The sequence below is a fragment of the Pangasianodon hypophthalmus genome, chromosome 8, assembly GCF_027358585.1.
Source record: "Pangasianodon hypophthalmus isolate fPanHyp1 chromosome 8, fPanHyp1.pri, whole genome shotgun sequence".
Classification (NCBI taxonomy): Eukaryota; Metazoa; Chordata; class Actinopteri; order Siluriformes; family Pangasiidae; genus Pangasianodon; species Pangasianodon hypophthalmus.
In genome coordinates, this window is record NC_069717.1 from 4,248,352 (window position 1) to 4,392,530 (window position 144,179).

The following is a 144,179-nucleotide window of genomic DNA, read 5'->3' on the forward strand; positions in this document are numbered from 1 at the left end:
CATGTTTATCTTTTGTTAGCAGCAAACCTAGCCAGCTAACTGTGACGAGTGATGTGTATTTACCTCCTCAAACAGTGCACTGTATAATCATTGTTATAGATTTAGTCTCAGGGAGTTTTTCTTTGCCACTGTTGCCTCTGGCTTGCTCATTAGGGATGAATTCACATATTTACAATATATATTGAATCCATTTATTGCTGTAAAGCTGCTTTGTGACAATGTCCATTGTTAAAAGCACTATACAAATAAAATTGAATTGAACTTAACAAGTGAATATGTCTGTATGTTGACCGATCTAATGCAAATACTTGTATACAATATAACTCATTTAAAGCTAAGAAGTGCTACTTCTCTGTTTACTTCTGGTGCTGTGTGCAGCCACGTTGATTTGATGTCACTCCGTAAATGGGGAAGGAACTCGCAGTTGAGAAGATTACCCCAAACTGAAGAGTATATAATATATTCAGGTTGAGGGGGTGTTTTCTTTGGCATTTATTGGTTGGAGGTTGGGAATTACAAGTTGCAACCTCAAGTCGAACGCAACATGACTGATTGTTACAAAGCACTGAAACTGGAGACTCCTTCCATACATGCTAAATAAATGTCTTCACCATATCAAGGATTATTTGTCATTCCTTTGTTAAATAACAGCACATTTTTGACCAGTTTATTATTAGTCTTAGATAATGTGCTGTGCAGCAAGTCCCTGTGAAAGAGCTGTTACTATAGAAACGATAAAATATCAGAAAGCGTGCATTAATATTAATAAAACCTAATGTTTGAATCGACTATTGTCAGAGCTGCTGTTATAGAGAATTAATCAACACCTCCTTGACCAATCAGAATCGAGAATTCAAAAAGCGGCTTTGGTGCTTTATAAGTTATAAGGTGTGAGCTACATTGTTATAAGACTAAGTGCATGTTCAGTGTATGTTCTGTTTCTGGCTGCAAAGTAAGACAGTCAGTGAGAAGGTGTATGCGGTGCAATCACGCATGATGCGTTAAAGACTCTATATCGACCTTTAACGTCAACCACAAGTCGGTCGATCGATGTTTCTTCTGTGCAATGTTGTGTTGCGTGAAAGTAGTCGTTGGACTTCCCCCGGTAGCTCGCACATGCTCAGTAGCGTGCGCAAAGTATCGCTAATCGAAGGAGAGACTCGGAACAGTCGGCAACGACGGCGCGAGCTCGACGTGTTGTTTGGTAAGAGTGCATGTCCTCCCCTCCTCCTCCTGGTGCTATATATATTTATTTTTTCCTACGTTTCGCGACAGCGAGCGATTGTGTTTGTGCATGGTTTTGTTTTGCGTGTGTGTGTGTGTGCTTTTAAACCCGCAAAAAAAAAAAAAAAAAAAAAAGAATGCACGCGAGCTCGAGACGGATACAGCTTAACGAGCGCGAGACGTCGATATCGGAGAGCGATGCTTTTTCATGCACGCGGGGTTTGAGCAGAGAAAAGAGCAGGGAGAGTTGGGATTGCAAAACGGGGGGCTGAGCTTCACTCCCACTCCACAACAGCAGAACAGCGATTTCCTGTTCAACTTTGGCTCTGATGCCTCGCTTGGAACAAAACAATGACTTTTCTTGTCACTTATTTTAACATAAAAACAAAAAACCGCCCAGCGCGTGACTCGGATTCTTCCCCTGCTTCAGAAATGTTTGCACTGGACGCTTTTGCAAGTCCCGAGGGTCGCCCTAAGCTAGCTGTCTACAAAGTGCACAAGCTATTTCATACCTTCTTTACAATTAACCTCTAATGCATTTTGTTTTTCTTTTTTTTTTTTAACTCTCATCTCAATGTTGCTTCCAGTGTACCAAAGAGATATGCCTCAATTTCAGTGCACAAATCTGAAATATGAAACTTCACAACGTCTGTCTTGTTGACCCACTTTGACTTAGCAAATCGCCTAGCTAGATCTAGCTGTTTACACTCCACACAAGTAGGTATTAGTTACACTTCCCTACAGCAATTTTCACAGAAATAACCAAAAAAAAAAAAAAAAAAAAAAAGCATGTCTACTGTCATGGCATCATCAAGCCATTTGCACTGTAGCATGCTGGTATTTTGTGCACTTCAGCAAATGTGAGGGGAAAAATCAGTAAAGAGGATATCTGTCATGGCATCACAACAGTGCATGCTCTAAAAGAACAGAAGAATTTAAAATTAATATTATATGCATTTAGTTAGTTAATATGCATACTTCTGTGTACTTGAATAACTTCTGTGTATGTTTTGTAAAGTAACTATTACAGCTGTAAATTTGTTAAATGATTTTAGTTTTTGCCAAACAATACATGGATCATGTAATATTTCTGAACAGTATTTCTGAATATTGCTAGTATGAAATAATGTGGAGCTAGACTTTGGTTTAACTGCTTGGATTTGTCATGATTCTGAAAATCTTTATCTGTTTTTTTTTATCACTTTTTTTCCATCACTTATTAGTTTTAGATTATGAGCATCGTCTGCCATAGTTCCTATGAATGAGCTGTTACTATAGAAACGATAACATATTAGAAAGAGTGTAAGATGTTTTGTGACATTAAAAAAAAAACAGAAATCAAAAGCATTTCGTTTCTACGATAGATTTCTAACTGAATTTTTTTGTATGAAATATTGTTACGCTAGACTGTGGTTTAGCGATTTGGATTTGATTTGATTGTGAAAATCTACGTAACGTTTTTAATGCGTAGCTTAGTCTTAGATTATGTGCAGTGTCTGTCGTTCGAGTCCCTGTGAATGAGCTGTTACTATAGAAGCGATAATATAGTAGAATGATTGTAACATATTTTTTATGACGTAAAAGAAAATCACAAAGCATTTTGATTCTACAGTGTCACATATTTCAGACTAAAATTTCTAATATGTAATAATCTGACGCTAGGTTTAACCATCGGGATTGGATTGAATCTATGTGAGGTTATTGGTTTGCACCTGCGTGTACATGATGACGTATTTGGTTATGAATCATCTACAAAATGACTTGTGACATGAACTAACACTGTAAAGAATTCTCTGTTGATTTCAGCTTGTGTTTATGTGCTAGGAAAGCTGTATTTTTAAATGTAGCAAAATGGACACCAGTTTCATTGGCTTGCTGCAGATTGTTGAAGAAGTGTTTATACGCACGCCCTGATAATGTGTAATGCTTCTGTTTGCTGTACAGTTCAGGGGTCGTCTAGTTTGATATTTGGACTTTCTGGCAGTCACATGGGGAAAGTGCACAGCTTGGTACAAAACGTACAGGAAGTAACTGCTGTTGTTGTTCTGTCTGTTACGTAAATGAGACATTTTGCAGCATTCTGCAGCTGTGAAATATAGGGTTATCACATATCACATTGCAATCATGCATGCAGTCCATATTCCAGTGCCATAGCTATAGATTGTGACCGCAACATTTAATGCAATATAGTCAAGCCCATGCTGTTAAAGATAAATATTAGGTTTATGATTATTATTATGATACAATTTTGATTTATAAGGAACAGTTTGATATTTGACAATACCATTGGATTGTTGTGCTACTACGATTTGATTCAGTAGCCTCTGATCAATGTGACCAGCCTTGATATAGAGAAGAATTTTTTAAAAGTTTTATAGTAATGGGCAAATTACCTTGCTAGCCTATTTATTCATCAGTTTAAAATATGAATAATTTTTTACACACCAGTTGCTAGTTGCTATAAGAATCAATTCATGATTGTTGCATCAATTCATTTCAGCCGTTGCCTTTTAAATCGATTCGTCAGTCCATGTTGTTGGATCGTTACACCTCTAATAATTACGTTAAATGATTGTTTTGTGTTTGTTAAATGTGTGGAAAGCTCCACAGCAACTCAATCAGTAGCTCTAAGATTGGTCAGCACCGTTTGCGTATTGCTTTGCGTATTGTAGCCCGATGTGTCCTCACTACTGTAAAGACCAATAATACTATAACATCAAAGGTTTCCAAATGATATATTGTGCAGTCCTTATTTTCATCCAGCAAGGATATGGCATATAACGTGGTCTTTTTTTCGAGATCATACAGACATTGAAATGCTTGTGGCAAAACTTGGGTAAATGCCTAAGCATGTAAGGTTCAGAATATACAAAACACACACAACAATGGAGCGTACGATTAAATATGATGAGCGTATGATTAAATATAGAACAACAGAAATACAATAAGTATGCAATATACCAAATGCAGTAAAGACTCACTGGAAATATAAAGTGACCCAACATTAAATAATCATATATACAATCCAATACAATCCATTGTTGATGTCTGGTTAATAAGTACTTTCTAAATGTACGATATGCACACAAGGTTTCATGATAATATATGTGTTAGCTATATTTTTTTTTTGGAAAAATATAGCTAACACATATATTATCATGAAACCTTGTGTGCATATATATGCGTAGTTTACTAGCTGATGTGCTGATCTGGCATATGATCTGGAGTATTTTAAGATTTTATCCATATGTATAAATTGTGCTATTTTTTCCGCAGCACGTAAAATATAATGATCCAAAGGAGATATCAATACCTGCCATATTTTATGTTTCAGTTGTTTGATTAATTATGAATTATTATTATTATTATTATTAATTATGAATTAGGTTATGAATTGAATTGCAATAATGTTATTAATGCAGATGAAAGTTGTATTTTTACAAGACAGGCACTTGTTATAATTGCCATTGTAAATGTAATTTGGGTTGCAGGAATAAAGGGTAAATAGCTTGTAGCATGTAAGTATTACACTTTGGATTATCAGCTGTTAACCTGTATAAGTGGATTCTTAAATAGTGTCTGCTATAGTATTTTGAAATTTGGCCTTTTTTGAGGCTTTATGGGCTTAATGCACGTATTTGGGGCAATACGGTCTCAGTCACACTCTCAGATACAGTCGATGTCATGATGCTAATTTTGTACGTTACTCCTCATTGGGTGATTCTGAAATCTGGCTGTGTCCTTAATCATCTACTGATTAGGCTAGGGTTTTATGTGAACAATTGTTTCCTCATAACAAGAGGAATAGATTTGCATAATCTATAATCTGTAATTAACAGAGTGCTTTAATAAACCCTGAGCATGTAGTGTGTGTTTGTCATGGCTGGCTTTTTACATTTGCCATAGTAATGGCGCTGCGCTGCGTTGCAGATATCGAGATGTTGGCCGCTTTTATTGGCCTCCCTGCACGTCTCTGCTCGGCTCACTGGGATACCGTCGCCATGGCAACCGCTCGTGTTTTTTTATTATTTTCCCCTCCTCCCCCTCGCTTCTCTAAATATTCTCCGTCACATTGCAGTCGAGCGTGTTGTGCTAGCCTCAGGCCGTGCAAAGGGACCTCTTTAGAATGAGGGCTTTCTTTTTATTGCTGCTGTCATTCTAGCCTAGATGTGAATGTTAGGCCTAGCTATTAATTAGGCTTGCTTTGCAGGTGATTAACAGTTCCAGTCAACAGCTATTGATAATATAGTTTTTAATAGGTTGAAGGGTTTTTAGACATTTCCTCACATCTGACTCATTTTGTCAACAAAAAAAAATCCATGCTAGAAGAAAACATGGCAGCATCAATAGCAGTTATTCTGTTTCTACTACATCAATACAGAGGAAGAAAAGAGGCCTCAAATGTCTAGCAGAAATCCTCTGAGCTTGGCAATTTAGTTAATAATTAAACATCATTCCATATAAGAGCATTAATTTATCATCCCAGGGTCTGCCAAGTCAACTAGAATAATATTATGGTTTGAATACAGTGAAGGAAGAGTGCACACTGATAAAAATAGATTATTGATGTACTTAAACTGCTTCATTTTTTCCCCCCAGCAGTTCAAAATGCAGCCTGCATCTACGTATCTTGCGGTCTGAAGCCGTCACAAGGTGAAAGGATGTGACTCCGTCTGGCATTCCGTCATCCTGCTATGAGCCGAGATCCATCGGCGTGAGAGCGTGAGATTAATGGAAGGTGTGACGGAAGAGTTGAGGGAACAGTTGGAGAAAGGGCAGGATGAGACAGGACCCGCTTCAGTGAACGACACGCTTCCGATCGGGAAGGACGATCCGTCCATCCCTACGGTCATGGATCCGGGCGAGGACGAGACGGAGCCGCCTCCTGATTGGCTGGAGCCGTTGGAGGACTGTGAAGATGAGGGTGATGAAGGTGTGGAGATTGACAGGAGCAGCAAGCGAAGAAGCAGAAGGGGCAATAATGCTTCGTACGTCCTTTTTTATTTTTGAAATTGTTTTTTTTTTTTTTAAGTATGGTGTATTACATATCTAAAATATGTTAATGATCCTAAAATAGCTTTTTTTTTTTTTTTAAATATTGTATTAACATTTTTTCAAATCATCATAACTGAAGTACAGATCTGCAAGCTGAGTACACACTAAAGGTCATGCACAGCATAATGTCAGCTACCACCGTTTACTTGCGACAGGCGGAGACGAGGGAGGCCGTCAGTGTCTTCGAGCAGTACCTGGGTGGATTGTCCTGACCTGGGAAGTGGCTGGAAACGAAAAGTGATCCTTTGGCGTGCAGGCAAAAATGCTACGTATTACATGAGGTAGAGTGCTCACATTGGCCTGTTAGCCTAAAGGCTATACACTGTTTCCTGGACTATATGATATCTTTTCCTCCTATTAGCAACTGCTGCAACTTCTAATCCTAAAGAACAGTTTAAATTTTATATTTAATTAGATTTTTAGCCTAATTACAATGCACTTATTTACTATTAACTAGCAGTTAGCATACAGTGTATGAGATATAGTCGCTTCTGCCACAGCACTGTTGAATTCCCAAATCTCTTTGGTCAAAAGATGTTGATTAATTTTCTAAAACAGCAGCTCTTGAAGTAGTGCGGCTGCCAGGCAAATCACAGGTCGACTTCTCCTAGTCTTTTCTACACTAACAGCTCATTGACTTGTACAGTGGACGCTACACATAAGCTAAGGTTAATAAAAACATGAAAAACGTGTTGTTATTGAACAAAAAAGCCCCATATAATCGTTTTTACAATAAGGTTTTCTGTACGGAGACTTTTCTTTAACAAGGAAGGAGTCTCCAGTGCAACTGTTTTGTAACTGAAAGAGGTAAAGCGTCTTCAGGACAGAGGAGTTTAGGCTTTGAGGTTTCTCGGTAACACAACAAGCTGCATTTTTTTTTGTCTTATTACATTTAAGAGAGAGATAAAAAGAGGGGCTGGTGTGGGAACGACTGTTTATAGCTGCCGTAACGTAAGTGATAACAGGAACTAACTCGTTTCACAGATATTCCACAACATTAAACAATGATTTGTCATTGTTTAGTAAATAAAAATTGTAATTGATGACAAATTCTGGTCGTATAAGAGGAAGAAAACACTTCGCAATGTTTCAATAAAATAGTCACAGAGTTAGTGTGCATTGAAGTGGTTGAAAGTGGACGAGTATTTGTGGTTGAAAGTGTACAAATGTGCAAGACAGATGACTGAACATGCTTCCCAAATGTTTGGGTGTGAATTATCCTGATGGTTACTGTAATCATGGACCAAAAGTTACAGCAAATGCCAGTCTGTTTACAACTAGGTTGTGATTGTGAACGTGCTTTTCATAGATTACACATGTATTTACGCATGCTTTGCCCTAATCCTTATTTCCCATGAGAATATGTCATATAGATGACTGTTACTGACGTCATATGCCCTTATCCTAAGCTAGAATTATAATACATATAATACAAACCAATATGGTTACGTACACTACTGGTTACTTGGTCCAGTGAAACCATGCTACATCTAGGTCGAGGCTAGTGGAATTGTTAGACGAATCTTAGCTACTTACAAAGTGGATTACAAGATTTCGGTGTTAAATGTTTTATCATAACATCTTTAATAAGGCCTTCAGCTCAGGAAAAAAAGTACTACAGAAATACTATATAAACAAAAATAAACACTTTTTTAGAGTCAGTCCAAACATTTTTACTGTAAAATAAAAATGCCAGCAAAGTGACATTAATTTTCCTCCAAGCAGACAGAGTTTAGATGGTGCGTCTTACACTTTAGAGTGACTTCTTGTCTGAAAAATACAGCACACTTCACTAAAGCTTCTTGTCTCGCATTCCTTTGCAGTCCCAAAGGTGTGCGCTTCAGGAGTAAAGTCCAACTTGCCAAACATCTCAAAGCTGACCTGGCTCTCTTTGACTATAAAGAAGGAAAGTTTGTGGATGCTATTATCCCAAGAAAGGTAAACAGTGTACAATTTTTAAAAGAAATATTCCAAGATTTTTTTTTTTTTTTTAATTATAATTTTATGTCTTCCAAGCTGCATCTGTAAAATCAGCATTAGTTTCTGAAGTGTCTATGCAAGATGTAAAATAAAAAAAAAATTAATTTACGGGAGCATTTTTCTTCCTCCCCCACAGTAGATACTTTTTAAAGCTATTACTGAAGGTACATTTCCACCACAGAAGCCTTTTCATAAACTCAGGGTTGATTTTTAGCTTTTAGAACAAAATCTTAAATATAGAACCCTTAAGCATTTTTACTTTTGTTTCTCCATTGTAGGGATTTGTGTAGAAAACTGTAACAGAGTGTTTCCCTATCAGAGAGGATTTTTTTTTTTTATCATGCAGTGTGCATCACGTTGTTATTTCACGTAATGGCCACAGTCCCTGCACTATAGCAGAAATAAAACCAAGAACTCATCTAGGAACTGGATCTTGTGGAGGATATTTCCATGACTTATAGAGATTAAAATAAAGAGATGTAAGATAAGATTAAGACAAAGAGAAACTCGTGAAGGTGTCTTTGTGGAAGTGTTTATTTCTTTGGTCCTGTTTTGGGCCCGCACTACACCTTGTGCCATTCTCTATCTTTTTTTTCTTTTTCTTTTTACTCTCTGTGGTTTCTCCAGCGCCGAAAAGCTCGTGTGAAAGAAGGCACCAGACGCTCCAGTTGTTCTTCCTCCAGAGTTGCTACTCCGGAACTGGACAAGGCTTGCACCTCTGAAAACTTGACCACGCCTCCTCAGAACGGTCCCCTCAGCTCCCAGAGACCCCATCTCATCCCTATACCACCGTCCACCTCTCCACCTCCAAAGAGCTCCTACAGAAGCCCCCCAGAGCTTACTCGCGTCTCCCCCACCATCCTCCAGCAGCCCAGCCCTTCATCCTCGCTCAAACTGGATGATCTCTCAGTTCAAACCAACCCGGTATCTCAGTCCTGGCTCCAGTCCTCTCTGGCCCCTGTCAGCCCCACCAAATCCACTGAGAGTGACTTCCCCACTTACCCAAATGGCCAGAGTGCCGTGAAAGACTCCCCGTATCTCCATCCACCCCCTCCGACTCAGCTGGCTCTGGACCCTGAAGAAGGAATGCAGGATCATGGCCTCCCTCCTCTCGAGTGAGTAAAACCTGCAGCATGCTTTGCTTACCATGACAAATGCCATCATGATGCTGATATTGGGTAGAAATCCCAAAAGAACTAGTGTGAACATTCTCAAGACTTCAGTTTTGCTGCTGTTTGTTGGCTCATTGCACTTGCAGGGGCTTAAATACTGTAAGAGATTGAAAGAAAATTATTTGCAGATGTACCAGCTCTTTGCAAGAATTTTCCGATTGCTGATCTGCCTTTATGTCACAATTATTTAATTATGTAATAATAATAATAATAATAATAATAATACTAACTTAGCTGAGTGAAGTGCTTAGGATGGGCTATAATGCTTCAGGAGATCAGCAAGATATGCAGAAGCTAAACAATTCTGAATGTTTTAACATTTTTAAACATTTAAATGTAGCTCGTAAATGATTACTTTCTACATAATTGAAATAATTAGTTTAATGTCAGTTGTGAGAGTCAAATGTCTCTACAGGCTTTGCCTAAACTGTTATTTATTGCTCAGGGTTGCATGCTAACATGGCTACATACTTTAGTATCAGGAATATCGATTCAGAACTGTGATAACAAGCAGAAGAATAGAGGAGGATGGAGGGAGGTATTGGTGGATGGTGAGCGATTCAATACAGGAGGAAAGATGAAAGGATAGTAAGCAGGCCAAAGAGGAGGATAGATGGAGGGATGGTGAGCAGGCTGATAGAAAAAAAAATGGGTGAAAGGAAGAAGGCTGAGCAGACTGGTAGAGTTGGAAAGTGGGAGGGAGGGAGGGAGGGAGGGGTGGCCATCGGAGGAGGAGGACGGAGAAATGGACGGATAGTGAGCAGGCCAGTAGACATGGATGGATAGAGGGAAATAAGATAAGTAGGCTGGCAGAGAATGGATGGATGGATGTAGAGGTAGTGAGCAGGCTTCTAGAGGAGGAAGAAAGAAGGGATGGTGAACAGGTTAGTAGAGGAGGATCTGAGTGGGATGGTAGAGGATAAGATCCGTAGGAGGCAGTTTTAAGCATGAGCGGTTTCATTTTTGGAAACCCCAAGATCAGCAAAAGGTTTTGTTTCAGCAAAGTGTTCTTTTAAATTTATAGTTTGTTTTTTATTGCCTGAAATTTGATTACATCTTTTTTTTTTTTTTCTTTTTTTTTTATTACAGAGGCTGTGCAAACTGTGGTTGTAAATACCCTGGGATGGGGAGTGGGAAGCAGCTGCTGTGTCCCAAATGCAGACGTGTGTGAATATTTTCAGATTTTTTTAGTTTGTTTTTTCTGTTCGTGATTTCAATACGTAAGAGTGAATAAACCCATTTTGTTTTATTTTTCCAGCAAGGAGAAATCAGCATCCTCATATTATCTTCAGAAAGGTAAATGTATGCATTTACTCAAGCCTTCCTTTTCTGTCGATGTGGATTTTCTGGTCTTTTTGTGGGATTTTTTTTGTTGAGAGCAGAGAGAAGTTAACTCATGGTGTGGCAAAAAAAGTTGAACTGGATTCAAATTTATGCAAATTAAAAGCAACAGCCACATAGCGCAGACCAGGCCGGCCTGGAAGATGTCCTGTGCCCAGGTCTGGTGAGGGGTCCTGGAGGGTTCAGTAGTCCACTGATATGCTGAACAGGACTTTCTGAAACATCTATTTCATAAAACTATGATTATTAATAATGTAGACCTGTGCATTGTTTGCAACTCATCAAATAAGATATTTTTTCCACTGTTTTGTAAAATGGTTTGGTCTCCTGCCTTTTTGCAGTAAGAGCTTCCATACCTACACAAACATTTGTGGCTAGTTAAAAAAAAAAAATCACATGTAGAGCGTCTCTGGCTGTTAGTTGCTTTCATTCATGCAGGTGTGCAAAGATGTCGCACAAGTCAGGTGCACAAAAAAAAAAGAAAATCCAAATGAAAAAAGTTTTATTATCAATTACAGCTGTTTACATTTCGCAGATTGTGTGTCTGTGTGTATGTTTTTCCTCGGGACTCTTTACTAAATGGTTTATCCCCGGCCCAGGCAAATATGCATGGCGTCCCTGGAGCTGACCAGTCATGACCCAGGGTGCTGTTGTCCAGCTGAAAATAAAGATCTGTGTAGATAGTTCCTCGTGAGAAAACCATGCACTATTTGTCCTTTCCTAATTCCTATTATAGGATCGAGATTAGACAATACAGCATTCGTTCTTCATTTTCCTCCCTGCGCGTATCATAGAAGATTAATACTGTGATATAAAGGACCAGCTCTGATTATATGACTCTCTGTCTTGGTCTGTTTTTATTCCTAATTGAATATCTGCTTTTGTAATTGGCTGATTGGCAATTGGGCAACTTGGTCAATATCCAGAGGTCAATCGAGGTGACAGTGTTTTTTCTTTACTCACCTCATGAGCCTGGTTTATGCTCCTTCTCTCCCTCCGTCCTTCACACCGTACACAAGAGGGAGCTGTTACTTAAGAAGCTTTTATATACGTCTTTGCTGAAAGGGAGAAAACTGACCTGAACCCACATCAACAGGATCTGATAAAAGCGAATAAATACACCTGGGTGCTATGTAAAAGTGCTTTGCGTTGATGACACTCTCTGTGCTTGCTAGGATGTTTTAGTGTTGTTTTTGTGTGTTTAATATGATCTGTTTTTTCCCAAGGTGGGACAGGATAGGTGGATTCTGGGAAACACCAAAAATGACAATTCCCTTGTAAGTATACTTTGAAGGGCCTGCTGCTGTTTCTAGTGTTATAAAAATAAAGATACAAAGATCTGGTTGTTGTCATGGGAATCTGAAAAATGAGAGATCTTGCTTGTTTGTTTTTTTTTCTTTTCCAGAAAAAGAAGATACCTCCCTTAGGGAAGAGACGCCATCCTTCTGTGAGTACGAAAGCAAAGCATCAGCTCCAGTTTCACACCGAGTTAAATCTTATCGAGACTCTGCGAAAGAATCTCAATAAAGCACAATATTCTATTTAAATCATCAACTTATAAGAAATTATTAGAAATATCTGTCATGCCACAGCTTGTATGTAATACAATTGTAATCTACTTTATTATTATAACGTGTTAATAAGGTGGAGTAAGACGTTTATGAGATATGGTGACAGAAGACAAGGTTCACTTTTGCTGGTGTATTATTAATATTTTGTTTGCCTGGCAGAAGTCACTCAGATTGATGGCTCAACAGGAAAAGGAAAAGGAAGTGATTAAGAAGGTGAGATTTTTAATGTCTGATGTTGCTCTAGACCCAGTTAAACAGACAAAGCTGATATTAAATGCTTATTATAATACTTGCGCTGCTATGAAAACAATAGACTGTGGTTCTGTAATTGTGTCATACTACACAAAAATGTATAATAAAAGGTGATATGTTAATTTAGGAAGTGCAGCAGGACAGTGACGAGGATGACGACGGGCCCGATGCTGGACCTGATGATGACGACGATGTGAGTCTTTTGTTACGCTACTTTTGTTAGTGCCTTTCATAGTTTGTGTCCTTTAGCAGTATTTTTGCCACAATATAAATGATCTATTTTGTAGTTCCATTCTTCTCTCTTTGTCCTTCGTTGTGGGTAGTGTGGTCCACGGAAGCGCAAACGGCGAATGTGTGGTCAGTGTAAAGCCTGCCTTCGTAACGAGAACTGTGGAAAATGCGATTTTTGCTTGGACAAGACCAGATACGGTGGCCCAAACAAGCTGAGGCAGAAATGTCGGTTTCGCCAGTGTCAGGTTCGGTCTCGCCTTCAGGTAAATGCTGTTTTATAATTATAATAGGCTGTTAAACTATAATAAGTTTAACATTATTTAATGTAAATTTTTATAGTCATGAATTTCGTCATACCGAATAAAATGACAGTGTGTTCTTTTGTCTGTTTCTGTTGATTCCTTACATATAAATTGTTTAGCTCCAGAATGTCTTACTGATCTCGTGAAGCAGTATAGCCCATCTCGAGTGCAAATACGTATTTCTGTCTCAGACAGGGTCACTTAAATATGCCAGATCTGTTGGTTTGGTGGACTCGGGACAAGGCGAGTCGAGTCCCCGAAAGCACGGCAGACACTGGGGGAGGCGAAAAATGAAGCGTCGCTCAAGAAGCAACAAATACTGTACGGACGACGAAAACGATGATGATGGCAAATGTGAAGGCAGGCGTTCGGTCAGGAAAGGACGAAGGGGCAGGCCGAAGAAATACGGGCGCCGCCTTAAACGAGTGAAGGACGAGGAAGGAGATAAGGTGTCGGATCCAGAGATTGAGGACGGAGGACCAGGTGATCTGGAGCAGGTAAGCAAAACGTGACAAATTTATGTAAAAAGTAATGGTGTGAAAAAGGGAATAAACTGAAAGTTGACCTTGGAGCAGATATAATTTGTGGCACAGAATTTTCTAACTGATTCTGTATTTCACCGTGTAGAAGGATCATGGTAAAATGACACATGGATTGTCATTGCACTTTCTCGTTCTTGCACTGGCTACTAAAAGCTTTAATCAGTGGTTCTTAACTGGTCTTGCCTCAGAACCAACATTTTTCCTTTCACTTATCACAGTGCAGTAAACGGCTATGCCTTTGTGCACTGGAACATGAAACAAATAATGAAACAAAAGTGCAAACAAGTTTTTAAAAGAGAATCATACACAAATAAATCTAAAACATCAAAAACTAAAGCGCTGCTTTCTTAGACTTTACTAGCGGCATTGATAATATGGTAATAGTTCAATATCTTGAGTAACAGACTATGCCCAGCCATTAAAACCCGTTATACCACAGCGTTGGTGAATTCTCGAATCTGATTTAGTCAGAAAGGGTTGATTCATTTTCTGTAACAGCAGCTCTGACAGTAGTGTCAGCTGCAAGGTTTAGATTAATGCATTCGTTCTAATATATCATTATTTCTGTATGCTCCAGATTAAAAATGTGTATAATCGTTGATATGGTGACGTCTTCTGTAAGGAGACATTTATTTCCATTCTCCAGTGTTAGCGCTTTGTAAGTTTAAGTCTTCAAGATAGAGGACTTTGAGCTTTGCATTTTTTTCTTCAGAAATATGACAAGCTGGATTTTTTTCTGTCTTACTATCTTTAAGTGAGAGAAAAAAGAGATGCTGGTGAGGGAACGATTGTTTATAGCTGCTATATCTATACATGATATATGACAGGCTTTAATAAATAAAAATTGTTAATGTTAGCAGATTGCTGTGGCATAAGAGAAATAAAACACTTTAGGACATGATGTTATTGGAAAATAATGAGCTTCTTGGTGGTAATGTGATAATATCACACCACCCTGCTTGATTATTTTCCTATAACTGCGCAACCCATCGTGTTTTATTCCTTACATAATATTTAAAAAACATACGTTAAGCTTAATTGTTTTACAGATCTCTACTTGTGAAGTCTCAGTGTTCTGATGTGAGCTAATAGGAAAGCTGGGCACGTGTTTTGTTTCTGACCTTTAAGCATAGAGGACTTCATACTGGTGTTTGTTCTTAACTCGCCTCACACAGCACTCTGTGACCCTCTGTAAGAAGAAAACATTTAATACAGTTCCTATGACATTTTGTTTCAAGGTCACAGTGAGAAAAGATTCCAAAACCACCCTTTTTTTTTATTAAGCTCGTTTAACGTGTAGGTTAGGCCTGTGTGTCAGTATTTTACAATTAAGCTATACTAGATGCCTTTCAAAATTAAAGTGCAAAATAAAAGTTCTGCAAACTCATAAAAATTCACAAACCCAAAAATTTGAAGAAGTTCACTCCACCCGTTTGGAACCACTGGCTTAGATGATGAACTGGTTATGCTCACGCTTGCTCCTGTTCTGACAGGACCCATTTGTGGTGTGTGATGATGGCAGCAGTGGTTTTTACGAGTCTGAAGAGCTCTACTCAAACAGCTACCTTCAGGTTAGACACACCTGCTGATTAATTTAGAGCAGGACTCAGCAGTTAGGGTTTTGCAGTGGGCCATTTTTATTCACTGCAGTGGGGTTTTGTAGGTTGATCAGGGCTGCCCCACATATCCTGCCATTTTACACACTTTCAGAACCAGCAGTATTTGAATATCTTATGAATTCTCAAAAACAGGATTAAAAATTATAACCCTGGCGCTTTTTATGTTTTTATCTTTTTGCAATTTAGCCATAACATGCAACTTGTTCACTGTTGGAGTTCACCATATGTCCAATAGATGGCAGCGTGCTATTAGGCTAGGCCACAGTCCCGACTCACTACTGACAAATTTCTGTATATATATCGCCATTATACGAGGCATCACGCCATCTGCTGCTCTGTGAATGATGGCCCCAACACATCCGAAGCTCTTTTTCCGCTGGTTACACTATGAACTTGAAATGAGTTTTGCACACAACGTTTCTTTGGCACAGGAAGCCTGACGCAATGATTCCCACTGAAACTAATGTCATTTCGCATGTAAAAGCGAAAGCTTACTGTTTCCTGGATAGAGTCTTCTATAGAGCCTATTAATACATTTAAAACTCCTTCTGTAAATATGTTACACTGTGTCGTACTGTATAGCAAAGACTATCACTATCATAGCAATGTTGTTTTATTGATTTTAGAGGGTGGCTGATGTGGCAAAAATCATATCACAATGCAATATTTCAGCATTGCTGAGGTTATCAAGGTTAATATACCAGTGATACCAGTGATACTCTTGAAAAGTGCCTTTTGAGTGCCTGATTTATTCAGTAATTGTATTACATCATAATGTAGCCCAGCTCTACCTGATCTCCAGTACCTTTGCGTGTAAACTATCTTGTCTTTGTGTTTCTGGATTAGAATGGCACTGACCTTGATATGCTCAGGAGCAGTGGGCATCAGCCAGTGGAGGTGGAATACACTGAGCTTCCTCAGGGCCCAGTAAGTACCCTTCCATGAGATCACTCTGATCCTTGGTACTATTTAGTATTTAATGCTTCAGTTTTGATCAGAGGTGTCACATTCTTTATCGTACTGCTCCTGCCTTTCCTGTTGTGTCACTACACTTGCGATAGCAGTATTTAACAGCCGATGTCTGCAAGATATGTAAGAATATTTGCAAAGCCACTTCTAGCAAGCTGAACAAAGGCTTCAGACAGTATGCTGTATGCTTCTTTTATATATATACATCTACCCAGATAATTTTGCATATAACTACAGAAAATAGCTGAAGGACAAGCTGATGTTTCACTGTACTGACAAATGGAAATACCATGGAAATGCATCACAGAATTCAAGGAACCCACTGAATTGTACGTTTTGAAGAAAGTACTAGTCTCTGTTCTGCTAGAAGGCAAAATAGAGCAATAATCTCAATAAGCTACTGACGAGATGTGCTGATGATACAGTATGTAATTCTTCAGTAGTGAGCTAAAAAATTTCATTCTGTAACTAGGTCGCTTTCCATTCGAACTGATTTAGGAGTTTCGCAGTAATAGGGATAGATACTTAAGCAATTTGTACATAATTTTGTACTCCCTTCCTCCCTCCCACTTCAGTGTTATTTCTAGATTGACAAAATTTGTCTGTGTCTCTACAGCAACTGGTGTACACTGTACCAGGTCTGTCTGATGGTTCTCAGCTGCTGAGCTCAGTCCTGCCTAACGGTGTTCCACTACAGCTGAGTGCTGTGCCAGGCACACACGCGCCCCTGATGCTGGATCACGTGCCGGGCAAAGCTGCCCCTCAGCAGCACCCTGAGGTCCTGCCGAGTAACGGTGCGTCCCTCCGGCTCAGTGATTTTCTGAGGAATCATGGATTGGAGCTGGTCGAGGTGGATACGACTATGTCACAGATCCTTACAGCTCCTTCCACAGCTCCTCCCATGGCTCCTCCCAGCCACGAACCAGAGCGCCAGGGTGAACCAGGGACTCTGGACACATCGCCTGAGGTGAGGCACAGATCACTAATCTTTCATTAGGATTCCATATATGGTATGAGAATGGAGTGTGAAAATACATGTTTCCAAGAGGGAGAGATGCAAATTTATAGGAAGTTAGTTAGGAGGAAAGTGGAGTATTTCTTCCAAACTGCAGTTATTTCATAACTCTATTAGTATTGCAGTATGTATACAAGGCTAGGGCTCCCCATTAGCTATGCTTACATTCATCCATATAATTAATAATAATAATAATAATAACCTGACTACTGCTTTATTCAGAATAAAAAATGTATTCATCGTAATGGGGATGAACTGATTGAGGCAGATCACAATTAAATTTCCGTCCACTTGGTAGAATAACATATTTAACAAACTGTTAAATAGGAGAATTGTTGGTAAGTAAACCTAAATTCATGGAGTATGTTTTACTAAGACATGAAACAACATTAGCTTTTTAAAGCTTCTACAGGTTTCGCAAGCGTCTCGTTGTTATGATACGCTGACTCCCAGTGCAGCTTCTCAAAAATTTAGGTGACTTCCATGTAACATGTAAATAAAGCGTTTCAACAGACTGCAGAGTTTAGTGTACTTGCAAACAGTTTATTAGGAATGTGAAACCAGGATGAATATATTCAGAATCTTTGCATGCAGGATTTTTGTTCATTAAATAAAGTACAGCAGTGCATGATTTTCAGAGTTCCAACAGGATTTTAATGAGCCGAAAGAGAATATGTGCTAAAAGAGGATAAACGCCTACTCGCATTAACATGAAAATATGCTAGCATTAAGGGTTATATCGAGTAGTCAATTAGCATATTCAGTAGTCGACTACTACAGTGGTGGAAAAACAGCGTTCCAGGTTTCAGACGCTAATAAAGCCAGAGTTTAACATGGCACTTCATCTCCCTGGTCATTATTAACCTGGAAACACCACCTAAACACTGCTGTACACTTAGCAGCCTCTAAGGACATGAGCTTCCATGCTGCGTACTCTCAGTTCCAGAATAAATTATTCCTGGTGCACATTTTAAGAATTGGTTTTGATGTAATATGATGCACAGATATTTTGCTGATTTATTTATTTTTATTTATTTCTTCATTAACAGCCTTAACAGTTGTTGCCTAAAAAGCACCAAAGCCGGAAATGTTATGCGTATGGCTGTTAAGTCCAGTCTAACACAGCAAAACATGTTTTGTTGTTTTGAGTAATTCTCGGGACTAATAGATGTCCTGAATCAGTTTTTTTGCTTTAACGGTGGAGAAAACGACTTGTTGACTAGTCAACTACCTTTATTGAATCCCTGCACAACTACTGAAAATTAATAGTCCCAATGCAATTTTATATCGTATCTGTCTTTTAAATTCATTCATATTTTTAAATGAACTTTTTGTTTTATTAACTTGAGTGATTTTATTTGTGCTTTTGTATTGCATTTTGGTTAACATTTGCTGTTTTTAAACATGCTTTACAAATAAACTTGATTTGAATAGTTGTGCAACCCCTAGGTGGCATCATGAATTGCCAACAATGGCTCTGTGGCAGTCCTGGAATTTAAACTTGTGTGTTGAAACTTGTGTGTTTTCTTTACTGGACCTGATGTTTTCCATTTCTATTTGGCCCCTATTTATTTATTTATTTATTTATTTATTTATCTTTGCACCATGGCCTTGGATACACATTGACAAAAACACACTGGTTGTATCTTGCATGACCAGCTCAAGCACAGCATTTTGTTCACACAGATCTACAGCCTTCCAGACTCTACTGAGAGTGCCTCAATCCGGGACTCGGGGCTGCTGGAGCTGCTGACTTCTCTGCGCCGCACCATTCTCCCTGCGCACTGGGTGGGCGTGATGGCTAATGGCCCGATCCTGCAGCTCTTCCAGTGTTCCAAGCTTTCGCCCATGGCTGACACGGTGCTGCAGATCGAGCCGGACTTCTTCTACCAGATCAGCGTGCAGAACCAGCCGCTGCTGCCCACTCACGCCGTGTACGAACGCCATCCGGCCCGCCTTACATCCGTCAGCCAAGTGGTGACCCTGCTGCTTGACCTGGAGGAGCTGAACGTGTGTCAGGGCTACCAGAGCTTTGAGGCGAACTCGCAGCGAGAGCCGCTGCTGTGTGCGCGCGCCGCGTTGTGCCAGCTGCTCGTCCCGCAGGATGAGGACTGCTGCGATAAATGCCAGGAGTGCAACCCTCTCATAACAAGCTAGTGCGTGAAACTCGGTCAAAGTCTGTGATCAAACGGTTAGAAGGGGAGATCTGAAAGTCTTTTACAATTCACTGGTTTATTGTTAAGTGTATAAAGTCAATACGATCATCCTACGTTAGAACCTTATTAATGCAGGGGGTTTGTGTTGATGTGTTAACAATGCCAAAACTCCAGGAAGCAAACTATTTTAAAGGAATACTCCAGTGTTTTCCAAACTAATCTCTACACAAAAAATCTGTAGCGTATGTGTGATTCCTACAGACACAATATACTATAATATACATTTCCTTCTAAAAAAAAAAAGAACAGGAAATTAACAACTTTAAGACTCAATAAATAAATAATTAAAGGATGAGGCAGACATGAGAGAATGTTAGGATTTTAAGGAGTGTTGTTATCTATGGACAATCAGGTGGAAACTGATTTTATATATATATAATATTATATGTAATATAGTTAATATTTAATTTAAATGTGGAACCACTAATCAGTCCAAATTTGGAGCATGCTGTTATAGGAAAATAATCAAAGACTGGGTGATGTGATGCGTTTCAGTGCAGAGTTACTGTTACCATGCCGACGGATTTTATTCTTTTTATATCACAGCAATTCGCCAACAGTTTTTAGAATGACACATCATATTTTTTATTCGTTTATAATTACGGTTCATGTTGTAGAACGTCCGTGAGACATGTTAGTTCCTGTTATCGCTTACATTATAACAGCTATAAACAACTGTTCGTTCACTAGTCTCTGTTTTTATTCTCTCTTTTGAAGTTTGTCGTGTTTTAGAGAAACCACAAACCTGAACGTCCTGAACATTTTCCTGTGTCAGAAAACTAAAGTTACAGATTTTACTTAAGGCTCTTTTAATAAATGCTAATTAGGCAAATCACAGGTTTACATTAAGGTCATTATAATACGTTATTGTTTCTATAGTTTCCTTACAGTAAACTTCGTCATTTCAACAGTTACACACGTTTATTTAATCAATTTAAGTTTTTTTTTTATCCATTTAAGTTCCTGTACAAGTTGTTACTATAGAAACAATAACATGAATCGACAGCTTATGACCAATCACGAGTGTTTATTGATGCTTCAGCGACTGCCCCTCGTTAGACTTTCATCATAATTGAGTTTCCAGTAAACAGGTGTACTCAGAACATGAAAATGTGTTGTATTTATTGTCCTAGTAATTACACACACAGTACAGATTGAGTAGACAGAGATTATCTTGAAAAATTCTGGAGCGTGCTTTAAGGTTTGTGCATGTTTTGAAAGTTCTCCTGGCGGTGACGGCTCCGGCGGGATAGATGATATTCATCTCAGCATAGTCAAGCTTGCAAGCCTGAGCAAGCAAAGGAATATTCCTGGTGAGATTTGAGATTTCCCATTCAGTTCCCCAGGACACTTCCTGGATGTTTCAGAGATTTTTTTTTTCTTTTTTAATTTATTGATTAGTACTGTGACTTTGTACAGTGGTGCTCCAAGGGCTTGGTTTGATTTGACGTCTTCTTCAAAAAGAAGTTACTCTGGAGCCGCTCCTGTTGTTCTAATGGTGCTTTTTCCCTGTCTACGTAGCTCTCTGTAGCAAAACATGTTTAGCGAGCCTGTGATGCTCATCCATGGCCAACCCTGCATCGTTTAGGCGTCCTTCATCCAGGCGTTCTTCGTCCAGACGGCTGTCTGTTCCTTTGTTCTCGATTTGCTCTCAGACGTGTGGAGAGAGTAAGGGAAGTCATTGACCTTTAACTACCTCTCAGTGATTCCTTGGTCCATCGCTGGTGTCCATAACTGTTAACATAACATAGCATTGCTGTTCTCATCTTTGCTTAGCTTTCACCTATGATGCACGTCACCTTGTTTTTGTTGTTTTATGGCTTTCCGTATGGAAGGTTATCAAGCTTTGACTTTTAGTTTAGTAATGATATACATCACCTGGTTTAATTCTAGGATGTTTAGAGTGCTGCTGTGTTGTTTTTTTTTTTTAAACTGTTAAATCCCAGAGAAAATTTTATTAAACAAATCACTTTTATGTAGAATGTAATACTTTATGGTATGTATCATCTTCCATTCTACAATGTCATTCTTTAGTATCGCAACACTGTAATGATAGTATTAGCACAGAAAACAAGTGTTTTTTTCCTCACATTGTCATACATTGCTATCTGACATGAGCTGTGTCTCAAATCACATACTTGTATACTATTCTAGACAACTTTTGAGTATCCAAAACTGTCTAGAACTGCTCACACAGAAAAATATGAACAAATATCTTAGAGTTAAAAGACCTGGATGGAATTTTTTCTGAATATATTTTGGAGCGATTGAGGCTCTTTCCCCATCATGCACCACGGAATTAAAGCAGGAGTGCCTTGTAGCAGATGAAGACGTGGCTACTACTGACAGCAGGAGAGATTTTTTTTTTCTCCAACGCCACCTCTGTCTCCATCTCAAACCTGCAACTGTTAATGAATCGTCCATTAAAATTAAAAATACACAAAGTACAGCATACATGGTTATCTAGCTAATGTCAGGTAGCACTGAATACAAACTACGACTATTGTTTATACCACGTTCATTTAAATCCAATTTCCCTCAAGTACAACACTGTTTGGATTTCATATATGAACCTATTTAAAAATAAGCACTCAATGCTAAACATCTCGCTTAATTTTTAAAGGTTAAGTCAGCGATTTTTTTGGCAGCTTCTTCCTCTGAGATTCTATTTTATTAATATTTTATTGACAGTTGCCAAAATCTGGTTAGAACTTCAGCAAATATTACAGAAAGTGTTCAGATTTAAAAATCGCTGGTTCCACCTTTAAGTATTAGGTCATGGTATGCAATCTGAGGCACAGCTATGATCAAATCACTCAATGAGGGTTCACGTTAAATCAGTTGTATTGTAATGTAACATAAAGTACAGATGGGTGACAAATTGAAGGAAAAAAAAACGGTGACTCTGTTAAGCTGTGGAGGGCATTTATTTCTTTTGCTGGAATGATTTGGCTCAACTTGTCTCCTTAGAGTAAATGGTCATTGCAAATCAATACAAAGTTCTTCTAACACATCACTTTTATCCTATGATGAAACATTTCTGTCCTTATGGGAGTGGTCTCTTCCAGGATGACTCCGCCCCTATCTACCGGGCACAAGGGCTCACTGAATGGTTTAATGAGGCTGAAAATGATGTAAAACATACACTTCACAATCCTTCACAATCACCAGATTGTAATTGGGAGAATTTGGAGCAAGGTGTTAGACACTGCTCCTCATAAACATCATCAAAACATCAACTGAGGGAATTGTTTTTTTTTTTTTTTTTTTTTTTTGGAAAAGTTGTGTTCTTGTTGAATTTATGCTAAACCACATTAAAGCTGTTCTGGTGGCTTGTGGTGGCCCAACAGCTTACTAACCCACTTAATGTTTGCTTTTCCTTTAATTTGTCTCCTGTCTGTAAAAGAAATATTTGGTCATTGAGTTCTTCACACTCGGATTCTTCAGATCATGTCTTCTCTATTGCGTCTGCCAAAAAGATTTTGTCTGTGCTACTAAAAAGAGCCCAAAATGATGATCGATGTTAACCAAAAGCTCTACTGAAGCTGGGACAGGAGACTGGTTTCTAGCTAGTGATTAACATGAGTGTTTGCTGATGATGCTATTTTTACACTTGAGTACACCGTGTCCAGCATTGGTTTTGCTCCCCAATGCCACTTTTCCTTGACAGGTACACAAAAGTTCTCTAAGGCTCCTTTCACACTTGCTGTTTTTTTGCTTATATGACAGAACACATTTTACATGCAATATCTTGGAAGGTGGCTGCTTTTTAAAAGCACTGCCAAAGGCATTTTTGTCACAGTGGAGCTTCCAAAGTTCTCAGAGCAGAGTGATGTCAATTATTTTTTTTTTTTTTAAATATCAGTCTTGTTAGTGAGCAAATATTAGGAAATTTACTACATGCTGAATAGAAATTAATCACTCAGATAATCAGCATAAAAATGCTCCCAGCCTGGTAACAAAACAGCAAGTGTGAAAGCATCCTTAAGCATCGATACAACACTTGAGGTTGGTGTCTTGCACTACTGAATGAAAACATTACAAATGTTTGTGTCAATAAGCTGCTCATGCTAAAGGTGAGGTGAAGCATTCTAGTCCCAGAGAATGACAGTACACAGGGCAGTTTTGTGTTTTCCTGCTATTTTAGGACTACAGATATGTCTCAATAGTGCTGTTGAAAATGTGGCTGAAGGGTGATACCATATAAATGAAGGGACTCATTACAGCCAGAGTTACAGTTTGGTGATTTCCCTTTACTAATACACCTGGAAGGTTACAGTAAATCTACAACGATTCAACAAACTCTTCATACTTGCCTAAGGTGGTTTGGATGATTGTTGGTACCCTTATCACTTGTGCATTTATGAATGACAGAGCAAGTCAGAAATGTGCTTTTTTTTTTCTTTTTTTTTTTTTTTTTTGAAGCTTTTGCCCCTCATAAAACACTGAACGGTTGCTTTCTTATGCCGTACTCATGACTGTTTCCTTGATTTTATTATTATGTAAACAAAAATGTGTATATGTTAATAGTCATCATTCCTTTAAAATATTTTGCAGAATTTGGTGTGTCCCCTTTTCTCCTTTTTTGTATAGTCACTGGCATGACAGTTAAAAAAAAAAAAAAGGTAATACAAAGTTGTTGATTGAAATATTTTTATTAAAATATTTAAAGAATCTAAAAAGGTTACAGAGCTCCACATTTTATTATGAAGACACTGTAGCCATAGCATAATACTGTGTTGGGGTCCTGCTTTACCGCCAGTTTTTAAAACATGATTTCTATGAGTGGTTAAAAGATTTATTAAATCCTCTCACTTGTTTAAATCTGTTTTGTTTTGTAGCTTTATTTTAGCACATTAATATTTATGTTTTCACACATGTATCAACATTAGATTTGCATGATTATTTAAAATTTCTACTTTGCACCACTATTTGAATTAGGTTCATTCAGAAAGCACACACATCTTGGTTTAAATGAAATGTCAGTTCTGGTGTAGTCTATGGAATATCAAATGGAAATGACATTACTGAAGTAATGATAACTGTGGTACTGCACTTGATGCAAATGATAATAGACTTGTTTCAGATTTACACTTCACCTTTTAACGCTTTACTAAAATTGTGGAAATTATTCTACACTTTTACACTTTGTCATTACACTGTAAAAATTCTTAGAATTATCGCACACTTCACAGTCACTGGTGGCCCAGGACAAGATAGCTGCTTATTTGAGCCTTTGTATGGACTTTGCCCTAAAAAATAGTTTTCTAAATATACTCAAAGATAAGTTTTCTCAGATATTCTCAGATCAGGTTATGTTAGCCAGCTAGTATTAGCAATAATGGTTTATGAATATGATTTTAAATCCTCTCAGAAATCTTGTCAGCTGAGCTCAGGTTAGCTTGATGGCTAGCACTAGTAGCAAATTTTATAAACATGATTACGAATTCTCTCAGAAATCCTGTGAGGTTAGCTCACGTTTTATATATTTAAATTTTATAAACATTCATGAATATGACTAATAATTCTGTCAGAAATCCTCTCAGGGGTGCTCATTTTACTTCTCTGGCTAGCTGTAGTATTGAATTTTATAAACATTTGTGAATATGACTTTAAAAATCCTGTCAGGTTGGCTGATGTTAGCTTGCTGGATAGCACTTGTAGTTAATTTTTTAAACATTCATGAATATAATTAAAACACCTGTCAGATATCTCCTCAGGTTAGCTCAGCATAGCTTGTTGGCTAGCACTAGTAGTGAACTTTATATGTTTTGTGAAAATGACTTTGAAAATCCTGTCAGAAATCCTGTCAGGTTATCTTAGCTTACTGGCTGACATTATAGACATTCATGAAAATAACTTAGAATATCAGTTTAGAACCAGATATCATACATACTTTGGCATGACCTGTGCAGTTTACACCTCAACAGCATCATAACCCTCTCATTTGCTAATTGGAAAGGTGTTTTTAAAGCCAGGTAGCACACAACTGACCACAGTCGGCAAGTGAATAAATATTAAAACTTGTCTAAAGCTATTAAAAAAAAAAGGAATATTGCATTAACATTGATCAAAATCAATGTTTTAAGATATTTTGGATTTACTAATTGGATGTGTGTGTGCTATCCGAAGTAATTCTGTCAGGTTAGCTAATGTTAGCTAGCTGGTTATGGTTAGTAGTAAATATATAACAGCAATTAACAGTGAAGATTATGAACATTTATAAATATGAGCTGGAATTAACAATGAAGACTACAAACATTTATAAATATAACTTTAAAATCTTCTCCAGGATTTTGCCAGGTTAGCTCATATAACTAGAAGTAAGTATTATGAATATTAACAGAAATTAAGTAAAAGAAAAAAAAAATCAAATCTTGTAAAGATAGTGAAATTCAGCTTGCTTGCTAGGATTATTAATGAAGATTTTGAACATAATATTACATATTACTATAAAATTCTCTCATGTTAGCTCATCTTATCTTCCTGGCTAGAGCTAGAGGTTTTTAACTTTTATGATTATAACTCAGAACACTATCAGAACTTGAGGAAATATAGGTACATACTGTATATGAATATGGAAAGCTGAAATAACAGTTTTAAGCTGAGGATGCTTCAGCAATGTAATGATCTAAAGATTCTTAAATGGCTAGTCATTGATTTGGGATTTTGTTGGAAGTTAGCTAAAACTCAAAGTACAAACAAATACATCCCATCCCTTCAACTGACTGACAATGTACCTGCAATGTACCTGCAAATGCAAATAGAGATGCACCCTTGTCATATTTGGTTTCGCTGTTAGTGGTCCACATTATTAGGGGTCCAAGCACCATCTGTGCCGATCCCATTTTGCGGCATTTTAATTTCAGTTGATGATTGTTTATGTTCATACATGTCCTCCCTCATGAATGAAATATAACTGTCAATAAAGTCATAATAGTACTCTGATTGAGGGGGCGGTGCCCAAAAAAATTAATGACTGTTAAACCAGCAATTTTGTTTGTTAGGTCCTATGCAGTCATTAAATGGCTTTTAAATATAATTAACATTTTAAAACTTGTGCAACTGATTCAACATTCTGACTAACTGCAAAGCGTGGTGTGGGCTATAGTGCTGGATTTTTCTGATTATTTTGTTGTGCATCATTAAGTCTTCATATGCATTCAGTCGTTGTTGCAATTTGAATAGGATCACATATATATATATATATATATATATATATATATATATATATATATATATATATATATATATATATATACCACAATCAGTTTTTGCCAGTTGATTGCTGATATTCTTACAAGTTATTTTTATATTGGAACTTTAAAAATATATATATGTATTTATGCAAATGAGGTTTCATCTAATTAAATATGCATATATTTGTGTACTTAAAAAAACAAATCTAGACTTATGATGTAGTGAGAATAAAAATATTTAACTGTGAAGAAGCTGTTGAGAAACAGCTGGGAAATCATTTCTTAGGAATGAACAGGTAAAATTTCATGAATGCATGATCATCTAGAAATTGATTTTTGGTTCTGAATATGCAAAAAAAAAAAAAAAAAAAAAATTGAGAAAAATACAGTTTTGAAAATACTGTGTGATTTGTTTCCTTTCTATTCTAGTTGATGGGGTTTATATAAAGGTTTATAAAGGAAACTGACGTGTACATCGCAATGACACATAAACTGACGTATACATCAGGAACAAGCTTATCGGAGATGTACTGTGTAATATGACGCGATGGAGAAGTGGGCGGAGCTTAAAGCCTTTATCACATTAATAAGTTTATGATAATGCGGTGGTTGTGACTGGACACAAACATAGAAATAAACACATTACTGTTGAGTTTTGATATTCCTATTGCTACAGTTTAAGACAATTCGTGGAATAAGTTGCAATTCATCCAAAAAAACCAAGCAGTTAATAGCCTATTTAATTAGTGACGTCACGACATAGTATTTTTGTCAGCAGTTTACACGCGCGGCTCAAAAGACATCTTCACGCGCCTGTGTGTGTATGTGTGTGTGTGTGTCTGTGTGTGTGTGTGTGTGTGTATGTGTGAGAAACGCATCGCTTGGTGCACGTGACCAGGTTGACAGGGAGGGAGGGTGTGTTTAGGAGGGCTGTCCTGGTTAAATCCACAGCGCTTACTGTTGTGTAAACACGGGGCCAAAGACAGAGATGCTGCATGAACGGAGGATGTGAGGTTAACGGAGGCTGCAGCAGAGAGAGAGAGAGAGAGAGAGAGAAAGAGCGAGAGAGAGAGAGAGAGAGAGGACCGAGGGCTGAACAGACGCGCGAGATGCCGGAGCAGCGCGTGCGGATGGAAGCGTCCAGCTCAGCATCCACTGAGGTACAGCTTTGATCAATGAGCAATGGGTGGAAAGCAGCAACAAATAACTCGCTTTCACATAGACTTCAATGGCGCAAGGATTACCTAGCACTTGTGTGCGTGCGTTTTTGGAAACGCCGGGGCGCGCGCCACATGGTTAGCATGACACGGGTTGCATCACAAATGGCTCCCAATCGGACCTATAGTGCACTACCTAGGGAGTATAGGCTATTATTTTTCACCCTATATAGTGCACTTAGAGAGGGATTAGCGCGCCATTTAGGATTCAGCTCTCTATAGAACCGCTTTATTATGAACACTTAGTTACAATGTGCAGAAATTGAGGTTGCGCGTGCATGACAAATATTCAATTGCATTCATCTTTCTGTCTCCTAATGCATGCTTTTTATTTATAAGCCTGGGGTAAGAGGAATATATAAACAGATAAGGACTGTGTTGTGTATTCTGACAGGTTTCCCTCAGCACAGCAGTCTCAGATCATGTGAAGAACATGTGAAGATGTTTGGAGCATCATCTCAGGAATCCCATATTTCATCTCCAAAAGCGCAATAATAATCCTAGAAGACACCGGATCTGTGCACGCCCAGGTTTGTTTACACTTTATTTTCAGATTGAATCCAACATTTATGGATGCTCAGATGTTGCTTTCTGGAGGAGAGCTGCATATGGTGCACAGATGGGTGGTTCGCGACTCGTTTGGTTCTTAACGACTCTTTTAGGTGAGTCGATCAGGCGAATCGATTCACAAGCACCAACGCGTTTTTATCACCTTCACGCAAAAACAAACTTGATCTTGATCGTCTAAGCGTGTTTGTCTTGTTGGTTTGGCAATGTGCATCTTAATATAAGACTTATATTTACAACATCTGACATGTTTTTCTCACATGATGCCACGCCCTACCTGAGTTTAGTCCCTCAAACCGCATGATAGCGCACTAAACAGTGTGCAGAAGAGCACACTATAGCACACATGACTACAGTTTGTGCTCTACACTGCCATACTAATATCACTACCTGCCATAGGACAGTGATATGGGACGAAGCCAATGTTTATGGGTTCTATTTAAAGTACTGTCTAATTAATTAACAGCAACTAACGTAATTATATAGATTAATTAATAATGGCATATTTCCAGTAATTATATATTTGAGGAATTGCATAGGACTGCTTCTCTAGATATTATATATAGACTACTAGTTGTTAACAGTATCTACATTTATTGCTGAAGTACACTGCAGTTACTCCTGTATGACTCTTCTGTACTTACAGTACATGTATGAGTAACAACTCAATATTATGTGCTACTGCAATACAATTACAGGTAAAATAATTTTAAAAAGTAAGTAAGCTATACTGTATATGACTTCACTAAAACTCTAGATTACAAATTAATACACACTTAATGGCAATTCATTTTGTCTCTTTATTTTTTTTTATTTTTATTTATGTTATTTTTTAAAAATAAATCCCATCCATGCTTGAGTTGTCGCAGTATATTTGCTTTCTTTAAAGGTGCAGTTTGGCGTGAATCAAGATCTGTGACCTAAAAGCAGCACTCAAATTACTGGATTTTGCTAGTTTCTTAATTATAAGCATTTTTCTGACCTTGATTTTAAATAACCAAAGATTCTCAGCTTCATAAAGCATTTCATTTGCTCTTAAAAACAACCATTAGCTACCTGTTTTCACTGGGTGCTTCAAATAGATTATGACAGGAAGTCAGCTTGGTATTTATCTAAAAAGCTGAAAGATGCAACAAGTAACAAAACGAGAGTAAATGTAGGTATTGCATTTGAGTGAAGGAGAGCCATAAGAGCAGCTGTTGGAGATATGAGTCAAAAAGAAAGACCTGATCATGTAATTGAAGAGACTTTGTTTGGCGTTGTGTGATCAGTTTTTAACATCAGGCAAAACAATCTTAGCTAACATCTTAGCTGAAGTAAAAGAAATAAGTTATATGGCTAAAAAAACATCTGTTTTTCTAGCTTTGTGTACGCAACACTGTAGATAGCAGACATAATCTTTACCAGCTCTCAGCTCCATACATTTACACATCTTTGTTTAGATTTGGGGGAAGTAGACTTTTCAGTCTCTTCCTTGGTATTTTGCTGTGCAAGCAGTAGGGGGTTCAAAATTACAACCTGCTCCTTTAATATGATGCCAGGCTTTAGTTCAAGATGTTTTGTAAGTAAGAAATAAAACACAAGGGGGTGTGCTGTTATAGGAAAATAATCAACAGTGAGGTGATGTGATGCAACCTGGCACAAAGCTGAGTTAAGACCCTGAAGTAGATTATTTTTTCCATTACAGCACATCCTGAAATGTTTATTCTTCTAATATTACAGCAATGTGGCCACATTAACATTTTTTACTTATTAAAGAACATCATATTTTTTATCTGTTTTTAATTATGTCTGGTGTTTTGGCACATCCACGAAACATGTTCCTGTTATCACTTATAGCAGCTATAAACGTTTGTTCCCTCACCGGCCTCAATTTTTTTCCTTTCTCTTGAAGCTAATAATAATAATAATTATTAAAAAAAAAAACACAAGTGCAAAAGTGCAAGGTCTTCTATTCTGAAGACTTTCCCATTATGAAAGTTATTAGACAGAAACGATAACTTATTAGAACAGTCACATTAATACAAACCTGTGATTTGCCTTACAGCTGGAGCTACAGTCAGAGCTGCTGTTATAGAAAATTAATCAACACCTTCTGACCAATCAGAATTAAGAATTCAACTGTGCTGTGGTATAAAAAAATAAATATTGTAATGTGTTACTCAGTACCACACAGAAATACCATAATATACCTAATATTATACATAATATTTTAATCGAAAGAAATAACTAATACTAACTAATTGTACAACACTGTAAAGAGCTTTTCAGTGTTATTTTCAAAAGAGTTACTTTGGCCAAAATACACAAAATGGTGTGTTAAGTGTTTAGTCCATCACTCTGTTATTTCTGGCAGGAAACTTCAGGGTGCTGGCACTCACAGAAAATCATTCGTAACTAGTTGTCAGCCACACCTAGTACTTTGTGCAGTCCTAAAAATGAATTTTGCATTGATCTCTGTGAAAATTGAAAGGGGTTTAACGTGGAGGCTTCACTTTTCAAGGACGTCTGGTCTGTCGTCTCCCACAATCCTTACTGTTTATTCTTTCTTTTGTGAGACTTGAAAATTTTGCTTTTAGGTGAACTTTACTTTCTTAGCTTGAGAACACAACAGTGTTTTCTCTTTCCTTTCCTTCCTTCCTCTCTCTCTCTGTTTCTCTCTCTCTCTCTGTCTCAATCCTTCCTCTGTGTTCTACTTAGCTCTCTCCAAGGTGTCTCTAACATTGTTTTGTAAATGCACTGATATCATTAGAAGACCTGCAGTGCATTAAGCCTTTCTCAGAATCTAGAGGTGCATTACCCTGTTTGCACATTACAGTTTAGAGTGTAATCACGTAATTACATTGGTATAGAGAGCGAGAAGAGAAAAGATGAAAAGAGAAAATGGCTGAGAGAGAGAGAGAAATTGGTTCCTCTGCAGTTCTTCCAGTAAGAACTGGGTCAGACTACTTCGGAGGTGAAAAGGGCCCCCGACTATAATTCTTCTTAAAGAGGATGTAGTGCACCAACCCGGCTTTGGCTTTTCTTAGAACAGAGAACACATGGCGGAAACATTCCTGATTTGTGGAGGGTGAGGAACATGATTATGGAGATCTAATGTATAGACATGGCCCATTTTCAGAGTTTTCTCCAATTCTTTAATTCTTTTTTTTTTTTTTAGATGTGCTGCAGTCACTGTGCTGTATGATAATGATGACGATGATGATGATGGTGATGATGATGATGATGATGATGAACAGATCTGAGCAGGAGTGCAAATATAGGAGTGTGTATGTGTATACTGTCCGAATGTAACTGAACATGAATAAATTGTTCAGAATGAACAGATACAAATACAGATACGAATAGGAGGCACACTATTCTTTTTTTTTTTCTTTTTAAAAAGCTTGACAGAAAGGTTCACAGAGCATCTGCTAGAGGACCTGCAGAACACAACTAAGAAGTCAAACGAGCTGGAGGTTTTTACTTTCATGCAGATGCAAGTGAGTGGTCAGATATGAAGCTTGTAGGACAAATACGAAACAACATGAGATGCTGCGCAATGCATTTAGAACATCCATTCAATCATTCACGCTTAGTATACTGGTCAGGGTCGTGGTGGATTAAATTAGGCTACTGAGGTTGAGGAACTGTCAGAGCCAGAATTCACACACCATGCTGACGGTGCTGCCATTTCTACATCTGTTTTTTTTTCTCAGTGTTTTCCAGTGGAGGCATAGTGGTGGGGTTCATATTTAATTAAAAGATTTTTTTTAATATTCTGATTTAGACTCCAACCACTTTGTGTTTATATCCGAATACAGATATGGATATGGATATTTGGAGCTAAACAGATACACAGAGATCCAGATCCAGATAGTTGCATTGCATTACACCCTTAGTACTATATATTTATAGAGGTTTTACCTTTATGAGTAAGTAGAGATGAGATGAAATAACAAGAATAATAATAGTGGTTCAGATCAACCAGGAACATTTACTCCAATAATCTGTTCATTCCACTATATTGCAATATAATGTAGCCTCTACAATATAATACCATAAAAAAAGGTCATGATATGCAAATGAACCGTCTAATAAATCACACTGACGAATCGTAGATGTACCGGAATACCATTCTGATGGATTGAGGCATATTTCCTTGATAAAATTCTCTATTAAACCATGCCACATAGGTAAATGAGACATGTTTTGTCATGTTAAATAAACACTATGATATTTCACCCTTATTATACAGCCTGAGATCGAATGCAAGCTTGTTAGGAGTGCCAGCGAGTCCAGGACGAGGACTGCAGTGGGAAATGGGGCCACTTTATTAGACCACTTGGGAATGGACAGAGAGAATAGAAGAGGAGGAGAAGGAGATGGAGGAGGAAGAGAAGAGCAGAAGGACATAGAGGGAGATAGATGGAAAAAAGAAGAAGGAAGGATGGAGAGAGTGAATGAGGGAGGGGTGTGAGGCGAACACGGGTGTGAAAGAGTGAGTGTGTAGGGTTGGGTATAATTAGGGCAGCCTTTTGCCTCTGATTTCTAATTAGACATTCAGAGCAGCTCATCCTCTGCCGCTGGAGGCTCAGTGAATATTTTACACCGAGTCTAAATCAAAGTCTTCTCTATCCCCCTCTCGCACTCTTTCTCTCCTCTGCTGAATGGGGCAGGATGTTCAGCAGGAGAATCTGGGTTGCTATGAGCATAATGTAGTCTCCGCTCAGTTCTCTGAGAGTGAAGGTGTGCAGTTTTAAGACGCAGTGTGAAAACTTGCTGGTGTTGGTGCTTTAATGACAACATGGAAGAGAGTGACTTAAAACACATCTCTACATAGCAAATAAATGATGCTGCGTTTAGAATCTGGCTTTCTTCATTTAGCTTAATACAGAAGAATTTAAGAATTGCACAGCAGCAAGGACAGTGAGGGAGTCATCAAGGAGTCTAAAGATTCAGCGAATTTGAATATGTGTCAATGATACAGACACAGTCTCTCGTTTTTGGGAAGGATGTAGAAACTTTATCCACTAGTGCACTTTGGTACCTGATGTGCGTCTCCTGTGCCATTACTCAGTCCGCATCTCTTGTGTTCTTGCTATGCATTGATCTGTGTTGCTGCCCAATATTTGTTTCGTTCCCTGATTTCTGTGCTTACGTTTCTAAATACTTCCATATTCTTAAAAATTCCTGGCAGTACCTGATCCTTGGTGCACATATAAACATTTGAAGGCATCTCTGAATTGATATAGGGATTAGCATTTTGTACTGCTAGCTGTGAAGATAATTATTTATCTGTGATTTTTTTTTTCATAAATGTAAGAAAGTAAAAATAAAAGCAACATAAGTAAAGAATAAAACACTAGGGGGCATTCTGTTACAGGAAAATAATCAACAATGGACTAGTGTGACTGGGGTTACTGTTACCACCCTGAAGTTGATTGAATTTTGAAGGTGAATTTTTTTTTATTTCTCTTATAATTTATTAAAGAATGACAAAAAGAAATCTCATTTCATGTCATATAGAAACTGCAAACCACAAAGCCATCCATCCTGAAGACCTTCTCACGTTGGAAAGCTCCAAGTTCGAGCTTCACTTCTGACAGTTACAAATGTTTTGATACTTCTCCTCATAGAAAACTTCACCATATCACCCATTACACATGTTTTTAAAAATCAATTTATGTGGATATTCTTTACTTAATAAAAAAATTGGCAATTTTCTGTGATATAAGAGGAATAAAACACTTTGGGAGGTACTGCTGATTATTTTCCTATAACAGCACACTCTGTTTTATGCTTTGTCATGTTTTATTCCTTACATATTATACATAATGCACATTTTTACCATCATCTTTATGCGTTTTTTTTATTATACTATATATCTTCGTGTGCACCTGGAAGTGAACCAGACTTCCAGTTTAAAGCTGCAGCAGTGCTTTTGTCGCCTGCATGAGAGAATGAGTATATTGTACTTTTTGGAAGGAGGCCAAAGTGGATTAACATTGCCCTGCTGTATTAACTAAGCCCTGCGGCGCTGTCTTTACCCAGAGGTCTGTGCACGACAGGCACGATTCTTGTGGGCAAGAGACCGTGTGGCCCACTTTGTCCACTTTTAATATTAGGTGTATAGCAGTAGCTGTAGAAGCACGGTATTCAAACACAAAAGCTTAGGCTTAGTGGTCAAGAGGGGAAAGAACACCTAAACCCCTTGAAGGTTATGAACACAAATATTTCACATACCTTACAAAAACCAATAAATAGACATTTGGGATTCTGTGTGCTTGTGTGTAGAAAAAGGTACTGTAATTTGAACCAGGCCTGGAGAATCGGGCAATATGAAAACAGATTTTAGGAAATCTCATACATACAGTGATTCCAACGACTGGATATTTTCCATGCTCAGCAAAATTAAATGTAGTATATTACATGCTTGGAAATGATGACCTTGCATTTCAAAATGCTAGTGGATAAAGTGATATGAGTTTTTCAACAAAATATATTGGCAGCCTCATTGGTGTTTTTCCCTAGAAGCACTGAAGAATACAGAGTGTCCCCAGAGTCTCCATACATAGGACACTGTGTTTGCCAGCACCATGTCGGTTCTGCCTTCGTCACTGGATGTTCATGGACGTCCACTTCTCGGTCCACTTCCAGTCTTTTTGAATCTGTTAATAAGTTTGACAACAGTGTCGTGTGTGATGTGCTGGCCATGTTTCCTGTTAAAGTCCATCGCAACCTTGTGACAGCTTCCCGATCCAGCTGTGAGAATGATTTCAATATGTTCTTCTTTTGTCAAAGGCATTCTTAAAGGCTATATATATATATATATATATATATATATATATATATAATAAATAAATATGAAGACATCTTGCTAAAAGTGTTAATTTCCTCTATATGTGGAGACTTTGGGACACCCTGTAGTTTGGAGAGAAATTGAATTTACACATTTATTTGCTCATCCCAGATGATCAGCTGTTAGAGTCTTACATTTGCTTGAGGCTAAGATAGCTAATAAGTAAAAAAGGATAAAGGTCTATCATACTGAAAATCTTTTTTTCCCACATAAATATCCAATTTGTTATATACTTGCTTCAGATGACTTCTTTAAGCTCTGAATTAAACAATTTTGTGAAATACCAAGGAAAAATGGGTTAATAAATTTAAATTCAGCGTAGAAGAGTATAATAATCCACATTGGGTTCGACTTCCAGGACAATTCCAGCTTTACACTTTCAGAGGTTACAAAACATTACTAGTGTAAACCCCAACCACAAATAGCTGAAAATTGATTTGCATTGTCCAAGATGGCGGCCCCCATAATGTTACAGTGCAAAGTTTTGCTCATTTTTATAGACTAAAGTCATACTGAGTCAAATGTGTGATTGTATATGTACAGACTTGATACAGACAAAGTCGATAAGTGGGACAAAAAGTTAGCAGAGTGACAGTTTTGAGAGGCTCTGGAGAAGTTATAGAACATACTAAATACTAAAATACTTAAATGTTCTATCTCAGTTTGTTTGATGAACATAACAATTGAATTGAAATTACAGTAATTTAAATCAGTATTGTATTTCATTTTAATCTAAGAGTAGCTAGATGAGGCAATTTGTAAATGACAATTATGTAAGTCTAAAGAAGTGGATTTTGGGGGAATCCGCTGCTAATTAGCAAACAGAACATGACATGTAATCATGCTGCATTTAAAAAAAGAAAAAAAAAAAGATTACCTCATTTTCTCCCAGTTTGGTCATTTTCCAGTTTCTTCCCACTAGATAGCTCTCCTCATCACATGACAGCTACCAACCTGGAGGGTTAGGGCTAGCATGTAACGTGTGAGACTGGTGAAGTCACCACATCTTTTCAAAATGCTGCTCATACTGTATCACAGGGCAAACTGAAGGAAAGTGCTAACTACCTTCTTCCACATACTATATGAGCTCACAGATGCCCATGATGGGATAGTGTCGCTCTGATTGACAGTGGAGAGAGTAATGCTAATTCATCCCAGTCCAGAGAGCACACAGAATTTTGCTCTCCTGGACTCCTGGCCATGGATAGCTGTGATTTGAGATCTCCCAACAACAGAGCAAATGCTCTTCTGTTGCACAGTGTTAGCAACCTTTTGGCACCCTTAAAGAGTTCTACTGTTTGTTCCTAAGGGGGACTCCCTAAAGATTCAATGAAGGACCCTACAACTGAGAACTTCCCTTGTTGTGGTTCTATTTTAAAATTATAACCCCTCTAGGACTTTAGGACTGACTGGGGCGGCCCTGAGGACTGGTTCAAGAACTGCTGCCTTAAGCATCCAAAGAACCAAAGAACTTTTGAGGAATCCAGTCGACTGTCTGCAAACTTTTGTTGCCAGGTTGCGCAACATCACATATTTAAAAAAACTGACATCAAATGTGGCCATGGAATGAAATCTAATGGATCAGATCAGAAAATATATCAAATCCGATACCTGTCCAAAGTACTGATGCTTAGTTTTGGCACCCCATCACCAATCTATAGAACCTGATTATCTATGAAGAGTCTGCCTTTTGAACTGAGCAATGCTAACATTACAGTACTTAAAAATATTCACTGAGGCATGGTTTAGCTCATAAATATGTACAATTCAGAATGGATTAAATTAACTCTTAGGATTCCCCAGATCCCAAACAGTCAGACGTGCACCTTTTTTCAGTTCCCAATAAACTAGTCCCTGTAGAGTAATTCTGTGCTTGAAGGGCATGTAAAGGGACGGACAGATTCATGGTAGTTGCATATAAAGGCTGGAGCGGTGTGGCATCTTCAAAGAGTTCTGCTGACTGCGGCAAATTAAAGAGACTGCTTGGACAGTGGCAGGCCGAAGTGTGACCAATGGCAGAAATATGTGTGTGAAAACAAGGCCCAGGGGATTTACAGAAGAGGACCAATCCGCCGTCCGGGGAAGTTTCGGGAAAAATATGAGCGAGCAGCTCTGCGCTGTTTAAACACTCAGCTTGCTGCTTTCATTGTTTCATTGTTGTTGCTGAATGAAATTGTCCATCGTGCACGTAAACGAGAGCTTGACCTCGTCGCTTCAGTTCAAATATCTGGGTCTGTGTCAATCACCCAGACGCCATGGCGATGACTCGACCCCGCCCCCCTACTGCCAGCGCCCTAGGGGTGAAAGGTTATTGGCTGTGCACTCGGAACTGCCAGGCTGCGATATGCCACTATTTTTAGTAGGAGATTTTCAGCGTTGTTGCCATGCAGCGGTTGGCTTTCGCCTGTCGAGTGTCTTCTTCTTTTCCCCTCCCATCCTCTCTGTCTCTCTCTGTCTCCCTCTCTGTCTCTCTCTCTCTCTCTCTATCTAACCCGCTCTCTCCATCACTCACTCTCTTACGGTATTTTGCTCTCTCTTACTGTGCTGTTTGACTCTGTGTTGAACTGTGACAGATCTGAGTTTCACTCGAGCAGAAAAATATAGGCCAGACTGTAAGGCAAATCACATAGCAACATAGAGTGAGAGAGAGGAAAAAAGAAACGGAGAAAGAGAGAAAGAGAGTAGAGGAAAACAAATATAAATAGAGTAGAAAAAGAGATTAAAGCAACACAGATTGTGAGAGAAAACAGAGGAAGGAAATCCATTACTCCAGCATATGGTTAATGCAGAGGTTAATTCACTGGCTGTCAGTTTTCTAAAGGAGTTACGTACGCAGTGTAGAGAAAGTACTTGGTGTAGGTTACTGGGTGTGTCTGTAGCTGCGTTAGAAAAGCCCCACAAAAACACTGGTTACAAGGAAATACTGGCTTGCAGAGGTAGAATGAGAGAGCACAAGGAAACTGAAAAAAGAACACCGCCAAATGAACAGTTAAAGAATAATGAAGGGCTAGTGTGTTGTTGGTATTCACAAAATGCACTAGAAACTCAGAGATTGTTGGTCAGTGAGTTGTTAAATTAAAAATAACTGAGCTCCCACTGTCTTATTTAATTAACCTATTCAGCAGTACTCGAATCAAAACTAATTAGATTTCACAGATCCTAAATATAGCCAGGCTGCTTTCACCTCTTTCAGCTCTAGTAAACCAGTCCCTGTAGATTTATACTCTATAGGAAAAAAGCATGCATTTTGACTGCAATAACTTTATCTTGAAGAGTAATTACACCTCCAACATTTTAGTTAAAAACTGAAATGAACTGCATTGTATGTATACATCATCACATTACCACCCTCTGGTGATGACAAGCTCCGCCCCTTCATTTAGTGCAGTGTAGTTTGACGGGCGTTTTTGGACTATAAATGATTTATTACAATCGATGTACCACACGTAATGTAGCCATAATTTTCTGTAAAGGTTTGTCTCAAACTACATCCAGTTCTTTAGTAATGTCACACAGACATGCTGATGTGTTTCAGGACACAGCGAGACGTAGCATCATCTATAAACATGAGCAAAACTTGACTGTGTTGAACAGTGCAATGTTATGGGCCGCCATCTTGGAGAACTTTTTCCTAAGAATTTTTTCCCAATCGCAATTTCCCAACATTAGGCTACAGAGGTGCAATTGTGACAGAAAGCTAGATGTTATGTATTTACAGAAAGGATCTTAGATAAGTTAAACTTCCATTATTCATTTTCTTCTTTAGCCTTATAGCACCAGTGTAAATTTAAAGAAGCAAACAGACAAAAAAGGCTAGATTTTGATTTTTTTTCATATTGTTTGGTTAAGAACTGAAGCAGGTGACTTGCTGTAGTTGTTGTGACACAGGATAAATTTAAAAGTGGGTACTTGTCACATTTATCAACCTTTTAATCACATAGCATTTGATTATTGATATGATAGAAGGTTAAGATTCAAAAGGCAACCTGGCATGTAGTCTGTACAGTATGTAGCATCGTTAAGAAAGCATCATTAATCAATTATCAGGAACAAACAATAATCATTGAATATTTTTTATCAAATAGTAGTAATTTTTTTAATGTCATTTAGCATAACTAGCTTTTCTGAATGAACTTGAGAGCTCTACTGAGCTTCTGTGGTCTCAGGAAGAAAAGCTGAGACTTTCTTTCCATTCGATCTAACTGTTGTCCAGGAGAAACCTTAGAGATAATAATGAGATATATTTTTAGATTTTTCTCTCACTGGCTTAATTTTAGTAACTACTTCTAATGGAGATTAATTGGCAGCTGACCAGGTTTCTAAAGAAGTTTCCCCAACAGAATATAGTCACATAGTCACGTCTACGGCATCCAGCGTCTCCTTCAGATTTCACTAACACAAAGTGAAATCTGAAGAGGCATGTGACCTGGCCTTGAACTTGCACTGGCATACACTGTTTTCTCTCAAAGCACCAGCGGATTCGGACAAGGCGGCGTGTCTGCAGTCATGTGAATGCCTGTGTTTCTCTTTGTTTGTGCAGGGAAAACAGTCTAACATCTGCACATCTGTCTGCTGCCTGTTTTGTCCTTGCTTGTGGGACTAACAGAAACACTGAGCTGTTTCGGCTCGTATACAGAAAACAGTGTTTCACCATTAAACGTGTTGGATATTAATGTCAGTAGACCCAGTGTATAAAATCTTCTTATGTCTGTTATCATTTATAGAGATCAAAGGATTGAGTTAATGTTATCTCGATTCATCAGTTTCCTCCACCCTTCATGGAAAATTACTAGAAAATACATTAACAATACAGTCAGTTCTTTTTCCTCGGATTCAGGGAGGATGTCAGGAGGTTCTGGCAGAAGAGCAAAGGCAGGTGTTGATCTATTTTTAAACATCTTTGGGAAAGTATTCACACTTTTGTGAAAAAGTGCTGCACCCTGATGGTGTAGTGCATTTTCTCTACCAAAGAGGGCGCTCTTGCACTTCAAACTCCCACCTACACCTCAGCTAAACCTGATTTAGCCCTGTGGTTAGAGGACAGTAAAGACTTTGTGGAGAATTTCACATTATACAGTCCAAAACCCAGGACTAGGATAAGTGTGTGTGTGTGTGTGTGTGTGTGTGTGTGCCCAGAACTCCAGCTCATGTTTCTTGTTATATAAATGACAGCCATAATGTTAAATTCAAATCTTTCTCACAAATAAAGTGCTTTAATGTCTAAATTCTTGATGGAAAGTTACAGACTTTCCAGAACAAAGACAAATGTGAGACAATAGTAAAGTGCACACACAGTGTGACAAAAGAGACTAAGAGTAAGTTGCACACAGGGTACAATACATTACAATATATTATATATACACAACACACACACAACATGCACCAAATATACATAGAAATGAACTGAAACTTGTACATATTGAGCATATGAATATATCCAAATATTACGTGTTACCTTGTAAAGGAAGGAATAAGCTACATTAAGTCTCTTCTTCACATGGACAATGGATATACTGAGTCTGTTTATTCAGGCAACTCCAGTTATCATAGTCACACACCATGGCCTTAAGATTAATACACATATGGAGTACAAAACTAGAAACTATAGAGACTTGAGGTAGGATGCTGGTGCAGTCAGTATCATTTCTGCCTCAAATCTCCAGGGTCCCCGGTTCGATCCTGAGCTCATGTTACTGTCTGTGTAGAGTTTCTGTGCAGTTTCCTCGTGTCCATGCCGGTTTCCTCTGGGTTCTCTGGTGTCCTTCCACCTACCAAAAACATGCTGGTGGATTGATTGGCAACTCTAAATTGCCCCTAGCTGTGAATGTGTGAATGCACGGTGCCCTGCATTCCAACCAGGGCGTGTTCCCACTTCATGTCTAGTGTTCCAGGGATAGGCTTCAGATCGACTGTGGCACTGACAAGGATACTGACAGGAGATGAATGAACAAAGACTTGAACCTGAAACTACAAATTTGGAACTAAAAAAATGAAGAAAACCACAAACTTGGAAATTGGGAAGTTGGAAAAACTAGTAACCATGGCTTACACATGCAGCACAACACAGTACATCTCTAAACAAAGCTACAATAGAAGAAATTGTGTACATACAGTGAGTAATGGATGAGTAAGACAAAACGAGACTAATACCAAGAAACAGGTGGTAACAGTGATCAGAGGGCATGGTCAGGAAAACCATGGAGTAAACCATGGAGTTTGCAGCTGAACAACTGTTGTGGTGCAGTTCATTCTGAAGTGGTGAAGCTTACGCAGGGGACGTTGCACGGGAAACACCCATGGCGGCCGTATGTAGGATCATTATAAATGGAAATGTTGAAAAATAGTTCAATGAACAATATTTCAAAGTGCCCTTTTGAAACTGGCATTATTAAAGGCCCCAACTGTTGGACACTTTTGGAGTTTCTGCCTTATTTCCTGTTATTAGCCTACTGTCAGTTGGCAAAATGGCAGCAAAAATTCAAGTACAAAATTCAAGTGCTTTCTGGTGAAGGTTCTATGTTTTTATCGCTACCTTAGGTAACAGTCCATAGCTGGTTTGAGTTTGCAAATTAGCCTACTTTACAATATCAGGCTAAGTAAATTGTAACTGTAAATGAAACCACTGGGGAAGTTGTTGCTGTTTTCACTGCTTATTTGTCCATTTGTCTATATTATTATTTGTTTGGTCACCTGCTAGTTCCCACGCACTAGCCAGCTCTCCCCTATCAAACGACAGCTACCAACCAGAAAGAGTGATGGTTAGCACATGTTTCGTCCAAGATAAGTGAAGCCAGCCTCTGATTGACAGCGTAGGGTGAGTATCCCTCCCTCCCAAACGGTACAGCTTTTTTTTTTTTTTTTTTTTTTGCGGCACTCGGGAGCTAGCATCTGTGTATTATTAATTTGCGATAGCCGTACATGGTCATCTATAAACGTAAGTGTCAGTTACTGTTCCGCAGTGGAACATTGGCTTTGGCTTGAAATGCACTCTACATGGCTGGTATGTTTGACTTGGCCCTTCAGACTTCTCACTGTTGGAGGCATAACTTTTGCAGGCAGTATTCCATAGTCATTATCACTTCAAAAATTACCACTGACTAGTTTTTGCTTAAAATGTATTTAATCTCACATTTCCTTCTTACTGGAAAGCAGGAAGTCGGGTGGTTCAGTTTGGTCCTTGGGGACACTCTACCAGTCTACATTTTGTTGTCTTCCATTTCTGAACACACCTGAGCCAGCATCTACAGCTCCTGATTACCCAGACCAGGCTGTCTCTGAGGACTGAACTGAAAATCTCCGGAGTAGGTCATGTGCTGTTGCGTATTAGCTAATTAGGTGTCCATCAGCTGCTTCTTCACAATGCAATGTTTTCATTCAGTGATGTATTTTGAGGCTAGTTTGTGCTGGTGATGATGTCTGCATCCTGTTTTCTTTCCTCCAGTAATGACCTCTCGTCTCTCTGTCCTTTCTTAAGACGAATGCTGCTGCCCTGCTCCACACTGCATTGCACCACACTGTCCTTACTTTGAGTTCACTTTTTTGGAGTTTTTGTCCTCGTTGCCAAACATAACTCCTGTAGGTCGGAAGCAGACAAAAAAACATTTCATCTAATCCCTGGCGAAATGTTTTTACCATTCATTTTTCTCTTTGTAATATGTAATAGCTTGACTAACTCACTCTTCATAGTTTGGGCTTGGAATCGGTAACACCTTTGCCTACTGATGACATGTTCTGTTAACAGCAGTAAACATATGCTACGGGTCCTTATAGTACGTCAGCCATATGCTTGTGATGCCATGCTCAGAGTGGGTAGAAAGACGTGAAGGCTGGTCATGATATTAGATAAGAGGTTTCATCCGTGGCATAATAAGAATGATGTGGGGCAAACTATTACATACACAAACACTTAGAGGCTGATTGACAGCTGTATTTGAGATTTCTAATTTTTTTTAAAGCCCATAATGCACTACTGGGTTGTGTTTTCTCAGAATCTCAAACACATTAGCTGTAACAAGCTATGACCCTTTCTTGTGTAATTTTTTTTTGTATGTAATTTGTACTTTGATTGGACAATGTGTGCTCAGTCTTTCTACTTTTAATTTCTCCACTAAAAGGCATTTGGGGAGATAAAAAATAATCCACCTCGTTCACAGTCATTATTTTGTATGCACCTTATCAAACACTGCTGATGACAAATTACGGATGTGTCTGAAAATATCAGCACAAAAGAAATTTCAAATTATGTAATGTTCTGACACAACTGTCACTGATAGGCTGCATGAAGTTATAGTCTGGGCTAGAAGGAAATCAGCCCCAGCCTCACTTCTATGTGCTTTTTTCCACAAAAATCCAAAATAATCTGACTTTAAACATTTGTTAACAGCAATTATGCTGATATATAATCTGATATAACCTGCTAGCCTGTTTGTTCAAGCCGCCTCTGGAAGAATGTACAGAAAAAGTGGACTAAAAGCTTGGCCTTAAATATACAATATTGAAGATAAAACACATGAACAAAAATTTATATTGTCTCACTCTGGAAAACACAGAAAACATGACCAAATGCATTTAGAAATAGACTCCAAGCATTACATCTAGCTGTGAGTAAGAGTTAAGAAAATTCCTGTGTTTTTACCTTCATCTGTGTGAGTTATGGGGGCTCTCTTGCCCTTCTCATGTCTCCTGCACGTACACACCTGGTTTAACTCATAAATGTCTTGATAACTATCTGAAGAGCGGAATAAAATGTGACAGAGCCAGAAAGAAAATCGTGCAGAGCACTGGGTCCACAGGACCTCTTCTACAAAATCCCTGCTTTATAGGGCATGCCAGCATGACATATGGAGCCGTACTTCTGGCTGACCTCTTAGGCTGCTTTAAGGTCAGTTTTGATGGGCTGCTCAGAATGTTTTAAATCAGAACAATGATTTGGCAAAGGGATCCTGCGTCTCTGGTCGGGTGCCAGCTGTAGACAAATAAGCAACAGTCTAGAGCATCGGCACTGTCTTGTGGCCTCCTTATCTTTGCTCTGTACTGGAAGAAAGAGTAAACTATTAATATTCTCATAGCGCATGTTTGCTGTCATAAAGTGGCTGTCTCTGATCGTCAAAACCAAACGACTTTGATGTAAGGTGGGTCCCGCCCCCATTTCGTACTGTATGAAGAGATTTATAGAGGTCTGCAGTGGCCTCCATGGAGTGTGCACATTATTGATATATGTTTTATGATGGCAGCTCCAAAGAGGAACTAAACATTTATCAAGCGTGCCAAAATGAAACCGTAAGGAAGCTAGAACAGAAAAAAGAGCTTCATACCATTCATGTATGAGTCATCAGTTTCCATTATTTTCTTTTTTAATTGTCAATTATTCATTTGCTAATAAAAGTCGATCATACATGCATTACTTACCTGGTGTGATAAGTGGTTATAGCTAGCTATAACATATATATATATGTATATATATGTATATATATATATATATATATATGTGTGTGTGTGTGTCTGTGTGTATATATATATGCATATGAATATAATGAGTTGCCATCATAATTATGTAATGTAATATAATAATACATTAAAATGTGTATTTGTGTGTATAGATGTGTATTTGTTCACAGACTTGCAGTTTTTTCTGGTATCGTTAAGACATGTTTTTTTGGGGGGTTTCGTGATTCTGAAATTATTATATTTATTTTGTACATATAAACATACAAACACAAACCTAATAATTTCAAAAAACCAGATTTTGACAATAATTCAATCAAGACATTTACATGCACTGTGAAATAATCTGAAAAAGAGAAAACTGGATGTTCATGAAGATATCAATAATCAGATTTCTCTCAGTAGCATTACTACAAGTTCTGAGCTATTAGTTTACCTTCCGGTAGTTAGTAGTTAGTTAGTAGTTAGTTGTATAGTTATGTTTCGGTTGCCTGGAGTCGCTCTCAAGTTGCTTTATTAATACATATTTATTTGTGAGGTTTAATGGTTGGAATTGCACATAATCATGCCTTTTGTCTAGGTATTTTGATCAGACTTTTTTCTCTTTCCGGTTGTTTGTGCACAAGTACAGCTGAAGTGCAGGAAAACAAAAGACACATGCTTAACAATCTCCAGATGTCTTTAGTGGATCTGATATCTGATTTAAGATATTGTAGCATGTTTGTTTACATCACCAGTTAAAAAGGCTGATAATGATCAGATAATCAGACAATGACCTGAATATTAGTGTGCGTGTAAACACACTCACTGGGGTGGGGATGTACTTAGAAAAAACACTGGGAACTCCTTTAGTCTAAAATACACACTTTGCTGATGGATTGTAGAATCTACAACATTTATGTTAAGTGTAATCATTAACTGTAGCCCTACACTATACACTTGAGATTAGTCTAATCACAGTGTGCACAAGAGAGCACTTAAACAGTGTAGGTGTTAATGTATCCGTGGTTACTTTATTGAGTAGTCAGTGTTCCTTTAGTGTGTGTAAAGTTCAGCAGTGTGGAAACGCTTCTGTTCTTTTCCTAAGAGAAGTTAAATAAAGCAGGCTGTCTCAAGCTTTATACTTATCAGCCTTCAATGCTGTAGTCAAAAACTTTAGACTGTAATTACTTTTAAATTTCAAGTTCAGAAAGCAGTTCTTATATCCTGTATTGCTTTGATATAAACTATATAATTACTACTGTTAATCTGAAACCTGCTCCTTGCCTTCAGCTCTCAGCTGAGCTCTTATGGCGAGATGACGGTGAGAAATGCAGGTCTTGACAAGTCGAAAGTGCAGCCAAGTGTTTGGGTTATTTTTCAGAGGCTATCTCTTAGAGTCCTCTCCCTTCACTCCCTTCACACACACACACACACACACACACACAGTCTTAAACAAAAGGCCTTGGGTTTGCCTGTCTTCGTCAAAGTGCTGTTCTCTAAATAAGTTGAAATGTAAATATCTTACAAGAACTAGTTTTAGCAACACTTGAGATTCTGTTTTAATTGTTTGTTAGCTAGATCCAAACTTCAAACCAGTTTCTTGTGGTTAAAAGACAGCTTTGTGCTGTAGATGTTCTCATGTTTTCAGCCTGGAGATGAGATGAAGAACTTAGCACTGCTTCCAAGCATGGAAATCATGCGAAAGCTGTTGCCTGGCAACACAAGCTCCTCCCCTTCCATATCAAAGCAGCGCATGGAGATCACGCATTCTGTTTGAAGTGCAGCTCGCGAGTCCTGATGGAGCTGCCTCGCCTTTAAAACAGAAAGAAAGCCCGAGTGCAGAATCCCATCAGGACTTTTTGTGAAAAAGCTGTCTGAATATTCACCAGTACTTAAAGGAATAATTTGCAGAGGGAAGAAAAATAAAAATTTATACAAATGTATGCACTTACTCCAAAAGTAGCTGATGGTAATGGTGTCTAGCTTCTTTAATTTTGCAGTAGAGCTACATACCTAACATAGTGGTTCACTTAAAATTCCCTGAGAGCTCCTGGTGGAGCTCAGACCGGCTTGGAAAGATCAGAGAACAGCCATGATCTGTAAAAGCCCACCCTCATTTTGTTTTCACTGATGAAGTCTGCATACTGGACCAGAATGGAAAGTGGGACGCAATCCTCACATGATGAAAAGTCTATGAATGACCAATGAGAAAATGGGATTGTTCCCACAGCATTAATGACATATACAGTATTCCATAAAAACCTTTTATACCAGTGCTGATGAATTCTCCGTTCTGATTGGTCTGAAGGTGTAGATTAATTGTCTGTAACAGCAGCTCCGACAGTAGTTCCAGCTGCAAGGCAAATCAGAGGTTTATATTAATGTGCTTGTTAAACTACATTACTGTTTCTGTAGTAACATCGTACAAAGGGTATAGCAGAGGCTCCCCATAAACGGATTAAAAATACGTGTGTAATTGGTATGTGAATATTTTTTTGAGGAGGTGTTTATTTAGCATTTATGGAAGGAGTCTCCAGTGTCAGCACTTTGTAAGTGTCAAAAGTAAAGCTGTAACATTATGTTTTCCAACATGGGAAAGACTTCAGTACAGAGGACTTTGCACTTTGCCGTTTCTGGGTAATATGATGAGCTGTATTGTTTTGTCTTATTAAGTTCAAGAAAAAGAAAAAAAAAGAAGGCTGGTGAGGGAAGGTCTGTTTATATTTGCAGTAACGTAAGTCATAACAGGAACTACCTTGTTTCATAGACATTCCACAACATTAAATATAACTATAAATGGATAAAAAAAAGTAGCATTGTCATTCAGTACATTAAAAGATTGTGGCCATTGACAGATTGATTTGGTATAAGAGAAATAAAATACTTCAAGATGACCGGTTATTGGAAAATAATCAACTTTGTGGTGGTAACAGTAACTTCACTTTATTTCTGGCCACATCTCACCGCCCCGTATAACATCCTGTCGCCAAGTCTTTCATTTCTTACTTAATGTATATCAGGTTTCTATCAGTTAGTTTCAGTCCTCAAACAATCGATTGGTTGTATCAAGTGTTGTGCTTGTTTAGTTGCAATGAAAATTTGCAGCCACATCGACCCTTTACAGATAAGATTGCCTACCCCCGGTCTATATCATCTGATATACCACTGAGTGTGACGTAGACAGTCTCCAGGCTTCACCACAATGTTCCCACCACTTAATGTGAATAACAGCGAATAAAAGCCAGTAGGACCAGTTAGCATTACATCATACTGATTATCAATGCCAAATCTAACGCATCGTTAGTCATGTTAGCTGTTCTGTGGTTGAACTACATTTCCACCGAATGAAGTAACCTTGGGTGGAGCGCGTGCTGTGGCACAGTGGGCAGTAAATTAGCCGTTTGCCGTTCTCCAGTCTCTGGACTTGTGCACTCCGAGTGCACTTTGTTCCACTGACTGAGAGCTGCTCGAGTGCGTGCTCATTATGGCAGGAGGAAGTGGAGGAAACATGGCCGTTCACGTTCACATGACCGTGGGCTTGTCCGTCATCCTGTGTGTAGAGTGTGTAGAATCTGCTGGGAGGAAATACACTACAACACCGCGACCCCGGTGACCTGGCCTACTCAACAGCCCACTCACTCTCACAGACCAAGCCTAACTTTATGACTCGTAATGTAATAGTAATGATAGCAGACACAAACACCCGGCTCTCAGAATAACAGCTCCTCAGCTATAATTTCATTCATTTAAAACACTGGTTTCCAGTTTCATTTCTGGAAAACTTTTGCCAGTCATACAGTATTTTTTTTTAAATAGCTGAACTCACCTGGTTTAACTTCATAGCTAATTACTAAAGATTTCAGGACTAGATCTAAGTGTGAAGGACACACTTTCCAATGGAAAAATGCGGTACAGCGTCAAATCCATGACCTGTAAAGTTTTGTCATTAGTTCCAATGCCAAGTGATACATACCTTAACTACAGTTTAAGTATAGCCTTACATAAGTATTTACTCCCTTTAAAATTTCCGACATTTGGGGTTACACCCTGGAGCTGACAAGGAATTAATTAGGAATATATGTAATGAATCTACACAAAATATCCCATAATATTAAAGTGGAGGGAAAATCTATATAGTTTGCAAATTTATTTACAAACAAAAACAGTAAAAGTTGTGATTGCTTAAGTATTCACATGTCCTGAAAGTACCACGTGAGCTCCATCAGTAGGTGTTGAATTTGGTTCCTCTTTTTGCTTGGGTGCCTGGTGTTCTGAACAAGGGCATAGGTGTGGCGCTACAAATAGTAAAGACAATAAACTGATCAATTGAATATCACAGTGATCACAGAATCATCCTGATATAGTCCAGAAATGCTTTTCTACTGGGCAATCTGGCACCATAGTCATCAGTAGTAATGCAGTGATAGTCTGTCTCTCTCTCTTTCCAAAGTTCCTTCTTTTGGTACCTTTAGGCAACAATACTGAGATTTTATCATACAAATTACTGTTTCAGATTCTATCTTTATTTGTTAACCCACAGGAATATTTTTTGTCTTGTTGTGATTCTTCTTATCTGTGATTTATGTCCCGCCTTCATACACTAAATGGCTTCCTATTCACTGTGTTTGATCCCTACACAGGGTATAACATGAAACTGTTTCAGGATCCATGTAGTACACAATATGCCTAATAGAACATGATTTGAAACTCAGATTAAAAAAAATAATAATAAGGCCAACTGTGTGTGCACACTAACATTCTGTATTTTAACTAAGGTTAAAATATTGGCACTCTTGGCTTCATTTTGGTTGCTTTCCACCACACCTGCAGTGTTCATGATTGAAAGGAGCCCTATGAGGTAGACATCGTCACACATCCATTCATTCATCTTCATCTTCAAGCACTTTATCCTGGTCAGGGTCATCCGGAACCTATCCCAGGAACATCTGGCACGAAGTGGGAATACAACTTGGATGGGACGCCATTGCAGGACACCATGCGCACACACATTTGCAAGCTCATTCACACCTAGGGGCAGTTTAGCATGGCCAGTCTACCTACTGCAATGTTTTTGGGAGGTGGGAGGAAACTGGAGAACAGGTCACAGTCATAGTCACAGGGAGAATATGCGAAACTGCACATAGTGCAGTAACCTGAGCTCAGAATCACACCAGGATGCCACCCACGTCACACATTAATGTAATGTTTTTGCCAAAAAATTGTGAAATCTGTGAAGTTTGAGTAGTATTTTGCTAATCATGGGCATGAGTAGTCACAACTCTACTACTGACTCTGAGGAAAATTGTACTGACACAATAGCAGGAAAACAAAACGGTGACAAGGCAGGACATACATTAAAATTATAAGACGCTCATATTAATAACCCTACAAATTTACAAAATTCATGGATGATTTAAAAACTGTGCCAATAGTGCATAGTTATAAGATAGTTATTCAGAAGTATAGATATTGAAAGCAACAGTTAACGGTACTCATTATGGAGTCTATTTCTGTGCATATGAATGAACTGAAATGGCGTGCTCTGTGCATGTCTAAGTAGCGAGCTTCACGTCTCAGCTGTTGTGTCCCGCACATTAACATTTATTTCTAAGGAGCATTAATGAATTCTTATAACACTGCTAACAGGTCATTAAACAAGCATGTCTTCTCCCTGCAAGACCAGATGGCAATGTTGTGTTAAATATTCAGTACAATAAGCGAAGGGCACTAAGTGTCCATCAGTATATTGTGTCCACATATGTGAGTCCTCTGTTCTCCTCCGTGCGAGTCTGAACACGCTGTGGATTAGTGTTGAGTGAGAGAGAGAGTGGGGGTCTGGTTCTCTAAACGTTTTCACCAAACGGATTAGAGAAAAAATTCCCAGCCAACTGGCAGCAAATGAAAGGTGCGGCGTTTAAACATGACAGAATCAGCTGTTTGCCAGAGATCTCCAACCTGCTATGTTCAAGAGATTTGTTCATCCCCTTTTTGTGCTGTTGGCTGTCAAGGGGTTATTGTCTTATGCCCCAAAAATGTCATGTGCTGTAAAAAAAAAAAAAAAAAAAAAAAAAAAAAAACACATTGTAATGTGAATCTGCTTCAATTCATGAAACAGACAGTGAGAACACTGTGTCGTTCTAACACGCTGTATAATATTATAGAAATAATTAAAGTCTATTATACATAATTGTAGTTTGGGGTATTAAATTTATAATACATTGTTTCTGCGCCTGCAGTACAGATATGTCCTGGAAACAGAGCTTCTTTCATGTCCTGCCAGTGCTCAGGAACATTCCCAAACAGTGAACATTTCACTTAGCTTGCAGCTTTTTGATGAAAGGATGTAAGTAGCTAGCGTGTAACACTCACATGTGGAGTTAATATAAAAATGCTGCATGAAGACCAAAGGCTGGTGTGGTACCTCTGGAAGCGGACTACTGAAAGAGAAAAAAAGAGGGAAATAAGGCAATCCACCCCCATTTTGTAGGTTTGGGGGTCAAATGTTTTGGGTAGGGGGGTAGGGTCACTCCTTCTGACTAGCATTTGTGGCCTTGGCTAATGTTAAACACCTGTGAGAAAGCAGAAGGAGTGTTTTACGTGACGATTTGTTAAACAGATGGGAAATAACCCAAACGTCTCCATTTGGCTCTCCCAATCACCTCGTTTCACCCATCCCTCCACTCAACTTTTGCCTAAATCAGTGCTACAGTATGTCAGGGTTTCTCAAACTTGAAACACTTTATTTACACTGCCATCAATCTGATAAATGCAAACTGATAAAAAAAAGTACAGTATGTTGTTCTTCAGTAAATAAAAAAAGTCATTATTGGTAAATTGCAACACAAAAGTTCTGTTAAGTAAGAAATTATGGGGACATTTACTTATAGATGTCTTTTGAGCTTTAAACCAATTCAAATCAAGTGGCCAGTCAATTAGAAAAAAAACCTGCAATATAAAAAATTGGACCCACTGAACACTGCTTTGTTAAATTTTCACTCATTGCTAAATTACAATTTAGCAATGACAAACTCTGCTTGGCAAAGAAAAAAATAATTTAGCAATAAAAAAAAAAAAAGACCGAAGACATGCAACATAAGTTTTTTTTTTTTTTTTTCATTTAAATCTTTTTTAATATTAAATTTAAAAAAGTATTTGGGGTTAAACATGCAGACAAACTTTTACAAATGGGTGTGTCAGTGTTGTTCCATACAGTTTTAATGGCCTTCCACAGATAATAAACCGGCTGTTAAGTTCTTTAACATGAGGTGGGTTCTAACTTTGAATGATCTGCAACAGGTTTGTAGCAAAAAGAACTTTAGCCTATTTATTTTGTCTCAGAGTGTATAATAACTATAATATCTATAGCAATGATAACAAATTTGATAGTCATTTCAACTACCATGACATCATTTAAAAAATCAGGAAGTACAGAACAGGGACAACACTCTTGGAACTCGTAGTAATTAAAGATTTAATTTGGCTTGTTGTGTCTGAACTGCTGCATACTTCCTGTCACATGACTCACTGCAACACAGGAACAGGGAGAACCCAGGAATGATGTCAAAATAATACTCCAACACACATTTCTTAAAATATTATATAATTTTGGTTGTAACTGTTGTTTTCAAGCTCACAGTCGGATATATGCTGATATTAATTTTTCTATTATGCCAAGCATTATTATGAAATTCTGTCTTTCTTTTTTTCGGCTTTTGCATTCAAATACAGTGTCCTTCCTTGAATTGTATTACTAATGTCAAGGCAAATGAAGGACGAAAGCTTTTCCCAAGCATTTTTCTATATTTATTATGACTCGTAATCTATCATTTTCATTCTTTCTGTTTTCAAGAACTCCCTCACTTACTGAGACACACAGAAAGCACATTCTCGTGGCATATTAAAAAATGTGGTAAACTTCAGTTAATATATAAGTATAACTGAAGCACAGCAGAGGCAGGGGTAGGAGGCATGGTGTGGGAGGTATCAGGATTGATAGCTGATTGTGTGTTGTGATTGATGGGTGAATGATGGAGTCCTTACACAGCAGGGAACACTCCTCTTTCTCTCGGTTTCTATCTCTCTCTCTCTCTCTCTCTGACTTGGTCTCTCCTGTTTCTTCTCATATGTGTGAACATTCTCTCGAGGCCGTGGAGAATTCCAGGAAGGGCAGGAGATGCAACCTGTTTGGCTCCCCGGCTGAACTTCCCCCCATTCATGTTCGCACGCTTGAATTAAACTGCAGTTCTCGTCTCTGATGCAAATCCCAGATGATAAAACGCATTAGCAACTCGCTCACAGACTAACAGCATACCAGTGATGCAACATGCAATCTTACAGTATTAACTAATTCATCATAAGTCATTGCTATGGTTTAGGGTAATGATAAATATATTGTGTAAAACTGCTGGGGGAGAGAGAAACGTGACTCGGTTGATAATTGATTAAAGGCAACAAAATTTAGTCACTATTTAACCTTCCACATATGATTGGTCAGCCCAAACCTCTAGACTTTAGTTATTTACATGACAGACCGACTACTTACACAGACGTGGACAGTAATTTCATTAATACATAGAATATATTGGCATACATGATCCCACATTCACACTAGCAAGCAACAAAGCGACATGTAAGCGTTCATTTCCTACAGTATATATGTCTGCGACACTGACCCATGATTTCAGCAACAGCAGCAAGCAACAATGTGACATTTTAACTATTTATTTTTAACTATTTAACTTTTTTTTTTTCAATTCAGTGCAAATCATGTATGGCACGGTAAAGCAACAAATCCAAATGATTGGCTCTACTGATTGCTCTGATAAATGTCCATGTATGTGGTCTGACATTTTTGCAGTTCCCCACTAACAGCTCTAGTTCCCATTTATTGTTTGACACACAAAAAATTAAACTTATAGCCATGGATTCATCCTATCCTGCCACATACGACACATTAAATGTGTATAAAGACATTATGAAGAAAAACAAACCTTGGAAAGAAGTAGCAAAGATCACTGGTGCCTGGTGAGTGAATGTAGCTAGTATATTTAGCTGTCAATGAACCTTGCATGAAGCTTGGCATGTAACATGTAAATCAAACAACCGATTTTCATAGTGATTAGTGCAATATTTAATTTGTGTTTAACTAGTTTTTGAAGCTGTATATAGCTGCTACCATTTCTCATCTGAACTGAAAAAATATACTGGACAGTGCATGCACACAAGCGGCAACAGTGGAGACAAACTACTAGCTAGTTATGGTGAACTGAAAAGCAAATTGGGTGTTTTGTTAAAAATTAAAGCAAAAAAAAAAAATCATGATTAATCTATTACTGAGGTCGGCTTCTTGCTGAGTCTCAGTGATATGGTTTTGATTTTTCAATATATTGACAGTCACAGGATATGAATGCTTGCGAAACGAGATTTCCATCTGAAAGCTGATTGTGGATGAAAGTTGGATGAGGTGATCACATGCTCAACCCTTTTCTGGTGAAGTTTAGAAACATGTTAGTCTTCTGACTGAGCCGTGCCTTTACATATGCTTAAAGTATTGTGTATATAGTCAGAACAGGCAGGAAGATGGTTCTGTAGTGCAATTTAAATGGCAGTATTTAACATGAGAATAGATGTGTGCTGTTAGGAGCTGTGCTTGTGCTCATTGGTTTGCAAATCAGCCTAAAGTGCTTGATCCCTTGGGGTAATTCAGGCAGGAGAAACACCTTCTCAGTTTTCATTAGCACTGGTAATCCTAACCAGGACATTAGGCAACATGAAGTGGACAAAAAAACACTTTTAGCCCACAATTCACTTGCCATATCCGGCTCTTATGTGAATCCTTTGGTGTTTGGGATGGTACCTGTGGTTGTGCACTTCTATGCCAGATTGTTTTGTGTGGTTTTTGGGGGAAACAAAGTTTACCATCAACTTAAAATGACACTTTATTGAATTCACAAAAATGGGGAAAATGCACGAGCGATCGAGCGCGCGCGCGCTCCCAATGTTACCTTTACCTACAGAAACGCTACTCACTGGATAATATTTACATGATAAATACATTTAAACGTCCAAAACGGAAAACTACCAGGCTAAATACTTATATTAAAACGTATTTTTGAGGTACAGCGCGAACACTTTGAAAGAAAATTACGTCGAAAACGTAAAAGCAGTAAAGCAAACCTACTGTACGTTACCAAAACAGTCGCGACCAACTCTCTCTGGGGGTCTCGGAGGAGCCGCTTTCAAAATTAAAGCTACTTTCCACTTCGAACTTAAATAGCTGTTTAAACATCACGAGAGTAAAGCTAGATAATAATAAAGAGTATTTATAAAACGAAGAAAAAGCAAGTTTATCCGTGTGAAAAGAGTAAAAGCGTAGTTCCGCGGAGTAGTGCTCCCCCCCCTGAGCGGCTGAGTTGGTTTCGCCCGCTGGATTCTCTCGACCTGAGCGCAGAAGTGAGGCGAAATGTCTCATCGCTGTTTCCACACTGGAGCTCTCAACATACTAAAATTACATTTTTTTATTTACAAAACTTTACTGTTTGGCTTTAACACAAAGGTTTCGTCCCGCTGCTGCACCAAGGAGTTGCTTGTTGATGTGTTTTCCTGCATTGGCGGATCTGAGGGATTTAAAGGGAATTGATGCCTGTTGAAGAGCAGCTCTCTTCTGAACTCTTTAACCCAGGGATCATGACAGAAAGCCTGGGAGTCTGGATGCAGTGCTGAGGTGAGGTGAGAGAGAATTTGATCAAATGCATTGACCAGATCAACTGTCTTGTGGTCTGGGAGGGAAAAAAAGGGATGCACATGACTGCTGCTTTATTATAGGGAGGATTATTAAGAGAATAATGATCTGGAGGTGAGATGCACTTTTTAAAATGTTCAGACTGTTAAAACTGCTTTTCATAAATGTGCATCCTCTACATGTACAAGTCAAAGTAACTCATGGATCATTCAACTCAAAATCCTACCAGCCTGACTCACTGGTCAGGAGTTACAGGTCATTTCACAATGCACAATTACTCAAACTTTTATCAGCCACTAATGGATAAGAGTTGGCACAGTGGACTGAAAATGTCATAGTTTCTGGGACCTGTTCTGTCAACAAATGCTTCAGTAAGAACTGTTTTTTTTTTGTTTTGTTTTGTTTTTGCTTTAAGGCATTGCTCTTGTGTTTAAACCTGCACATGAAGTTCTCCAATCAACCAGCACAACTTTTCCCCTCTTATCACCGAAGTGTTACCACCAGCCTTCCCTTCAGTGCAGCTAGAATCTGGCCTTGATCTGGATCACAGATCCTAATGTACAGCACACCACAGCACTTTTATGACTCCAAGCTCTGTTTGTTTTAGCCACAAAGCTGTGGATACATCTGCACAAAGTCCTCCTCCTCCCTCAGGATGACGGTCCTCCCTGTTTCCAGCCCTAAGGGGCCGGAGACCCTGAGGAGGGTGTCGCTGTGTAATTTATCAGGTGTTTGGTCTGGCTGGGTTACGGCCGACGGCTCGTCTGACGCAGGGACGCTAGACATTATGACACCATTTCATCAAATCATTTACATTTTCGAATGTGCTGGATTAATGAAGCATGGTCGTACAGCTGATCGTAACCCATTATAGCCTGTATTACACTGTGTGTCGTTGTTGTTGTTGTTGTTGTTTAAGGTTATCACACTGTACAAGATGATCCCAAGAAAATCTTGGCCGAATTCTATAACAGACTGTGTCAGGATATATGACGAAGGTCCTCTAACAATAGACCTGCGTTTAAAGAAGTTTTACTGCGTTCTGCCTACATCGTCAACCAGCGTGATCTGGGAAACAAGCTTGCAGTAATAAGGATATTTTTTCTGTCCGTTAGAACGTTTCATTTATGTTTCACCATCAGCGCTACTGTATCTTGTAGCTATCCTGTGAGGTTTGCGTCAACTTATTCCGTCCTCCTATTGGTGGCTTTTAGACAAGCGTTGTAGCAGTGCTCACACTGAGATTTTAATTAAAAATTCTGCCAGAACTTTGTCGTCGGCCATCTTTGGTGACAACAAGCATATCACTTTATGCATTCTAAGACTGCCAATCTCAATTCATGACCAAAGGATTCTTTTACAATCTGCATTTTTTTTTGTCTGTGACAGCAAAATCGGGTCGAAAATTGTACAGTTTAAACCCGGCTTTAGGTGACTGGTGTCATGCATGTGCAGTAATAGTATCCGTCAGTGAGGATGTAGCAAAAGATTTGGTGATATAGCTGAAACATGTTTCCACCCTGACCCATTTGAGCTGACAGTGTGGCTTGCTCTTTAGTATTAGGAGTGCTGATTTTCACACAAAGCTGAGCTTGGTTTGCTTACTCGGCAAGAAAACGCTGAATCATTCTTTAGCATTCCCACAGATGGGTGTTTGGTTTTGAGATTGTCATCTGCATGTGATTATCTAACACCTGATAAAGTATTCTTCTTGTTTTTTGAAAGAACCTTAGAAAAAGAAAAGCTTAGAAATTCACAGTAACACCATTCACTTGTGCAGTTTAATTCAAGTCAATTCCATTTTATGTGTAAAGCACTTAACAAGAGACATGGTCACAAAGCAGATTTACAGAAATCCGGATGTAGATTTATATTTAGATCTCTATTGAACAAGCCAGAGACAAGGAAAAACTCTCCGAGATGACAGGAGGAAGAAACCTTAAGCAGAACCAGACTCAAAAGGGAACCCGTCCTCTTCTGAGTGACACCAGATAGTGTGAATATATAAATCATTACTTTTCCACAGTAATATACTATAATCTCAAACAGCACTAAGTGTGCTACTAAATTGTAATTGTCATTCACACAGATCTTAGATACAGCAAGGTTTAATCGACAAATTCATGTGGCCTATTTTGTCTTAACCCTATTCTTTATCACTTTTTATTTTAGTTGTAGGATCTTGTTGTTCGTGCTATGCAAAAAGAGCAGACCTTTCATTATAAGAACTTGCATTTCACTCTGTTTGCAGCATTTGGAAAAAAACAACATTGAATCGCAGTTAACAAAAATTATGACTCTTTGTGCTGGCTTTGTGGTGCGTTTGCTCGGAGAGTCCAGTCTTTCAGGAGTGCAGCGTTGCCTAGTAGGAAGGAGATTACTGAAGTGTTTGCAGGGCTACCTAGAAACCAGCCTTTTTTTATTGTGGCACATAGCCAAGTGCTGCTCAAACACACTTTTGTAAAAAGAAAGTTAATGGTGCTTTATCTTGTTACCAGGTTAATGAATGTATTATCAGCACTGTGTCTGTGCGTGTGACCCTTTTATTTCAAATCTGTTTGAAACTTCCTCTGTTGGCTTCCTTGACAGAGATGAGATTGATTTCAGTCCAGACACAATGGAACTGTTTTCGAATTTTTTTAAACAGCAGCGTCATAACCCAAGAGTGTCGCTGTTTGCTGGCGCTCCTGGACAACCTTAACTCTAACATAAGTGGTACATAGAGTATGTTATATGAAATATATCATACATACTAAAGCCATATGGACATCGATGCCATTCTCGTCATAATCGGCTGTGGTGTGGCAAACATAGCTAACATTCCTGATGGGATGGTATTAAGCAAGTATGTGTTTTCCTAAGACAGCTAAATGGCCTAATGGAATTCCATATCAGCAGTGTAACAGCTGCTTATTTTGTGCCCCATCACTTCTATAAGCACGTTGAGAGATACAGAGCGGACTCGTGACGGTCTGTGCTGGCTCTGCTGAAATGTTAAGCATCGGTTTTGTAATCAGGTCGGGTGGTATCAGTTTGTCGCAGTTTATACCCTATTGATTTGCTTGTTGTGCAGACAGATCGATAGGGTGTTGTGCAGTCAGAGTTGAAGCTTGATGCTTGTCCTCTGTGCACTGGTTGTACATGACCATCACAAATAAATTGAGCGTTCTTGACTAAAGGGAAAATTTTTGTGTAGGAGGAAACAAGCAACTGAAACCTGTTGCTCTTTGGCATCCATGAGGTATGTGGCAAACTAATTGGACACTATTTAACATATCAGAACTATATGATGCTTTAATATAATATACTTTTAAGGTGACTCTTGACATACTGGAGAATAATAAGTAAGAAATAAAACACTTGGGAGCATGCTGTTACAGGAAAATAATCAATAATCAATAACGGGGGTTGTGTGATCTGGTTGGATGCGAAGTTAAATTGTGGTTACCACCCCAAATTATAGGTCTTACCTCTGATTGTTACAAACCACTGAAACTGGAGACTCCTTCAAACGTGCTAATTAAACACCTTCTCCTAGAAGACTTTTCAACACCATTTCAACAATTGCACACGTTTTGTACTCCATTTGTGTGGCGCATCGACCATACAACTCCCTGTGTAAATTGTTACTATAGAAATGGTAACGTATTAGAACAAGCTCATTAATATAAACCTTGCACCCAGAATTACTGTTAAATATTCAACACTTTCTGACCAATCATTAGCAATAATTCATTAGTGCTATGGTATAATAATAATTCTTTAATTATGTTAAGGTATTATACAATTGCCCAGGCATGTCAGAACACCTAAAGTACAGGTTAACGTAGGTGTTTGCATATTCATTTGTCATTGTGTTGCTATCTGGCTGTCAGGTTTGCTTCCTGTTCTAAGGGTGATGTAATTTATTGCACCAGTGCTGACGATGAGCTCATTGTTTTCTCTGAACTACTGGTTCTCAGTCCTAGTTTTGGAGCCAACGTTCTGCGATGAACACTTTATTCGACTCATCGGCTAATCGTCGGCTAAGAGACCAAACTGTTTTAAGTGCAGAGATAATTATAGGACGGTAAAGTAAATACATCTTTAAATGCTCTGTCTATAACATTAGCTCTGGTGGTGGATTTCACCCGAGACGCATCAGTGACTAATAATCTGAATCAAGTGTGTTCTGAATGAGGGAAGATGTGTAAGGACTAATTATCACAGGGCAATAACACTGACTAGTAATGGGTGTTTTTTGGAAATAATACAAGCTCTCAGGCCAGGAGTTCTGGTTTTGTGACTGGGTTAACACTGCATGATGTTAAAATCATACCTCATTTGTAGAGAATTTCTTGTCTTTGTCACAAGGTTATGTACAGACTATAATAAAAACAGGAAAAGGTATCACCCATTATCATCCTGTTATCACAGGCGTAAGAAGCAAACTGTTAATGGCTCCTCTCAAGGTTTCTTCCTCGTATCATCTCAGTGAGTGAGTTTTTTCTCACCACTATTGCCTATGACCTGCTCATTAGGGATCTAACTCTACTTCTATATTTCTGTAAAGCTGTTTGTGACCATTTTGTAAAGTACAGATAAAATGTAATTGAATTGAAGATGTTCTTGGAGATAAGTGGATGTCATTCTTAGAGATCTACAAGCATGTCTTTCCCTCATTTTTAATCCATATTCTACCAATTTGGCCATTTACCAATTCCCATCCAGCAGCCAGCTCTCCCCTATCACACCAAAGCTGCCAAGCAGTTAGGGTGAAGGATAACGTGCTTCTTCTGAGACATGCGTTTTTTTTTAACGTAAAACTTATGCTATATCACTGGGCAGCATAAAACACTCAGCAGAGAGCACTACCCGCCCTCTTATGCATAGATGAGCTCATAGACATCCCTGATTGGCCAGTGTCGCTGTGATTGGCAGGAAGGAGAGCGTGCCATCCCTCCCACCCAGAGAGCATGGCCAATTTTGCTCTGTAGGTTCCTGGCTGTGGGTGGCTTTGGCATGGTCTGGATTCAAACCCACAGTCTCCTGATGATAGTGAAGTGCTTTTCTGTTTTCCCCCGTTGAGGTCCCTTGTCTATCCCTCTTAGCTTTGTCCTTGGTTATTGCCTGTATCAGTCATCCAGTTTCACCATGGACCATGCCACACAGCAAGACTGTTTCATTCTTCATTTATTAAAAGTCTGAGACTAGGTCTGTGACTCCCTTTTTCCTCTCATACCACCAGAATTTTGTTTATAACTTTGAAAATTTTTACGAACGGACAAACTGGAGATAAATTCAGTCTAACAACCCTGGCCATGTAGAATCATTAAAATTTAATTCCAACATTGAGATGCTTTAAGAATACAAACCCAGCTGCAGCATTTCCACTCATTTGTCATGAAATAAAGTTCAACAGGACAACGTCCCCTGGGTGTTATGTTTGGTCATGCACCGGGTCTATCTGCTGTATGTGCTCAAAAAGCAGCTGATGTAAGTTCAACTCAGGACAGAAGCAGCCCTGCAGGTGTAATTCTGTGATTTTCTCCCTCACCTTTGCGTAAACTATAGAAATATCACTGCTATGAGAGGATCGGGTGGTTTATTCTGAAGCGATATGATTATTTGAAGGAATTAGGTGGATCTGCTGGAAGAGTGATCAGAGTCGGGACACAATACACTGCTTGCTTGATCTCTGTGCCTCACACATACGCACACAAAGAATCCTTTCCTCTGGCTTTAAATATTCAAATTGGGTTCAGATTTGCATCTGTATGATTCCAGCTGCTCAGTGCAGGGTGTTTTTTTCTTTTAAATTAACCCACTCTCTCTGTTCTAATCCTGCTGTGCATCTCTTTATACATTTAGTCCCATCACACGTCCTAACTCACTCATTTATACTCACTTTCTCTCCATTCCCATAGTCCTTCTTTTAATTATTCCCTTTTTAAAAAATCCTTAATTCTGTACCCTAGCTCATCGTAACTTGTATTGCTCCCTGTATTGCGCCCACACCCATCCTGACTTTCTCTTTCTTCCGACATACTTGTTGCTGTTGTTGCACTTTCTCTTTACAGCTTTCCCCCACCGAACCTGCCTGGATTCATTGCCGTAATGTTTCGAGCGCTGCAGAGAGATCAAAGAGCAAAAAAAAAAAAAAAAAGAGTTGTAAAATCCTAGTCGTTCGGCTATAAAAGAGGCTGCCGTGCTGCTGCGGATCATGCTCTGATTTAAAGCAGCTCCTGTTTTGCTCGGCGAGATCTTTGAAGACAGAATCAATGATAGATTTCGAAAATCCTCCAGCAGGGACATTGAACAGTCGTCAATGAGACGTCTTGCCATGGACATTATGTACACGCCAATACCTTTAAACAGGAAGTACACTTCTTAATCCATCTGAAAGGATTGATCTATAAGCAAGGGTTTCTTTTCTCCCCATTATATCCCCTTTCTATTGTGGATGAATGTTTAATTTATATAAGTAGCCATTTTGATTACGAACTTGTGTTCCTTAGTATTTAACGCCTGCATTCTGTGGTCAACTGTATCAAGTTGGTGTATTAGGTGTTTTCTTTAGCTCAGCCCCGACTTGCAGACAAAAGAGGCAAATCGGAGGCAGCATGTGCCCACCAGATGTGCACGTACTGATGTTTATCCCTCATACGGGCGATACATCCTAACCATCACCTGTCTTTGGACGAGCCCTGTGGATTCGAGATGCGTAAGCAGATTGAAGCGATAAGAGAACAAAGCGAGGCCATTCTGCAGTCTGTACGCTTAACAAGAGAGGCTTGATTTGGTGTAGAGGTGGAATCAGGGCTATATTTATCCAACTAAACTTAGATCTGTTTATCAAGATCCCATACGCCAGATGCTCTCTTTTAAAGTGTTAAAGCGTTTGAAAAAGAAAAAAAAAAATCCATGGACACTTTTGTGATTGTGATTTGCAGCACAGATTTTTTTATATGAGCCCCATTAGGAAATGTCACCCATTATATTTATTTAATGGAGCATTTTATTCCTGAACTTTTATTGTGTTGTTACTAAACTTTAGATTAAACACAGTCAATTCAAGTGTCAATTAGGCTTATATCTATATAAAAAAAAAAAACCCAGACATGATATAAAAAAAAAAACAACTTCAATAAAAGTTGATAGTGATTTCCACCACCATGTTTTTTTAATATCTTGATCATAAAAAAAATCCCGGCTGCTACAGATATTTGTCATGGATCCCACGGGTGTCCTCACTTTGTGAACTGATGCTACATCAGCAGGCAGTGTTGCCTCCTGTGGTTCTCACAAGTGGATCGAGGTTTCCATGGTTGGTTTTCTACGTGCTTTTTGTTCTAAACAGAGAGCCCATCTGAAAAAAAACCCCAGATGTGTCAGTGTCACACATTCCAGGAATATGAACAAGGAGGAAAATGTTTATCTTAGAGACTATAGAGATGTAATGTTTATTTAGGAAGGTTTATAAAAGGAGAGCCGAAACAGTGGAAACGCTGATAAATATTGTGTTTATTACCTGTGGAAGTAGCTGACCTTGACGAATGGCATTCTTGAATGCTTTGTGTTGTCTCTGGAGACCAGTGCAGCTGAGAGACAAGTTTTTAGTCCTATAACAGTTTTTGAAGAACAGCTCACCTATGAATATGTCCATTTTTTAGGATTATCCCATGCGCTTGGTTGTGGTGTGTGTTGTGCTGTTTTGTTCTTTTCAGTTAAGCTATTAATAGCCTATAGTTGGATGTCTTCACTGTTACGGTGAGGATTTGGCAGTGGTATAGTAACCCGACATGCTTGTTCCTGTTCAGCTGGTCAGCATTGTGCCAGCGCTGCCTGTGTAAGACTCGGTTTTGTCCAAATGCAGTAGCCACACTTCCTGTCCCACCTTTGTTGGATACACAGCACTAGACAGCTCATGTCCACTCTAAATGTGCTTATTTTATCATTGAGTGTTACTTTGTTATCCTTGTAGTGTATAAAAAAATACTTTGGGGCTTGCAGTTAATAGTAAAATAATCAGCGTCAGAGTGGCGTGATGAAGCAGAGTTAGGCTACTCTTACCACCTTTATTATTTTCCTGTAACAGCACATCGTGAAATATTTATTCCTCTTATATCGCAGCAATTTGTCACAATTACATTTTTTATTTATTAAAGAACAACACCTTTTTTCTGTTTATAATTACAGTTAATGTTGTGGAACAAGTTATTTCTGTTATCCCTTACCTTATAGCAGGTATAAGCTCTTCATTAGCCTCTCTTCTATCTTAGCTGTATAGCTAGCCAGCAAGCTAGGTAGCAACAAACTACTACCAAACTGTAACTTGTAAGTGTCTATAATGGCTTATTTAGCATGACACATAACAAAAAGATATAGCAAAAGGGCAAACCCATTGTTAACTTGCTCTTTAAAGCTTTTGACAAGCTTATTAGTTAAGCCCTCTTTTAGCTTATCTGGTTAGCATAGTTAGCATGCAAGAGATATCAGGTGACAAGCAGGCTGTGTTTACAAAGTCAAAAAAGCTAACTGTATTAGCAGTTCATCTCTAAGTAATAGTTGGTAGTAATGACTGGTTAGTTAAAACTGTTAACAATTTAACATTTAGCTTACTTTTAAAATTATAAAGTTACTAGCGCTGTAGTTTTTTGTTTTATTATTATTTTTTGCCTAGCTGTCTCAGAGACATGTTTGGCATCTGTTTTGAGGTTTCTAGTTATTGTATCAGGAAAATTTGTGATATTAATTAAGCTCTTATCTTATGTGGATTATATTATATTGGTTTAGATTTAGATTTAGCTGTGAACTATAGGCATGAATCCTGCGTTGAACACATTAGGCTAGTTAGTACAGTACAAAGTTTGCAACGATTGTCATGTGAACTTTTGTAACTAAACTGTCTTCCTGACATATCCCAAAGAAACTGGGTCTACAGCAAATTCACAGCGTGCTAGGTGAGGTAGGTCTCACAGCATGCTAGGTGAGGTGCTCATGATACCATTAACTAGACTGAGGGAACACCATGCTAGTATTGTGCTATCTTTGCTTCTTGCTTCCTCGTACACCCCGTACGCAATCAGTCCTTTTTGCTTAATACTGTATTGACTTTAATCATGGATCCTCTGTGGGACAGTCTTATCTATCAGCCATATTAGACATCTCCAAATGATTAGAGGTAGTTTGTGGGTTAACTGTAAGATGATGTTTGGGAAAAGGAGGCAATGTGCACTAGAGCTGAGCAACAGAGCTAATCTCACAGCCGGAAAAAGTAAACAAGAGCCTGAAACACTAGTGGCCTCTAATGAATGGGAATATTGCGTAATAGTTTTTTCCTCTATGGTGCCATTGATGTTTAGGTCTTGAAGCATGTTTAGATTTTGAAATAGCATTGAAGATCTTACAGCAACATAGCAGCATTTCTAAAGGCAAAAATCGTACCAGTGAATGTGGACGGATGGTTAACGGGTGGACCGGAGCACATACATGTGCTCTAGCCATCTGCTGTCTGCAGCCTCTCGGCCTGCTCCCTGCTGGAGCTGCTGTTCCTGCCAGTCAGAGGAAATGTGGCTTCCACCTGGCCTACTGAGGGGGGGGAAGGGGGCAGATATTTGGGGTGAAAGAACAAAGGAGAGATAGATGGGAATGGAGAGTAAAGAGCGTGGAGGTGCTCTCTGTGGGGGATGCCCATCAAACCCCTATCCCATCTTCATTTCCTTAGTGTGGCTTTGAGTTTGGGTCAATCCATGTCATATTTGACCCGTTGAAACCCCATTTGGCCTTGGTTGAAAATCTGGAGTTGTAGCCAGACTGCATGTTGTGGGTTGTTTGACTTGTGCTTCAATCAATCTCTGAGAATGTGGCTGTCAGACTTGATTGTGTCAGAAGCTTAGTGGCTGCTGAATAGAGAAGATTGTGTTGCAGCGACACGGCACCACCTGACTGACGTATAAAAGCCAGGACGTGACCTCCACCCTCACGGGGTTATGAAGGTGTAGTGCTTTCTTTTCACCTTCATTCTGGGGTTTTTTTTATGCAAGAGAAGAGTCGCTCCTAGCCTCCAGGGAACACCTGAAAGCACTGAAAGTGTAAAGGAGATTTCAATAAGACCTGCCATTAAAGGATTACTTCACCCAGAAATGCTGAAGTGACTAATGATGAGTGGAAGCTAACATTGCTCCCGATTGCTAACATTATTTTGTTCATCTTTAAACAAGGCACATGCTCATCTGTCAATCAAGACAGAGGTCCTCTGTTAATCAGGACAACGCTAGCCAATCTCGGGTATGTTACCTTGTGTATATAAAATAAAATAGTGGTCTCCTCCAAGCAATTTTAGCCACCCTATAATATTCCATGAGAAGCTGTATTGGCTTTTGGAGGATTGGTAGCTGTGGTGCAGTAAGCAAGGACTAGGAAGTGTGTGGGAAGTAGAAACTTCTAAATTGGGAGGAAGTTTTAGGGAAGAGCAGTACTCTACCTGTAATTAGATTTCTCCTGTCTGCTCTGCTCATTCAGCCTCATGACGCCACATCAAATGACAATACCTCTGTGAAGTTTACAGAGGTTTGTCCATGACCTAAGTCTCTGAAAGTGAAAACAGTGGATGAAAATTACATGTAATCACAAGTAATTATATGTAACTTACTCTCGTATAATTGCTAGAGTAAAAATGAACCAGCGTCTGCATTGGCCTTCACTGTAACTACATAGTTTTAGAGAATCCACAAGCTCATAGTCTGTTTATAGCTGGTATTTTTTCTAATAATATTACTTATTAAAAAGTGCTACACATGGGACCTTATATGATTAAGAGTCCTGAGCTCAGATGTTGGCTTATTCCTCTACAACCTTATCAGCGTTATTTGGAAACCAGGTCCTCATTTTTTAGAGATCTAATAAATAAGAGATTTTGACACTCAGTGTTTGGTCATGGACAAAAGGAAGACACTTTCTGATTGGAATGGAGGGGTGCCAAAGAACTGCAGGATACTGGCACTCTGTCTCACACACACACACACACACACACACATTTGACAACCGTTGACCTTCATGCTGAAGAGCGTACACATTGTGGCACCATAACGGCATCTGGTTATCACCTCCAGCCCTTGTCGTCCACTTGAAGTAGCCTGGCTTTGTTTCAGCTTATCTCCCAAAGAGATGTCACCATGAACTTGGGGCAGGGCTTTGATTAACAAACTATCCAACACAAAAACCAAAAAAAAAATCATGTTTCATAAATGTATTGATTTCGATTGTGACTATTTTCTAAATTTGATTTATTTACAAGGTTTGTGTAGACTCAGTATGATACAGTTGAGTTTAATGGGGTTGATGTTTACAAAAGTAAAAGAGTTAAAAATAAAAGCATTCGTAAGAAATATGGAATAAAACATTTGGGTGGTGCTGTTACAGGAAAATAATCAACGACAGGATGGTGTGATACAGCCCGACACAAAGTGGAGTTACTTTTGCCACTCAGTAGTTGATTATTTTCTTATAACATCACATCCCAAAGTATTTTATTCCTCTTATACCACTGCAGCTAACCAATGATCACAATTCTTTTCTTAATGTATGACATCATACTTTTTATCTATTTATAGTTACATTTGATGTTGTAGAACATCTAGGAGAAGTTAGTTCCTGTAATCAGGTATGTTATAGCAGCTTTTTTTTTTAAATGATTTGAGATTTGAGAATTCAACAGTGAGCATATAACACGCACATTAACATAAACGATTTAAATAATAACGATAAAACGATAATAAATGATTTGCAGCTGCACTACTGACAGAGCTGCTGTTATAGAAAATGAATCAATGCCTTCTGAGCAATTGCTGTGGTCTAAATGATTTTAAAGGTGTTTAAAATCATTTATACTGCAGCGATTGCTCAGGAAGCGTTGATGAATCAGCTACTTGTTACTGCGCGTAACAGTGAAGTCGGTGTTATAACAGCACTGACACCTGACTATACTTGCAATGCTCTTCTGTCCAGACGTAAGCCATTTTTGCTTCTAGACTGTTGTCCTATCAGTGACAGTCATTAATGTTTTTCTGACCTCATTATGCTGTGTATCAATCTTGTATCAGTGTGGAGCACTGGGTTCTGCGGTCTCATGCAAGACATAAGCGCAAAACAGCTGTGTCCACACGTCCTTGTTAGTGCCGAATTAATTACAGGAGGAAGGGAACTTTGCAGTGTGTGTATGTGTGAGTAAGTGTAGGGGTATCCGGCAGGGCCTGTTGGGATCAGAGAGGTCGCAGACAGTTCTGGGAGGAGATGTTTGCTGAGTTCATGCGTCAGGTTTTTTTCTGCATGAAAGAGCGATTCGAGAGCAAAATCGTCTCCCTTGAGGCAGCAGCAGCCACAGAGTTGTCCAGGGGAAAAGTTGCAGTTATGTTTCAGTCTGAAACAGAGGTGACAAGTCTGAGAGGACAAGAACTGCTTTATAGGATTGTGCTGAGGTAAGGAGAAAGAGGGATGGAGGAGAATGGAGCGAGAAGGAAACGACAAAGAGAGAAAGAGAAATGATGAAGGATGGACAGGCCCAACATCTGTTCCGAAACAATAACGCAGGCTCCAACATGACTAAGTGGAGGTGCCGGAATGCTGGCAAGCATACTGAGGACTGCAGAGCATTTGTCTCGACATTTGCTCCGTCTTGCTCACACACTCGCACACAATCTGAGACATTACACACATAGACATACATATGTTCTCTCAAATCTGGCTTTGTCTCTTGTGTGTTTGTGGTTTCAATGTATACTGTATTGTTTTGTAGTCTAGTTTTTTTGTAGTCGTGTTTGAAATGGTCTTCGTCTCTCTCAGACAGACAACAGCAGGGACTCCGTTCCTTGAAATCCTACACTAAGCAAACGTAGGCAGACTCGTATCCTGTGTTTGCTCTACCAACACGTATTTATTTGCGTTGAGCTCATCAGGTGGATCACTTTCAGCTGTCCGCCTCTGACCCTGTATCTCTGCGTGAGTCTAAGTGTGTTAACAGTGTGCAGAGTGAAGTGTTCCTGCTTCACAAACTCTATAGTTTTCATTTCGCCAAACACATTTGTGTAAATTAAGATATAGGAGGTGGGGAAGACCTGATTGGGTGCTAACAATGTGGGAACAGTACAGTACAGTGTGAATTAATTGCTATTATACACAGTTTTCAATCATGGAAATATGATTAAAATCTTATTGTTGAATATCTCCATTTCTGTCCTAAGGGCGTACTTTAACAAAGTGCATCTTCTGATTCTTTTCTGGCAAAGACACATGATGACACAGTACAGCCTAACAGTTCAGCTAAACTAGCAAAACAAACACTACCATTGTCTTACTTCTTAAAAAAAAAATCTTTGTTTTTTCTACCTATCCGTATCTCACTCAGCTCAGTTCAATTTAAGATCTGATTAGTAAGGAAAAGAAAATGGCATGTGCTGTGATAAGGCTTATCTGCTTATTTCCATCTCGGAAAACTTAGAAGTTACTGCTTTACCTTTGTGTGTTTTGACTGTATGTACTGACTACTGTAAGCACTGTAAAGTACTGATGTCTACGGAGGGCATTTATTGATTTATTCAGCCATTTAGCTAACAGTTTCATCTGGCTATGCAAAGCTGGCTTCATACATATGCTAAGTAGTTATCTAGCTATGTTGCTACGTGTGTCTAATTATTTTCATTTTTTCAGCACTTTCTGCTTTCTAGCTATCCAGCTATGGGCCAGAATTCTTGGGAATTACTTTGTAAAATGTTATATATAGTAGGCCACTAATAATCTAAGTAGACAGCTAATTTGCTATTTAAGTGCATTTAGAAATCAAAAGAAAACAGGTACAACTATAATTGCACCAGTTGGCTGTCAAATTTAATAAAAGTCTGTTCACACAATGATATAGTAATCACTGAAGATACATTAGTGAAAGAACGATGAAACTGAACTATTGTTTTAAGACCTTTTTTAGCTAACAAGCTCTGCTAAGTACCAAGCTAGCTAGCTAGTTCTGTGACAATGCTTTGGAATTACTTATGCTAAATTTATAGCTAGAAAATTATAATTGCCTTAGTAACTAATTTATAAATTAGTAAGAAAGAATAAAAAGAAGTTGCATGATTATGGAAAGAAATTGTCAGGAATCATAGCACAAAAAAGTTCACGAAAAGTCAAAACAAATGACATGGAGCATTAGAAGGGAGGGAGTTAGCGTAGTTAGCATGTAGTTGTCTGTGGTGTTGTCTGTCAGCACAATTTGTCACATTGTGTTGTCAAATATATTTCATGAAGATTGATTAGGAATGATATCTTCTAATTTCCATCACGTTATAGCCTTGGAGCTCGTCTCTGAGTGATGCTAACTCCTACCCCCCTCTATTCCTTCAACACAAATGAGCCTAAAATTGAGCTGTCTATTCTCTGCCTTCTGTCTTTTGACAACAGGACGCAACATTTTTTTTCGAGCGCACTCATCGTTTGCACTTTAGAGACAGACTGTTCGTGCTGTGCACTCTCCTGCAGTCCACACATAATAACTGTTTGGGAAAAACCACTGTGTGTCGGTGCACCATGAGAAACGGAGAAGCTTGTCGTGGGGCTCTGAAGCTAAAAACGAAGAGTTCAGCGGTGCCTGTGGTGAAGGAGATGTTTACAGGAAGTGGTTCTGTGGCCCTTTTGGATAAAAAAACACAAGTTTTGGTTGTTGTTTTTTTTCTCTAAGGCTTTGTAGTCATGGTTGAGACTAGATTGTTCACATGAGACTCTCACTCTCGATATTGTTTGTGTCGGTCAGTTTTGAGCCTCGCTTTTTTTTTTTTTTTTTTTTTTTTTTGGCTTCCCTCAGTCACTTCCTCCTTTATGAGCCATTTCCTGCTCTTGGAGCTCAATTTCCTGTCTGCAGTTCCCACGGACAGACCCATGGGTGGAGAGGGAAGCTGGATGCCCTCATAGGTTTTATGACTTTCACACTGACTGTCTAATCTTTACGACTCAAATAGTTACGAGGTGTATTATTACTTATTTATCACTGCCTGATGGGCTTATGCCAGTATAAATCTTTCAGTGTGATTGAGTAACCTTCTTATGATATTATCACCATGTAAATTAAAAAGTGACTACATATTTTTTGCCTTTAAGTAGGCAGTATTTCAGCTGTAAGGACCCTCAGTGGCATCATTTTGGATTCAGCTTCATCACATTTCTGTGCATGTGATGTTAGTTAATTGATCGCTCGCTTTTCAGCTTGGACACAGATTGGTAGTGATGATAATTTGAGGTATCCAGGATATTATAATTGTGCTATTTTCTCCAATCAGTTATTGAATCATGTGTCTGAAGTTTGTTTATTGTACAGAACAGTATTAATAGGCATAAATATAAATATTAATAGGACATGATTTCACTTATATTTCAGAAAAGGTTCTGAAGTGCAAAGTTTTTATTATGAATAATGGTCTGTGACACATCTCTTGTCACCACATAGGCCACTCTACTAGATAGGTGTTCAGACTATTCTGTTTTCTCTCATGTTTCTCATGAATCTTTGAATCTTGCTGGGGATTTCATATTGCTGAGCATTCAGTTGTGTATATTTAAGTTTAAGTCACTCTAGATAAAAAGCATCTGCTAAAGGACCAAATGTAAATGCATAATTCTAACATCAAATGTTTAATAATAAAACAACTTGCAACAGAAGAACAAACTACTCTGTGTTTAATATTTTAGGAAGATTATATTTTATTATATTACGTATGACATTTGTACTTCAGTTTTTAAGCGAAATGGTGTTTGAAACCAGTTTATTAAGCCAGTTGAAATAAGCCTGTATTTAATTAAGGTTTAAAACACATCAGGAAGTGATAATTATTAAAATATTTAACAGTGGGTTGGTGTTATGAAGCAGAGTTACTGTTACCACCCCAGAGTTGATTATTTTCCAATAACAGCACTTCCTGAAGCATTTTATTCCTCTTATATCACAGCAATTTACCAATGATTACCATTTTTTATTATATTTTTATAGGTTTATAGTTATTTTATATATTCATAGACATCTCCTATTTTTTTCTCTCTCTCTCTTGAGTTAATAAGATGAAAAAATGCAGCTTGTCACATAACTGAGAAACCAAAAAAAAAAAACAAAAAAAAAAACCCACAAATCCTCCAAGACTTGCCTGCGGCGGAAAACTTGAAGCAACATCTTTATGTCAAAGCGCTAACATTGACTTCGTACATAAACATCTCCTTACAAAAAGCTTCACATCAGCAACGTTTATACATAACAACACTTTTTTAGTTGTCTTTTTTTTAAATAGACTTAAATTATGTGTAGCATCCGCCAAGCAAGTCCCTGTGAACGAGTTGTTTCTATTGTTTCTATAGAAATGACAACGTATTAATCAAAACCAATCAATCACCAGGAATTTTAACAGAGCTGCAGGCTAAAAATCACATTTCTGGATTTCTGAAGTTCAGAGAATTAACCTGGAAACAGTTTAGTATTCAGTTATTGATGCTAAAGCATGTTATTCAGTAGCTATTAGGAATTTGTCAGTAACTACATTGAAACTAATAGGAAAGGAGTTTTGTTATGTGAGTGAGGAATATAAATATATTGATAGTGATATTGATAAGGCGTTACTGTTGTGCATTTTTCACACACAGATACTGTGTTTTATATATATATATATATATATATATATATATATATATATATATATATATATATATAAATATAAAGTACCAGGGTCAGTTTTCTATCCAGTCAAATCCCATAGGCTGTGCTAAACCCTCTGAAAAAAAACACAAGAGCACATTTCAAAGCTCCAGCCTGCTCCTGCACCTGGTCCCGGTGTGCCAGCTTTGTGTATCTTTATGATAGCGGTGAACCGTTAGGCTGTTATAACCCCCACTGCAGCTGAGCTATCGCACTTATGTGTAACTTTGCAGAGCCCACTTGTACCCTTATCAGTCTCCTTTCAAAGCCAGTCTTTTAACCCGGACCCTTATGCTTGCTCTCGATGGCTGCAACACTCACTTGGCTTTGATGTGTTTGTGCTTGTTGCAGGGCATCGAGTTCAGAAAGCGTCAAGCAGCATCAGCAGCAGCAGCACAGTGGCTCCCCCTTCAGGCCGGTCTGTAGAGGTGCTGCATGGCCACAAGCCCGACACACTGCAGCACGCATGAGCACGGCTGGAAGGTGAGGAAAAGTCCGAGTAACGGAGACATAGCTGCAAATCCTCTATCACCTTTTCCTGATGATGATGATGATGATGATGCAGCATATTTAAAATATCCAGATTACAGAATAGCTGAGTACACCTTCTTTCTCCATGTAGGTGAAGTCGCAATCAAGCAGCAAGACACATGATATGGAGGTCAAAGGTCACCTAATCACAGGGCCAGGTAAGCACAGCAGTGTGTTATTCATGACCGATTTCTGCACTTAGCATCACACATGCCCTCAACAGACAATTAAACACTTCACAAATTGCAAATCTTGAAGGAATCAGAGCAAATCTGATCACATGACACAAACACACACTACACTTTTTTTTTAATTTCCCAGCTCTGTTATTTTCTGTTACAACACTACAAGACGTATAAGTGCATTGTTAATACTGAAAAATTTCTCTGGAAATTCTCCATTTTCAGAGCACACGTAAGCCTGTATCAGTGCAGCAGTTTTGAATTTGTTTATTATTAGCCTTGACCATACAAGTCCCTGTGAATGAGCTGTTACTATAGAAATGATATCATATTAGAACAAGCGGATTAAAGTAAAGCTTGTGATTTGAATTATTACCTGGAAATACCATTAGAGCTGCTGTTAAAGAAAATTAATCATCACCTTCTGACCAACCAGAATTAAGAATTAAACAGCACTGTGGTGCTGTGAAAAATTTGCAAAGACAGAATACATTATGGATAGAATCATGGCAATTGTCCATTCTGCTTTATCTGTTTGATATGAAACATCTATGTCTTTTTCTTTGTGTGTGTGTGTGTGTGTGTGTGTGTGTGTGTGTGTGTGTAGAGCTGCAGGGCTCCACGGACACTAAGCAGCGTGCTGAAAGAATGGTGGAGCTGCAGGAGAGACGGAGGAGCCTTCAGGCTTTACTAAGCACCCGCCTGGCTGAACTCAGGCGTGTGTGTCTCCAGGAGGCGGTGAGTATCACACACACACACACACACACACACACACACACACACAGAGCCATGCTCTCATAAATGTATGACACTTGCTTCCTGTCAAAGTGACATCTCTTTGGCATGTGGAACGAGCCACTGTCATGCACACACACACACACACACACACACACACACACACACACACACACATGCTCAAACACACAGCTCATTATCACGCTCCTGAGTCGAGTGATCGGACACTGCTGCACTCTCTGCTGTAGCCTGCTGTCTGTGAGTAACACTAACACCATGTGGTGCTGGATAACTGGGCGTAAGTGCTGCATTCCCGCTGTGCTTCCTCTCAGAGTGCAAATGCTTCACATGTAACACTCCTGATCAGCCTGTTGGCTGTCGTGCTGCCAAACACGCAAGCGCACACAAACGCACATGCACACACACACACACGCACGCAAACATGTGTTCGCACAAACACGTACACGCACAGGACTATTGCTTTTTGCATGAAAAGCTAAGATTTGCATTTTCTCATGATGATTTCTATCACATGTTAAAGAAACAGCTAAAGGAATAGTTTCATGAACAATCAAATGTACGCAATTTTTCACTTACTCCAAACGTAGTTTAGACATGTATGTTGTCTGATATTTGCTTCTTTTGTCTGATATTTGCTTCTTTAGTTTTGCACTGGAACTACAGGACTAATGTAGCTAACAATTAATGGCGGTCTATCCCACCCAAAATCTTTTCTGTAAATATTTGCTTCAAACCTCATCCAGTTCTTCAGTGACGTCACACTGACTTACTGATCTGGTGTAGGACACAGTGGGACTAATAAGAAAAGTAAAGAGAAAAGAAAAGAAATAAATGTTGCACATTTTCTGTACCTGGAGGAAATGGGCTTCCTTTAAAATCTGATTATCTAACCCCAAAATAAGTAAAACCTTTAACACCTCAGACTCAGAATATCTGTCGTGTCTTTGTAAGACCTTATGATTCAGATCATTTGGTCAGTTAACAATTCTACCATGTAAAAACTGCTTTTATGTGCAGTTAGTGTGCCAGCTTCACGATTGAAAAAACACGTCGCTGCTTTGTGATTGGACCCCGAGGAGCCCCGGGTGAATGGGACAAGCAAATTTTGTGTCCTGGCAAATTTTTATTCATACTTGCTTGGCATTCAGATAGGTTCAACAACTACTCCTTTGTTGATTCTTTGCAACGTAAATGTTTTCTTTTCGTATGTAGCTGTGTTTAAATAAGCTTCAAGGCATAATACGCTTTAAGTGCTGTCATGCACTTCGATGATCTGACAATAGCATGAGCAACTTGTTCCAAAACCCATCACCTGCTTTACTATATAATTCAGCACAGGTGATCTGGCTAATGCTAGAAAGATTTTTAATTAAGGGGATTAATTAGCACTCATGGATGATGGACAGTCTTTTCAGAATTAGGAACGAAACTAAAGTGCTGCGCAAAGCCGACGTATAACTCAAAAGCTATAAGTTAAACTTATGAGGCAAAATAAAGATGCTAGCCAGACTCGAATGATGTATTTTACACATAATGTGAGAACAAAACACAACATCTCATAGCTGAAACGTTGGCCAACAATTTGCTAACTTTTTGCTGAGGGAGCAAACACGCTGTGCTGCATGATCATATACTTGTTTGTTGCGCTTAACTAGCTAACCCCAAAGTATCATCATACGTTATTGCATTATGTTAGCCTCCATTTTTTTTTTTTTTTAGTTCAGTCATTTAGGTTTCTGAGCAACCAGACTATGGGACTGGATATCACCCGGGAGCTTTTACTTGCCCAGTGGGCTAGCTAGTGGATTTATCATATATTATAGCAGGCATGGAAAATGTAAACACTAAACACTGTAACATTATGTGGCAGCCATTGTGAACAGCCAGAATAGATTTTTTCCTTAATGAAAATGAGTATCATTCCACCCCTAGCTAAGAATTCACAAAGTTTGAGTTCATATGTATGTCAAATAATCTGTATGTTATGAGAATAATAATATAGACTCGCTTTGAATTTAAAATATTCAAAGTTTGTATGTACTTTCCCTGATATTTTATGAAATGAGATTCTGCAGCTTAATATTGTTATTTTGAAGTTGGTACTTAAAGATTTGGGTGTGTATTCATGCAAAATATTTTCAGTGGGATAGACTTACCACATTAGAGACGCTTCATACTCTAAACATGTGTTGGCTGATCGACGGTGTATGTGTTAAGCAGATCATTACAGCCTTTTTTATGCCAGACTATTCCTTTAAGTGAGACACTGCATTGTAATATTGGTTAATATTGCAGGAATTGACTGGAGAGCTTCCGAACGAGTTTCCTTTAGAAGCAGGAGAAAACCCCCCTCATGTGCGGAGAAGAGTTGGTTCAGCCCGCTCCGGCTCCAAGAGCAATTTAAAAAGCGAGGTGTGTGGATTTCTCAGAATGTTACTATTAAGATTTTTTACGTGTTCTTGCATGTTTCATTAATTAATATGCTTACTGATTGTCTTGTGATTTAGGAGGAAGATGCGTCTCAGCGCAAATTGAAAAAGACTCTGTTCAGCGGCGCCCTCCGCAGGCACATAGAAGTGGAGCAACAGCTGGCTCATGGAAAGAGGACGACGGTTCACAGAGGATGTCACACAGGTGAGACTAAAGAACTCTTGGCTTGTAATGAATCAGTAAGGAATAACACCTGGGGCGTGCTGTTATAGAAAATAAAATAATCAGTAACAAAGTGGGGTTACTGTTGCCACCCTGATGGTGATTGTTTTCCTTTAACAGCACATTCTGAAGTGTTTATTCCTCATACAACTCAGCAATATGACAACGATTACTATTTATTATTGATTAAAGAATGACATTCGATACTTTTTATCCATTTATAGTTACATTTAATGTTGTGCAAAATCCACAACATTACCTGACTATGGCTGTTGACAACTGCTGGTACTAGAGACTCCTTCCCTAAATGCTAAATAAATGTCTCCTCGCAGAAAACTTTATAGTTATTATATCAATAATTACATGAGTTTTTTAATCTGTTAATGTGGAGCATCTGCCATTAGTCCCTGTGTAAATTGTTACTATAGAAGCAATAACGTATTTATCAAAAATGAATCAACACCTTCTGACCAATCAGAATCCAGAATTCAACAGTGTCGTGGTATAAATAGTTATATATGGTTTTCCTTTTATATGCAACTCACATGTTAGTACAGTTGTATAAGAAAGTCCCAGATTTAAGGTCAATTTAATAAACTTTATCATATTGTCCTTCTTGTGAGCAATGTGGAATTTAAGAGGAATTTAGCAGAAACATAACAGGAACCTCAGTGACCGATAACAGAGTGTTATAAGGTCTTGCAAGGCCTCAGATCCATTCTTTTCTCTGACCTTTTTCAAGCATGTAAACATTTCACATAAGTCAGTGTATGGTTTTCATGCTCTGTATGACTGACCTCAGAACAGTGTGTCAGCGTGTCACCGTGCAAATCTCAGAGCTAAAGCTGGGATCTCTGTTCTCTCTGAATGAAGGATCAGAGCTTACAGAGATAAGAGTGTGTCAGCAAGTGTGTGTGTGTGTGTGTGTGTGTGAGAGAGAGAGGGAAGGCTCACGGCTCGGGTTAAACACGGGTCATACCACTTTAGCATCACAGGTAGGGGTTCTAACTCTGGAGCGTGGGAATGTATGGAAGTGTGTGTGCTGCAAAATTAATTTCCCTTATACAAACGCACACATACACCCCGGGAAAAAAATCCACCTTAGATAAGCGAGACGTTACGAGGAGCAAAGGAAATTTAGAGAAACTGGGTTGTTTCCTTTCATTATTAATGTGGAGCACACACACACACACACACACACACACACAGATACACACAAACTCACACTGACACTATATACACACATCCATAATGCAGGCACATGACACTGTTGTAAACATAATAGACATACTGTTTTTTCTTTTCATTTTATTAGAGTTTAAACACTGTTGGAAATTAAATCAACAAAAAAAATAGACAAGTGATCCATCAGATCCCCAAATCGTGGTATTTCTTCATCGTCCTGTCAGATATGGGACTCTAAGTGAATGCTTTATTAAAGGCAAATGCACTAGTTTGAAGCTGTGAAGCTTTTGCTATAAGACTGTAAGTTATTGTACAAGCTTTGCCATGCAGTTGAGATTACACAGTATTAGTATCAACACTGAGGCACATATATGATCCAGATTGACCTTTTCCTATTAGATCTTTTTTTTTTCAAATAAAATAAAATTATTTTGCTCATACCTCATACTTATAATCTTACTTAGAATTTCTAAATCTGCACTATTTAACTTGAACCCATTTCTTGACGTTTAACCCAAAATATTAATACAGAGGGTTCAGCAACGTTTGACTGGAAGTGTATGTGCGAATCATCAACAACAGAACGGTTTTGGTTTTACACACCAGTGTGTGTGTGTGTTGACATAACACTTTGTTGTGTTTGCATGTTTCCAGAGAACACAGTGAGGTCAGAGAGCAGCTCCACGTCCGACTCCACCAGCCAGGAGACCGGTAAGCTTCAGTCATGTGACTGATCTCAGTTCCGTGTAACGCTCAGCACTGTGTTTCAGGATCGACGTGCTTGATTTATAGCAGATTCCTCGTTGTCGTATAGCGCGTATGAGCGTTTATTTGTAACCTGTGTGTTATGTAAGAAATAAAACACTTGCGGGGCGTGCTGTTATAGGCAAATAATCCATGCTGAGGTGAGTTGATATGGCAGTGGAGTTACTGTTACGATCCTTATTTTGTTTTACCCCCATAAACAGTGTTTTTTTTCCTCTTATACACAGCAGTTTACCAACAATTACAATTTACTATCTGTTAATGAATGATGTCATACTATATACGTTTTCAGAAACACAGTACTACATGACTTATATTTCTTAAGAATTCAACCCAGAGGGAAATTTCTTGCTTTATAACAGATGCTCTAACAGTTTATAGAAATACAATAAAAAAAATGTGTAGAAAATATAAAAATGTATCTAAATCAGCAAAATAAAACAATACAAAAAATGTATAGACGTAAATAAAATAAAATAAAATAATTAAATTTAGTTATTAAATTATTAACAAAATTAAGAAGTATTATTATCCAGGTCCAGTAAGAACTACAAAACGATATTATTAATATTTCATTAATTATTGTTTATTTATAAACAGGTTAAGTAAATGTAGCTGTAGTAATGATAAAATGTTACGTTTTGCTCAGGAGTACTGAACTGTAATGTAAACAGAGCTGTTTTTAAAATATAAGTCATGCCTGATGAATAGTGAGAAGTCGTACTGTAAGCTCCAGATTTTTGGAGCACAAAAAGGCCGTTTTGCCTCTCGTAAATAGCACGTGGATGAAAATGGTTGACCCAGTAATCTGTTTGTAAGGATGAGGGAAATGATGGAGCTGCAGAGGTAAATTGCAGGTGATGAGCTCTTGTGGATGAAAGGAACCCAGAGGGATACAGCCATTACTTCATATTACTGACCTTTTACTCATTATGTCTCTCTGCAATCTTCCTCTTCGGCTCTTTAGAGGAGGTCTCTGATGGTCCATCCCCCTCTCAGCCCCGGCTGGTCCCGGGGAGCCCAGACAGCAGGTTCTGTCGGAAACTCTCCCCCGTGGAGATCTACTACGAGATGAAAGCCAGACGCAACTCTGTGTCCAGCTCAGCTAGGTATGAACCAATCAGACACACACACACACACACACACACACACACATTAATGTAGCCAGTTAATGCTATGCTACTCCTAAATCTAACCCTAACCTTAACCTCAGTAATGAAACCTTTCGGAGGAATTTTGTTGATTTTACATTTTACGTAAGATCCATGGTTCTCAGAAAGCTTTGTGATTATTTTTAATCTTTATTTTTTGTTACATTGGTGGAATCACAACCCACCATTATCCCAAGTTATTATGTTTTATATTTATTATTGTGTTCTTGTAGTTATTACTAGTACTTATGTATCTGGTCCTTTGAATTGAATTAGTTTAATACTAACCTAAATAGCTTAAAAATGTTGGCCTTTAAATAGAGTCCAATAGTGAATCTAAGGTATTCTGTCAGTGGAAATGTCAGGAATAAAAAGCTCAGGAATATGGCTTTAATAAATAACCAAAATATTATTGTACACATTTATATAATGATCCTAATATTTAAATAGTTGGATTACATTGAGATAATTTATTTTACAGTTAAAGGGATTCCTGGCTGCTAAAAGTTTGAGAACTTCTGATTTGTATGATGTAGGTCCATATATAGTAAATGTTTGATTGGAAAATCATATTTTAGGCATTAAAAACCGGCGTAAGATTAGCTAAACACTCACCTATAATAAGACCACTTCTGTTTTGCAATTTTGCCTTACTGCATGTGCATTTAGAGGAGTTTTCTTCTCCATGTGCACAATACTGAGCAGAGATTATTGTAATGACCCGCCTGGTTATCACGGCTGAGGGTAATTAGAGGGACTTTTTTGATTGCACGCACTATTTGAGGTCTGTTAAAAAAAAAAAGAAAGAAAGAAATTGGTGATTTTTTTTTTTTTTTTTTTTTTTTGGAGCGAACATGGCAGCCATGGAGACAGCACTTTCGAAATGTTCATGTTTTTTGAAAATGGATTAACATATGTGCAGTGAAATGTGATGAAATCATTTTGCAAACATTTGGCCATTATTATAAAATGATTAGAAAGAAATAAGAAAACAAAGTCAACTCATGATGAAATTAAATGTTTTTTTTTCTTGTACTACAAATGTAACAAATTTTATATGGTGTTAATGCCTCCAGCTAATCAGAAAACACACACAGCCACACCCACCCATACACACACACCCATCTAGACCCACCCACACACACACACTGACTCTTTAAGCATTCAGGTTATGTGCTATTTGGAAACCTTATTAACAAGCATCACCACAAAACACCCCTTCGGCTGACAGAAACAAGTCGTGTTTTTATTTGCACAGGCTATATGTTAATGTATGTGTTAATTAAGAGGTATCTACTTATTTATTCACATCCAACAGCTGTAATTAGTGCTGTAATTGCTGCTGTAATTACATGCAAATGCAGCAGCAACATGAATAAGCCGTTTCTTTTTGGGTTAGCTTACCTTTCTTGCATTGCAACACATCTAAATTAAGCTTCACGTTTCTTTTCCAGTCCGAGTCGCTCTCTCCCGCGGAGTGTGTCCAATTTGGAGGGCAGAAGCGTCCCGGCGACGCCCCAGTTGACCCGGAACGGCCCGATCGGTGTGCATGTCAGGTCTGTACCTCACACACACACACACACACACACACACACACACACACACACACCACTCACACACTCATTACGTAGTTGACTGAACTGTGTGCCGTCATATTGTTAGCGTAAACCATGTCCATGGTTCATTAAAATCTAAACTTTTTCACTGAGCTTAGTTTCATGAGTTCAGTTAAATCGATATGGCTATCATGGTCATGGCCATCACTTTTGCAATATTAACCTTACCTAGAAATATCTGCCTCTGTACCACTGCAGCATTCCGCTACACAGGGAAGCTTCCATACAAAACTAAAGAGAAAAACACTGGACACCAGACATATTTTAGCTGCTCGACTGCATTTCGGCTGTGCTTGTTTAAAATCTCTCTTAATTTTTTTACAGGTCTGAATCCTCCAGCAGCACTTCAGCATTAAAGCAGCGATCAGATAATCCTGAAGTAACTCAAGTGGTGCCTGTTCCATCTCAGGATGCTTTATCCCCTGGGCACTTGGGGTGCTCTTACAGCGCCCAAACACGACGCAGCAACAGCTCAGACGCGCTGCTGGACCGCTGTGTGGATGAAGGTCAGCTATCAGGTCCTATGGTCCGAAACGGGTCTCACAAGAGTTCTGAGGCGCTGCTGGACGGCCGTTTGAAACAGGTGAATGGACACGTGGAGGTGACCCGCGTCCGCTCTATATCAGGTGGCCGTGGTACGAGCGGCTCCAGCGGAGGCTACAGTGAAGTCCTGCTGGACTACGTGTGGGGGAAGCAGCAGAAGATGCAGCAGATGGCGCAGCAGCAGCAGAGACTGCAGGCTCAGAATGGTATAAAAGCACGAGCCTGGCACGAAGCACCATCTGTACCCCCTCCACCTTACGTGAACGGCTTCTCCTCATCTCAGGGCCTGATTCTGGGCTCAGGACCACCAGCCTACAGCCCTCTGATGCTGCGGGGTAAACCGGGTGAACCTCGGCGGGTCAAGGTGAGCCGAACTAAATCCTGCGGGCCGTTTATTCCCATCCAACAAGGTTACACAGAGATCCCTGTTGCTAACGGACACAACGGAATGGGACAGTTGCAGCCGCGGCAAAGACCCCCTAACTACAGCACAGACCTGTCTTCTGGCTCCGCCCCCCAGGACGAATCTACACGCAACCTGCACAAGGCCCTGGCACTCGAGGGTCTGAGGGACTGGTACCTGCGCAATGCACTGGGGCAGCCGAGCACGGCGTGCACGGGGAAAGCCCAGGAGGGGGCGCCATCTCAGCGCAGACGAACCACAGCCTCGCTGCACCCTTCACATCCACATCCACCACTTAAACAGCAGGCACAGTCGTTTCAGGGAGACACGGCGTACACACATCTGCCCCAGTCCGCTACGTTCCATGGACATCCATTACGGTGAGCTGGAGAGAAAGTTAATTAAGTTAAACGCACACTTTACACAAGCCATGTTTACATACATCATAATCATCTGAGTATAGTCTGATTGATGGGGTAATCGATCTATCTAATTAATACATCCTGTCAGTGTAACTAATTGTTACACTGACAGGATGTATAAAGTTCTTGTTGCTATGGTAACACTGATACTAAATGTTTGTGGCAATATCACAGAAATATCATACAGTATCACGATTCAAGTATTTCTGTGATACATGATATGTACATGTACATTATATAGATTTGTTCACAAAGTGCCAGTAAAACAGTAGCATTGCATTTTAAAAAAACTGTTATAAATAATAATTATTTATTATCAATAAACAAATTTAAAGTACATTTATTTTATATTTATTTAAAAATAAATGCAAAGTATTTAACAGTGATAACTTCGAATTTTAATGATTAAGTACTACATTTTAGTATCAACATATCCATGATATGTCAGCAAAGCGTTCTATGACATAGTTTATCGTGATATTGATATTATATCGGCCCTAATGTGTGTTAAATGGAGATTTTCAACAGAATCGTGTATAAAATATGTAAAATAATATCATGAAATTGACACTTTATTTGGTAATATTTCTATAACAGTTGATTTCTATAACAGTTGATTTCTATGAAAGTTAAATTTTTTTTATGTGAAAAGCATAAATTTTGATTTGTCGCAATGTGATTCTCACACAGAATTTACAAACAATTATATACACACGCACACACAGATTATCAGTCATTAAAAAGTCTGTAGTAAAAACGCTATATTTATTTAATATATAATATAATATAATATAATACAGTCCACAGCAGTGTTAAAATGTCAGCAGTGAAAATGTGATGTTTTACAGCACATGTGTAATAAAAGTCATCGTGTAATACGTCATTTTGTCCTCTACTATTTTTTCGCTGCAGGTCTGCGGATTTGTCTCCATACCAAGACACCTTCTCTTCCAAAATGGAGGACTTGACTTTGAAGGAGATGAATAATGACAGACCTAGTCCAGGCACACTCGTCTAACAAACACACATACACACACAAACATAAGTGAATAAACGCTGGGTGCATAAAGTGGCACAACGAGAAGAGGCTTGTTGTATAGACAGTATGGAGTCTTAACCAGAACCCAGTAGCTCTGATGTAAACACACAATCCTGTTCTTACAGCTCACACTTTAGTGTTAAAAAGAACTGAGATGGACAACAACAACAACAACAAAAACGACTTCACATCATTTTTCCAGTGATTCAGCAGTGATTTTTATTTTAAGTACTATCATGGAAATGACATAACCCAGGCAACTTTAACAAGGTAGCACGTCATTTTAAATCATGAACTGTACATTTGACGACTTTATTGTGTCTGTATTAGCATCATGTTGATTTGCTTTGCTGAATATTTCGATTTATTTTTACCATCTAGTGGAATCAGTATTAAATTTCAGATCTTTCTCCATAAATCAGCTTCAACTCAGATTCCCTTTTTAATTAAAAGGGTCAGGATCTTTTTAAGAAATCTTTACACAAAAAAATCCTATGCAAATTAGAATTAAGATGACTAGAAAAAAAATAGATGAATAGTCTTTAATATATGATTGTTTAATTTTTTTTTTCATATAGAATGCAAAATGGTGTTTCTAACGAGAACGTTTAACCAAATCTTAAAGATTTTACTCTTCCCTGGCTTTCTTAGTATTATACAAATTTTCAATTCTAATCTTTTGCTTTTCTAAAGTGGAAAAGACAAAAATATCCGCTGCTAAAGCAAGGGAAGGGGGTGAAGGTGTGGGTTTTTTGCGTGTTAAGACACAAGGAATCGGGCATTTGGTGTACAAGATGCTGGTGTATGCAAAATGTCTGATGAGAACAGTGTGTGTTTGTGTATGTGTGTGCGTGTGTATCTGTGAGAGAGAGAGAGAGAGAGAGAGAGAGACTAGATTTGACTGTTGCTCATTTGTGTCTCCTTATTCAGTATTCACACATGCAAATGGCCCTTTACCAAGGTCACTTAGTCATCTCAGCTTTGGGTTCATTATAATTAGATTCAACTGCTAAAAGTAAAAGAGCTTGATAATGGATGAGTCCCAGTTTCTCTCCATTGTAATGTTATTTATTGAATGCTATATATACGCCTGCATATGAGACTTCCTGGGGCGGCTGGTATAAAACGGGCTAGCAGGGCTAAGCTCCGCTCTGTCTTTCAAAGATAAATATAAGGTTTCTTTTTTGACGTCAGCATCAGATAAATTACTGTTAATAAATTAGGTGGATTATTCTGGATTTTTGTGGAACGAAGCTCAACAGCACCACCAGTGGTCATAGAAAATTAAGTGAGGCTGGGGCTGATTTCTTTCTAGCTCACACTGTAGATTCATGTAGCCTATTAATAACAGTAGTGACTAGATTTGGGCTGATATTTTTCGCACACAACCTTAACACACCATTAGAAGTGATTGAGAAGGGGCATGGGAAATACTGAATGTGTACATGCTGGATTATTTACGCTATCATCCGTTCATCCCGCTGAAATGGCTTTGCAGGCGAAACTAAGGGTAGATAGACTAAGCGTATATCATCCAATAGAATGAAAAGTTTACAGTTTTTCTGTCTACCATGTTAGCATGAGGAAATACAGCATGAACCCAGTAGAACATTACAGAATATCTGCCATTAGGTTTGTGTGTGTAAGAGGCTGCCCATATAATTCTTATACCATTGATGAGTCCTGCTGTTCAACCCTTTCACTGTCAATCTATTGGCCTCTGGAGACTTACAATGTGGTTTAATCAAACCAGGATGCCAACTGTCAACCATCGTGCCTAGCAGCAATAAGAATTAAAAAAAAAAGAAAAAAAAAGTAACATATATAACTTTAGGCTTATGTAAAAACCCACGTATAGTGTAGTTCAACATGCATCTGTGTATTTTCTCACAGTCAGATTGTATTTCAGGCTAAGACTGAAAAAAAAAAAAAACGTCAGGATTGCAGGCTAATCCAAATCATGTATTGTGCTCTGGTTTTTGATAGCGTTATTACTGTTTTATAAATTAACTCTCCTATTCAAGCGCATGCGGGTACTCAATCGTCAGCTCTGCTAACCTCCTATTCATGCCCTAGTCCTGTTGATTTTCTATCTCTGAACTGAGCCAGTAGTGGTCCTCTTGTCTCAGAAATGAAACACTCAGCGTATTCTCTGTGAAAACAGTTAGACTGTTTTATTGCTGGTTTAACTCACCCTTGTCAACTAACCATCAGTGTTATTTTTACGCCCATTGCAAAATTATTAAAAAAAAATGCACACACACACTAACACATACACTGAATACAAAATCATTTATTTAAAACGCAATTTACATTCCCTGTTTTTCAAATTCAGGTTCAGATTTGAACAATATATTCACTCCATCTACACAACATACCATGCTAGTTTGCTAACTAGTATCAACCAGGTATTTAGCAACCTAATATGACTGACTGTACATAGTTTGAAAATAAAAAAGCTGACTGCACATATTACAAAGGATATCATATGAGAAATTCACTCCCTTTTCCGCCTAAATGTGAGTATGAGTCGACGAGGGTGTGTTGAAAATAGTAATGAAACGAGCATATTTGTGTAGAAGACAATGCTAACGAATGCTACTACTAAAGCAATCAGGAGCCTCCCTCAGCTTATCTGGGAAGCTCTAACCTTGTCGCCAAATGCTGCCATGTTTGTCTCAGGACCAAACTAAAAACTGCTCCTACTTCCTGTCTTTAAAATCAACAACACGGCTGAATGGGTAGCACCGTTGTGAAGCCGCTGAAGTGACATGGTGGTTATTTTTCAATTAGGCGTGGCCATGAATTAATATATGGAGGCCACAAGCTAAGTATCTCATAGCCATGAATTATTGTGCTGTGGCCATGAGAGACCAAAGTTGGAGTCACACATCGTTTAAATTAATTAATTAAGTGAATATGTTGTGAATATGTTGATGCTGAAACAGTCTGTCAAATGTTGCTTGAAAAACTCTATATATTATCTTCTGGCCTCAATATATTATCTCATGGACTTGATATATTCATTTGTCTAAATTTATTATTTTGTGGCCTGAATATTAGGCTTGACATATTGACATATTTTCTTGTGGCCTCAAGATGTTTTTGTGTGTCCTCAAGATATTATCTTGTGGCCTCAACATATTATCTCATGGCCTTGTTATATAATCTCATGGCCTCGTTATATCATCTCATGGCCTCGTTATATTATCTCATGGCCTCGATATTTCAAATTGTGGCCTTGATGTGTTATTTTGTGGCCGTAATGTATTATCTTGTGGCCTCAGTACATTATCTCTTTGCCTCAATATATTATCTTGTAGCCTCAACATATCTCATGGTCTCAGTATATTATCTCGTGGCCTCAATATAATAACTTGCGGCCTCAATATATTCATTTGTGCTTACAGTATATTATTATCTTGGCCTGAATATATTATTTCATGCCCCCAATATATTATCTTGTGGCCTTGATATAGTATCTCATGACCTTGATATGTCATCTTGTTGCCTTTTGAATTATCTTGTGGCCTCGATATATTATGTTTTTGCCTCAGTGTGTTATCTCATGGCCTCAATATATTGTTTTGTGTCCTTGGTATATGGTCTTGTCACTTCCATATATTAATTCAGGGCCACAACTTATTAAAAAATAACCACCATGTCATCTCAGAGGCTCCGTACAAGACAAAACATTTTCTCTATATACATGGCAACACAAGTGACCTCTGTGAAGGTCACTGAATGTTTACTTTGCTGACTCCAGTTTACTAAACAGTTTTGTAAGTTTTATTTTCACTCCTACATTCATTGGCCTTGTGAAAAATGTCTTGAACTTTTGCCCAAAGGAAAGGTGTAGCCAGGAGCATTTTATTTTGAATGGATAATAACAATGCTTCAGAAATAATTCACTGTTGTTTGATTTAATGTTATGGACACATTTTGGTATAAAACACCCTGATGATGCTTCTGTCTTTTGTATATTACAGGTTGTTTTACAGTTTTTTGTTTTGGTTAACAAAAAAAAAAAGGTCTGTACTAAGCAATGTAAATTGTCTTCATAAAAAATGTAAATATATTGTTGTATAGTAGAGTACCATGGGACTAAAGGCTCATTATGGAAAGGCGATAATAATTAAAACACACATGTAACAAACTCCGTACACTGAGCAAAGTTCTGTTCATGGAGATATCAGATTTCTGTTGTATTCAGTTCCTTTGACCTCTGGTGACCTTTAGCCCCCGTGGTGCCCTACTACAGTTTGCAATATTCTTGGAAAAGAAAAAAAAAAACACAGTAACTATGATGAAATTGTACATAGTTTGTTTTTAATAAATAATAAAGCTTTTTTGTCTTATTATGCAAACAGTGTGTTGGTGTGGTTCCTTTTCTGTGTTGCATAGCCAACTAGAGCAGATGTCAGTGTGTTCATTGAATCATTGTGTTTATAGCCTAATAAAGCTTGGCTCTATTTCTTGTGTAATGCTATGGGCTTATCATAACAAATATATCAGGGGTTTGTTTTCATGTTCTCATATTTGAGAATAAAAAAAAAAAAACATTGCTGTTTTATCACTGCTGTGATAGAAGTCAAATTTACCCTAAATGTAGCTGATCAGCCAGAACATCTTTGATGACCACCTTATGCTTTTTAAGTTTTATAATGGAATTATGTGAATCGTTTAACAAACAAGCATCAAACAACCATTAACTTCTCATGAGTATAAAGTAAATACTGCACCAACCAACAAATTAGCACGAGATTCACTAAGAACACTCGAAATATTTCAATATAATCATATTTAATGTGTCGGAGTAGAGTTTTTCTTTAAGCCTTGCATTCTTGTCAGTGTATAGTATTTTTATTGCCATGTTGTGATATGAATAAATATTGTTGCGTCCATCGTTTGGATATTTACCACCCTTAAATCGAAGTGCTTGTACGCTGTGTTATGTTTGTTGAGGTTCGGTTTTGCGTTCTTATTGAAACATATGCTCATCTGTCCTTTTATCAGGTACAGCTACCATACAGGTGTACTTCACAGGTATACAGTTACTAATGATGGTGCTGATGGTGCTGAGATGAATGTATCAGGTGCATCAGCAATGCTAGGGATATTATACACATAATATCCGGTAAGATACTGGTGGTCCAACAGTGGTTGCTTTTTATTAATGTACAAGATAACAGATGGACTATGGTCAGTAATTGTGTACCTACAAAGTACACGTATGATTGTTGTACCTGATAAGGGACCAATGAAAGTAAGTGCACCTAAAAATAGTGCATGTATAGGATAAGGGGAAAAAATCCGTTATGTAACGGGTTGTTTAGTCAACCTACAGAAGGGTGAAGGTGTGTGTGTGTGTGTGTGTGTGAGTGTGTGTGTGTGTGTGTGTGTGTGTAGGGTAGGCAGCCCTCTTTACTCCTGCTCCTATTGGGCAACACTCTTGTAGTCTGATACTCAGGCTATGTGCAGATAAATACAAAGGTTACATCCCAAATGGACGTAAAGCTCTCTACATAGGCAGCAGAGGCCATTATTTCACGCCATAGGTAGTGCACTTAAAGTAGGGAGTGAGGAGTTATTTGGTGTTCAGCCACTGCAGTCAACTCAACTTGTGGACCACGAAGAAAGGCTTGTCTCAGCGAGGTTAATTATGGCTAGAAATAGCAGAAATCGCTCTTGAGGATGATTATTAGCCGGATTTTGGAGGTGTATGTGAATAAAAAAGAGGATAAAGTTCTCGCAGAGTTTTTGCAGCTAGCCAACGGCATCAGTTAGCATGAACACTTCCTTAATGCAATGCTGAACGATAAGAGATTTAGCTAGCAACCGTGAATTACAAATGTGAGTATGTGTTTATAGCACTGTTATTAAACAAATTATTAAACGCGTTCAGTTGCAAACGCGTTATTTAGTTATTAAGGTAAATAAATTAGTCTGAACGATACTTGTATAACAGGGTTAGCTGAGTTTACAGGAGCTACATCATGCGGTAACTCGACCAAGAAGGAAAAAGTGATTTCCAGAGCAACTAGCTAATTAAATAACTTAGCATACATTAGCATTGTTAGCAAGTTCTTATATCTTAATAAAATGTTGGATAAATAAATAGCATAGCTTTAGAAATGTTTGTCTGCATCATTAGCTAGTTATCTAATTATTTATTCACAGCTAGGTATCTTTCCTAGTTCCTATTATTTACTAGCTTAAGTTGCTAAGATGTCTGACCTAGCTGAGTTTGTTTTTCTTCTGAAAATATTTTTCTTTATTTCATTTTAATGTTTAGTGAAGTTTGAGGTTTTTACACCCTCATTTAGATACCTCAGTGGGAAAAAAAACACCTACAGGCTAAAATATTTTGCGTCCAAACTACCCATCCTTCTCCTTTGGTTATTCTGGCAACCGTTTCATAACGTTTAGGGAACGTTTTCTTTTGCTTAGCAAACACACTCATACAGGAAGGTTTCAGAAAAATACAGAAAGTATTTTTGTCCTTTTTTGTTAAACATACAAACTTATACAAAGTTGTATTGGGAACTAAAAAAAGGTCTGTTCTCAGAACCAAAAACAAACGTTTCCAGAACATTTTTGAAACTAATACCTGTTAATCAGGTACCTGTTAAACTGAGCCTTATAGCTAAGTTAGATAGATATAAATGGGCTAACTGTTACAGATAAAAAAAATTATTCTTCTTGAACATAAAAACAGAAAAGGTTTACAGTACGACTTTTACAGTACGACTTAAATGTGTAAAAAGCTTTGCAGTGACCTCCTAGTTTGCTGAATTCTGTTGAAACGCTTAGATCTCGTGCAAAGCGGACACAGTTCAGAAGCTTTAATGTTACACATTTGACCATTGTTCCCACTAGTATGTGTGAAACCGCACTAGCTCATTTTATCTAGTGTCTCAGCAAGCTCTGCTCTGCAAAAAAAAAAAAAATGCCTGGAGTATATTCAAAACTTCCCTCACAACTGAAGAGGTCTTCAGCAGCAAAGAAAGCGGTTTTCCTCCTCGTTGCTGCATACGGAGCGAAAAGACTCTACCCGTACATTTCTGAACGGCTTAAAGGACGGATTGATCCTCAGCACGGTAGACTGAACGTGCACAGTAGACCGAACGAAGAGCCACTGGAGGTCACGGAGAAAGGAAAAAGGAAGAGAAACTCTCCGGCTGTGAATCGAGAATTCCTTTTGCGCTTAAAGCGGCTTCTGAGCATCCTTTTCCCTCGGCTTTTCTGCAAAGAGCTGGGTCTGTTGGGTTTCCACTCAATCGCTCTCATCTCACGCACATTCCTGTCTATTTATGTAGCCAACTTGGATGGGAAAATAGTGAAGACCATAGTGAAGAAAGACCCCCAGGCATTTGTGTGGGAGTTAACCAAATGGCTCCTGATCGCTATCCCTGCAACGTTTGTGAACAGCGCTATTCGTTATCTGGAAGGCCAGCTAACCCTGGCTTTTCGCACCAGGCTGGTGAGCCATGCCTACCAGCTCTACTTCAGCAACCAGACCTATTATCGTGTCAGCAACATGGACAGTAGGCTGGCCAACCCGGACCAATCACTGACGGAGGATGTGGTGATGTTCGCCGGCTCTGTGGCTCACCTGTACTCCAACCTGACGAAGCCCTGCCTTGATGTGGTGATGACCTGCTACACGCTGATCAAAACCGCACAGTCTAAAGGCGCCAACACGACTTGGCCTTCGGTGATTGCCGGCATCGTGGTGGCGCTCACGGCCAAAATCCTGCGGGCATTTTCCCCACGCTTCGGCAAGCTAGTGGCCGAGGAGGCCAAGAGGAAAGGGGACCTGAGGTACATGCACTCACGCATCATTGCCAACTCAGAGGAGATCGCCTTCTATGGGGGTCACAAGGTATTCCGATTACAGATGTTTAGACTGAAGTAGAATCCAGATGTCTGTTGTTCTTTTAACCAATTTAGTATGGAGTAAAACTCTTCAGGACATTCTGTTATAGGAAAATAATCAGTGAGAGATCTGAAGTGGATCAAGTTACTGTAACTAACCTGAAGTTGCCTGTTCTGACGTGTTTTACTCCTCTAATACCACAGCAATTTGCCAACAATTATTATTTTATTAATTAAAGAATGACACACATACATTTTTATCAATTTCTAGTCATATTTAATGTGAAAAGGCCACAAAACAAGTTACCAATTATGTTATAAAAGCTGTATTACAACAGTTGGAAGACAAAAAATGCACCGTGTCATGTTACCAAGAAGCCACAAAGCACAAAGTCGTCCATCATGAAGACTTTCCCATTGCACAAAACGTAAAGTTACAGCTTTTCCTTTGACTGTTACAAAGCTCTCCGGTGACTCCAACTTCCATAAATGTTAAATAAACATCTCTGTAAACTTCAATGTCAGCCAATTTAAGGTCCATGAACAAGTAGACATTGAAATGATTAACTTTATGTTTTTGGATAAGATTCTAATTAAATTTAAAAAAAAATGTATTGTTGGAAAATTGCTGTGGTATAAGAAGAATAAAACATTATGGGACATATTATTATAGGAAAATAATCAACTTCAGGGTGGTAACTGCAATTCTGCTTGCATCAGGTTTTATTACACTATTCCACTGTTGATTATTTTCCTTTAACAGCACACCCCTAAGTGTTTTATTCTTTATTCGGTATCTTATCTTGTCTTATTGCCATATTGTCCAGCCTCACATGTGTGTTCAGTTATTCTGGTGCTTTGAGCATGTTACAAGTGTACAACATGGGCCCCATAAACAAACGTCATGTGCTTACACAGTAGTTACTATTCCTAAACCAAAGAAGCATCATGTGGTTTGGAACAAAGAGAAAGCCCTGGAACTGGGGCAAATTTCTGTATCAGGCTGTTCTGACCTTCTTCACACACACAGTGGTCAGTGGCCTTTTAGCGCACACACAGACTGAGCTGTAGGCTTTCATTTCACAACACCAGCTCAGTGACCAGTGACTGATTTGAAAAAGGACCCTAAACTATAGCAAAGGGACATTTTATGCTGCTAACTGTGAGTTCATTTGAAAATCTGCGCCATTCCCAGTTTCTCATAATGCTCACCTGCTGTGTGCTCGTGTGTGCGTACGTGTGTCTGCGTGTGTGTGCGCACTTCTGCCGTTGTGCCCTGCGTAGGTGGAGATGTCGCAGCTGCAGCGGAGCTACGAGGCGCTGCGCTCGCAGATCAACCTGATCCTCTTCAAGCGGCTGTGGTATGTCATGCTCGAACAGTTCCTCATGAAGTACCTGTGGAGCGCCTCGGGTCTCGTCATGGTGGCCGTGCCCATTATCACAGCTACGGGGTACTCCTCACGTGGTACGACCCACATTTCTCTGTGTACACTCACATGTTGACACCGGGTAGTTACACCAAAAAAAACAAAACGTCAGACTGGCATCTGCGGATCTGAGCCCAAAGTTAGTGACTAAACTAGTCAAAGTCAACTTTATTGTCAATTCTGCTATATGTACAGAACACACAGAGGAAATTTGAAATTTCATTTCCCTCAGACCCATGGTGTGAGAAACCAACAAGACAAGTAAAATACAATATGTACACTATAGACATTGACGGCACATGTGAGTGTGTAGATATTTACATTTTAGTGCAAAACAAGAGAGAGCAGCAGTTGTGGAAGTGGACCTGGTTACATTGTAGTGCAACAGAGAGAGCAACAGTAGTAAAAGTGGTTTGTGCATTAGTGAATGAAATGGAAATAATTCAGGATTTATTTTAGTAGTCAATAACTAAAGTGTTGCTGTGTCAGTCTCTTTTAACATGAAATCACAACAGATAACGTGACAGGTGTCCATTTTTTCAATTAAGTTTGTAAGTCTGATTCTGGTGATGGTGGCAGGTAACATTTGAATCAAGCAAATTTGATATGATGTGATAAAACAACAAAGAACTTATGACAGCACAGTTTGTCCAACCTTCCCCCAGTTTTCTGCTCTCACAATGTTGATTTTTACCTGCATTTGGTCTTTATTTAACAGTCTTTAGTGCACGAAAAAACTGCAGTTTTCCTTTTCCATATTTTTCTGAATCAGAATTCAGGGTTTTATTTCATACCACAGTGCAGTTGAATTCTCTAATGGTCACAGGGACTTGTACGGCAGACGCTCCACATAATCTAAGACTAATAAAAAACAGATTTAAAAAACATGTTGTTTAAAAAAGGAAGACGTATACTCGTGGATGTGGTTTGTTAGGAGACGTTTACTTAACATTTATGGAGGGAGCCCCGAGTGTCAGCGCTTTGTAACAGTCTTGGCGGTGCTTAATGCTTTGCAAAGTTTCCCAGCACGAGAAAGTCTTCAGGAATGATGAGTTTACACTTTGCAGTTTCTCAGTTAAATGACAAGCTGCATTTTTTTAGAGAGAAAGAAAGAAAAGGAAAGGGAGAGGTTGGTGAGGGAATGACCGTTTATTGTGCTGGTAGCGTAAGTGAGAACAGGAACTAACTTGTCTCTTGGCTGTTCCACAAAATTAAATCTAACGATAAACTGTTAAAGTGCGCAATGTGTCGTTCATTAATAAACATTGTAATCTTTGGCAAATCTCTGTGGTGTAACTGAAATAACATACTTCAGACCATGCGGTTACATGAAAATAATCCCCCTCGGGCTGGTATCGGTACTCCACTTCATGTCATGCTGCATGTGTTATTCCTTACATAAGATACGTTTTAATCAAAAGTAACCTAGCAATGCGTACTAATTTTATAGTAGTCTGTATAGCTGAGACAATACAGTTTTAAACAATGAATAAATCAGGACAAAACGATTAGTATTTCTGGACATCTAGGACTGTTCCAGTAGGTGGTGACAAAGTCTTAGTTACCATGACATAACATAAAACAACTCAGATATTTTTAAAAGTACAGTAAGTAACATACATGCAGACCTGTTCACTCAAACTGAATGATTTTGTCCTCATTTAGTTCAAAACTAGATATCTCAAAAAAAGGAAGTCTTAATAACCAAAGTCTTACGGTCAAGTTTTATATGACAGCGCTGTTGAATTCTCAAATCTGATTGGTCAGAAAGTGTTGATTAATTTTCTACAACAGCAGCTCTGACAGTCGCTCTGGCTGTAATTCAAATAGCAGGTTTACATTAATGCATCATTCTAATACTTTAGTCCCGTCATGTTTCATTCCTTACTGATTTTTGGCTGTAATACATGAACGCAGCTTTCTTACTTAGCATAAGGCCTATTTAACACCGTATTTTTTTACATGCCAGCTCCTAGCCTGTTTCTGAAGGTGTTAACAGATAGACAATCCACACAAGTCTTGCTTGGGATATTTATAGCATGATGTGTTAACTTTCCAAAGTAACATTTCGGTTGTTACTGTGTACGTGTTGCTCGCAAATGTCTTCTTCTTTGACCTCGTCCTTATGTGGCAGTGTTGTTTTTATTTTTAGATTCAGAGGACGTGAAGCAGGCGGTGATGGTGATGAAAGAGGAAGAGATGGTGAGCGAGCGCACGGAGGCCTTTACCACAGCCAGGAATCTTTTAAACGCAGGAGCCGACGCTGTGGAGCGGATTATGAGCTCCTACAAGGAGGTGAGATGCTCCATCATATCCTAAAGGTGGTGGTATTGGGCTGTTACTAATACATAGTAACAAGGACTTGGTAACATTTATACATTCATATAGCTCGTATAGTATTGATGTACTCTTTGAGTTTACGGCCTCTTCTTGCTCCTTGTCTTAGGTGACGGAGCTGGCAGGCTACACGGCACGTGTGTATGAGATGTTTGATGTGTTTGAGGAGGTGCGTGTTGGTGTGTATCGCCGATCAGTCGAGGACCCACAGGGCACAGACAACCGTGGCGGTTCACGTGAGGTGAAGCATGGTATGAGGTTGGAGGGGCCCCTACACATTAGAGGTGAGTTTTGCTCCATTCATTTGTTTAACTTTATTTAATTATATTCAGCATTCAGCTTACAAACAAAGATAGGACCCAAAAGAAACTTACATGTGACATCTCAACACTTATCCCATGTTTAAGGGGTATATCAACACAAATATATTTAGTACAAATAGTACCAGTAAACACATTCATTTACGAATTTGTGATTTGTCCAGTTATATACAGTAAGCATTATATAGAAACATAGTATTTTTCTAGTTAAATTAGAGTTTATACTCGATTTAGATGAGTGGTTCTCAAAGTGGGGTCCAGAGACCCCAGGGGTCTGTGAAATATAGCCGGGGGTCCATGATTTTTTTTAATTTCACTACAGTGGTGGAAAGTTATTATATTTAGGGGTCCAACCACCAAAGTTAATTCAGACCTATTTTATTCTATCAGTGGAAAGGAAAGGAATAGAAAGCTTTATGGCTCCAAAAAGAAGTGTTATTTGTAAAATCTGAATAATGTTCATGTAATAAATCCATTCTGAAGAGGGTCTGTAGAATTTATTTTACAGTGAAAGGGGCTATAAATGGTTTGAGAACCGCTGCTCTAGAGATTGAAAAAAACCAGTATAACTGTATTTGTGGTCCGACCTCAAGCCATGATGCGTAAAGCAGGGCTTCTCAACTGACGTGTCATGACCAGACGTGGAAACTAAAAAAGCTACAAAATAATTACATTTACTGTTTTATCACCTAATACATTAACTTAATAAATTAACTTTTATTTACTACATTTAGAAAGAAACATCTACTTTCTGTTCACTACATTTTTAAATACTACATCACTAAATTATAATACACTATAACTCATGGATCTACTTGGATGTAATGGATGTAATTATAATACACTGTAACTCATGGATCAAGATATTCAAATTAAGGGCAGAAATTCCTCTTAAGTAAAATACTGTATGTAGCATTTACATATCGATGTAATATCCATGTTACTATGATAAATTAAGTTACTTATGTATTTCTGTTTAATGAGTTTTAACATAAACCTGTTTAACATTGCTTATTTACTTTTTGTTGTGTTGACTATTTTACTTAAGTGGAAATTCTGCCCTTAATTTCCATGAATTATTTTTTTCAGTGTAAAGTCATCAGAGAGTTTCACAGAGTTGAAGTAAATTTAAACGTTTATACTATAAATTTCACAGTACTTGATGAAAGAATTTTGGTAATTTTATCAGTTCTGGTAGAGAATTTATATGCAGTGTGTCCATTTCCATAAAAAGTCTTAACTTTTTAAATTATTTTTAAGAATTTACAGAACTTTTAAAGGGGCACGTTTATTTCAAAAGGCATCTGATGTTTGTTGTATACAGCTTGTGACTGTTCACTGATGGTCAGAAACTAAACAGTGACAATAGCTTTTCTCTGCACAGCTTTTACATTAGCTACAGGTATGTTAAGTAAGCATCGAGGACAGAAGTGTGCGTCGCAGTGTGCTTTGTGTGACTATTTTGTCTTCATAAACTAAAGTATGATGCCTTTTAAGCATCAGAAACAAATTTTTTTCCCTAGAATTAAAATCCTTTTTTAAAATGCTTTTTTTAATTTCCTGTTAATTTGCTGCCTGTCAGTATACGCACATATGGAATTATTAAACGGCAATTTGGTCTTACATGAGTTTATGTGTATAGAATTATGTGCCAAGTTATTAATATACTGGTCATGTAACTAATAAACCAGTAGTTCAGTGTATGTTTGTAACTCCCTGTTTCTGCACAGGGCATTACAAACATGCACTTGTGATCTTCGCCATAATATGCACTTGCACTTTTCTCATTTTGCAGAAAGGGTGTGGACCAGCACCAATCGAGAGTGGATATACGCTTTATAAATAGTGCTTTATGACTTTAACTGCAGTTGTTTATCAGTTGTAATGTCTCAAGCCAAAAATGTTCATCAGTGATCAATCTCATCAAACTCTTCCTGTGTGTACACATTTTTAGCTCTTTGGCAGGACTTCAAATATCCCCAAGTATCCTCTTGACACAAATCTAAGATGATTTTTTCTAAAAATACTTGACTGTTTCCGATAAACAAAACACAAAATAATGATTTAATTTTCAAAATATTTCCTGTTTACTGCTGAAGGTAGGATGTAAGTGTGGCATTATTTAGCTATAGTAATGCATACCCTGTGTGTTAATATATAGCTCTGTGTGTGTTTTTGCATGCAGGTCAAGTGATTGACGTGGAGCAAGGCATCAGGTGTGAGAACCTGCCGATAATAACACCCACAGGCGATGTGGTAGTGTCCAGCCTCAACATCAAGGTATACACCTGAATCCATAATCTGCTTTTACACGCTATACTAGAACCAGGGATGATTTTCTGGACTCAGAGAAAGTCTATTATTGATACTAAATTATTTTTAAAACTTTATGGATGCAGTCAGTGTATCAAATACATGATCATGAGCCTGGGTACCAAAGTACCACAGATTCCTTTTTAAAAAAAAAACATATGTATATATTAAGTCTATAACTAGTGAATATAGCATTTCACAAAACTTTATGTTAGGTAAAAAGTTAGCCCTAAAAATTTTAAGTATAAGGTAAATTATATTCCAGTTAATTTAATGGTTGATGAGACAGGAAGTTTATATTGTATTGTTTAGTGATCTGTTATCTTTTCTACTTCGTGTCTGTGGTTTGGCCTAGTTTATCTGGGGCATTTACCGATGGTGTGTTATGCACGGCAATAAAATAACCCAACCACAAGGCATTATAGGTCATTCATTTAGAAATATATCTGAACTCAAGTCTCTGTTGTTAGGTATCAGGTTGTTTTAGTTCTTTAAGCCTAGGTTTAACGTGCTATAGATTAACATATTGTCAGAAGTTAACACTTACCCTATATACCTTTTCCTGAGGAACCTTTTCAGTGTTTCAGGGAGAACATAATAATTTCTAGATAAGCTGAATTAGCTGGTTAAAGACAGGGAAACCTGAAATTTGCCTGTGGCAGTGTAGTGCATCACCTGAACTCAAACAGTTCATCAAACACTTCTTCATGAAACAGTTCGTCAGTGCATCGAAGTGTCTCATCTGCATTTATTCATTTGGTGGATGCATTTATCCAAGGCGGTTTAGAACCTTGCTGAAGGGACCCTACAGAGCCCTAACCTCTGAATTACCACCACCGATGGTTAGCCTTAAAAACGTCTTGTTATAGTAGTCATAAACTTCGCCATGTTTCAGTGCATTTTCGGGGAAAAAAGTGAAGCTTTAATTCAGGTGTTCTGCTGATAGTTGTTAGCTCAGTCCAAAGAGCGGTGACAGTAAACCAACAAAGATAAGCGACATCTGATTAATGGATTATTAAGGAAGTTTATTTAAGGATACGCTCATGCTTTTTATGTTCATTAGGAACACATAGTCACTTGGCCAGATATTTTCCAGTTATTCCTGTTAGTCACTTCAGATTAAATTTGAAGATTATTTTTTAGGTTCTATGCAAATATTAGTAGACAACAGAAAAAAAGACTAGATGCACCTCAGCAAGAAATCCAGTTACTATGAATATGCAGATTGAAAAGACCCTAATCCTACATGTCTCACCCCCTACCCGCCTTCTCCTGGTGGACCAATGCTGCAAGCAGTTGCATACTGAAATCTGACTTTTATATATTATGACACAATAACACTTGCATGTCGTGTACTCAATCCTAACTCGGGCTTTTCCCTAACACTGTCATTTTTCTTTTTAAGCAAAACCACTGCAGTGACACTTTTTGCACTTGAGCAAACTCAGATTAATTTTCTTAATTTTCAGCACTTTCTGACCAATCAGAAAAAAGAATTCAACAGCTTTGTGGTATAAAGCACTTTATGCGATTATGATTTATAATTCTCTGGCCCACCGTGGTGGAAGTGGAAATAGTACAGAAGTGTAAAATGGCTATGGAATCTTGGGAAGGAAAACAATAATCAAACAGATAATCACTCAGTGTCTGTACAACATAATTGTAAAAATTTCCCAAATTTAGTTTAGTTTCATCTAATTGTATGTTTATGTTGATGCCGCATGTTCCGTAGAATCTTGTTTTCTTAATGATGTCAGTCATTCTACACCAGACCCACTTGTGATTAATCATGTTTCTTGTTAACTTCTGGGAAGCAGGCTTTGCACTCCAAAGCCTGATGCCTTCTGGCTCGTTGCCTGTTTGCCAGGAACAATGTGTTGATTATTCCCAAACACCACCATCCCTCTCGACTCCTGGAGACAGACCTTCCTGTGATGACACGCTGTTCCGCTGAAGCGTTAAGGAGATCGCATCGCTAATAACCCTCTGTGCCTTTCATGCAGCAGTCATCTGCCACCCGCGTGACTCAAAGCTGTTACCCACAATGCCTTGTGAGACAGCCTTAAACAGCTCCACGCCTTCCCTTTTTATAGACATGGGGAGAAATTTGTGGGAAAAGACAGTGATATCATTAAAGAGTGCGTTGAACCGTGGCAGCCGTTTCCAGACGACTGTGTCAGGCTGACAGATAGTGACACTGCCACGGAATTAACAGGAGGGGCACAATTTATATAATTTCTTCTAGCAAATCAAGCAATCACTGAAATGCATTTGTAATTCCAGTGTGTGCCAACCACTTAGGCAGCATTGCTCAGTCTCAAAATAGGAATTGTTTTGAGACTGAACCCAGATGTCTTTGTGGAACTCTGCAAAATTTGGCTGATCACAGTTCGGCATTATTTGAAAGCGAAGTATAATGTGCATTTGCTTCAAAATGAAGCATTTATTATAAAATCTATTTAATCTACTTAGTGCTTCAGAGCTCCTGTTTTCAGTGTCTCATATTTGTAGTGTGTATGTAATTGCCACAGACAGGAACTTGAGCACGTATGCATTTACTGAGAAAGGGAACAGAAAACCCACTTACTGAACCTCACTTATAATAGAAGTTGTCAGGTCTTCAAATGTCATTGTTAAATGTTTTTGCAAAATACACTACATGGCCAAAAGTTTGTGACCAGTCCTACCCATATGTACTTCTTGAACATCCCATTCCAGTTTTAGTCCCCCTTTGCTGTTATAATAAGCTCCTGGGATGGCTTTCCACTAGATTTTGGAGTGTGGCTGTGGGGATTTGTGATCATTCAGCCACAAGAGCATTAGTGAGATCAGGCCGTGATGTTGGCCGTGAAGGCCTGGGGTGCAGTCAGCGTTCCAGTTCATTCCAAAGGTGTTCAGTAGAACAGGTTTGGGCCCTTTAGTTCCAGTGAAAGGAAATCTTAATGCTAGAGCATACAAAGACTTAATGCTACAGCAAACAGTTTTGTGCTCCCGAATTCATGGCAACAGTTTGGGTAAGAACCACATATGGGTTTTTGTGTAGAACACTTTTCAGGCAAAGATACTAATAAGTTAAGAATTAGATCTGTACTATTTGCAGTCTTAGAGATGCAGATTATTTTTCAGAAGAAAAAATATAGTGGATTTGTGTTACCAGTGGATTTGTGTGGGTATCATTACACCTTAGAAAGAGTCTTAAGTAACCAGAATGACTTTGTGTTGTAAAGTTGGATAAAATTTCATATAAACAGCTTTATTAAGACTCACTTTCATTATTAGAGTTCTACAGTTGCAGTTTTGAATTTTTATTGTATATTGTTTAATATAAGCAAGTTTTGAGTCATTTTTTAATACATGTAAATGTAAAACAATTTGTCCATGGTAATCACACGTACACTACAGATGCGATAGAATTTAGGTTGAACAACATTTGTGTAGTCCTTTAAATAGGTCCACAGACACACACACATTAGCTGACTAGTGTTAACAGTTAATGCATAATGTTTTATCCACTTATTCCTCTGTTTTTTTTCTGTCTTGCACGAAGGTGGACGAAGGGATGCATCTGTTAATCACGGGCCCGAACGGCTGCGGTAAGAGCTCGCTGTTTCGGATCCTGAGCGGCCTGTGGCCTGTATACAGCGGCGTCCTGTACAAACCTCCGCCGCAGCACATGTTCTACATCCCACAGAGGTACAGCTTATTACAGTAACCATATTAATAGTAATAATAATATAAAAGGCAGGTCCCTGAATTGCCTTAACATTGATAGTAAATGCGATAGTTAATGCGATTGTAATTATATGGACATGAGTTAAGAAAAGCTTGAGCTTGAGCATAATCATTTATTGTCCTCCATTAGGGTTGAGAATTATAGACTAAAGGCTGGTCACACATCACAGGGTGCTGCCTTTTTCTTAATTTAACCATTAGAATGACCCCCGACTGTTTAGAAGTTCTGGAAGCGTGTGCGTGTTCATTCTCATTTCATGCCCTGCTAAGCTAATTAGTAGTGATGAAGGTGGTGATGAAGTGGAGCAGGTTCTGAGAGCAGTGGGTCCAGATGGCCCTGCAGAGCAACTGTTTGACGTGACTGCCTCATTGCACAAGTGAAAGAGATTACACCCGCAGCAGCGGCAACCGAACGCGGCCACGCAATAATACACTTGTTTCTACCATCAATTAAGTCCGAGAGATGTTTAGGCTCATTGTCGCTTAACAGTGATCTCAACACATTTGCAGACTGTTGAAGAGGGAAGTACAACGCAAAAGAGGGAAGAATGTTATAGCGTATGTGGTGCATTTAATCACTTACAGCACTGGGTCATAGATTAAAATACATAGAAAATAATCAGTGACTGTGGCCACACTGTCATTGATTACTTTCCTATAACAGCATGTTTTGAAGTACTTTATTCCTCTTATACCACATTAATTTGCCAACAGTTACAAATTTGAATTAATCAGGGAAAGAGATGTCATACTTTTTATCCATTTCTAGTTACATTTAAGTAGATGTTGTGGAACATCTGCGAAACAAGTTACTTCCTGTAATTACTTACATTATAGAAGCTATAGACAGTCCTTCCTTCACCAGCATCTCTTTTAAACTCTCTTGAAGTTAATAAGACAAAAAAAACGCAGAATGTCATGTTACAGAGAAACTGCAAAGTGGAACGTCCTCTGTCCTGAAGACTTTACCTTGCCGGAAAACTTAAAGTTAAAGCTTGTCCTCTGACTGTTAAAAAGTGCTGACACTGAAGAGTTTTTCCCGAATGCTAAATAGAGATCTTGTTACAGAAAACGTCACCATATTGCGGTGCGTGTGCCATATACGTCCTTGTGTACGTTTTTACGATAGATATGATAAAGTATCCGAACGAGTGCATTAATATATATCTGTGATTTGCCTTGCAGATGGAACTACTGTCAGAACAGCTGTTATAGAAAATTAATCAACACATTCTGACCAATCAGAATCGAGCATTCAACAGCACTGTCTACTTTAACATGCTAATTTGTGTGCATTATTAAAGAAGTAGTTGAGTCCAAAAAATAAAATAGTAGCAAAAGTAAATGCAAAACCAATGAAGCAAACTTTGCACACCAAGCATGTCTCAGAAAGAAAAATTGTGTACATTTAAGTCTTGGACAAATTACTCCTCTACTCTTGAATGTGAAACAATTTCCAGGGGAACTGTATGGATTTGACCTTTTGCACAAGTGCTTCTGTGTTGTTACATGTCATTGCTTGGCCAGGGTATCTAAAGAAGATTGTATATTTTTGATGTGGCTGTGTAAATGCCAACTTTCATTTCCATCAGAGGATTTCTGGTGAAATGTACATTTCATTTCATTCTTTTTCTGTTTTATAATGTGTGTGTGTTCATGCAGGCCGTATATGTCCGTGGGCACTCTGCGGGATCAGGTGATTTACCCCGACACGGATCAGGAGATGCGGGAGCAAGGTTTCACAGATCAGCAGCTGGAGGGAATCCTGCGCACCGTCAACCTCCTCTATATCCTCGAGAGGGAGGGAGGTGAGCAAACACGCTCACCAATAAACACTGCTGAGATTTACTTTTTTTTTTTTTTGGCTGCAGGTCCTGCATAGACTCAGCACATTTTAGCGTTTCTCAGCTGTAACAGACCTAATTCAGCTGACAAAGGGCTTAATAATGTGATCATGACTTTGACTTTTATGGCTTTAGTATAAATGTTCACAAGTCATTTGAATTGATTGTATTTGTGGGAAGAAACCCAGGCACTAACTGAACTTCAGGGTACAGTAGCTACAGGGTAGCAGTTGTTGCTATTAAACATCACTTTTGCTTATTTTACTTTAGCTATTGAAAGTGTATAGAAGTACTTAGTAATATTGAAAGCCCTGTGCCTAGACTGAGGTGGTTGATACATGGTGTTTTGGCAGGTTGGGATGCAGAAAGTGATTGGAAGGATGTTCTGTCTGGAGGAGAGAAGCAAAGAATGGGCATGGCCAGGATGTTCTACCACAAGTGAGACATTTAATGTCTTATTCAAACACCCAATACATACATATTTACATATTTCAGACTGTTCAAAGACTGATCAACTTGTCACCTTTTGCTTAACTGGGAAATAATATTTATGCGGCTAAAAGAGTGTCTTTTTCTGTTGGCATACAAAGATGAAGAAAAAAAAATCTTTCAGCAGATTGTTTTTAAAATTCTTTTCATGCTTGTAAAGTTTTTACTTTATGATTGACAGCTCTGACTGTTGCCCTATGCCGTATGTTGACTGATCTCTGACTGATTTCCTCCAGGCCCAAATACGCTCTCCTGGACGAGTGCACCAGTGCCGTTAGCATCGATGTGGAGGGCAAAATCTTTGAAGCCGCTAAGGATGCTGGGATTGCACTTCTCTCAATCACACACCGTCCGTCTCTGTGGTGGGTCTTTCTGTCATCTTTCTAACCAGCACGCTCCTACACAGCTGGAGGAGAACTGAAGAGCAGAGCTGGAGTAGTTTGCAGTCCAGGAATAGGATTTTAGCAGATTAGTTTGATCTAAATTAAGAAAGAAAACAGGCATGATAATTATGGAAACAAGATGAATATTCTCATTAATAAAGCCTGTCAAACCCACATGGGAACTGACAGATGTTACATATATATTATTAGGTGCTCTAAGTCTGAAAGATATATTTAAAGCAGCCAGCAATATTCAAATAGTTTGCTTTTAAAGAACACCAAAGTTAGCTTTTAGGAGTGGGAGAACACCCCCGCTTCACTGGGCTTGACAGGCACAGAGGACACAGCACATAGACTTGGACTGACTTGCTCAGAGGCCATACCTTTTTCTTTGGGACTGACAGACACAGAGGTCACGCCTCTTTCATTAGGACTGACTGGCATAGAGGCCACGCCTAATTCTTTAGCACTGACAGGCATAGAGGCCACACCTCCTTTGCTGGGACTGACAGCACAGAGACCATGCCTCCTTCTTTGGGACTGTCTGGCACAAAGATCATAGCTATTTCATTAGGACTGATAGGCAAAGTGGTCACGCCCATTTCATTAAGACTAACAGGCACAGTGGTCACGCCTCTTTCATTAGGACTAACAGGCACAGAGACCACGGCTCTTTCATTAGGACTGGCAGGCACAGAGACCACGGCTCTTTCATTAGGACTGGCAGGCACAGTTTACCGGTGCTGACTGACAAATAGGCCAAGGCCTCTTCACTTGGACTGTCAGGCACTCATGCCACGCCTCCTTTACTAGAAGTTAGATAGTATTTAAGGATGAAATTAATGAGATTTCAGATTCCCTGATTATTACTATTTCTATTACTATGATTAATGGCCCATGTTAATTATGCCATATGGTTCTCCTCTCCTCTGACCACAGGAAGTACCACACCCACCTGCTGCAGTTTGATGGTGAGGGCGGCTGGCGCTTTGAAAAGCTGGACGCGTCCACGCGGCTGTCTCTGCAGGACGAGAAGCTGAGGCTGGAGACACAGCTCTCAGGGATCCCCAAGATGCAGCAGCGTCTGTCTGAACTGTGCAGCATTCTGGGTGAAAACAGCAGCCTGCTGAGCCCCATGGAGACAGAGGGGGAGCGACAGGGGGAGGAGGAGAGAGAGAGGAAGCAGCAGGAGGAGAGGGAGGAGAGAGACGCGCTCCCTGGTGAACAGGGACGAGGCCTTATGGAGTGATTTGATGCCAGGAGACGGAGATGATTTCAAAGCCAGCTGTTTGTGTGAGCGTGTCTGTGCGTGTGAATGTGCGTGCGTGTGTGTGTGAGTCTGTGCGAGTGTGCGGAACCATGTACATGGGTAAAGAATCTCAGATCAAAATTATTAGCTCTGATGTGGTCTTTAGGGGCTTTCCTTAACTGCGTTTTCTACTGCGTGCATATGTGTGCATATGTGTGTGTGTGTGTGTGTGTGTTAGAGGTCGGGAAAAGCATGAAGCTGGTGCCAGTTTTTGCAGGTGCAGCAGATGATGAAAGCTGCTCAATCCCATGTTATTACAGTTCTCTACAGAATTTGCACAAACACTCTGGCACCTTGGATGTGTGTGTGTATGTGTGTGTGTGTGTGGAAGTGAGAAAGGAGAGAAGGGAGGCATTTGGAAAAGGGCTGCTGTCAGACCACTGACTGCAGTTGTGTTGTACTGTTCGTTTTAATAACAGTCTCACGATGCTGATATAACGTTAGGGATTACCACTCGGTGCTGTAGGCTTCTTTTTGTGCCGTGTTTTGTACAAAAGGCAGAAGGTTTGATTTTATACTCTGTCAGGATGAAAACCACCACACAGTTTGACAGAGTGGTTTGTGAAACTATGAATCAGGGTTGGGTGATTATGTCAAAAACCTGTATCATGATACTTAGGAATTTCTCAGAATGTGCTTATAGCCTATTTACATCTTCTAGCTGGGTATTCTCAGTCATATGACAGTTACCTGTCTTAGAGGATAAAGCCTAACTTGTTTTCTTTAACACGCTTGGAGGAGAGCACTAACTGTTCTATTCTGTATTCACGAGCTAAGAAACTTGCACAACTCCACCGGACAGTGTGGTATCGCACAGTTCAGTATGAAATCAGTCGTTGGTAACTAAGTACCTGTGATGCAATTGCTTTTCCTTTTATCAAGAGCACTGAACATGCACATATGCGTGGAGCTGGGAATGGTGCAGACAAACAAGTGCTATTGAACTACTGGGCATGAATGGCTGTGGAATTGTCAGGATTCAAACGTGTGATCTGACAAAAGAGTAAAATCCTATACATCTGCACAACTTGAGAACTCAAAAATTTCATATGAAGTTATTTTTACAACACACAATCGGTATATTAACGTGTGCTAAATATACACAGTAGCGATTTTATTTATTTATTTATTTATTTCCCAAAACGTAAATTATGGTTTCAATTATTTAGATTTAACATGAATGTTATAAGAAGGGAACAGAATGTGAGGCGATGTGCTGTTATAGGAAGATGATCAACAACACGACGGTGTGATGTTACCACCCTGAAGTTGGTTATTTTCCTATAACAGCATATCCCACAGTGTTTTGTTCCTCTTATACCACAGCTACTTGCCAACAGTTACAATTTTGAATTTATTAATGAACAACGTTCCATTTAAGGTTGTGGAATGAAAGTGAAACAGGTTGGTTCCTCTTATCACTTAGATTATGTGGAACGTCCACCATACAAGTCAATGTTACTAAAGAAAGATAACCTACTAGAACAAACGCATTAATATAAACCTGTGATTTGTCTTACAGCTGGCAGTACTATCAGAGCTGCTGTTAAGGAAAATTAATCAACACCTTCTGACCATTCGAGATTGAGAATAGGACATCGCTGTGGTATAACTAGATTTTAACGTCCAACTAGCTGTTTTTGTGACTAACAATCAGTCAGTGTTTGTTAGTAAACGTACTGATAACTATGCTAAAAAAAAAGGATGCATACACGTGTATCATGATACTGATGTTACGTTGTCATATTTCCCAACCCTACTACGAATGATTTTGTGAATGACAATGAGGCGTGGAGCAGTGACTCTACGATAAACGGTCACGTCCACTGCCGAGGTCACTACAGTTCAATCAGCGAGAGCTGCCTGAGAGGAAGTTTGCTAACTTTCCTTGTTTTATCTTTGCTGTAGCAGTCTGTAGCGAATTGATTTAATCCATCACTGTAGATGCATCTCTGTTCACTCTTATTACCGGTCTCTGGACTGTGTTAGATTTAGAAGACCTTTTACTCTTTAAAGGCCTTGGTTTAATCATAGCGATGTAAAAACCTGAAGTCTAATGTTTTAGACTTTTAATCTGCACACTATTAAATATATACAGTAAATGCCACTTTGAGCCATTAACGCTGTGTGATATATGAGAAATATATCAACAGTTTAATACGATCTTGTTATAACAATGAACATTATTTTATTAGATTACCTCCTTTTGTATATTATGAAAGTGTCCTTTCAATTTCACATTTCGAATTCTTAAAAAAATCAAACCTCTTACTTTATTGATTTTAAACTCAATCAATTGACTGATGTTTGATTGTAGCCAAATATTAATCGCTGCTTTAAAAATGTTTAAATGTGCCCACTATGTTTATAAAATTTATTTTTATCATGGTATTTCCCTAAAAGTAATAAATTAAGATTTTGCACAGGTGGTTTTGTATCATGAATATCAAGGAACCACTATAATCTGATGAATTTTCCACATAGAGCATGTGCTGAATATGACTGTTTCAGAACTAACATTTTTTGCTCTACTTGATTTTTACAAATGTTAACTTTGGATATACTTCGACTCTGTAATAAACTTCTCATTGTTGTCAGTGATAGAGATTTAATTTGCACATTTGCCTGCATGACTATAGATTAGTTTGTTCATAGAACCTAATAAATCACATTATTTAGAAATCCACACACTCGGCTTGGATGCTTTCACTCGTTTGTCCGAGATGTTCTTTTTTTCCCTCTACTAGTGCTGATATTCGGATAAAAGGCTTGATTTGATTTCTGGTGTGCAGAACATTTATGAATAATTCATCATGGTGGTTATATTATTACAGTAGTTTTGTGGTGTGCAGGGTGAACACACTGCAAGTTTTATTGCTGGGTTTAATACAATTCTAATTTTTCACAATAAATGCAAGCAAGATGAGATAAAATGCAGAGAAAATGAGACTATATATAGAATATTTACATGATATGCAAATGATATAAGAAGAATGACCATGTAGAGTCAGTTTTATTACAGAATTGACACCCTTACTCAAAACAGAGCAGCTGGTTCTTATATTCTGAAGGCTTTTATTACCGTTTACAATATTCTGCTCAGTAAAATGGTTCATAACAACATAACCACTAAGGGCTATTTAAATAATGGCAGCACTAGCCGTGTGTAGCAACCACCACAGAGTTAGTGTTACACTATTAAACCAAACATTTCCTTTTATGGTATTTTTTAGTTTTATTTTTTAAGGTTGATATTAATAGGTTACAGGGTCTATCAGTGGAAAGATGTGAGGGAAGAGAAGTGAACGCAGCTCTAATTAGAACAGGGCTGATCAAACAGAATCAAGTATTTTCCACAAAGTCTAATTAAAGGTATAATCAGTGTATTGGTTTTGAAGTTAGCTGAATGTAGCTGTTTTCCAACACACACACACACACACACACACACACACACACACACACACAAAAATACAGTTTCTCTCTTAATTTCCTCCCTTCAAAGACCTTAAATTCTGTCCTAGTAGTGATGGATACTTACATATTCCTCAGATAGATTTAGTATTGATTTGTTTGTTTTTTTGTTTGAGGCAGGTTGGGTTGGGTTATTTCTAAGTTACATTAGGTTGAGTTAGCTTGGTTTGGGTTACTTACCTTGGGTTGGGTTGCTTAGGTTAGGCTGGGTTACTTAGTTTGGGTTGGGTTAGGATAGATTGAGTTAGGTTGGGGTGGGTTAATTGTGTTGGGCTATGTTAAGTTAGAGTAGATTGAGGTGGGATGGGGTACTTATGTCAGGTTGGGTTAGAATAGATTGGTTTAGAGTAGATTGGTTTAGGTTGGTGTGGGGTACTTGGGTTGGGTTAGATCAAATTGGGTTAGGGTAGATTGGGTTGAGTTAGGTTAATTTGGGTTAGGGTTGATTGAGTTAAGATAGATTTGCGTTAGGATTGATTGGGTTGGGTTAAGTCAGATTGGTTAGGGTAGATTGGGTTGAGTTAGGATAAATTGGGTTAGGGTAGATTGGGTTGAGTTCGGATAAATTGGGTTAGGGTAGATTGGGTTTGGTTAGGTTAAATTGGGTTAGGATAAATTGGATTGGGGTAGATTGGGTTAGGATAGATAGCGTTAGGGTTGATTGGATTGGGTTAGGGTAGATTGGATTAGGGTAGATTGGGTTGAGTTAGGATAAATTGGGTTAGGGTAGATTGGGTTAGGTTAGATTGGGTTGAGTTAGGATAAATTGGGTTAGGGTAGATTGGGTTAGGTTAGATTGGGTTGAGTTAGGATAAATTGGGTTAGGGTAGATTGGGTTAGGTTAGATTGGGTTGAGTTAGGATAAATTGGGTTAGGGTAGATTGGGTTAGGTTAGATTGGGTTGAGTTAGGATAAATTGGGTTAGGGTAGATTGGGTTTGGTTGGGGTGGGGTACTTAGGTTGTGTTGGGTTCTCTTTCACCTTCCTTTTCCATCTCTCCCTTTTGTCTTTTGTCTCTATCTTTCATCTCTTTTTCTTTCATTTGTCTATCATCTACTATCACCTGTCTTTCTTTTTTACATCTCCTTTCTCTTTCTTTTATCCAATCCATCTTTCTCGTTTTCATCTCCCTCTCTCCCTCTCTCTCTCTCTCTTCCTTTTGTTTCTCTTTTTGATATCTCTTTCTCATCTCTCCCACTTTCTTTATCTATCTTTCATCTCCTTCTCTCTCATCTATCATGTCAATCATCTCTTTCTGTTTTACATCTCCTTTCTCTCTCTCTCTCTCTCTCTCTCGACAGGTAGATAGACAGCCACAGACATTATCACACATCATTAAACTCTCGATGATGTGATAATACCGCTGACATAACCTAATGAATTGATATATTCAAGGCCGCGTGGTGCCGCTGGAGTCGCGCGCCGCACTTCCCCGCTCTGTGCGCGTGATTCCTGCGGAGCGCTCGAGCACTTTTCCTCCCCACATCCACCTCCACGTGTTGCATTGTGGGTGTTTTGCAGTGCTTATCCGCTGTGGCTCGGGGAACTTTTAGGCGTCTGCGGGATTTCGGGGGCGGGGAGCAGGGAACCTGGACCGAACCGGGCTGCGGTGTCGAAGAACAAGCGAGCAAACAGCGAGCATTTGGCCGAATATCAGCCGGATCCTGTGGAGAAGTGTGTAAGGTAAGAGATGTTCTCTCCGCACACACTCCCGGATTCAGGAGCGGATTTATCCCGTCACTTTCTGAAACTGAGCAGACAGCTGCAAAGTGCAGTTTATATACAGCGAGTGTCATCTGTCAGAGGGCACAGAGGAGATCAGAGTCAAGTAGATCTGCTGTAAAGAACTTTAATTATTTTTATTTCATGGAGAGTTTTGCATGAAAGTGAGAGTAAAAGCATATCACTTTGACAGGGAAACTATGTGGAGAAGTTATCTGGCTGCATAATAACATGGTGGTCATGTAAGAACAGGACTGACTCTGTAAAAGCTGCTGTATTATTGCGCTTTGTGAGGCAGCAGCTCCCTTTATCCTCCTCACATACTGATTAGTTCTTTAAGAGTTTCCTGTGGGAGGCCAATGGTGGCATAAAGCCAGAAGTGCCATAATTCATGCTTTTTACACCTTCAGTTCAGGCAAATCTTGCAGTGACAGCTGGTTAAATGGCAGGCATAAAAAGTTCAATATTAATATTATAAATTATTATGACATTTATGTCATTATGCCTTCTTGTGAAGTGAAGTGACGTGACATGTGGCCAAGTATGGTGACCCATACTAGGAATTTGTGCTCTGCATTTAACCCATCCAAGTGCACACACACCGTGAACACACACCCGGAGCAGTGGGCAGCCTTTTTTGCTGCGGCGCCCGGGGAGCAGTTGGGGGTTCGGTGCCTTGCTCAAGGGTCTCACCTCAGTTGTGGTATTGAGGGTGGAAGAGAGCGCTGGTCATTCACTCCCCCCACCTACAATCCCTGCCGGACCTGAGACTCAAACCCACAACCTTCAGGTTCACCTTCGGGTTGCAAGTCCGACTCTCTATCCATTAGGCCACGACTGCCCCCCCCTTGCCCCCTGAGTATTCTTTTTGAGACTTATAACATGTTAGCATTATAGACACAAACTACTAATAAACTATTACACACATGAACACACTCTGGGGTCCCCGGAGGACTAGTGGTTAGGTGCTCTCACTGCTGCGGCCCGGGTTCGATTCCCAGCCAGGGAACCAACCCCAGCCACTGGAGTCGCACATGACAGTGCGCTCCTAGTGCCGGTCCCAAGGATAAACCGGATAAAATTGGGGAGGGTTACGTTAGGGCATCCGGCGTAAAAACTGTGCCAAATCAAGTACAGTATGCGGACCAACGATCTGCTGTGGCGACCACTAACAGGAGCAGCCGAAAGAACAGCAACACACATGAACGCACTCACTGCTAGATAGATAGATAGATAAGCAACACCATGGCCAGCAGTTATAAATGGGCTCTCTCTCCCTCTCTCTTTCTATATATATATATATATATATATATATATATATATATATATATATGTATATATGTATATGTATGTAAAGACATGAATATGTTTCATTTGGCATCCACATAAGGGTATTTGCTGTTAACACGTAGGTTGTTTTGGGTTTTTTGTGGAACCGAGCACAACAGCACCACCAACGGTTGTAGAAAAATGAACAGAATGGTATGAACAGCAGCAAGTAGTGAGGCTGGGGCTGATTTCCTTCTAGCCCAGACTGTAGATTCATGCAGCCTATCAGTGACAGTCATGTAACAGGTGATTGCACCCCCTAGATCCGATCTCATTTTGGTGGTGGTATTTTTCAGACACATATGTAACACGTCTTCAGCGGTGATTGAGAAGGTGTATGTGAAATATAGAATGTGAACAAGGTGGATTATTTACTCTATCAGCCTTTTTTTTTATTTTTATCAAAAGTAGAAAACACATCTTGTCCAATCGAAGACCATATTACACAGATGACAGAGCCGTAAATTTTGGGTTATTTGGTTTGAACAAATTTGTGTGGTATTCAGAGGATGCACCTGCCTTTCTGCCTTTAAGTGTGTGTGTGTGTGTGTGTGTGTGTGTGTGTGTGTCGGTATCGGTGTGTGTGTCTGAGTCACTGATGAGACCATGTGATATAATGCATTACTCAACTCTAACAATTTGCTTAATCTGTCTACTTCTAGTTTCTCCTAAGGCTTTTTTTAAAAATCATGTCCATTTTTATTTCACATGCTCCTTCTCATTCACTGCTGATGATGTGTTATGGATGGGTCAGTGAAGTGGGCTGAAAAATTAAGCTATATATTCACAGCAAATAAGACGATTTGGAATGCCAGAAATGAGCCTTATTATGTATTTTTTTCCTTCAGAGAGAGCGAGGTCTTAGCCCTGCTAGCACATTATAGCAGACACCCTGAACTCATCTATCATGCTTTAATGTGCTTTAAATTAAAATGTGAGATTTGACTCCGACTTTTTTGTCATAATTAGACAATGGCTATGTGTTACTTTGACACATACGTGTTTGAAAGCCTGTAACACATCTTTTAATGCTAGTTCCTTTTTTAACATGTCTGAAACACTTTGAGAAGCCTGTTTATTTTATTCGTATATGTTCTCTGAGAGTTAATAGATAAGAAAATTACACCTAGTCATTTCCTAGCGATGTTCCTGGTGGACTAGAGCAAATGAAAGCCTGTACATTTCTAATTCAGAAGAGGTTTTTTTGAAGATGTATTTGTGCTGTGACTTCGTGATTTGCTATTGTCAGATTTTGAGCCAGGAGATTAAATATCAGCTAAACAAAAGCGAGTATATGGATGAGAAATGGTCAGGGAAGATCAGCATTAAAAATGCTTATCGAGTTTGTCTTTTATTTCTTTGAAGTGAATCTATTATTACTGGTGCTCTGGTTGTAATTGGTTTTGTAATTTGTATTGTAAGGTAAACATCATCATTATGTACTGTCATTATGTAAGCCAACAGCACTACAGGACGTGAGAAATAAATATAGAACGTCTACGTAAACCACAGAAACACCTTCGTCTGCAGCTCTTGATGTGATTGAAAGAGAGAGGTCAAATGTCACAGTCACCATACCTCAGTTATGTGTGTGTGTGTTGTGGGTATCTGGGTGTGAGAACTTGTGTGTGGGTGGTTCACACACATGGATGAACACAGTGGTAATGTGGCATTAGGTTGCAAGTGTTAAAGTTAAGATTATATAAAGATTTCATGTTAGAAAAGATCTAATCATGTGTAATTTTGGTTTAGTCAAGGCATAATAAATAAATTGTGTAAAAAAAAATGTGTAAATAAAATTGTGTAAATGGAATGAATGAACCAATTGGCTTACCATAGTTTTACCTTTCACTTCTCTTCATCCACAGACCTGTATATTTCTCATGGAAGTGATTAGCCGGCATCAAAGCCTTATGGGTAATCCGGGGGTTTTAAAGCCTTGCTGAGCGACATATTGGGTGCAGACCGGTCAGGAGGAATTTATCGCTCCCTTCTGAGAAAGTGTAATTTCATATAGACTGAACTAATTAAGGTGGAGGCTTGGAAACTTTCAGAGTGGTTTACATAGCATATGTCCATCTTCTTTACAGTTAGAAGGACGACTATGAGACATTTGGCTCATTATCATACACATAACATGCTGTTTAACAAGATTTAAAAAGAAAAATACAAAGTATTAGCAATTAGTATTAGAGTTAAAGTCATCAAAGATGACTGCATGAGTGTGTGTATGTTCAAATATGTTGTGTGTGTATGCAAGTATATGCAACATGTTTGTGGAGAATCCTCAGAAGGCATGGAGCAGCATGTGGTGAAATAACAGCGTCGTGACAGAGAACAGAAACAGGGAAGTTATAAACTTATTAAAATCCCACCTCATTATTCATCTTTAGATGAAAGCATATGATTCTGAGGTTTACAATGAAAGGAACAGGTGACAGTAGTGTCATGGGAGTATACGGAGGTAAAGGAATACCTGATCCAAAACACTAACTTAGCTTGGAATGTGTAAAAGTTAGTATGTGCTATTCAGTCTTTCAGAGAAAAGATTATTTTTAAAATGAAAATTGAACTGGCTCACCAAAAAAATATAAAAACTGTGTTTATTAGTTTCTTGGTGCAATATGATTCAGTGTCTATTCTGCAGCATTTGCATTCAGACAACTTTTGCATAAAACAGAGCATATTGCATATTTATGAGGTGACCAATCAGCAGAGACTTAGACCAATCAGCATGTACCACATGACCTTATGTACACTCCTGAAGCTCACAAGTCTACAGAAGAAAAAGGGGAGAAACAATGTTGGAAAGCTGTGAGTGAATTTTTAAATGTCCCAAACACCCTCCTGTAAAGTGAGTGTTCGACAAACTGATAGTATGCACTGAATATTAAATTCCTAATTGCTAAACAAATGACAACTAAATGTATGAAATAAATAAATGGCTGTGATTCAAGAGGACACTTGTTCAAAATTCACCAGTGATGCGTAACACATAGAGTGTGTTACAGAGTTTCACCCACAAGTGGCTGTGAGTCTCTCCAGGCAGGAGAACAGAAATTCCTAATCATTTAACCAGCTGATAATGTTGCTACTTTGCTTTTAACTAATTTGAGAGGTTTTATAGTAAATTGCAGTTATTTTTCCTCATTTTTTTTACATTATTGTGGTACAATTGTAATTCAGAATGGTGGTGTTATAGGGAAAATGGCATTATAGGAAAATAATCAAGTGCAACCAGTAACTCTGCTTCATGCTGGGCCGCATCACACCACCCTGTCGTTGATTATTTTATTATAACAGCGCACCTTCAAGTGTTTTCCTTACAAAATTGGGAACATGAACCGTGGGCTCAATTCTAAGCCAAAAAAATCGTGATTCCTACATTAAACTGTGGTGAGGATGATGCTGAAACCTTATACTGGTTCCTACAATGAAGTCTCAGAGCTACAAGGCTGAGTTTGTATAGAGAGCCGCTGAAGAACCGGTGGTTCAGACAGTCCCGTGTCGCTTCAGTTCCCCCCGGAGCAGATGTGTAGCAGCAAAGTCGGGGCTGTCTTGCAGCCATTTGGCTCATTTTCAGCAGCTCAGTGGTTGGTCCTCACCATGTTGCCAAGTGTAAGAGAACAGGACAGGACAAGCAGAGATGTAATTCAGTTCCAGAGTAATACCACTTCCTCATTTTTTTTACTGTCACTTCCATTTTCCATGTTTTGTCTGTTCACGTGTGCACTCATTAAGGAAGTGGTGTGCTGGGATGGATGATCATCGTCAAGTCTGTTGCATTTCTGCTCCAATCAGCTGCACTGCTGATAAACTGATCGGCTTGTCTTTATAAATCATCAGTCCTTCTTTTGAGTCAGGAAAATCAGTCTTTAGATGCAATCCATTAGCTTAATTTCCTCTTCCTGTTTCAGCTTTAGGCTCATCTTTTTCTTAGTAATAATCTCTTCGCCTCTTTCCCTCCCATGCCATTTCTCATTCTCCATCATTACTCCTCCCTCTGTTTCTTTCTTCACTAGTTTGTGTATTAGTGGATTTCAAAAGCCCTCATTAGCGTGTTTCTCCTTAATAATCTCTTTGCTTTGACTCTCGTCCGCTGGCTCAGGAGACCGCACATTATATTTATCCTGTATATTACACACGAATTTTTAATACTTATAATACTCATTTAAAATTCTTTATCTTATTGCAGAGATTTGAATTATTTAATGTGTTTCTTGGTGTCTTGTAGAATTTCTAACAACCGGCAGTGAGGTTTTTCTTTTCTTTTCTTTTCTTTCTAAAATTATTTATGTGGTTCTTTAACATTTATATCCACAGTGACTTATGAGTCAAGCTGAATCCAGTTTAAGAGCTGAGATGTTTAAGGAGCCGACAGTGAAACGAGTGATGCAAGAATGAGTTTCCGAAAAACTGGCCATTAATAAGTGAAATAGAGAGAAACGGAGAGAACCGACAGTTCCAAATACAAATAATTTAATCCTGAAAAATACTAATATGATTACACATTATTAACAGCAATAGGATACTTTGAGTAATCAAGAGGAACGCCTTTTTTTAACAAAGGGTACAGGAAAAAAGAAAGACACCCTTTTACCCAGGAGACAGGGATTGGCAGCTTGGGTGTGGCCTTAGCGGTCAAACCATCATAAAAACATTATGTTATCAAAAAACATGTTTCCACAAAGACTTCAAAATTAGCTGCATTTTTTGACAAGAAAAAAAAATTCAAAGTGACATTGCAAAATGCGCAGGACGCTCCTGGTTTATATTATGCTTAAGTAGGCTGAGGCAACTATAGTATAACTGTCTAGACATGTTAGATGTACTACTTTTAGTGCTAACTCAATTAGATAAACCATTGTTACATCACATAAGCTACACCAGAACACCTTTGGCTTTACTCTGTATGTACTTTAAAAGACCAAGCTATTAAGGCAGTTTGAGCAAAATGAGAATTCTAGCAAAAAAAATAAAATAAAATAAAAAAGCTAAATAATTAATATTACGTGCACCGAGCTAGTTGCTTGCTTGCAAAAATGGTGTATGGCTAGCGTTACAATGCTTTACGGCTTAGCCTACAGTTCTTCTTCAGTCATTCTTAATTCACTTCATTATTAGATTATCTTGACCTCTTACCAGAGTTCTGCTTTCTCTTTTCTTCTTGTTGTTTTCTCTGTCTTTTCCAGCTTCCAGACTGGTAGGACAGACATCCTCATCTTTCTGAAAAGCACAAACATTCAAAATAGACTTGAGCAAGTCCGACATGCTAGCAAGACTCATATAGCTTTGTACATTACCCATCAGAGGTTCTTGGGGAGTTCTGCACTTTGAGATTTGACATTTTCATGGACTTCATATGACCCCCTCAAAACTGAGGGCCCCAAACAATTACAAGCAATAGCTTTGTCTGTCCTATTGCTGAGCTTGATTAAAACTCATAACTTGGAATTTCCAACCTCTGACTAGGAAAAACAAATAAAACGAATTCCTACTCAGATAGTCGGGACGGTCTCCTCAACCCTGAGTTCAGCAAGTGACATCAAATCAACATGGCTGCTCATGGTATCAGCAGTTAAACAAAGTACCACTTCCTTATTTTAAATGAGTTATACGGTAAGTACAAGTATATGCTTCAGATTAAGCAACATACAGACATATTTGCTTGTTAAAACTATAACATTTATGATACAGTTTGCTGTTATGAGGATATAAATATTACAGACATTTTAGAGGTTTTAGACATTGTCATGTCTACGCCGGAATCGGTGTCCTAATACAGCTCCCAGAATACAACACGGACTAGAAACATGGCCGCCAAGGACTACACACCGCCATCTCCAACACTCTCGTGTTCACCTGATTACTGATTGCACACACCTGGACATCACAACCATAGCCACGCTCACAGTATACAAGGACTCTTAGTTCACACTCCCTTGGCGAACTGTACGCTCTGTGTTGATTTTCACCAAGCGTTACCAAACCTTTTGATTATTAATTTCCATTCTGGTTTTGATTCTGGTTTCCTCGATTTGCTCTTGTCTGATTACCTTGTTTATGCTGTTTGTGGATCACCTGATCTTTGCATGCACCTCGACCTTGTTTTTGAATTTCGTCTTTGTTTTCATCGCCAAGATTATTAAAAACCTGCCAACCTGCACTTGTGTCCTCACCTGCTAACCTGACATACATCTTTAACCAGGAAATTTGTTAATCTGGCACCTTACACAACATGATCTTTGCAGAAAGACAAGATTAAAATGTAAATTAAAGCATTTCCATGTTGTTTAGGTGAAATACTTGGAGGTGTTAAAGTATATTCGAGGCAGAAAACCTACTTTGGCTAAACCCTGATTTTTCGTCTTTTCTGACTGTTTGCCAAATTCAGTCATCTGACAGGTTTTCTCTGATACACACACACATAAATATATATATAAATTTTTTTTTTCTCCTGAATTTGGTCACCTGCCAGTTCGCACCTACACGCGTCCAAACAGGTACTTGTGTGAATAGCAATGAAGTTGTACCAGAATGTACCAACGGTACCTGCTGTATCTCAGAAAAGTGTATTATTAAGTATATTATGATCATCCCTAATGAACCATCCCTAATTCTGGACTCACACTAGTGCTGGAATCTCCCCCGTGCCACACGCCACAGTTAATTTATGGTGCAGACAGACAGATGAATGCCTGCCTCCATCTCTTCTCCCCCTTAAACCCTATGTGGAGGGCCAGAGGAAGGTGTGAAATCCTTTTGTTTGCACCATATTACCCGAAGACCTCATCCCCTCCCTTCTTCGCCCGCAGTGATGGCCGTGGCTCCCTGCTACGCTATTGTTCGCTCTAATCAATACCATACGAGGCTGTGAAAGTGTGAAGGTTTTTGTTCCCCCTGTCGGTAATGCATCATTAGCTTATAATGCATGCTGATTGTGACCAATTACCTGTTATTACCAGTCACACATGATCACGTAATTGGACTAACGCGTGCATGGTGGGTTAGCGTATTGTAGGTATTAGGTCTGCAACAGCGTAGAGATTTAAAATTATTTTTTAAAATCATAAAAGGATCATTTAAATTTAGTCTTTAATTCTGGAAATGATGCCCTTCAATGTATGATTTCCATTAGTGATAATGTTATTTAAAAAAAAAAAAAAGGAATAAGTTTACGATGACCAGTATGCCTTGATTAATCTGTTCTTGGTGGTTAATGTAAAGAATTAAATTCCCCTTTCCTAATTTACAGCATTAGTTAATAATAATTAACCATGAATAAACTAAGAGCAATGTTAAAGTAATTAATACTCGCATTAGTTGACGTTTTAAAAAAGTTTACTTTTTAATGTTTAATTTTATAAAATCTTTAGTCCATCTATGACTAAAATCCACATAAATTACATAATCATTAAATGTGAATTATGTAGTGACCTCAGGTCTCTCAGTGTAAATGTTGAAACTGACAATTCACTAAGAGCAATTATTTTTAGTCATGGATGGAATAAATATGAATTAATGCAGATGTTCATGATTCAGTTAATGATACCAGAACTTGAGTGTCAAAGCCTGAATGAAAATAACAAGCCAGAAATGTGATAAAACTCCTCTCAAGCGCTAGCTCTACTTGCTGATCTGACTGAATTCTGTGGGTGAGTGTTTCTCATTAAAGAGTCCTCTAATGAGTCCGTTTGATTGACATTTCAATGATCAAGGCTTCAAGCCTGCTATGCTACGCAGGCAGAAATAAACACAACATCAGATTGGGATTGACTAACCCTACTGATGCTGATTTAAAAAAAAAAAAATCAGACATTTTGTCCTCTTCATAACCAAGCAAAGTGTGGTGATGGAATAATCTTATTTTGTAATGAGATGAAAATGAAGCTAGCGTGCTTTTACTGACAATTTACTCAGGCTTGAAGAGGAATGGATACTTTTAAGATAAGAGCACTGTGGGAGAAACACATCTGACCTATGATTATAGAAACAAACTTATGCGTATGCAAACCAGATCAGGAACAACCACTTTACATGACAAACAGAGACGTTCTGGTGAAAGGACTGTACCTACAGACATTGCAAATCAACCATTGTTAAATTATTGTACGTGTGCTTACAGAACAAACTGTATATATTCACAAAACCAAAATGGGCCCAAACAGGAACAACTGCATAGTGAACCACAGTGAAGTCATTATTGTATTTATCATGGATTCACAACATTACTTTGTCTGATCAGTTGATATATTAAGTGCAGTCAATTTACTGACAAAAAGCCTTACTGACAAAGAATTTTGAAATGATTTTAAAATTTTCATCAACTATGAAAAAATGAAACGATACAAAAACCCACACAATTATAAGATTTAGTAATTTCTGTGGTATTGCTATTGCAAGCTTCTTATGGAAAGATTTCGTAACACGGGTGCCTAAATAGCAATGTCACAAACACGAAGTGTTTATTACGTAATATTTAATATGGTAGTATGTTTTTGAACACAGCCGAGTTATTCATGACTCATTTGCTAAGTATTACAGAAGTGATAGAGAATAAAATACATTAATGTGCACATTAATATGACTAAGCACCTGATGAAAAGCCAAAACCTGTGAATTACCATTCACTTGCTTCCCACTATGTTCAAAACAAATAAATGCCCCACCTGTGAAGTAAGGAAAAAGCTAAAACTCCATCACTCCTGAATCCTTTATCCTCTTATGGTATAATATTTCACTCTCTCACCCCTATTTGTTTCTGTTCTCTCTCTCTCTCTCTCTCTCTCTCCTGACTGGCTGCAGCTTTTGCCAGTCACCTTGTAGGCAGACTTCTTTCGTGCTTGAAGATGGCCATGGCCATGATGTTTAATGTAATATTTGGTGTGTTACTCATGTATACAAATTTAGCACCAGTTCCTGCCCCACACCCCTGATGCAGTCTTGACTGAGAATTTCTTTTCCTTCAATTTGTTAGATTGACTCACAACAGCTCAGGAATATCAGATTATACAGTATTTTTTTTCTCATCTGACTCAATATATATATATTTTTTTTATTAACACAAATGGCTTTAAATCAACTTCATATTTTAACTGATTGCTGATTTACAGAATAGTAACAAGGAAATAACATTATAAAAATGTTATCAGTACACTTCAATCACATCACATCACATATCAGAAATAAAGTATTTAAATAAATAAATAAATATATATAGAAAGAAAGAAAGAAAGAAAGAAAGGCCATTTTATTAACATGAGATGTTTATGGTGCTTGTGCAGTGCTGTGTGACGCATTTACTGCTTTCATTCATTCATCGTAAGTAAACGCTTTATCCTGGTCAGGGTCACAATAGTTTAAATGACTAATGTGTTTATATTTTCACAAATAGAACCAACTGCATTAGTCAGAAATTATAGTGGACAGGTGGAGACAATAATAACTGTGGGACGGGCAGAATTAATCAGAGTCTACAGGAGAGATGGGGATTGGTCAGAAATCCTTCGGGAGCAAGTGGGAATGGGATTAAAAATAAACAGTCCCTTTCACTCCTCTATTAGTAGCCTCTGTTAGTACCATTAATTAGTGTTAGTAACCAATCTTGGTCAACAATTGGACCCTGTGCTACTGAGCGGATGGTTTTGTGGTGCCAAAGGTTCCAGTAGTTTATGGAGGGGAAAAAGGTTCTTAGACTCCTCACCCAGTCTGATGGTTAAACATGAATGGTGTCACAGCCATCATTCAGTCTCTTGTTTTACTGTCGTTCTCACTGCCTCAGTCATTAGTTGGAGAACGTTACACTGAAACCTTTAAGTGGTTAACATCACTAGTGCTAATTCCTCAATCTGGATTACCGTGGGATTTTCCTTCAAAGGGATGAGCCAAAACACTAGCTCATATGCTCACACACACGCCCAACAACCCACCTACCAACCCCCACTCACATAGGCTATACACACTCACACGTTTAACACACACACAAAGGAGACATCTGTCGGCGCATGGTAAATCACTGACATTTCGTGTTTAGGGTTATCAAACGATCATCAGGAGTGCGGACAAAGAAATAGACTTTGTGAAATTGAATTAAAAGCGAGACCTGTTTATGATCACTCCTTGGCCGTTAGATAGGCTATTGTTTATCTTATTTGCTAGTGGGCGACTTTCCAGCTTGAACTGTCAGCATGTTATGTTTGTGCAACAACTATAGCATCTGTAGAACAAGCAAACTCGTATATGTGTTCCTGTTTACAGAGGCTTTGAAATACTCAGGCTGAAACACACACACACACACACATGCAAGGCTCACTGATACAAACAGACAACTGGTCAGACCTGTACCGCCCCGTCCTCACTTCCTGTCCTTGTTTGCATGCTCTAGCATGGCTCAGTGTTTTGCATGTCTGTATGAAGGCACTATCAAACTCACGCCACTTCAGGAAGTGACAGACAGGAAATGTGGCTCCAAGTGCTCTTTTATGGTTATATATAGATGTTTATTCGCGTTATACATGTACCTGTGTGTGTGTGTGTTTGTGTGTTCAGGGAATGATAGAAAGCTCAAAGGGGGGATGGTAGTTCACACAGAGAAAGCGAGGGGTCAAAAGGGTAAGGAGATGAAGGAGGGGTGGGGTATGGGCTGGATTTGTAACACTCGTTTGCCTACACCTGCTCTAGGACAGGATTAGCACAGCCTCGCTCTTTATAGTGGAAAAACGCAAGTGTCTGCACTTTCTTGTGTTTGTTTACTGTCAGTTTGAAGATCTGTAGGGATCTAACTGGCATTTGGTGTTTGAGCTTTTGCTAGAACGGGAAGAAAAATAAAAAGAGAGACACAGGGAAAGAGAAAGAGCACGAGAGGCAGAGACAGATCTCCTCTCACCCCTGAGGAACTCATAGTGCACAGTCAGCTGTTTATGGTTAATGAGTTCCTGGCGATTACTGTACCTCTGAATCACACACACCTCATAAACACTATTTCTGCCTTCTTCATCGTTCCCAACTTTAGTGTTTAAAGAACTCCCGAACAGTGGGAACTGGATACCTTAAGCAAATGGTTGTCAAAGTTATTGCATTTATTATAGGTTTTTATAGTTAAAAGCCTATCTGACTGGTGATTTGATTTAAAAGGCTTTGATCCAAACCTCAATGACTCAAAGACACGTAGCCTATTAATAATATCAACGTCAATCTAAATACAACATTAATAAATAAGTGTTCTGTGAGTGGATTGTTCAGTAATTAAAAAGCTCTATGGCTCCAATACATAGTAAATATATTATTGTATGCGTTTAATAATTACTCTAACATTTGAATAGCTCGATTATGTTCTTTGTGCTCTTTATAAATCTATCCTGAGGGATCCTTGGTGTTTTATTTACAGTGTACCATGGTCTCTGTCTGGAAAAGGTTTGGGAACCCCTGCTTTAAGCCACAGAGTATGTCTTCTATGCTAGCTAACTAGCTAACTTAGCAAATGGTAGTAGAGACTTAAAAGAAACTGTGATTGTCATGGTATATTTTGACCGAATTGTCTACTGATGAATGAATTTCCTAGAATGTGTGAATAAAGGTCTAGTTTTAACCTTGAAAATCAAACGCAAAGTGGTTAAGATCAGGAGAACACTGTTGCTAGTCTATTGAATAGCTAGCTAATAACTGACGCTATCAAAGTCTTTTATGTGGGCAACATAAAGACACAGGAACATCGGAAACAAGATCAAACTGTTCAGAAGATCAACATTTACCTCAGATATGCTGATAAATTTCCATGAAAAAGCTTCTGTAGAGCTAAAATCATACTGTTATTATAGTTAGCATTGACAACAATCCTAACTTCCATGGGTGCAGCCATATTGTTGAGTTCTTGATCAGCAGTGTATGGCACAATATGGAAGCCACTGCTAAATTCACGCAATGCACTGCAGTAGGTTAGTGATTAAATGATGTAGCCTAGGGGTAATTTGCAGTTTATAGTGAATAGGGTCTAGGGTGCGATTTGATCCTAGATAGGGATAGATCCTTCCATTCTTTATAATGGGAAAATTGTATAGACATTTTAGATGTTTCTGGGGAAAATTGTAGAGCCATTTTAGATGTTTTTTGGGCATTAGTTAAGTGTAATATTTAATATAGATTATGTTAATGGTTTAAAATGACATGTTGAGTGTGTGTGTGTGTGTGTGTGTGTGTGTGTGTGTGGGTGGGTGGTTGCTTTTAATATGCCAGAATGGTTACTTTGCTGTCATTTCTATAGATCAAACAAGGTGTGTATTCATGATGATCAAAGCCATGTGTGATCACTGAGGCTGATTTTGGGGGAGGAATCATGTACGTGTGTGTGTGTGTGTGTGTGTGAGACAGGATAAGAAAGACCCTCCAGCCCCCATGACGTGTCCCCGGAGATTGTGTGCAGTTTCCCCCTCCACTCTAAGCACACACAGATTACGAACCTCCCAGCTCAGACATGGATCCTGACAAGCGCATTGGCAGGGTGTGTGTGTGTGTGTCTGTGTGCCTGTGTGTGTGTGTGTGTCTGTGTGTGTGCGTTTTTATGAAGTGCCCTTGATCATGCGAACCACTGCTCTTCCCTCCCTTTCACTTGTCAAATTGTGCCCTGGACAAAAAGCAGCTTTTTTCCTCAATGTGCTGAAATGTGCACAAGCACTGACTTTTTCCCATCATGCCTTTTTTTCCCATCATGCCTTTCCCAAGTGGACTTTTACATGCAGGGTGTTTCGGCCTTCCTAAACAATAGCTTGTTCACCACGCAGGCTTCAGCTTGCTTGCACAAATTCATTGTGCCTCTTTGTCTGAGCGGGACACCGTCCGAGTGAGCTGTAGTGCGCACTCCAGACAAGGGCCCTTGTTTTCCGTCCTAGCCAGTCATGACCTCGGCGGCGGTAACCATCGCTCAAATCCCTCCACCATCTGTGAATGAGAGATAGAGCCGAGCCACAGGATTTAGGCACAAATCATCTCCAGAGCATTTAGATGTGAAACATGTGCTTAACCTCGCCTTTATTTCTTAATAAATCCCTGTGTTCTTCCCTCTCTCTGTCTCTCTCTCTGTCTCTCTCTGTCCCTGCATTCTTCTCTCTGTGACTCTCACTCACATTTCTCTTTCTCCTGACCCCCCGGTGGCAGCGTTCACCCCCTGAGGACAGACTGAGAGAGAGCCAGACAGACAGAGAGAGAGACAGACTGATCAAGATAGAGGGAGAGAGAGAGAAACGGATAGGGAGACAGAGTAAGAGAGAGACAGAAACAGAGACAGAGACGGTGATAGAGAGATAGACAGACAGAGAGACAGACAGAGAGAGACAAAAAGTGATAGACATGAGACAGACAGAGACAGAAAAAGAGTGAGCAAGACAGACAGAGAGAGATGGAAAGAGAGACAGAGAGAGAGAGAGAAAGAGAGACAGACAGAGAGAATGAAGGATGAAATGCCATTCTTATGTATTTCTTAATAAACCCATGTATTTGTCTCTCTCTCTCTCTGTCTCCATCTCTCTGACTCTCTCTCATTTTCTTTTGTCTCTTCTTTCTTTAGTCCTCTATCTCTCTAGTCTCTCTTGATAATTTCCTCCATTCCTTCCTGCCTCTCTTTTTTTAACTTTTTTTCTCCACCTCTGTTGCTCTGTCTCTATCTTTCCTTCTTTAATCCTCTACCAGTCTCTGTGTCTTCCTCTTTATACCATTATCTGTTTCTCTCTGTCTGTCTCTGTATTTCATCATCCCTCTATCTGCTTCTCTTTCTTTTTCTATCTCTTTCCTTTTCCTGTCTCTTCCTTTCTACATTCCTCTCTTTGTCCTTTATCTCTCTCTATTTCTCAATCCCTCTGTCCCTCTTTTTTCTTTCTCGATCAATCTATAACAATCAATCATTCAATTCTCTAACCTTCTCTCTTCACATTTCTCCCCTTATCCCTCTATCCTCTCTATACATTTACCTGTTTTTTTCCTTTCCTACTCCTATCTCTCTTTCTCTGTCTATCTGCCTATCTTTTTTCACCAGCACTTGACCTTTGAGAGTGTTTCAATGAACTGTCGTGTATGGTGACTTGACTATGGGCGTGGCACATGACAAGACCCTTCGCCATGCCACATTGTCCAATCTGATTGGCTGATCAAGAATGATATTCACTCCTCATTTGCATAAAGTCGAAATTCGCAGCTTTTTTCCACTCTGAATGGCTGTTTGGCACGCTCTCGCTCCCACAATCCCCTACACAGGATTTTCACCTGTCTCTGTAGAATAGAAAAGGGAAGAGGCATGAAAAACGCTTTGCTCCGCTGCAGTGTGAAGGAGGCTCTAAATCCTCAAGTCTTTCTATGCCTCTGTCTGTCTCTCCTGATAAGTATTCCCTTTCTCTCTCACTCTCACCCTCTCCATCTCTCTCTGTCACTCTTTCTTAATCTCCATCTTGATTAACGCCTGTATTTTTTTTCCCTTTCTCTGCCTTTTTATCTTTTTATCTCTCCTTTGCTCTTTTCTTAGCCCCTTTTCGCCTCCTCTGTTCTCAACTCTGTCTCTCTATCTTTTTCACTATGTCGTATATCTCGCTATCTTTCTTTTTAACTGTAGTCTTTCTTTCTTTCTGTATCCTTTATCAGTCTCTCTTATTGTAGTGTCTCTCTCCCTCTCTCTTTCCGTGTAAGTGTTTGAGTTTGGCAGTAAGCTCTCCATGAGGAACGAGCTCGTCAGGATTAGATGATATTTTTTTTTTTTTTAAAGCCACTCCACTTGGGGTGTACAGTGGAGGATTGCGTCTCCGTCTTTGCTGCGAGAGAGCTGATTACGGCCATACTGCAGGCACACGCTGCGTTTTTCTCCACTCATTAAGTGAGCTAACTCGATTTAGTGACTTGCCGAGGTGGGCACACGGCTCTGCTATTATGAGCCCGATATGAGAGAACAATTAGGCTAAATTTAGCCAAGAAGGGAGGAGAAGCTCGGCAAAAGACTCCTAAACTCGGGCCTTTTGTCAGGCTGTGTGAGTGTGTGTGTTTTGGGGGGCGGGGGTTTGGGCAGCTCGAGCTCCAAGGGGAAATAGCAGCTCCAGGCTATGTAGAGATGTTGGAGATTTGAACACTCTCCTGATACAGTCCCTACAAGCCAGCTATTCCTCACACTACTGCTTTTTCTTCTGCTTCTAAATTGTATTTTGTAGATCATTTTCGTGCTTTATCCTGGTCACGGTCACAACAGATCCGGGGCCTATCCCGGGAACACCTCAGATGGGAAGCCTAGACACCACACACACATTTACACACTCATTCATACTTAGGGGCAATTGCTAGTCATTAGTCTAACTACTAGCATGTTTTTGGGAGGAAAACGGAGAACCCGGAGGAAGCCCACATGAACATGCGAACCATGCGAAACAGAGAGTAAGCCGAGTTTAAAATGTCAGTTTAAAGTGTGAAACATACTCTTATAATGAACAAATGTTGAATTTGAATTCCAACTGACAACTGATGATGTCACAACAGCTGACCAATCAGAAGCTTTGCTTAAACAGTTGGGAGTGTAACAGTGCATTGCTTCTCTCTTCTTCTCTCTTTCCTTTTCTTTTCTCACTGTTTGTTCCTTTCTTTCTTTCTTTCTTTCTTTCTTTCTTCTCCTCTTTGTCTTTTTTCTCACGTTTTCTTTCTTTCTTTCTTTATTCTGTTTTCACTCTCTCTCTTCTTTCCCCTTGTCTCTCTCTCACCCTTTACCCTCTCTTTCTTTATTTATTCTTCTTTATCTCTTTATCCATCTTTCTCGCCCATGTTTCTTACTTTCTGTAATCCTTCTCTCTGTTTCTCTCTCTCTCTCTCTCTCTCTCTCTCTCCCCACACTTTCGTAGTGCCCCCTCCCACTGCCTCTAACATGAACATTAACACTTTCTAAACTTAGAGAACCTATTTTTCCGTTTTCCTTTCATCCCACTGCAAGTGTAATATTTCCTTCAGGAAATGCACATCTAGCTCATTTATTCTATTTCTGTTCCTTCTCTCTCTCTCTCTCTCTCTCTCTCTCTCTCTTTCTCGCTATCTGATGATAAGGGTGTGATTGGTAATGCTGGATGTTAAACAAATCTCACTCTCCCATGACAATGTGACCCTTTAATCCCAGAGCTGCCTTTAGCATGAAGCCTGCCATTTGAATACACACACACACACACACACACACACACACACACATACTCGTTAGGCTGCTGTTTATAGCACTGCTTTCTGTTGAATTGATTTGGATGTCAGTTTAAAGCAGTGTGAGTTTCTGCTGCCTTTAATTGGTGAATTAAAAGTCTCACAAACTGGCTGCATGTCTCATGTGCTCTGTCTCTGTCTCTCTCTCTCTCGCTCTCTCTCTCTCTCCTTTGTCTCCCAGCCCTGTCTCTTCCTCTCCAAGGCCTTTTCTTTTTTCCTCCAATCCCCCCCAGCCGATATGTGAAAAGCAGCCACTTTGCGTTGTCGCTCTATTCGAGGCGCTTAATGAAATTTGTCTTTTTATCCACAAAGCAGAGGAAAGCGTGAGGTTGTGGGGTTACAGGAAAGTGCAGGGTTACGGGGTTACAGGGTTACTAAGCCAATTTACACTGCGTAATGCGTGTGTGAAGCTAGAAAAAGGCTTATTAACACCAATGTAGTATCAGTGTATGAACACACACATATTTACAACACACATTTACATCATATTCTCTGTTTCCCCACCTTTCTTTCTGTCTTTCTTTCTTTTGTCCTCTACATTCTACTCCTTTCCCTCCCTCTTCCACCCTTGTCTCTGTCCCACCTACTCGGAAAGGGAGAGAAAGAAAGAAAGAAAGGAAGATTGGACAGAGACAGAAAACAGATAGTGATATAACGAGAGAGAGACAGATATTGGGATAAAGGGAGACAAAGAGAAGATAGAGGAATATAGAAAGAAAGACAGATAGAGAAAAAGAGAAGAAGAGCCAAAGATAGGGAGAAAAAGAGATGGGGGAAAAAGGGAGACATGCAGACAAATAAAGAGTGAGAGACTGAGAGAGTGAGATTCAGAGAGATTAAGACACAGAGAGAAAGAAATCAAGAGAGCTAAAGAATGAAAGAGAGTTAAGAAAGAAAGAAAAATGGAACGCTACCCAATACTGCCTTTCTTTCTTTCTCTTTCTTTCTTTCTTTCTTTCTTTCTTATCCATCTTTCTTTCTTTCAAAACTCTTTCTTTAGCTCTCCTTTCTTTCTTTCTTTCTTTCTTTCATAACTTACTTTTGTTCTTTAGCTCTATTTGTCTTTCGTCCTACCTCAGTAAAATGTTTCAGTATGCTGGAGCGAGCGAAGACGTGTATAAAATAAGGTCTCTCCTTTACCTTTCTGGAAGGTATGAACTCCATCTAGTTTGAAAAAAGCATGTTGAGGTAAGTTTAGCTAATCTGCTAACATTAACTGGCTATATATTTGCTAATGTCAGATTAGACTAGCATCAGTTCCAGTAGCTAAGGTCAAGCAAGTCAAATTCTAGCTAATGTAAATATGGTACACTGTCTGTATGAGTTTCTTCTGCCTCTGGTTTTCTCCCACCACCCAAAAACACTGTAGGTGGATTGGTGACTCTAAAGTGCTCCCTGCATTGATGACTAAGAAAGAAAGTACCATGAGCTGTGTCTTCGTGTCTTCATTCAAATGTTTCTCAATATTAAAAATAATTTCCAAAAAGTCAGCCGAAAGATATATTCAGGTTTTTTCATTCAGTTTTTAATTCACATTTTCAAAAGTCACATAAAAACCTGTATATATATATATATATATATATATATATATATACAGTGCTGCTTGAAAGTTTGTGAACCCCTTGAGCTGTTCCGAGTTTTCTGTTGTTTTACCATGATTTTCGTATTTTATCACCACCTGCTTTTTATAAATTAAATGTCAGATGTATGTTGATCAATTGCATATGTTTGTTTAGAGGGAATTTTGTGAGTAGCCAAAAAACTACATGAAAGATTGAATTATTGTATGTGCAAAAGTAAGTGAAGCCCCAGCTGCATTGGTAAAGTCAAGTGGGTAACAGATTCAAGTGAAACACATTTGGGTGCTTAATTAATCAGTTAAGCAGACCAATCAAATTAGATATCCTTAGGAAAGTGGTTGGGCAACACTGATTAAAAGAGAGAGGAAACCAACCAAACCACTGTAGTGCCAAGGAGTCAAACAATGCCAAGAGGAAAGGAGATATCTGTGGACATCAGGAAGAAGGTGGTGACAGCCCATCAGTCTGGGGAAGGCTATAAGACCATCTCCAAGAGATTCCAACTCCATCCATCCACTGGAAGACAAATCATCTACAAATGGACGGCATTCAACATGACCACAACTCTGCATAGAATTGGACGCCCATCAAAACTATCATCAAGAAGCACCAGAAAAATAATAAATGAGGTAAAGGCCAACCCACACATCACCTCTAGAGAGTTGCAGACCTCTCTGGCAGCATCTGGGGTAAATGTACATGCGTCTACAATCAGAAAATTGAACAGACATGACATTTATGGGAGGGTTGCTAGAAAGAAGCCTCTGCTCTCAAAAAAGAACAAAGATGCCCGTTTCAACTTTGCCAGAGAGCATTTGGACAAACCAGAGGCCATTTGGAAGTCCATTCTTTGGACAGATGAGTCCAAAATAGATTTATTTGGTCATAATCAAAGCTGCCATGTTTGGAGAAAAGCCAACACTGAATTCCAGGAAAAGAACCTCCTCCCAACAGTGAAGCATGGTGGTGGAAATGTGAAGGTCTGGGGCTGCTTTTCTGCCTCCGGGCCAGGGTGACTCCATATTATTCAGGGAAACTTGAATTCTCAGACCTATCAACAAATTCTTGAAGAGAATCTCCTACCATCAGTCAGAGAGCTGAAGCTGGGCCGAAAATGAGTGATGCAACAAGACAACGACCCTAAGCATTCGAGCAAATCCACCATGGCTTAAAAGAAAGAAGGTTCACACTGTTGATTGGCCTAGTCAAAGTCTGGATCTCAATCCAATTGAAATGTTGTGGCTAGACCTTAAGTGGGCGGTACATGCCAGATGTCCTTCCAACCTCTCTCATCTGGCTGAGTTCTGCAAGGAAGAGTGGGCAAAAATCCCCAAAGGCAGATGTGAGAGACTGGTCAGTGGTTACAGAAGACATTTGGTTGAAGTAATGGCTGCAAAAGGAAGTGCCACAAGCTACTAAATAAAAGGCTTCACATACTTCTGCACAAGTCAGATTTCCAGTTTTTGTGAGATTAACCCCTTTTGTTCAGTAAATAATGACAATATATCCTTTTTTTTGTTTGTGTCCATCATTTGGAAGTCTGCTTCACAAATTGGGTTTTGGATGTACATTTGATTAGGTTATTCTATTTTTTTTTTTTTTACACAAAACCTGATCATCAGGGTTCACAAGCAGCACTGTATATATATATATATATATATATATATATATATATATATATATAGAGAGAGAGAGAGAGAGAGAGAAGGATGTGATAAGACTTAAATACAGACAGAGAAAAAGAACAAGGAAGTTGTGAGCAAGCGAGCGAGTGAGAGGGAGAACAAGAGAAAAGAGAAGAAAATACCATTAGCTCAGTGTGATATGGCTAAAATAACTCGGAGTGTGTCAGCGTGTCCAGCACAGCACACATCACCATCATGATTCTGCTCACACACACATACACAAACACATACACACGCACATACATGCGCGCGCACACACAAGTGCACACATAGTGGTCTGTCAGCAAGTGTGCAGTTGCAGAGAGAGAGATCACACAAACCACCAAACACTCGGAGCAGACCATCCACTAGCCGTTCGAACCCCCCCCCCAAACACACACACACACACACACACACACACACACACACATACATAAACACACACAAACTCTCTCGCTCTCTCCCTCCCTCAGGAGTTGCAGCCTCTGGAATACAGCAGGCAGTGATCCGTGCTTGCTTTCTTATTAACCAGTGCAGTATATCAGCTGAGAAAGACTGACTGATCTCAGGAGAGCATAGAGAAGAGAGGAGAAAGAACGAGAGAGTGAGAGAGAGAGAGAGATCAGCAGAGTGATCTTTAGGAGTAGTGTACTGACTGACAAAGTTTCAGTCTCTTTTCAAATAGCAGCTTTAGAAGCCGATATTACAATTCTAGTGTAAGATATAATGATTCCGGAGTCTGTCCCGGGAACGCTGGGATGAGGCGGGAATACACCCTGGAGGGAACGCCAGAGCATCACAAGGCACCGTGCACACACACATTTACACACTCATTCACACCTAGGGCAATTTAGAATCGTTAATCCACCTACTGGCATCTTGTTAGGTGAGAGGAAACCGGAGCTGAGGATCGAACCAGCGGCCCTGGAGACGTGAGAGAGAGAGAGAAAGAAAGAGATAGATGGACAGAGAAAGAGAGAGAGATAGAAAAACAGATAGTGACACAAAGAGAGAGACAGAAATAGGGATAAAGAGAGAAAATAAGAAGAGAAGATAGAGGGATATAGAAAGAAAGACAGGGATAGAGACAGCTAGAAAGAACAAGAGATGTGAGAATAGGAAAATAAAGAGAGACATGGAGAAAAAGAAAGAAAGAAAGAAAAGAAAGAAAGAAAAAGAATGAGAGTGAGATCCTAAGAGATTAAGACAGAAAGAGAAAGAAATCACAAGAGAAATGATAGTGCTAAAGAATGAAAGAGTGCTAAGACAAAAAAAACAGCAACACTTTTCTTTCCATCAGCTCTTTCTTTCTTTCTTTCGCTTTTTTGCTTTCTTTCCTTCTTTCTTTTTTTCATATTCTTTTTTTCTCTCTTCAACTCTTTCCTTCTTGTTTCATCTTACTGTCTCTCCTCTTTCTATCTGCCCTCTCCCCCATTCTTTCTGTCTCTTTCCTCCTCTCTTCTCTTTTTTCTTTCTCTTTATTCTCACTTTATGCTCTCTGTCTCACTACTCTCTTGCTCTCTCTCTCACTCACTTTTTCTTTACTTAGTAGCTGTAGCTCCCTCACTCCACTGCTCACACGTGCTCCATCTTCCTCTCTCTGTTTCTGTCTTTCAGTCTCACCACATTTCTACTTAGTCTCTCTCTCTCTTTCTCTCTCTCTTTCTCTAAGCCTGGCTTTATCACTCCCAAGAAGCCTCATACATCCTTCCTCTCTCTCTCTCTCTCTCTCTCTCTTTCTCTCTCTCTCTCCATCGTGGCAGTGTGTGTGGGTGTACGAGTCACAGTGGAGATTACAGAGTGTGTAATAATGTGTGTCAGAGGCAGGGTGGCACTGTAATTGCTGCCTTTTAGTCTGCAGCTGTCTGAATGCAACAGCATCTGTTTCTTTCCTCTTTCTTCTCCTCACACACACACACACACACACACTTATACACACTCGTTTTCTAGTCTAGATCTTAAGCCAGTGCACCTAAATCCTTTTGTTACAGAGACATCGTTTTTATGAGACGTAATAACAAAAGAAGCTGAGATATGTGTGTTCCTGAAATCCCAAAGTGCCTGTGGGGATGCGCGCACACACACACACACACACACACACACGCGCGCGCGCACACGCACACGCACACACACACGCACACGCACTTCCACAGCGTATTGGGTTCAGCATATTAAGTGTGTGAAGCATTAAGTATGGATTAACCGGGGGGAAAAATATGGAGACTAAAAGCAGTGTAGCCACTCATATCGCTAAAACAGGATATTCGCAAACTAATATTTCTCCCACATCCTCTCCGCTTTCCAATCTCTGCCTTCAGCCTAAAAGCACTTATTGCATATTCCTCTACAGTCAAAATTGTGTTCTGCACCTCCTTCGACATCCTGATACAATTGTAGTGCAGTGTATTCTCTGTAAAATTGGATTCCTCTTGATTGATTAAGGTGCCAGTCGTGTGGCTCGATGTGCCGTAGGTTGTGGTAATAAAGACGGATTTTTTTTTTTCGCCCTCCTGCAATAAGAGCTGTGTGTTTGCGGTTTCCCAGTGGCGCTTCTCACATGGTGTGGGAGGATTTCTCTGTTTGCAGTGCATGGTTTGTTTCTGAGGTCAAACCTGTTGGACTGCACACATACACACACACACACACACACGCACAGTAGAACCTGAAACCTCTATCTCTTATTTTCTTTTTCACACTTTGATCATTGTTGTGAGGACCACAAGGTCTCAGGTTGCTTTGCAAACTTGTTTTTTTCTCCACTGTTGCAGAAACAATCCTTCTCGTTTCCTCGTGGCAAATCAGCAAGGATGTTTTTATTCAGAGATACTTTCAGACATACCACAGTGGTCCTTAAGGTTTAATTATTGAACTTTTTGAACTAATTTACTTTATCATATACAAGACATATTCTTTAGTGGTGACAGTATACTGGTATAAATCAGATACTACTAGAAATTTGTCAGATTTTTTTTTAACACTAGCTCAGATACATCAAACATGAACTTCAGGCATGAAAGAAGTCTGACTGCATGGTGACTGGCAGGAGCCACAACCAATCAGGAGAGAACGAGAGAGAGGGAGCACAAGAGAGAGAGAATTTGTTTGTGTGTATGTGTGTGTCGAACATCTAGTGGATGGTCTGCTCCGAGTGTTTGGTGGTTTGTGTGATCTCTCTCTCTGCAAATGCACACTTGCTGACTATGTGTGTACTTGTGTGTGTGTGTGTGTGTGTGTGTGTGTGTGTGTGTGTGTGTGTATCTATGTGTATGTGTGTGTGAGCAGAATCATGATGGTGATGTGTGCTGTGCTGGACAAATTGACACACTCCGAGTTATTTTAGCCAGTGTGAGTGTGAATGAGTGTGTAAACAACTGAAAGACTCTGATGTGAGTATATATGAGTATGAATATTGTGATATATAAATGATTTAGCTTTTTTCTTGCGGAACAGTTAAGACATTTATTTGTTCTATAACTAGTTAGAATTTCATCTATTTAATTTTTCCATTTTTATTTTCATCCATACGTTTTGGAGTTAGATAGATAGATAGCTAGATAGATAGATAGATACACTCGCCGTCCACTTTATTAGGAACTCCTGTACAACTGCACATTCATGTAGTTATCTAATAACCCAATCAGGTGGCAGCAGTGCAGTGCATAAAGTCATGCAGATACAGGTCAAGAGCTTAAGAGTTAATGTTCACATCAAACATCAGAATGAAGCCGCTGTGACTTTGATCATGGATTGATGATTGATGTTGGTGCCAGATAGGGTGGCTTGAATATATCAGAACCTGCTGATCTTCTGGGAACACAATAATCTCTAGAGTTTACAAAGAATGATGCAAAAAACAAAAAAAACATTGAGTGAGTGACAGTTCTGTGGGTGGAGACACCTTGTTGATAAGAGAGATCAGAGGAAAATGGCCAGATTGGTTCGAGCTGCCAGAAAGGCTATACTGTAGTAACTCAACTAATAACTCTTTACAACCGTGGTGAGCAGAATAGCATTTCAGCATGCACAAGACATCGACCTTGAGGTGGATGGGCTACAAGAGAACACTGGGTTCCACTCCTGCCAGCCAAGAACAGGAAACAATCATCATCATGGGCAAGATTAGAAAATAAAAATCACCTGGTCTGCATAACTGCATAAATGAGCAGATATAGATGTGTTCCTGTTAAAGTGATCAGTGAGTGTATATAGATAGATATACTGCATTCCTCAGGTAGTGCTGTTGTCCCTGTTGTCCCAGGTTCGATCCTGTGTTAAGCTTCCCATGCTTTCCCAAAGTCTTTGTGGGTGGCATCCAGGTACTCTGTTTTCCTCAGTACCCAAGAACACCAGAGATGAATTGGCTACTCTACACTTTTATGCATGTTTGCAGCCACTGTTTCTGAGTTAGCTGAATCCACGTATGGATGGTGAATGAATGGTGGATAATGTGTTTTCTCACATGCCTATATAGGAAGATATAGCATAACAATATCACTTAACGGTGATGTGACCAAAATGTAAGCTTACCTAATTCCTATAGAGGATAATATACAGCTTTCATTATCTTTGCACATGTACCAATTCACACATTAAGTCTAATGGATTACAGCATATGCTCTGTTGGCACAACACTCTGTTTACGTACATTTATTTATCTGGCAGATGCTTTTATCCAATTATACAGTTCAAGCGTAATGCTGGCATGTAAAGGTGAAGAGCCTTTTACTTTCAGGGCCAAGAGTGTCTATCTGGCACTCGAGGGATTTGTTGGTGTTTATTAGGTCACTGTGCTCTGGCCTTATCAAAGCTCATATAACATTACTGTTATGGGGCCACGCTCGAGTTCTAAACAAATCCCAGTGCTGAGATTTCTTTTTTAATATATATTCTGTTAGCCTAGTGTGTAATTTATCATCAGTGTTAATGTGCATGTTTGCTTTATGTGGCTATATGTGTGGAAAGTTGAAGTTGATAAACAAAAATGCACCATGCCGTCCATGTTACCAAGAATTCGTCATGAAGAATGTCTTATATTAGAAATCTTTACAACTTTACAGTTACAGCTTTACGTCTGACTGTTCCAAAGTGCTCACGCTGGAGACTCCTTCCATAAATATATATATATATATATATATATATATATATATATATATATATATTAAAAAATCAATTCTTACCCACATTTATGTGTACCATACAAGTTCCTCCACAAATTGTTACTATAGAAATGATAACACATTATAGCAAGTGCATTAATATAAACCTTGCAGTCGGACCCTGCTATCAGAGCTGCTGTTACAGAATATTAATCAACACCATCACTCATGACCAATCAGAATATGGAATTCAGCAGCGCTCTGGTATACAATGCCATAAATGCAGTATCTGTATGTGTATCTAAATCAGTTGCGAATGGAACGTCCAGTAACACGCCACAGGAGCGTGAGCTGATAAAATTCTCAACAGATTTGTTCAGCGTCTGTAAGCTGCTACTTGTAACTATCATTAATGTAGCAGCTTCTCAAGGCTGGGAGCGGTGGAGGCATGGTTTTCCCAGCCATCTTCAGCAAAGAGATTTTTTAAATGTTACCAGTGAGAGACAGTTGACAGTGAGGCAGCTGCATTATTATTGGGATTACTGGTAATCTTTTTGTTAAAAAGTAATTTTTACACAAATGGCTATGAATTCATCATTAATTCTTTAAAGTCCTGAGAATGCATTTGTCAGCTTTTTAATACACAAATTATGAACATTAGGTCATGACAGGTTTATCTCACATGCACACAAAGGGGCCAGATGATAGGACGATGTAATCGACTATCGGCGATGATTAACATGTAATCGGTGCTAATCCTTGACAGACGAAGCTTTTGGGAGGGAAAATGGGTGGAAAAGTAATTTGAAACAGCTCATTTTTAGACCAATTATTTTAAACTTTTTGATGAAATGAACATAATTTAGCTGCCTCCATCTTATTCTCTGCTCGGGCTGGGTATTTCCACCAATCACGAGTGATCATGGCATACAACCTAGCAGGATCTGACTGTGGAGTTCTGGGTTTTGTAGTTTTTAAGCCTCGTCTAAGCCAAAGGAGCTTATAAATGTTTTAAATTCAGGTGCAAGATGAGAGCGGGATGCGAAGAAGTCGAAAATCAGCGTGATCAATGAGAAACAGGTTGCCATGACAACCCTGCCTAAACAGACTTACATATAACGGTTGGGCGGAGATGTAATCATTGTAATTTTTTTTTAAATTATAATTTATTTTATTTTATTACAAATGAGTGTTATTATAATTGCTGTTTAGAAAGCGTACAAACCTAGTTCACACCGAACATTCTACATCCTCTTAACACGTTTAATACTACTCGACTTTTCTCTATATGACTGTGTAGTGTGTAGACTCTGTATTTAATTTAATGAGTTATAATTCCACTATCTAGTGTCACCCAAAAGAGTACGTATAGGTTCCCTTTTGAGTCTGTTTCTCCTCTAGGTTTCTTCCTCATGTCGTCTTAGAGACTTTTTCCTTTTCAGTGTCGCCTTTGGCTTGCTCGTTAGAGATCTAAGTCTAGATCTGGATTTATGTAAAGCTGCTTTGTGACGATATCTATTATTAAAAGCTCTATACAAACAAAATTGAATTAAAGCAAATGTCTAAAAATCGCTGACAGATTAGGAAAAACTTACAGTTTTTACGTTGTTTGTGCATCGATACACAAAACGTCATAATCAGACTTAGACTAAATAATATTAATAAAATAATTTCTTTGTAAACAGAAAAATATCAACACTATTGAACATACCTGATGAAAAATAAACACTTCAGATTGGGGCTGTCAACTGCTTCTAAACATTCGATTTAAATTCTATTTACTTATTAAATGAGCTTGAATAGTAATGAGATCGTCTGAATATTAATGAGCCCATAATATTGCCAGAGACAGAATGAATATTAACAAACCATGGAAGGTGAAATTCGCTCTCACGTGGAGGATATTTATTTAGACTCTTATATTTTACATTTATTACACAATCCATGACTCATATAAATACCCACTATTGGCTTTTTCATGATGGATGGAAATGAAATGAAATGAAAAACATAATAATATAAGGATAATATGTATACGTTTTATCAGCTATAAACAGACTTTATCTGTTTTCTCTCTTTATAAGACAAAAGAAACACAGCTTGTCATGAAGAAATCACAAAACACATGTTGGAAAACTTACTGACTGTAACAAAGCCTTTACATATATATATATATATATATATATATATATATATATATATATATATATATATATGATAACAGCACTTTTTAAGATCCGTTTATGAGCCTATGTGGAGCGTCCATCATACAAGTCCCTGTGAATGAACTGTTAATATAGAAATGATAGTTTATTATAATAAATAAACCTGTGATTTAAATTATTATCAGAGCTGCTAAACAATCTGAATTGAGAATTTAACAGCACTGTGGTTTAAAAAACAATAATCAACAGGCAGAAGAATCAGATCAAGAGGTTAAGGGTAGGTTAAGGACCTTTTTGCTCGAGAGGCCAAAAGTGGCTGTTTGGTAGTCCTAGGATTTGAACACACCCTGTTTTAGCAACTAGCAGTGAGGCTACAGCTTCCCCACCCCCTCAACCACATCCTCCTCAACACTGCAGTGTTATGTGACAGGTCAGAGTCAGTTTTTAATATAAGGCATATCACAATCTGTCAATCACAGTCACAATATTTAATCATATAATCACAGTGTCATATTGAGTCCACACTGTGCAGCTCAAATACACTGTTAGCAGGTCAGAACCGTTTGTTCTGTTGTATAAGCATGTAGTGACAGAGCAGGAAATATTGCTGTATTTATCCACCATAACCCTGAGCGCGTTCCATCGTCAGAAAGACGTGACGTGTGTCTCCACGTCTGCCGACGCGGGCCGAATCGAATCGGCCGAGGAATTATTATTCTGCGCAGGCCTGCTTTCTGCCAGTCGCATATTTGGCTCAGCATGTAAAAAGGAAACTCTGCAGCAAAGAGAGGTCAAAGGTCACGCACAGTCACAGTGGCTCCATTCAAAGCCCGACGAGAGCCATCCAAAACACGGGAAGGTCACGGCGCTTCCGTTAACACGCACACTGGTCATCTTTATCGAGTCCCACTTTGATTTTGTAATGGGCATGCGGCCTGCGCATTTTAACCGGCCGGCATTAATGGAGTGCACTGTGTGAGAGAGAGAGACGAGTGGAAAAAAATGAGACGAATGAAGTGCTAGAGAGAGACAGAGCGAGACCAAGGAGGAATGTGGAGTGTATTTGGGGTGTTCTGTGCTGTGGAGGAAGCTCTTTACATGCTGCCAGGGCACGAAACTGGGCACAATCAGTCTTTCAGTTTCTGTTTCACACACACTCACTCGTTCACTTGCAGGCCCACACGCTCTTCGATTCACACAGCTATAAACACACAAATAGTTAGATAGTGCACATAAATGCAGAAGCACGTGTCCACACTAGCCATTAAGATCTTATCAAATTCATTTTTCCACTCTCACACACATGCCTAGCGAGAGGCTCCTGTCCGGCCAGCGGGCACTGATGGAGAGCTGTACAGTTCCTGGTCTGTGTTTCCACCGCACTGAAAGAAACGTGATCAAGGATCAAGGAACAAAGGTCTAATCTTATTTATATTTGATCAACCAGTTTCAAAATTTTATGTACAAAAATCTCCACCAATTTCAGCAATTTCTAGCTTGCTAGCAAACTTTGCTTTTAGATTTATTTACATATTAGTTTATAAGAAAAAGTTAATCTGCTGCTAGCAAATTCCAGCTCTAGTTCTAATTGCACAATTCTATTTTGCACCACAGCGCTTTTGAATTCTTGATTCTGATTGGTCAGAAGGTGTTGATCATTTCAACAGTAGTTTATATTAATGCGTTTTTCATTTTCTATACTAAGAGCATATACAGGGCTTGGATAAAAGTGGATGCTTCACATAAACTGATTAAAAAATGTTATTTAAATAACGTTACATGTTATTTTCGTTAAGGAGATGTCTATTTAATATTTATGGAAGAGTCTCCAGTGTCAGCAACTTTTTTGTAACAGTCAGTAGTTTTCCTCCACGTGAAAGTCTTGAGGACAGAGGACATGGCACTTGTGGTTTCTCGGCAACATGACATGGGTTTTTTTTTTTTTTTTTTCTTGTCTTATTAATTTCAAGAGAGAAGCAGAGAATAGAGGCTTTTTTATAAGCGATAAAAGAAACTTCCAGACCACCATAATGATAAATGTAAGTATAAACAGATAATAATATGTTGTGTCGTTTTTTGATATAAATATACTTTGCTGTTGTTAAAGGAAATAATCAACTTCAGGGTGGTAACAGTAAATCTGCTTCATGTAGGGCCGCATCACGCCACAAATAATTAATAAAATACCCAATGTTAGCTAGTTCGCTACTTCATGTTAACATTAAGTAGTCAGTGTACCTAATTTTGCTAAACTTTTGTATTGTGTTATTAAAATCATTATTCGAATCCTAAATATCAAATATGATAGAAATTAACAGATAGGACTCAGTGATGCCATTTTGTTATAAACACAAAAAAAGATGAATGAAGAATCTAAAGTAAGGCATTGATTACTTTATTACTGTCAAGTAAAAATCTTCAGTCAGAGCACTGTGTATTGTAATAAACATATTACGCACATGCATTGTTATGCAGTTGTGTGTATACTGTACTGTATGTGTTATATTACTTTTCACCCCTTTTGTTTTGCACTGTGGTGTATCTGAGAACTTGTCTGGCTATTCTATTTATGTGAAGTTCATCACAAGTCAAGGTTACAGATGTAGAGCTCTTTTTCAGATTTATAAAAGCCAAACCGCATGCTGCATGCAGGCAATGCTCTCACCTCACTAACCACACGAGGAAACTGGTATATGATTCCGACTGCCTGCTTTTTACTTCGCTCGTTTGTTTTCTTTCTGTTGCTCTTGAATTCACCATACAACATAATAAATAATTGTTAAGCACCTTTACATTCTCCTCCATAGTACTGTGCTCATTAAATAGACAGAATATACCATGGATGGATGTACCAATGGTTGGAGAAACTAATATATTATGCATGTACATACATCGATCAGCCATAACATTAAAACCACTGACAGGTGAATAACATTGATTGTCTCGGTACAATGACACCTGTCAGGGGGTGGGATATATTAGGCAGCAAGTGAAGCAGTCAGTTCTTGAAGTTGATGTGCTGGAAGCAGGAAAAATGGGCCTAAGGATATGAGCGGCTTTGACAAGGGCCAAATTGTGATGGCTAGAAGACTGGGTCAGAGCATCTCCAAAACGGCAGGTCTTGTGGGGTGTCCCTGGTATGCAATATTTAGTAGCTACCAAAAGTAGTCCAAGGAAGGACAACCGGTGAACTGATGACAGGGTGATGGGCGCCCGAGGATCACTGATGCGCATGGGGAGCGAAAGGTAGCCCGTCTTGTCCGATCCCACAGAAGAGCTACTGTAGCACAAATTGCTGAGAAAGTTAATACTGGCTATGATAGAAAGGTATCAGAACACACAGTGCATCACAGACCGGTCAGAGTGCCCATGCTGACTCCCGTCCATTGCCGAAAGCTCCTGCAATGGGCATGTGAGCATCAGAACTGGACCATGGACTAATGGAAGAAGGTGGCCTGGTCTGATGAATCACATTTTCTTGTACATCATGTGGATGGCTGGGTGCAGGTGTAGCACTTACCTGGGGAGGGTGCACTATCGGAAGAAGGCAAGCAGTTGAGGGAGAGTGATGCTCTGGCAATGTTCTGCTGGGAAACCTTGGGTGCTGGCATTCATGTGGATGTTACACACCAAGGACACCTCTCTATGGCAACGGTATTCCCTAATGGCAGTGGCCTCTTTCAGCAGGATAATGCGCCCTGCCACACTGCAAAAATTGTTTAGGAATGGTTTGAGGAACATGACAAAGTGTTCAAGATGTTGACTTGGCCTACAAATTCCTCAGATCCCAGTCTATTCAAGCATGTGTAGGATGTGCTGGACAAACAAGTTCGATTCATGGAGGCCCCATCTCACAACTTACAGGACTTAAAGGTAACATCTTGTTGCCAGATACCACAGCACACCTTCAGACATCTTGTGGAATCCATGCCTCCATGGGTCAGAGCTGTTTTGGTGGCACAAGACACAATATTAGGCAGGTTAATGTTATACCTGATCAGGTGCCAGGGTGCCAACCCATCACAGGGCACGATTGCATATACTATATATATTATATATTCAGTTTTATGGATTCATAGAGAGAGTTACTATATGGATAGATGGATAAGAACACAAAGGATGGATGGATGGATGGATGGATAGATGGATAGATGGAAGCATTGGTGGAGTGGGGTGGAAGGATGAATGGATGAATTGACAGATATCTCTATGAAAGAATGGATAGATGAAAGAGTGGGAGGATTAATAGTTATGAATGAACGGCTGGATGCATGGAGGAAATATATGGATGAATGGATGTATGAGTGGATGGATGGATGAATGCACAGGTGGGTGGATGTACTAATCGATGGATAGAACGATCGATCTACAGATGGATGAATGGATGTATAGGTGGTTAGATGGATGGATAGATGGATGAACAGGTGGGTGGATGGATGGATGGATGAGTGGTTGGATGGATGGATAGATGGATGTAAAGGTGGATGGATGTATTGGGTGGTTGGATGGATAGATAGATGGAAGCATGGGTGCATACATGTAGAAGTGGCTGGATGGATGGATAGATGTACAAGTGGTTAAATGGATAGTTGGATGTACAGGTGGATGGATGGATGGATGGATGGATGGATCAATAGAGAGCAAATAAACGAATGGCTGCCAGATGGATGAATGAATGGAGTGAATGAATATGTACTTCTATGTCTGGTGTATGGTGTCTGTCTGCATGTGTGCTTTGTGGTGTGTGTGTGTGTGTATACACTTTTGAGTGTGTCCTTGGCATGTGTGTGTGTGCGCGTGTGTACGTGTGTACTCTTTTGAATGTGTCCTTGGCGTGTCGTGTGTGTGTGTGTGTGTGTGTCTGTGTCTGTGTAAGGGAGCAGAGTAACATCCTCCTAACAAATCCTCCATTGTTCGATTTTGCGTTGGCTCCACACACACACACACACACACACACACACACACAAACACACTCTGCTGGTCCATGGGTCTCTCTGCCAATCCCACAAGCATTCAATACACACACACATGCACACACACACATGCACACACACATACACACACACACGTGCACACACACTGCTGCTATTCCTGACTCCTAATTGCTGTATTTTAAAAAAGACACCATTTTAGTGAAAGCCAATTGCTATTAATTGAGACCAAGCTGATGTTATTTCCTGCAGCTCTGTGGCTTCTGTGTCCTTCTCTCTCTCTCTCTCTCTCTCTCTCTCTCTCTCTGTCTCTCTCTCTCTCCCCTCCATCTCTTCATTATTTCAGACATGCGTACATTTTTGTTCCACCTGCCAATAATGGTTTCCTCCCCGCGTCACACACATTTCCCCCCAATTACAGCATGTGACCCCTACACCCAACACCCCCCACCTTCCCCTAAACACACACACACACGCACACACACACACACACACACACACACACACACACGCACACACACACCCCTCCTCCACCCATCCGGCCATTCATTACCTCTCC

General features: G+C 39.0%; 4 protein-coding genes across 9 annotated transcripts in view; all 4 read left to right on the forward strand.

Annotated features, from left to right (window-relative positions):
• Positions 1–358: 358 nt before the first annotated feature.
• mbd1a (methyl-CpG binding domain protein 1a) lies at positions 359–24,313 on the forward strand. 4 transcript variants are annotated; one of them, XM_026928216.3, is made up of 17 exons: positions 359–1,204; positions 5,827–6,212; positions 6,435–6,560; positions 8,103–8,217; positions 8,887–9,374; positions 10,521–10,594; positions 10,690–10,727; positions 11,999–12,049; positions 12,178–12,219; positions 12,503–12,556; positions 12,723–12,788; positions 12,919–13,089; positions 13,320–13,625; positions 15,164–15,241; positions 16,136–16,216; positions 16,875–17,225; positions 18,960–24,313. In XM_026928216.3, the coding sequence occupies exons 2-17, from the start codon at positions 5,956–5,958 to the stop codon at positions 19,428–19,430; spliced, it is 2,769 nt and encodes a 922-aa protein (XP_026784017.3). In that variant the 5' UTR covers positions 359–1,204; positions 5,827–5,955; the 3' UTR covers positions 19,431–24,313. The 4 variants fall into 4 exon arrangements, with proteins under 4 accessions (XP_026784017.3, XP_026784014.3, XP_026784018.3 ...); XM_026928213.3 differs by having other exon boundaries at positions 360–1,204; positions 5,824–6,212; XM_034306696.2 differs by lacking the exon at positions 359–1,204 and adding an exon at positions 1,219–1,941 and having other exon boundaries at positions 5,824–6,212.
• A 3,333-nt stretch (positions 24,314–27,646) lies between these two features.
• On the forward strand, positions 27,647–87,518 carry ccdc120a (coiled-coil domain containing 120a). Of its 3 annotated transcripts, XM_026928323.3 has the most exons (12): positions 27,647–27,848; positions 28,300–28,435; positions 72,537–72,668; positions 72,808–72,874; positions 73,506–73,636; positions 75,950–76,066; positions 76,162–76,288; positions 78,146–78,202; positions 79,224–79,365; positions 80,862–80,963; positions 81,348–82,349; positions 83,304–87,518. In XM_026928323.3, exons 3-12 carry the CDS (start codon positions 72,621–72,623, stop codon positions 83,407–83,409), a joined length of 1,899 nt encoding a protein of 632 aa, XP_026784124.1. In that variant the 5' UTR covers positions 27,647–27,848; positions 28,300–28,435; positions 72,537–72,620; the 3' UTR covers positions 83,410–87,518. The 3 variants fall into 3 exon arrangements, with proteins under 3 accessions (XP_026784124.1, XP_026784123.1, XP_026784122.1); XM_026928322.3 differs by lacking the exons at positions 27,647–27,848; positions 28,300–28,435 and adding an exon at positions 53,108–55,467; XM_026928321.3 differs by lacking the exons at positions 27,647–27,848; positions 28,300–28,435 and adding an exon at positions 53,109–55,462.
• Positions 87,519–88,953: 1,435 nt separating this feature from the next.
• On the forward strand, positions 88,954–108,148 carry abcd1 (ATP-binding cassette, sub-family D (ALD), member 1). The gene is made up of 10 exons (XM_026928049.3): positions 88,954–91,315; positions 92,593–92,773; positions 94,888–95,030; positions 95,182–95,356; positions 97,578–97,672; positions 101,253–101,398; positions 103,100–103,245; positions 103,635–103,719; positions 104,007–104,132; positions 105,093–108,148. Exons 1-10 carry the CDS (start codon positions 90,380–90,382, stop codon positions 105,400–105,402), a joined length of 2,343 nt encoding a protein of 780 aa, XP_026783850.1. The 5' UTR covers positions 88,954–90,379; the 3' UTR covers positions 105,403–108,148.
• Positions 108,149–110,441: 2,293 nt separating this feature from the next.
• The window catches only part of plxnb3 (plexin B3), a 101,750-nt gene continuing 68,012 nt past the window's right edge, over positions 110,442–144,179 (forward strand). Inside the window, exon 1 of the mRNA XM_026927992.3 lies at positions 110,442–110,616. The gene's annotated coding sequence lies outside the window, so the exon portion shown is untranslated. The remainder of the gene's footprint in view (positions 110,617–144,179) is intronic.

Excerpts from the sequence above, each read along its gene's own strand:
- abcd1 (XM_026928049.3), top strand. The coding sequence starts at position 90,380 with ATGCCTGGAGTATATTCAAAACTTCCCTCACAACTGAAGAGGTCTTCA. Across the intron at positions 91,316-92,592 it reads CCTTCTATGGGGGTCACAAG|GTGGAGATGTCGCAGCTGCA; the intron begins GTATTCCGATTA and ends TGCCCTGCGTAG. Across the intron at positions 103,246-103,634 it reads TATCCTCGAGAGGGAGGGAG|GTTGGGATGCAGAAAGTGAT; the intron begins GTGAGCAAACAC and ends GTGTTTTGGCAG.
- ccdc120a (XM_026928323.3), top strand. The coding sequence starts at position 72,621 with ATGGCCACAAGCCCGACACACTGCAGCACGCATGAGCACGGCTGGAAG. Across the intron at positions 76,067-76,161 it reads AGAGCAATTTAAAAAGCGAG|GAGGAAGATGCGTCTCAGCG; the intron begins GTGTGTGGATTT and ends CTTGTGATTTAG. Across the intron at positions 80,964-81,347 it reads CCGATCGGTGTGCATGTCAG|GTCTGAATCCTCCAGCAGCA; the intron begins GTCTGTACCTCA and ends ATTTTTTTACAG.
- mbd1a (XM_026928216.3), top strand. The coding sequence starts at position 5,956 with ATGGAAGGTGTGACGGAAGAGTTGAGGGAACAGTTGGAGAAAGGGCAG. Across the intron at positions 8,218-8,886 it reads ATGCTATTATCCCAAGAAAG|CGCCGAAAAGCTCGTGTGAA; the intron begins GTAAACAGTGTA and ends TGGTTTCTCCAG. Across the intron at positions 13,626-15,163 it reads GACCAGGTGATCTGGAGCAG|GACCCATTTGTGGTGTGTGA; the intron begins GTAAGCAAAACG and ends CTGTTCTGACAG.